Source organism: Grampus griseus (genome assembly GCF_964374135.1).
Source record: "Grampus griseus genome assembly, chromosome: 11".
NCBI lineage: Eukaryota > Metazoa > Chordata > Mammalia > Artiodactyla > Delphinidae > Grampus > Grampus griseus.
Genome location: NC_139005.1, coordinates 16,622,239 through 16,748,987, shown reverse-complemented (window position 1 = coordinate 16,748,987; position 126,749 = coordinate 16,622,239). Strand labels below are relative to the sequence as shown.

The 126,749-nt window shown below is 37.6% G+C and overlaps 3 protein-coding genes and 1 pseudogene across 5 annotated transcripts; 1 reads left to right on the top strand and 3 right to left on the bottom strand.

Moving 5' to 3' along the window:
• Positions 1–6,739: 6,739 nt before the first annotated feature.
• Positions 6,740–16,957, bottom strand: GOLT1B (golgi transport 1B). Its single transcript, XM_082665324.1, has 5 exons — positions 16,818–16,957; positions 11,588–11,679; positions 10,017–10,195; positions 9,126–9,207; positions 6,740–6,943 (listed from the first exon to the last, which is right to left on the bottom strand). Exons 1-5 carry the CDS (start codon positions 16,840–16,842, stop codon positions 6,905–6,907), a joined length of 417 nt encoding a protein of 138 aa, XP_082521450.1. The 5' UTR covers positions 16,843–16,957; the 3' UTR covers positions 6,740–6,904.
• Positions 16,958–17,125: 168 nt separating this feature from the next.
• On the top strand, positions 17,126–50,286 carry RECQL (RecQ like helicase). The gene is made up of 15 exons (XM_082665321.1): positions 17,126–17,200; positions 19,522–19,569; positions 27,216–27,413; positions 28,302–28,481; positions 31,997–32,103; positions 35,534–35,732; positions 41,992–42,158; positions 43,086–43,167; positions 44,221–44,369; positions 44,458–44,575; positions 45,347–45,485; positions 47,206–47,297; positions 48,375–48,594; positions 48,930–49,059; positions 49,651–50,286. Exons 2-15 carry the CDS (start codon positions 19,554–19,556, stop codon positions 49,801–49,803), a joined length of 1,950 nt encoding a protein of 649 aa, XP_082521447.1. The 5' UTR covers positions 17,126–17,200; positions 19,522–19,553; the 3' UTR covers positions 49,804–50,286.
• A 198-nt stretch (positions 50,287–50,484) lies between these two features.
• On the bottom strand, positions 50,485–73,927 carry PYROXD1 (pyridine nucleotide-disulphide oxidoreductase domain 1). Of its 2 annotated transcripts, XM_082665322.1 has the most exons (12): positions 73,744–73,927; positions 71,015–71,095; positions 65,438–65,557; positions 62,778–62,906; positions 60,747–60,820; positions 57,587–57,747; positions 56,712–56,812; positions 55,580–55,715; positions 54,563–54,675; positions 53,800–53,922; positions 51,891–52,028; positions 50,485–50,896 (listed from the first exon to the last, which is right to left on the bottom strand). In XM_082665322.1, exons 1-12 carry the CDS (start codon positions 73,825–73,827, stop codon positions 50,648–50,650), a joined length of 1,509 nt encoding a protein of 502 aa, XP_082521448.1. In that variant the 5' UTR covers positions 73,828–73,927; the 3' UTR covers positions 50,485–50,647. The 2 variants fall into 2 exon arrangements, with proteins under 2 accessions (XP_082521448.1, XP_082521449.1); XM_082665323.1 differs by lacking the exon at positions 71,015–71,095 and having other exon boundaries at positions 50,486–50,896.
• Positions 73,928–116,946: 43,019 nt separating this feature from the next.
• LOC309829391 (small nuclear ribonucleoprotein-associated protein N-like) lies at positions 116,947–117,583 on the bottom strand (annotated as a pseudogene). The gene has a single exon. The product of its transcript is annotated as a small nuclear ribonucleoprotein-associated protein N-like (transcript).
• Positions 117,584–126,749: the final 9,166 nt, after the last annotated feature.

Sequence of the window (126,749 nt, the reverse complement as noted above, 5' to 3'; positions counted from 1 at the left end):
TGCTAGACACTCTTTACCAGCCTCCCTATCGGGTAGAGTGTGGGCATGAGGCAGGCTTCACCAATCAGACGTACCCACTCGTCTGGAGCTGGGGAGGGAAGAAAGTGGGGAGTAGGAGAAATACTTTCTAGTGCAGCACTGGTTGTAGGATGCTTGAGTTTGTGGGGGCAATCCTGGCTACAATGCTAGTGACAGACACCAGCATCCAGTGCTAGAGGAAGAGTGATACTAACCGCACTGTCCTTTTAATAAAGTCCTCTTTTGCTTAAATCAACCAGGTCTGTTGGTTTCTTTTGATGACCATTTGCAGAACATGTGTGCTGATGGGGATGATCAGCAGAGAAGGAGAAATTGATGATGTGGAAAGAGAACTGCAAAAAAGGGAGTTTGTGGAAGGCAAGAAAAATAGGACCCAAATTTGTCAATATCCAGTTGAAACAGTTCTATACACAGGCAGACAGTGAACAAGGACCAGAGTGGCCACCATATGCTAAAGTACCATGGATGAGAGAGATGGTCACTTTCTTCGGAACGTTAGAGCAGTGCTCCGCAGGTATTAATGCGCTTTTGAATCACCTGGGAATCTTGTTAAAATGCACATTCTGATTCATTATAGCTGGGGTGGGACCTGAGAGTCTGCATTTGTACTAAACTCCCAAGTGATGCTAATGAATGCTAGTCTACTAATCCTTGGACATTTTGAGTAGTAAAGCTTACAGGATATAAAAAGTGATAAAAAAAACACTAACGCTTAGAGTCTACATGGCTGGGAGAATGGTTAACAATAGAAACATCAGGGATAATGGAGAGGGACTAGATGAGTTTAGTTTGGGACTTAAGTTTGAGGGGTGATGCTATCTACCAGTAAATACTTGTCTAAGAGAGACTGGGGTTTGGGCATTTGATGTTTGGAATTGTCGATCATGTGCGGCCAAGAAAACTGAGATCTGGTTAGTAAATGAGAATGAAATATAGAAAGTAGTTTGTAGGTAGAAACTTGAGGAATATTTACTCCTTTTAAAGAATAAGTACAGGAAGAAGGAGCCAGAACCATGAATGTAGTGTTTTCCACTGTTTTAGGAGAGGAGGAAGATAAAAACTAAGGACTAAAAGGTTTTCACCATATCTAAAGAAAATCAATATTCCTTTAAATATTACGTTTTAGGAGTTTAGAATTTAATTTCAAAGGATTGTAACAACTTCCAAAAAAAAAAAGCCACAGAAGAAAGATTATGCATGTGTTTATATTTTAAAACAATTCATAAGTGAAACCCAGTTATTAGGTTAGCCCTAACAAACAACTAAAATGTCTTTTCCCCCTCTCCATACCGAAAACACACAAAGGTTTTAGAAAGAGGGACGGGAAAATAAATTGCCAAACTGTGATTTGCATTTACCATCTTAAGGAAAATATAATGAACGTGATTTGTCTGTAACAGTTTCGCTAACGAATTCACAAACAGATTATTTACGTCAAAGCTGCCATTTTCAGCATAATATGCACAAGTGAGCAGAATGGCTTTGACATATTATCAATATTGTAGTCTTATCAAAAGTAACATGCCAGAATGTGTTTGTTCTAAAAGGGCATTGACTCCCAATCAAATGTTTTTGTTAAATTCACAATATTTTAAGATTTTTACAGGTCTAAACCTAGAGATTGGCTAAGAAAAGTTACTTATTTGAGAAAAAAAGTTGTTGCATAAAACCAGTAAATTTTATTCTGCTGATATGATGACCCGGCAGTGGGTACTGTACAAATTGGATCCAAAACCTTTTTTAAAGGCATATTTAATGGAGATCATTTTGCCTGCATCACTGATGTTATCTGAATTCTTCTAGTTGACTGGAGCGTGCCCAAGCCCCATTTAAAAAATACTGTCACAGTTTAAACTGCATTCTTACAAGGTCAGTGATTATTGTGTTCACACAGAAAACAGCTATCTTTTTAAAAAATTATTTTTAAACTTTATACATACATTTTTAAATCGAAGTATAGTTGATTTACAATGTTGTGTTAGTTTCAGGTACACAGCAAAGTATTTCAGTTATATATATATAAAACATTTTTTCAGATTCTTTTCCATTATATTTCAAGATATTGACTATAGTTCCCTGTGCTATACAGTAGGTCTTTGTTGTTTATCTATTTTATACATAGTAGTATGTATCCGTTAATCCAAAATTCCTAGTTTACCTACCCCCCCCCTTCTGCTTTGGTAACCGTAAGTTTGTTTTCGATGTCTGTGAGTCTATTTCTGTTTTGTTTCTATCCATTTTTTAGAAATCACACGTAAGTGCTATCACATGATGTTCGTCTTTCTCAAACAGCTCCTATCTTGGGTAAGATTACCTGGACAATATGGCTATTGAGATACTCAAGTATCCAAATTACTCTCTGATAACAGAATAGAGGGTTTTGGTACAGGATGATGAGGTCATTGGGTTCAAGTCCTACTTTGGCTTTATTCTCTGAAGGCCAGTCAGCCCCATAGGCCAGTTGTCTCACAAAGGGGTGGAAGAAGTAATTTCCCCAAAGGGCTAGCAGTTTTAGGAGGAGATTTAGGGACACTGAGAAGGCCTGCTATCCAAAATAAAGCTCTCCACTCATTGGCCAGTGTCTTTACTGTCCTTTACTTAAGGCTTTGAACTTTAAGAATGTCTTTTCGCAAACCATGTAAATACCACAAAACAATTGGCAGGTTCTAGGAGAGGACAGGAAGGGCCAGCTGTTTTGGCCTAGTCAGTCAAACAGAGGTGACCTTTTAATAGGTCTTAGAGTTGGTAAAGGTAAGACCATGAAAATGTGTCAGTCGATGAAGGATTTGGGGACGCCATTTCTATGTCCAACCTCCTATATGGATACAAGTAGCAGAAGAGCAGAAGTTGGAAGCTTTCAGCCCAGAGGACAATGTTAGAAAGATGTGCTGGATACTGTATTTAAAAACAGATTCACCAGACAATAGTCAAGACTTACAGTTTAATGATTGGATTCAACAAATTCTTATTGGGTACCTTAACTGGTAGATTTGGCCAGTGGTTTTCAGCCTTACTAAAGTATAAGATCAAAACATTGCAGACGTTAAGTAATTTTATTTAAGTCACAAATACTTAAGTATTATATATTCCTTCCATGTAGAGAAAAAAACATTAAGCATTTCTCCACTAATTTCTAAATTCACTGCTCACTTTTTTACCTGAAGTCTATTTCTATTTATGATTACATTTAAACAGTTTGGATATGGAAGATGTGACCATTATGTAAAAAAGAAAACTGCATATAAGGCTAATTTAAAAAACACGAGGTTATGACCCAGCAATCCCACTACTATATCCCACTGGGCATATACCCTGAGAAAACCATAATCCAAAGAGTCATGTACCACATGTTCATTGCAGGACATGGAAGCAACCTAAGTGTCCATCGACAGATGAATGGATAAAGATTTGGCACATATATACAATGGAATATTACTCAGCCATATAAAGAAACGAAATTGAGTCATCTGTAGTGAGATGGATGGACTTAGAGACTGTCAAACAGAGTGAAGTAAATCAGAAAGAGAAAAACAAATACCATATGCTAACACATATATATATAGAATCTGAAAAAAAAAATGGTTCTGAAGAACCTAGGGGCAGGACAGGAATAAAGATGCAGACATAGAGAATGGGCTTGAGGACAAGGGGAGGGGGAAGGGTAAGCTGGGGCAAAGTGAGAGAGTGGCATGGACATATATTACCAAATGTAAAATAGCTAGTGGGAAGCAGCCGCATAGCACAGGGAGATCAGCTCGGTACTTTGTGACCACCTAGAGGAGTGGGATCGGGAGGGTGGGAGGGAGATGCAAGAGGGAGGGGATATGGGGATATATGTATATGTATAGTTGATTCACTTTGTTATAAAGCAGAAGCTAACACACCATTGTAAAGCAATTATACTCCAATAAAGATGTTAAAACAAAACACGAGATGGGTTATTTTGCAATGCTAAAGTTTTAGAATTTCTTAATAAAAATACATCTGACCATTGTTATGGATTGAATGTGTTCCCTCCAAATTCACATGTTGAAACCCTAACCCCCAACATCATGGTATTTGAGAGTGGGCCTTTGGGAGGTAATTAGGTTTAGATGAGGTTATCAAGATGGGGCTCCTCATTAAGGGATTCGTGTCCTTATTAGGAGAGAGATGAGAACTTGTTCCTTCTCTTTTTCTCTGCCATGTGAGGACACAGTGAGAAGGCAGCTGTCTGCAAGCCAGGAAGAGGGCCCTCTCCAGGAACTGAATCTGCCAGCACCTTCATTTTGGACTTCCCAGGATGCAGAACCGTGAGAAATAAACACCTGTTGTGTAAGCCAGTCTATGGAATTTTGTTATAGCAGCCCAAGTTGAGACAACCACCAGTTAATAGAAAAGTACCCTTTTATTGAGAAGTAAGACAAGTGTATTTACAATATTCAACTGTTAGATCATATAATCTGTGAGACTTTTAAAAGCAGCAGTATTCCAGGAATTACAATTTATAAGGGGAAAAGGAAAACATTCCAAATAGGTTTCTGTTTACAGAAAATACATTTGAACAATGCCAGAAACACTTAAGGCTAAGTAGTATTAGACCTTCTCCTCCGTCTTTATAGCAATAATCAGAGAATGTTTTTTGTCACAAAGACAGAAGGCTAATTGTGGAAAGGAAGAAACAATATGATGTACAGTCCTTTCTGTCAGAAGACAAGTATGTTTAAAAGTAGAGCCTCATCAATGGTTCTGAATAAGAAACATACAATGCTGCCAAGCAGTCCCAAACTCACATCTGAGATAAACTGTGGACTCATTTAAAGCTGAAAACTGCTCCAAGCCTCTGACTCTTACTAAGGACTGGGAGATTATCACATCCTTTACACATGTCTAATAATGCTTTCTGAAATAAGATTGCTGAAAAAGAGATCTCTGTTACAGTGCAAAGAATATTTTGATAGAAATTCATGTCTACAAAGGAGCTAAATAATACAGATGTTCCATACATTAACAGATACTGTTCTTGCTTTAAAAAGGTAGAATTATCTAGCCACTGTAAATAATACGGGTCAGTCAAAAATATGTATAACAGAGTCCTACAGGGCAACTTGTATAAGTCAATCCCCAAAATATGTATATATTTGACACTCTCCAAGTAAGGATATTACTTTTTTGAAGAACATTAGACACAACACTAGGTTTCTTATTATTCCATGAACTATTGAGGTAGGAGTCTCATTTTGTCAATGTCATCTATTTTCACAGATTATAAGTCAAATGCCAGTACCAAAAAGACAGTAATCCACAAGGCTGAACCATTAGACTATCTACCAAGTCCTTCCTTCTTTAGATGAGCAAGGTTGGAACTTCTCTGTGCATCAAGAGATTTAACTAAAAATAACATAGGCTGTAATATATTTTGTAGACACATTTGTCAATAAAAATCACAAATTTCAATTATGATTTTATACATTAAAAAGCTTTGCAATTGTTAAAAAAAGAGTAAATAGTATAATCATTAGTGGTAAAACAAATAGTACTATGACTCTTGAAATGTCTTCCTACATCTATCAAAAGGGTGCCACCTTGGAAAACTACTAATGAAGAAACAACTACTGTTTCCTACTGCCTGTCAAGCAGCAACAGTAGAAAAGACAACACATCATTTTTGTAGTGTCATGTTTTTCAGAACTATAGCCAGTTTAATTACAGTAAAATAATTTAGTATGTGAACTCAGATATTCTCTCCATGAACTCAAATGAAGAGTGATCATATGAAACACACATTATGCATATTGATTTTTGTTATGAAAAAAGCTGAAAAGAAGGGAAAACTTGGCTTATGTAAATAGCCCTTAAAAAACAGCTGTAAGTTTAACCTTTTAACATGGTACATCTTAAAGTAAATATTACCAGTAGTAATTTTATGAAAAGCAAAATAATAAATCACTGCTAAATTGTAAAAAATAAAAGAAAAAGAAAAACTGGATCACAACATGGAAATATCCATTTGGGCTGCATCATGTAGTATCTTAAATAACAAACTATTCAATGAAATGAGCTAGGTAACAGACTCCTACATCACCAAGAATGCTTTTTTTGTTAAATGCTTACATGTCATGAAAGATACAGATGCTCACGTGAGAGTCCCAAGAAGTATGAGGACTTCCAGAATGTGTTCCTGAAAGAAAAAGTGCTGAGTCAGCTATAACTTAGAAACTACAAGCTAGTAAAGAATGACCTTTGCATATTCCAACAAAGAATATCTAGTTCAGATTTTCATCTGGCTTTAAAATATTCAGATTCAGAAGAACCACAAAAGTTTTATTTTAACCATACGTTTACCAAAAAAAAAAAAAGAAAAAGAAAAAAAGTGATTCATACATCAACACTGGGTTTTCCTGGTTTTAATATATCACGATGACATAATCCAATCTAACTCATGCACCACTTTCAGAGACACAGTGCAACTGGAAATATTTTCGCTGCTGCAGAGGACATTACAGTTCTAAAAAGCAAATGCCTATGGGTGTGCTTGCATCTTCAAAATAAAAAGAAAAGAAACAGGCACTACAGTTCTCTAAGGATGGCTGTGTTTCACACATTGTGGAAAAACAGTAAAAATCCCCTTCAAGAGTTTCAATATGCATTGTAACATAGATTTCATCTCCTTCGGTTTGCTTGCTGACTTCTTAGATGACTTGGTTAGAAGTCTGTTTTCACTGCTTCTTTGTTAACTGCTGTTGCTACTCTGTAGGCTATACGTTTTAAACTTCTGTAAGGAACATTACAAGCTATTTCATGTAATTTAATTTTGTGCTGAATATTCTTCAAAGGATTTTATAAATAATACAATATTTTAAATGAGTCTTCAATTCACTTGTTGTTATACCATATTGTTGCTTTCTCCGACTTTATCTACAAACTGCAAGAAGAAAAACAGATAATTAAATGAAAGCCTAGGGCACTATAAAATATTACATCAACACTTCAAATGTTGATTAAAAAACCCAGCTTTATAAGATTTGTGGAAATTTAAGGTATGACTGACAACGATTAATCCAGTACTACTCACCACCATCTTCTGACACATAAATGTATATAAAAAAAATTTTTTTTCTATAAGTTGTTTCTGCATGACATGTTACACATATGACTTTAAGGGTGCAATACAAGAAACACAATGCAATTAATAAAAAATTGGATAAGATGAAGCTAACGCTGCTAGCTCAACAAAAAAAGTAAAAAAATAAAAAGCTGAAATGTCAGCCATTCATGCATTAATGAACCCAATAAGGTATTTCAACTGACCATTATTGTGGATCTCTTCTGGGCCTATGTAGTCTTTGAACAAACAGATTTAGCTCCATTAAGTTCAATAATTAACAACAGCTACTGACTAAAAATACTTTAAATGTGTATTCTGGACTTCAGACTGAAAGTGGCAATGACATTAAAAAGAGACTTAATGATGCAAGCATAAATCGATAATTATGGAACATAAGTTTTAACACACATTAATGTAAGTGGTTATTTACTTTGGTTACTCCACCCCAAATATAAAGCAACTGGGCTTTCTTCAGCATTCCAGATGGTGATGCAAACAGATGTTGAAACATAGTAATTAGTGAAGATATTAAAAGTTACATAACCCAAGTGACTATATAACACTACCAAAATCTAGCAATCATCTAACCCTTTCTTTCATTTCATTATTCACATTTTTACTTAAGCATTTATTATAATGAAGTAATAATAATAGGAAACACAATTTATAATATTGGATGTCCATTTATGCAAATACTGAAGAATCCTTAAATTAAGGACATGATTAATGATTACAGCTCTATAACTAGTAGTTTTAGTACATTCAAAAGACATTCTAGGTATAAACAACATCGACTACTGTATGAGTTTGGGGATTAATGCAAATGAATCAGGATATACCCCTACAAGCCTAGGTTCTAGCATTTTATATAATCGCAAATAGATCAATTGGCACACTGAAACTAAAAGTTGCTCTCAAAGCACTCATGGATTCATTAGAATTTTACGGTAAATTTAGGTGGAGAGAAAGCACAACATTGTCTCTCCAAAGGTAACTTCAAAAAATGTCTAGGTTATCTGGGCTGCAAGGTTCTGATTTGAGGATGGAAATGAGATTAGGCTTATAGTGGTACCTATTTTTAGTGGGTAAGCCAACCTTTAGCTCTTTGAGAATTCAATAAATGCTATGAACTACCTCTCTAGAAGCATCTACAAAAGTCTGCAAACAACTTTAAGAAGTTGACTGCCCGCCCTGGAGAAACAGATTTGACAAGACTGTTCTAACCGTGGACAGAGCTAGGAACGGAATTTTATCATCTGACTCCCAGTATCACAGTGCTTTATTTAATTGTCTTAAAGCACTCCATTTGGTGATACAGTCTAAGAGAGAAAACATTTGTAAGAAATAATGGTGTCCTTTTATATTATCGCTTCTAAAATTAGAGATCATATAAAAGTTAATTGAAAAGTGCCTTGAACTCTCAAAGAGAAAGGCAGCATAGCATATCAATCCAAGTTACATGAAAAAAGAGAGAACAACATTAAAAATGGATACAGTGAAACCAAATTTCAGGTTCTATAGGTTTAGCAATGATTATTTTCTCTGGTATTCATGGTAACCACGATCTATGCGATGCAACCACTCATATCATAATAAAAAACTTATCAATCATGTATCAATTCCTCAAATTTCTACAAAGAGCATCAGACAGCATTTATCTTTAAAATTTTTATTTTATTTAAAAAACTTTTAAAAATTATTGAAGTATAGTTGATTTACAATGTTGTATTAATTTCTGCTATACAGCAAAGTTATTCAGTTATATGTGTGTGTGTATACACACACACATACACATTCTTTTTTATATTCTTTTTCATTATGGTTTATCACCTGATATTGAATATAATTCCCTGTGCTATACAGTAGGACATTGTTGTTTACTCATTCTATATATAATAGTTTGCATCTGCTAACCCCAAACTCCCAAGCTGTCCCTCTCCCCAGATAACATTTATTTTAATGGTTTAAAAAACATATTGTTAAATATATGATTACTTACTGATCTAATTCCAGGTAAATTCAAGAGTGATCCAAGGACTGGCACTCTTCTAATAAATCCAACAACCACAGGAAAGAAGCCCCTGGGAGAGGCGAAGAAAGTTCTTAGAATGAACACATTCTCTATTACCAAAATGAACAGTTAGCCATGTAAAAAGAAAGGATCCTGTTAAAGTTTTGAATGTTTTAAGAGACTTCAAAATTCAGTTATTCCTTACCTCTCCCTGGATTTGATCCCTTCCTTAGTTGTGCTCATAACATTCTGTTTATATAGATATAAACATCTATAATGGCATTACTATTACATCCTACTGGTACCTTTACAGTCTATTTCCCATATTAGAAATGAGAGATTCTCTAAAGCAGATTTGGCACTTAATAATGTGTGTTTCCTGTGGGCAATATGGTGCTTGGCAGATAGAAGACAAATGATACACCTTTCTTGAATAAATAATTAAACCAACTTACTTGAAAGTATTTTCTCACACTGCATACTATTATTTACTGGGTAAGTGGCATTTGTAAAATATTAACTGATCAAAACCTCCCATAATGTATTTGGTCCAAAATTTTCTAATATCTACATGCATTAAAGAAAGTGTCATCAAGTGACAGTAACTGTACAGCATCAGGTCTACATATTAAAATGCTGGATCTATCTATCTATCTATCTATCTATCACTGTCTGGTTGATGAAAATACCAAACATCAACAGAGTGCCGTAAAATGCCAACAAAATAAATTTTATTGCATTGAAAATACTTTATAAAATAATTTATACCCTGACATAAGCAATCATCTGCATCTGATAAACACATCTGGGTTTCTGTAATAATTATATGACATTATGGTTTACCTAAAGAGAAACAATAAAATAAAATGGTTGCCTTACCTGAACAAGAGAAAGAATCCATAAATTTCGAAAATCATGCCTATCAAAGGCCAACCAATCAGGACTACAAATACACCACCCAGGAAAAATCCTGTAGCTTTCATTTTATGTTTTTGGAAGAAGAATCTGAATGTTCTTTCTAAACCAATTACAAAAGCCAAGCCAGCCACAAACAAAACCTAGAAGAGGAGGAAAACGTAACACAGAAAAAGCAGTTAAATGCACTGCATGTGTTTGAAGGGGTAAGGTCAAAGCTAAATATGATAAAAAAAGTCATGTGGCTTTTAATGTGAGCAACTGGCCAGAGAAAACTACAATGCACACCAAGAGGCAGAACCACGTTAAAGCTGTAGTTGTATCCCACTCTGTTCAGTCCTCTTCTATCTTGATTAGATGAAGAAAAGAGAAACAAAGAAAGATTAGGTGTCACCCAGCAGCATCTGCTTCTGTAGTGGTTTCCCCAGCTTTAGCTAGATGGCGATGGCTTAGTCAAGCAGATGAGCGGCAAGGCAAGAGAGGGAAGGTGCCCGTAAATATGTCAACCGAAGGTACTCCTGGTTCTGAAAACTTGATCAGGGGTGATAGGAGTTCCTATGGATGGGAGAAAACCTGACATGGCCCAGTTGGTAGTAGAAGAAACCACGCAAAGCCAGCAAGAAGATCCTAGTTTTATTATTTCCGGAAATCTGGGAGCAGCAGAAATGAAATACAGCCATGCATTGTCAAATATACTTATAGTTTGTATGTTTTCAGACAATGGACAAGAGATGGTGATTGACTAAAAGCCTGCGTTTTCCCAGGTTTTATTCCCAAATACTTGCCTTTCTTCATAACCATTCTTCAGCGAAAAATATTTCACAAAAGTATTTATTAAGCCTAATGGTTAAGCTTCACATTCTGAGATACCAATGCTGTTTATATTATTGTTTATTAAAACATTAATTTTGAACAATTGTTACCCTTTATATTTTCCAATGTCCAATTAAAAGCCCAATGTTAACATACACTTCAAAAATATTTTATCGTTATTCAGTGAGTTTATTGCCCTCTTAGAAGGGTTATTATTTATTTCTAGAACTCTTGCACAGCCTTCACACATGGACAACAGAGTACACATTCCAAATAAACAATATACACACTTTTCTTAGCAGGTCAATTATTAATATAGATATATTTTTTAAAGGTTTTTAAAAATCTGTTCATTTTATGCTATTTAAGCAAATGTTAAATCTCAGATGTGTAAAGTCAAAACATTAACAAATTTACCAAGACATGGGGCTATCAAGTCATCTATTTTGAACTATTTGAGGCAGTCTTGATTTAATCTATTGTAAATCACATAGCAAACACTTAACAGAGCAGTTATGGAATTAGAAAACTTCATTAAGCATTTATCTTTTATTTAAACAGAAAGCTGACAGGTTCCACCCCTGATGAAATCAGAGGATGTAACAGGAGTCTTCACATGAGCAACAGTGAATTATTTCCCCCCGATTTCATAGCAGGCAATAATTCATTAGTAGTTAAAACTTCCTTATGAATTTAGTTAAAATAGATATTGAAAAACTCACATTTCCAATAGCCAGTAGTGCTTTGTCAAAAAAGAGAATCATTCCAAAGAACAGGAAAAACACTCCAAATCCTGTTAATCCCATTCCAATTTCTGCAATATAAGTTATATGGTTAAGGGTACAGCAAAAGTAAAGTTACATTAAGATCCTCATAAACTAAGCAAGAAAAAATTTTCAGTTTTTCTTTTGACTGATATAAGGAAATAGGACCCCAACATTGCTGGTTGACATAACGACATTCGTTAAGATCCAGAACAAATTAAATTAACAACAGAAAATTACTCCCAAAATTTAAAATATGAATGGGAATTTCTAATCCTTATATGAGAGAGAGCATTTCTCACAAACATATTCATAATAGAGAAAGACAAATCAGGAATCTAAACCTTTGGTTTTATTATTTTTTCCCTCCCAAGAGCCCTTCTGGCATCAGACATAAGTATGTGGGTTCACTTTTGTCTCCTCTTCTCCTTTCATATTCCATGACTAGTATTTGAATGCACAATATCTGCAGTTCCTTCTTTCCCTTCTGAAAACGAATTCCTTCCTTAACCCACTGGAAATGCTATGGGAGGTCAGCACAGACTGCTTCTCACAATGACAACAGGAGACATTTTGAGTCAAGAAGCCGTCTCCTCCAAAGTTAATTTTCAGACTTTTAACTTCTTCATGGCTTATTATGGATTTATCTTCTACAAGTCTCTCTCAACTATGCATCCATTCACATATTTAGTCTAAGAGTCCTAAAATAACCTCTCTAACATTTCAAAGAACATTGTTTTACCTAATATTAATATTCTGGGTTTTTACTTTTTCATTCAAAAACAAAGAATTGTTGATCAACTCCTAAATGCCAGCAACTGTTCTAGGTACTGAGTATAGAGTGATGGACAAAGTATAAGCTTTTACGTCTATGGTTACTCTTTATACAAAACTAATATTTTATTGCCTTTACACTCCCTAGACTTATCTTTATGTCTGAAGAGTCTTAACTTTCTAAGATTACAGTTGTACTATTCTGTTAACGTTACAAAGCACAATCCACGAAATTAGTTCCTTGATCATTTCAGTTTTGATTTCAGGAAACAGTCACCAATCCTTATTTTACCTAGCAGCACTATCTGCATAAAATAATAAATCAGACCGAAACTGCCACATTTTGGGAAACACAATTTTAAATACACAATAGTGATTTCTGATCTGTTACTTAACTTTTTTGCCTCGGCTCCAGAGAGCTAAAATCTAAGTCACAGCTACTTAAAAATTTAAGCCATGTAATATGTTATGATGAGTTGAAAATTTACATCCTATGCCTTTTTCGACATCCTTCACCTCAATTTACAGTTAACTCTTGCCTCCCATTCCAGCTGCCTTGTTCTCCGAAAGTTAGTCTAAAAGAATTCGGGTACCTGTCCATAAATACACTGGTAAGTGTATTCCACGGACACAAATTCTTATGAAAATTGGAGGTTCATACCTTCATGCTTAAATGCTTTAGGAGAATTTAACCAAATAACTGTTCAGGTGTCGGACATATTTTCCTACAGGAAAATATGGACAAAACAGCAAGGACAATTCCATTAAATAACTATTTAGTAGTTAGGATTTAGTCACTGGCAGCTGAGTTATTTAAATACAACTCATTTCTATCTTTTCACAAATTGTCCTAATGATTATGTACACATTTTGAGATGTTTGTTCACCAGAAAGGAAACTATATGGCAATATGCCTACTATGTATTGAGAATTTTCCATGAATTGCCCATTACGAGGTGCTTTACGTATCTTACAGAACTTAATCCTCCCCATACTACTGCAAGGTAGGCATCATTACATTATTCTAGAGATTTTTTTTGGCCAGGTTAAATATGTTTGATTAAATGAAATTCAAGGGCACTGGAGTAGGCTGGACTTCTGGGAGAAGCATCTTTAGGTTTAATATAATTAGTTTGTTACTAATATAACTAAGGAGATGTCAGTATGAAATTGACTGCAGTGGAAAAGGACAATGTCTGTACATGGTTTTACATTTAATGAGATGTTTATACAAATATGTCATAATTCCTTTAGCAAAACTGGGGTGTTAAAAAGTAGCACCAGCCCCATGTTTCATGTGGGCAACTGAAGACTCAGATTAATAATTCACCCTTGATCACAGAATCAGCAAGTGTGCGTGTGGAGGGGGACAGGTGCAGGGAGGGACGGGGGTGTGGTGTGGAGTCCGTCTAGAATTCAAATCCAGTCTTTAGGCTCCACATCTTACAACTATAACAGGGGAAACCAAAACATTCCCACTACTTTATCCAGTGTCGTACAGAAAGAGAGGGTTGCCTATAACATTTTTGCCCAAACGGACACTAGCATGTTATTGCCCAACAGTCCCTGATCTGAATGGGTCAAAAGTCTCAAACTGACCTCGCTGTGTTATTTTCTCCCCTCCAGAATTCCATTCTTGCCTATGCCTATGTATTCACAAGCCCTCTGGTTATTAAAGCCCTACTTGGAGCTGCTCTCTCACCACCAGAATCATACACAGTAAAATAAACATCTTCCTCTGTGCATTATCAAACCTTCATTCCCGCTCGTGCACGCACGCACACACACACACACGTGCACACATGCGTGTTTTTAAAGCATAATCTGATAAAAGCAGTCTAATAAAACAAATGTATCTAAAATCAAAAGCTTATTGTAGAAATTTGATAAGGAGAGCTGTTCTTAATCCAATGACAATCACTGTTAGCATTCTGATATCTTATTTAAGACATTTTAAGGCAGCATTGTCTTAAGACATTTTAAGGCAGCATTGTCTTTCTTACTATGCCCATTCCTTTCAAAAAGTAAAAATATCACAATAAAGAACTCAATTGAACACCATGGTAGAATTTCAGGCAATGTGACATAATGAAGTAAAGATTTAGAGGCAGCAGAGGAACTGCCCCACTCCAGCCCCCTCAATAAATCTTGTGAGGTTTTTGGGGGGTGGGGTGAGGTAGAGGGTGCTAATATAGAATTCCTTAAAACAATTATGAATTGCTATTTACTATGATCAGTACTTGGTCTGGTACTTCTCTTCCAGAATCAGGATCCCAGAATAATTTTGGCAAGTCACTTGAATGATGGCTGATTCCTACAGTTAAACACACACACAAACACCATTTGAAATCCAAAGAGCTTTTGGTTCACTAATCATTTTGTGTTCTGATCCACTGTCTTATCTAAAACGCTTGGCAAATGCGCAGCAAAGAGTATAATTTCATCCTCCTCATCAATTTAATGAAGTGAGGAGAATGCTTCTTATTCTGCCCACATTCTAACCCAACCCCCTTGTTTTGGTTTTTGGAAGGATGTAAATCAGGCACTTGTCCCTATAAGACTTCAGTAGAAAAGAATCTCTACACACAGGATAAGCAGTTCATATATTTACCTATGTAATAATCACAGACTAAGATAGGAAAGTTAGATAGGAAAACTATGTAGAGATTAAGTACTTCCTCTGAGTAATTAGTAGTATTAGAAATAAATCCTAGCAATTTATGTATACAATTCTGCTAAATTCTGGGTTTCAACTGAGAGCAACAGAGCACTGCATCATAAAGAAAATAGGTTCTGAATATTCTACACAGTCTCTCAAAACACAATCAATGCACAATTCTAAAGGATAAATATCTACTGTTGAAACTCTTTTTGCTATGGAACAATTTCATCATTCTAAGGTAGATTTCAAATAAGCTTTATAGCAAGTCTTCTTAGATGCTAGTAGGGTACCGTGAAAAGAACAAAGGTTTTTGAGCCAGCAGACTTGGGATCAAGTCTTGTTTCTGTCACTTTCCTCATGATTATACACTGAATTTCTTCTGAGCCTCCTTTAATTTATAAGAGACATACTCCTCTTTGCTCTACAGGGCTCTTATAAGAATTAAGGATAACAATTTATATAAAAGCCCACGGTAAACTGAAATAAGATGCTTTTATACAATTATATACAATGGCTACTTTTATTATAACAGTAAACCAAAACATCCCACAAAAAACAAACAAAAACCCCAAACAAAAAAGGACTATACTTATATTTTCTCTGATCAGAATAGGCAGACCAAAATGGGCATCCAAGGTACAGACCCAGTCCAATTTGAGGAAGGGAAGGAGCCTGACTGGGGTGGCAGTGTGTGCAGGAGTTATTAGCTCGGTGAAGTTCAAGTTAGCCATGACTTGAATCCAAACCTTACGACTCCACTTTAAAACAGGGCATTTTTAAAGGAAGTTCTATTTTTATTTCAACAGACTGTTTAGTTCTTAAAATCTTTAAAATTCAAGTAAGTTATTAAAAAAAAGAAAAACAAAGGCGTGGCATATAAAACAAAGTGAGATAAAAAGTCTATCACGACCATCAAAAGATAGGAAGCACTGGAAGAAATGTAAATACAAAATTATTAAGATTGACAAAAAGGGATAGAAAAGTGGAAATTTTATATTGATAGAAAAAGAAAACAGACAGCAATGTTAATCTTAGAGATAAGATAGGCCTGGAGAACTCTGTGGCAGGCAGAAAGATGCTAAAATAATAAAACATGCCACCAAAGCACAATATACAATATTAACGAAAGAAATCGTTTAACTGAACACAGAGTTTACTATTGGGGAGACAGTAGCCGGTAGAAAAGTGAAGTTGTTTCAAGGGACTTTTAAAAGGTTGCTTCCAGTAGTGGCAAAAGGCAAATACTCAAAATATTTAAGCGTAAGCACATTTTCAAAAACAGCCTATCATAGATGATATTTAAAACTCGGCCTCCCAAACAACCAGCAGTAACTTGTAGAGGACCCCAAGCATGTCACGTGCAGAAATGTCCCCAAGAGTGGGCTGCGGGCACAGCGCATCAAACTTTCTCTCGTGGCCACCCGCGGGAACAAAGCGCTCATCTCCCCGGGAGTGAGAGCTGCGCTACCCCGGTGCGAGACAGACGCTCGGCGAAAGCTCCCCCTCCCCAGCTAGGGCGTCTCCCCAGACCCCGACTCTCCCCCCAGGCCAGGTCCACCACCGCGAGTCTAGCCCTTGTTTCCTCCAGGCAGCCCTCCAGACGCCCACAGCCCTAGCTCTGTCTCGCAGGCCGCCGCCCCCATTCCGGAGCTTCATTCATTGACCCGGGAGGGCGGAGGGGCGGGCAGGCGAGACCCAGCCCAAGGAAGGGGTGTCCGGGGCTCGAGGCGGGGCCTCGGAGCAGGTACTTACTCTGTGTGTCCGTTAAGGAGATCATGGCTGCAGGGGTGAGGGCGGCGTCGATAGCACCTCGGAGCGGCCAGGGTGTGAAGCAAAGTCGAGAGAACGAAGCCGGGAAACAACCCAGGCGAAAGCCGCCACGTCTTCCGGAAACACGCAGCCGCCCACACCCCAATTCAAAGCCGTTCCCCATTGGCTAAGCCTGCTCCCAACATCAACCAATCACCTATGGCTTTGTTCAGTGACGCACATGGTGGCCACACCCCTCGACCAATAAGAGAAGGGTATTACTTGCAATTGGTTGAAAGGACCGACCCGGAAGGGTGGATGCTCCTGGCTGGAAAGAAAGGAAAGCCTGGTGGCGGGAAGTTTTCGTTGGAGCGCGTCTGAAAGCGGTGAGTAGCGGACCTGAGGCAGGGGCGTTTTGGGGTCGGAGACCGAGGAGGGGAGGATGTCCCTTAACCCCCTGGGGAGACGTTCTGGGGTAACTCCCGTTACCGCTTTGAAACAGCTAATATTCCTTTTCCTGGCTGATGGGGAGGCCGGCTCATTTCCTTCCACCAATACATTGGGGAGAAACAGGGGCCCTCGCCCTTCTAATGGAACTCTCTATCATCGCTCAGCTCTAATGGAACTCGGTCCTTTAGGGGCACGTTCCACTGCCGACCGGTCTTTTTTTATCACCAGCCTTTTCCGTGCAGGAGGCTTGGGTACCACAGCCTGTTTATTTGCAACCACTGTTTACTGGGAAACGCCACTGGGAACGCCTAAGCGTAAGGGAGGGTATTATTAAATTGCTGTTGCGTCTAAACGCAGGGGGCGAGGAGTTGGAGGATGTGTGTGTGTGATTTAGCCCCTGGTACTTGGTGTCAAGCATGCATGACTGCCTGAGACCCTGTAAAATATTTCCTGAGGATGCTTGCAAAATTTAAGATATAGCAAGTAAAACCACTGAATCATGGAAGTAGTAATTAGTAAAAGTTCATGTGTACACACCAAAAAGACAGTTTGCCAACCGGGAGCACTCAAATCGAAACACGGAATTAGGCTCAGGGCTATATTGTTATAAAGCAGCTTGTTTAGTAAGGACTGTTTATTCTTCACACTGATTGGTTATAATATTAACATTTTCTTAAAGGATAGGGAATTGATTAGTGGTTACCTCCTAGCAACCTTGGGAAACAGTTGGAGTTTTGCTTCTGATTTCCAGAGGCAGAAACAAAAAAATGCCCCAGGTCAAGTTAGTCTTTCAAAATAAGCTAAATTAAGTTTTGTTTGTATGTCTGTGCTGGTTTTGTCTGCCCAGGAAATTTTCAAGACTGGTCTCCGTTTGTTTTGGATTTTAGCAGTGCCTAGGTATACTTCTGACACACATGCTATAGATAGCTCATTAATTTTTGAACATATTTTATGTTCAGATAGCTTTTGCTATTAAATCACATCCTTTGGGAAAGGAGTTTATGAGCAGTTTTTTAACAGTATAATCAAAGGAGTCGTTTAAAATAGTGGGGCAAAATGGTTGTAGATTACATCGTTTCATAAGTATAGAAAAACCCTCTGCTTTCAATCTCAGCAAACCTGAGCCTGCACTATATGCAAGGCACTGTGCTAGGCTATGTGGATACAGATGTGAAGGGACTCAATCCCTATCCCCCTGGAGAACCTTACAGTCTAGAGAAGGAGAATTATATTTCCACAAAATGGTGAAGACATATTCATATCGATCAAGAATTAGAAGTCCTTGGTTTACTCCCCTTCTTCAGTATCTTTTAGTGGTGTGGCCCTTCCAAACTTCTTAGCAAGGTAAAGAAGACCCTACTTATTTTTCCAGCCTAGTGGTGACTACAGAATTCTACATGAGGAAGGGCATAAGGTCAGCAGTTTGAGTAAGGGTAGGGTGATGCTGAAGCTTTGGAGAACATTCTAAGTTAGTTTTGGAAAATATTGGTTTTCCATATCAGAGTTGGGGGAGGTGTTCCTGGAGATTATGGACAATCTAAATAAAGTTCCTACCCTCCAACCTGACCTCCTTCCACTTGCTCGTGTGTACTCTTAAGTTTTAGTCATTCAGAAATATTTTGAGTTCCTTAATACAAACCAGGCTTTTTCCCCACTTCTGACCTTTTCATGTTCTCTCCCTCTGAAATCTCACCCCTCTGTAGAATACCAATTCCTCTTTTAAGATTGAGTCTAAATTGTAACCCTTTAAAGCACATATTCAGTAAAATGTTAAATTATTAATTTGAATATTATGTTGATGGATTTTGCTTCATCTGGGATATTTGAATCTATCCAACTTGTTATTTGTAAAATAGCCTACACCATCCCAATTTTAGAGACAGGGAAAGGGGCTGAGACGAACAAGTTGTTTAGGTTTGCTAAGATCACACAGTAATTTAGTGGTAAAGCTGTTTAACCTCAAAGCTTTGCTCTTTTTTTGTGACATCGCTTTGTGTCTGGTGGATATTTGTTCAGTGTTCTTGACGTCATACTTGTTATTATATGTTTATGTGACTTTGGACACTTCTCTGAAATCTAGAGAATTTTCCATAAAAATGTAGAGTGGGAAGAAGCATGTAGTCCTTATTGAAAGGTCACTGCAGTATATAGTTTACTTTCTAACATTTTTTTGTGCTTAGTAATGACATTATCATTGAGCATCATCAACAGTACTGTTTTTAAAAAGTTGTTGCTCTGATTTTTCTTTCACTTTTAGAAAGAAACTTGGCTCTCCAATTCAACTTTAGAATGGCATCCGTTTCAGGTTAGTGGAGATGATTACATTTTGTAGTTCATTCTCTTCTCTTTCTAATTGCATGTTTTTCTCTGTACCTTCCCCTCAATTTTGCTGTGAACCTTAAACTGCTCTAAAAAAGTCTTAATAGAAATTAATAAAAAATAAATTTTAAAAATACTTGTTTTAAAAATTTTGATTATAGAAGTGATGTTTTTTCAGATTTTTTTTCATTGTGGGAAAATGTACTTAATGAAATTTACCATTTTAACTGCTTGTAAGCATACAGTTCAGTGGCATTACGTGCATGGCATTACGTGCATTTGCACTGTTGTGCAGTCATCACCATTATCCACCTCCAGAACTTTTTCATCCCTCCAAACTGAAACTCGGTACCAGTTAAACCCAGTCCTCCCTTCCCTGCAGCCCCTGGTAACACTATTCTGCTTTCTGTCTCTGTGAATTTGACCATTCTAGGTACCTAATTTAAGTGGAATCATACAATATTTGTCCTTTTGTGTCTGGCTTATTTCACTTAAGCATGTCTTTGAGGTTCATCTGTTTTGTAACATGTATCTTTTTAAGGCTGAATCATAGTCCATTGTATGTATATACCACCTTCTCTTTATCCATTTGTCTGTCAGTGGACATTGGGTTATTTCACTTTTTGGCTTTTGTGAATAATGCTGGTACAAACATTGTGTACAAGTATTCATTTGAGCCCCTGCTTCCAGTTTTGGGGGTATATACCTACAAGTGGAATTGCTGGTTAACATGGTGTTTCTATGTTTAATTATTTTAGGAACTACTGTACTGTTTTCCATCGTGACGATCCCATTTTACGTTCCCAAAAAACAATACATAAGAGTTCCAAGGAATGATATGTTTCTTGATAGCATTAGGGAACTTATCAAGTAGACAATATAAATCATTTATAATCTCACTAGTCAGGTTAATACTGTAACATTTAGATGTATTGTTTTTCAACAAAATTTTTAATGTTTTGTACATAATGTTTGGTAATGTGATTTTTAAAAACATAATGTAGATATAGAGTATAGACATATTGTTAAGTAAATTCTATGTTGTAAATATTCTATTTTTAATACTGTTCTGTATTTTATTGTTTTGAAGTGACATTAAACAATTAACACTTTTGGTGTTGGTGTTGAACTTTCAGTCTGTCTCCATTTTTAAAATGTAAAAAAGGTTGCATTGAACATCTTTGAATCAAAAGCTTTGTGTCTGTCTCTGATTATTTCCTTAAGATAAGTTCCTGTAAGTGGAGCTATTTGAAACGTTTTTAAAGTATAAAAGAAAAACTTCCATTTGACCTTTTCCAGGCAGCTACTCTTGGTATTTTGGTATATTTCCATCCATTGCTTGTTTTTATAAACTTGGCTAGATTCTGTTGTGCTTATTAGTGAGGTCTTGCTGACTATTCAGTAAAGAAGTGGATGGCAGGAGTGAGGAACTTATTCTATGGTATTTTCCTGTCCTTTGTAGGATATAGTGAATATGGCCTTTGCTACATACTAGCACTAACAGTGGGGTAAAAAGATTAGGTTCTTTTCAAACTTTAAAGAAATGGTTTCCCTAAGTATGGCATCCTCCCATCCACCCCTAAAAACTACAATTTATTTAAATATAAATATGAAAAAAATAGTGACATAGATTTTGGCTTTGTCTCATGACTCATTCTCACAGCTTAAGGGTTAATAATAAATAGTAACAATTTAAGTTATTTTAAATGCTAATCCAAATGTTCTTTACTAAGAGACAAAGGTGAGGGTTTCAGAGATGTTACGGAACCTTGCCTCAGTTGGGTATAGTTATTTTTGGAATGCATAAATGAGTTATTCTACTTAACAAGACTTTAAGCTTTCTCAGTAGGCTATGCTTGTAAAATAACTGAGTAATGACATAGATAAATTTTATTTAAGAGGAGATGCTTAATTTGAATCATTGCCTTTACAATATTGTGCCCCTTTCAAATAACCCACCTCTTCTATTGTTCTACCCACTTGTCGAACTATATTTGAAATGCCTCTGAAGTTGCCTTCAGGCAGTTTATTGATTTGGATTTGACGGCTTCCCTCGTGGCAAATCCCTTTCCTTTCGTTGTTCATTTCAGTATGGGATATTGCTAGAAAATGTGCTGTTTCTGAAGACTGATACCTCCCTTGCATCAGCTGTAAGCTTAGGAACTCTGGAGTGTGATTCCTGCTCAATACTATGTGCTCTTGAGATATATTATAGTAATAAGCCCTCTTTGTTACGGATTATTGAAATCTTTCACTTTTCAATCTCATCTCCAATAATACAAGTCATGTGTTGTCCATGCTGGCAATAGAGGTGACATAATTTTGAACAAAAACATTAAAAGACCCTGATTTATTACAACTAGCTCTATTTTCTTATACTCTTAGTCAATCAGGACTTTATCTAAGGTACGATGATACTGACTTTGTAGCGTAGTTTGACATTAACATCTCTGTTACGTAGGATTTGATCAGGAAGCAGAGCCACTATGAGAGATAGAAGGGACTAACTGTAGGGATTCTACTTGGTGTGAATATGGGAAGTGGTTAAGCTCTTTCTTTCTGTCTGTTGCCTGCGTGTCTGGAGCTGGGCCCAAAGTTGGAGGAGCCAGCAGTTAGGAAGAGAAGATGCATATGCAGTGGGGAATGCCCAAACAAACTGCTCCCCACGAAGATGAATCTTACCGGAACCTAGATCAGTCTCTTATTGCCTCAGAGCCTCCAGTGTAGGTGATGCAGGACCTGTCAAAATGCTCACGTCCTTCCCCGTGGAGTTGCATATGACCTGGCTGAGTGTTCAGAGAAGCCAAGGGAGGAGAACCAACAGGATCTAGAGGAGCTGCAGGCCCTGCTGTCTCCCTAAGGATATCTAGCAGCAGCTGGATTCATGGACCCAGTTGCTGCCCCATGCCAGTGAGGTCACCAGGCCTGACCTTGCACTGACCTTCTTAAATATGGAAAATATGGCGACGGCTTCACTTCCACCTTCTAAATCTCTGGCTCCCCAACATGATACAGCTGTCCCTGGTCCAACCAAATATACACTGATCCTCTCCTCCGAAGAGGACAGGAGTTCTTTTTCTTCATCTTTGCGTGACGCTCATTCCTCTTCTTGCTGAATCACATCCTTCTTGATAATCTTCTAACTTAAATCCTGAGATACGAGGTTAGAGACTATTAACACTTTTTATTTTAGAATTTAGGGGAACGCGAGCAGGAACATCAATCAAGCCATCCACCCATCCATCAACCGACCAACCAACCAACCAGCAACAAGAAAAACCCAAATTTGGCTTATATAGGAATGTCAAAATAAGGGAGAAATGCTTATAGCTATTGCAGTTCTTGGTTCTCACCTGATCGTGTGGTCATAGCTATTATTTTATAACTGCCTTTTCAACTTCTCATTCCATATCCTTTTGTTCTCAGCAAGCACCTCACCTGGTCATGGGGCCTTGCCTGGTGGGATATGCCTTAGCGGTTTGCTTGTAATGAGTTTTTGTAGTTTTCCATTAACTCTCATCAGAGGACATGGGAATACCAAAAGACAGCCTAGAGGATCCCCTCCATTCCAGACACACTTCTTTCCTCTGCAGTGTCATAGCAATCCAGTTCCCTTGAATGGTCAGGATCACTCCCCCCAGCCAGTCCAGTAACCCCCTTCTTTGCCTGTTGATTTCCTGTCGTGAGGAATGCAAACTGGCCAAGTGGTAGTCAACTCCAGTTAAATGGAACCGTTGCTTTTCCTCCTGGTAGAAGAGTTCTTCCTCGCTAACTGAGACCTCTAGACCAGCAGAGTCCAAAGTTTCAGGGATGGGAAGCAAACATTTCACTAGTGGCCGTGGGAAGAGCACTATTCACTGTTTGGATAGGTAAGCACACTTATCTGCCTTCCACTTGGTCTTTCCTACCATAATAGTCCTTACTCTTGGGTCAGGAGACCTACATGTGAACTCAGCCAGTTGCTGAATATACCTGTTCTAATTATGCCTGCTGGAACTGGGGAAGTAACCACAGAGTAGGTTGGAGGACCTCCTCACCCACTGCATGATGCACCCAAGCAAGACTGCATTGATCATCGGCTTTGCTTGTCCAGTCCCTACTCTGACTGGTGGATCTCCGTGGCATTTTAGTTCTCCAGGAATTATCAGTTTAGGGTTGAAGTCTGATAATTTCTGAGAAGTTATTTTCCTTTTCCCAGTACACAATTACCTTGATAAGTTTCTCTGGAGAAGGATAGTGGAAAGATTTACCACATAAATTTTTAGCTGTGTAGGAGAGTCCTTTTTCAAAGGGCCCCAACTTCCACTTTATACAAGGGACTCTAGGTCTATAAACTGGCCATTTCTGGGAACTGGTTGAAGGACTATGTCTCCGTTGCGGTGATTCAAATCAGGCTTGTGTTTACCAGAATCAGGCCTTTGTATTCTGCCTGTACAGATCAAGTCGTCTGTTTCCATTTCAGACATCACGATCAGCTAGCTACTGCCGAAGATCTCTGTGGGTCAGACTGTTCTACTCTATTGCCGGGTATGGCAGCCACATCTACGTTTCCTCTGGTCGTGAACTGAATTCCCAGCATTTAGCCCCCATGTCTTAGAATCCATCATTCTCGTTGATTCAGGTAGTCTAGTTCAAAGGCAGTACTTCCCATGGTCATTCCTGGCTTACAGAGAACAGCCACTCCAGCCCTCCCAACTTTCTGATATTCATCTTTGGGACTAGCTAAGTAAATTATTAGAGCCACTCCTGGCCACTATATTTAGCACACTAAATCTAGAATTAATTTCTTTCTTTTTTTTTTTTTTAAATTTTGTTGTTGGACTGTGTCCTGTCTTTTTAAAAAATAAATCTATTTATTTATTTTTGGCTGCGTTGGGTCTTCATTGCTGCCTGGGCTTTCTCTAGTTGTGGCGAGCAGGGTCTACTCTTCATTGTGGTACGCGGGCTTCTCATTGCTGTGGCTTCTAGCTCTAGGCGTGCGGGCTTCAGTAATTGTGGCACACGGGCTCAGTAGTTGTGGCTTGCGGGCTCTAGAGCACAGGCTCAGTAGTTGTGTAGCATGGGCTTAGTTGCTCTGTGGCCTGTGGGATCTTCCCGGACCAGGTCTCGAACCCGTGTCCTCTGCATTGGAAGGCGGATTCTTAACCACTGCACCAACAGGGAAGTCCCTAAATCCAGAATTTCTTATTGAGTCCACACCAGTAAATTTGGCTTCATTCAATATTGTATGCTGTCCACCTTGATTTAGTAGCCTTAGGACCTGTTCCCACGTATACTCTCTAGTTTCTGGTGATGGATATTGGCAAATGCAACTCTTTTGGTGTGTGTCATGTTTTCTCACAGTTCACATTTTTATATCTCATCCTCTGGGGCCTCGTGGGTCTTGTAGCACTGGAAGGTGGTGGGGGCGGATCCTTCGAGTGATTAACGTGCTCTTGCAGGGCATCTACCTCAGGAAAGACCGTAACAGGCAGGAGGAGGCTGTTTCAGAAAGGGGAGGGGGGGCAAAAAAGACTTGGCAGAATTAGTGGCTCAAGGTCCCCTGCTTCGTTGGAATCTGCCCATATGTTCCCATCCCGATTTCAGGGTCTCACTCCTTCCAAATCAATGTCCTAACTTTAACAGAAGAGTCCCTGCGAGGTTGGGAATTCAGTTTGTATCATAATTCAGCCACCTGCAGAATTTAAACTTGTTTGTTTTCAGTAATCTCTGGAGATAAGGGTTTTGTTTAGGACAGTCATAGAAACTTTGAGGTCCCTTTATGGACACCCTGCATTTCTCTCATCAAGTGCTCCAGCATACTCGCAAGCAACCAACCGACCCCATTATTCTTACAAAAATGTTCTGTGACAGCAAACACTTGGTCACCCAGAGCATTGCCTTCTCTAGGTACTTAATTACTGGTATCTATAGATGATAATTTAACTTTGTCTACTGCATGCTGTGGAATACCATTATCGCTTCTACTACTGCAAAGAGGGGTCATTAATACCCTTAAATCTAATCAGATCAGAGACTCAATTCCAGGTGGCCCAGAAGCGATTCAGAGAACCCATTAAGGTTCTGTTCCTCTGGGACAACATTTGGCATTGGTCAGGTTCCATCAGAGAAGCTGAATCATTATGAGTGATATAAGGGATTTATGCCAGGGATTAGTCTCTACATGATCATGGGAACTGGTGAAGAAGTCCGTTGCTGGTCTGGAAGTCACAAGAGCCAGCAGCAGGGTCAGGAGGATGGATGTGGCATGTGGGAGGATAAGGAAGAGCTGAAACGCATTAGGACCAAGTGGAACCTGTGTGCCATTGGGACTCATGTGATGTGTCACTGTCCCCAAGGCTCTGACCTCCAGGACGCTGGTGCCCTGCAGAAGAGCTGGTGCACTTGCTGCAGAAAGTTGCATTTGAACCCAGCCAAGGATTCAAAGAAGCTGAAGAAGCTGTGGGTAAACCTGCCCCTGCTTCTGCCCCCTGTCAGCAAGGTGAGCCAGCGGATCAGCGACAACGGGAGTGAGCTGCAGCAACACCTGACCTTATGCCAGCCTCCTGACTGTAAACCTGGCTGCTGTTTCATTCCTACAGATTTCCTTGGTGGCCAGCCCTAACCAAGAATCATGCAGGCAGTTGGTAGAATACAAAGCCACCGGAGCATCCTATTTTAAATCATAACTGTAAGATTTCATCTCATGAAAAGGCATTAAGACTGGACACTGACTGGGAATTCCCTGGCGGTCCGGTGGTTAGGACTCTGTGCTTTCACTGCCGAGGGCCAGGGTTCAATCCCCAGTCAGGGAACTAAGATCCCACGAGCCATGCAGCATGGCCAAGAAAAAAAACAAACAAAAAAAACAAAACAAAAACTGGACACTGATTAATGCAGGCAGATGTTTTAGAAAACACCAATCTATAAAATTTTTCTAGCTTCCAGTGATGTGATATCAAAAGAAATCTCACTTTGACTTTAATATTTGGACTGATTAGAGTCATATGTTAAGGCTTCTTTATAAGTTAGCATGCTGGCCTTGTAATGCCAATTGCAGTAGCATGCTTGATTTCTCTCTTTACTGTTACATCATTGTAGTTATAATCACCGACTCCTTGCAATGTCACAGTATGAACCCAAATATGAATGTTTTTGTAAAATGATAGCTAAGTAGTTAGGGTATGACTTTTAAATAATTTCCTCTTGCTTCAAAGTCTGGTCACTTTACTGAAATGATTTAGGAGATGGTTGGACCACTGCCCTACAACATAATAAAAAAAATTATTATTGATGAAATGCTTAACTGTGTGCCAGGTACTGTGTTAAGAACTTTCAATATGCTATCTCATTTAATTTGTTATAGCAGTTCTATGAAAGCTAGGTATTAATATTATCCCCATTTTACAGATAGGGAAATTGAGGCTCAGTTAAGTATAAGGTACTTAGCCTGAGGTCACTCAGCCAGTAAGAGGAAGACCTAAGATTTAACTCGGGTCTGTGTGGCTCCAAAACACATGCTCTTAACCACTCTGCTATACTACGGTAAGTATATAATTTTGATGGTGAGGAATATGTAAAAATCAATAATAAGGAAACCTAAAGTTGTGATTAACTCTGTCTGGTCATTATATCTTTTTTCCTCCCTCGTAGCTCTAAGTGAGGAACTGGATTCTATAACCAGTGAGCTACATGTGGTAGACATTCAAATTCAAGAACTTCTGGAAAGGCAACAGGAGCTTATTCAGAAAAAAAATGTCCTAACAAAGAGACTAAAGCAGTGTTTAGAGAATTCTGATGCTGGCGAGAGCAGCGAATGTGATTCGTCACCTGCCTCTTGGAATAAAGAAGGTTTGCTCTTTTTTTGTTGTTTTTCTTTTTATCTTTGCCAGTTTTGTTTCTTCTCAGTTCTATGAACTGGAATTAAATCATTGTGCCTGGGTCAGTGCTTTCTAGTAGCTTAAGAGTTGAAACTAGCCATTCCTTAAGTGGCAGGGGAACTTGGAAGCAGACCATTCTTTACCCATGTTCTTTTTAAATGAAGCCTTTATTATTCACAATGTATTATTTTGTCCAAATATGGTTTTAGCAACATTAATCGGGCTTGGAAAAATAAGATATTTATTTAACTCAGTTTTCTAGGTTTTAACTAGAAAAAATTAAACAATTGAGAAAAAAATTTAAACTCGTTGAAGGGCAGTGCATTCTCCTGCCCTAGTGAACAAACCTTTCTTGATTCAGGGTCTTGCCAAGCATCTTGTTTATCATTAATTGTGGAATACTATAACTCTTGAAAGAATTGAATGCTTTTGTGGGCCTTTTTTTCCAGTGTCCATTTTTAAACAAGATATTTACACCAAAAATTTCAGGTAATCGTTAACTTTGTTCATGATAGTTGAGTTTTCTATGATGCTATGAATTTCCTGATGGACATGCAGACTGTTTTTCAAATACCTGACCAAACACCTTTCTCCTCTGTAAGTTATTTATCACCGGCAAATGTTGTCATTTTTTTCTGATGTACTTTTTCTTATGATATATCATTAAGTATGATTTTGCTTAGCATCGTGAATTAAACAGATCTCAAAATTATTATTATAAAAGTTAAATTGTCCATAGTATTAAAAGTCTTATATATTGATCTGATTCTTCTCTATTATAAAAACAGCCATTCACATTTGTGTCTCATTCATAATACTGAATAGTTCTAATCTATCTGGTTTGTTTTTCTCTTTCTAGATTTTCCATGGTCTGGTAAAGTTAAAGATGTTCTGCAAAATGTCTTTAAACTGCAGAAGTTCAGGTCACTTCAGCTGGAAACGATTAATGTAACAATGTCTGGAAAGGAGGTATTTCTCGTTATGCCTACAGGTGGGGGAAAGAGCTTATGCTACCAGTTACCAGCGTTATGTTCAGATGGTGGGTATTAATCAACATTAATTTAACGTGAAGAAACATTATTTCTCTGAATATATCTTTAAGTCTTTAAAAAAATGTCTAGCCCTATATTTGCCAAAATCAAGTGCATTTTTGTTTGATTTATCTCTCCACTAATACACATTTAAAGGATTCACCTAGAGAGGGAATGTTAAAGACTGAGAGTAGGGCTTCCCTGGTGGCACAGTGGTTGAGAGTCCGCCTGCTGATGCAGGGGACACGGGTTCGTGCCCCGGTCCAGGAAGATCCCACATGCCGCGGAGCGGCTGGGCCCGTGAGCCATGGCCTCTGAGCCTGTGTGTCCGGAGCCTGTGCTCCACAACGGGAGAGGGCACAACAGTGAGAGGCCCGCGTACCGCAAAAAAAAAAAAAAAAAAAAAGACTGAGAGTAATTCATTCTTTTATCTGGTTCCTGAAACATCATTAAAGAACATGTTGTAGGAGAAAAAGCCCTAGAAAAGGAGTCAGTAGGCCTGGAGTCGAGCCCCAGGTCTTTGTGGAGTGTCTGCTGTGGTGTTAGGCCCTGGAGATACTGGAGTCAGCAGATGTACGTGGTCCTCGTTTTCACAGAGCTCAGTGGCCAGCAGTGCTTCCTCAAACTTTAACGTGCATAAAAATCAGCTGGTAATCTGATCAACATGCAGATTCTAGTTTAGTGTGAGTCCCAAGAGCTTGCATTTCTGACAGGCTCTCAGATGACACTGATGCTGCTGTTTGGGGACTACCAGGGGTATAGAGCAGGGTCAGCAGACTTTTCCTCGAAGAACCAGTCAGTAAATGGGAGAGGCTCTGCGGTCCGTGAGGTCTGTGCCGACTGCTCAGCTGCCAGTGTAGCAGGAAAGCAGCCACAGACGATAGGTAAAGGGATGGCTGTGGCTGTTTTCCAGGAAAACCTTATTTACAAAAACAAGCAACCGGCCCTTAGTTCGTTGACCCCTGGTCTAGAGAATACAGCTTAATTGCAAGCAATTGCTTTAAGGGTTTTGTGATAAAGGTTTTAATAGGGAATTAAGTCAGTGCAAAGATCTGGTCTAGGGGCTGTTAGGGAAGGCCTGAGGAAGTGGCTTTTTTTTATTTTAATATTTTTTTAATTGAAGTATAGTTGATTTACAGTGTTGTGTTTCAGGTGTACAGCAAAGTGATTCAATTATACATACATATGTATATATATTTTTTCAGCTTCCTTTCCCTTATAGGTTACTACAAAATATTCAGTAGAGTCCCCTGTGCTCTACAGCAGGTCCCTGTTGGTTATCTGTTTTATATATAGTAGTGTGTATATGTTAATCCCAAACTCCTAATTTATCCCTCCCTTACCCTTTCCCCTTTGGTAACTATAAGTTTGTTTTCTGTGTCTATGGGTCTGTTTCTGTTTTGTAAATAAGTTCATTTGTATCTCTCTTTTTTTTTTTTTTAAGATTCCACATATAAGTGATATATGATATTTGTCTTTCTCTGTCTGGCTAACTTCACTTAGTATGATAATCTCTAGGTCCATCCATGTTGCTGCAAATGGCATTATTTCATTCTTTTTTATGGCCGAGTAATATTCCATAGTGTGTTTGTGTGTGTGTGTGTGTGTGTGTGTGTGCGCGCGCACCTAAAAGTGAGAGAACATGCATGGTGTGGGGTATTCAATAACCTGGAATCATTTTAGTGTGGCAGGCAGTGAAGGCCAAGACATGTGGAAAGAATCTTTAAAGATATTTTTAAAACTTTTCCTTAGATGAGTGGAAAGCTATTGAAGGGTCTTAAACAGGTAAGAGACTTGTCAGATTTGTGGTTTAGAAGGATAATTCCAGCAGATGGAGGAATTCCAGAAATATTTAGGAGGTAGGTTCAGTAGGACTTGGTATTCATTGGATACAGGACTAGGAGAAGAGATAGTCTAGCTGCCCAGATTTGAGGCTGGGACAGATGGTGAAGTTGTTCACTGAAACAGGGTACATTGGAGAAAGAACTTATTTGGGAATGGAGAGGGAAGGTGATGAATTTAATGTGGGGCCTGTTGAATTTATGATGCCTGCAAGATATCCAGGTAGTATTGTCCTCTGAGTAGGAGGATGTTTGAGTGGAAAGCTTGGGTTCGAGAGACCTGAGGTTGCTGGGTTGGAGGCTGTTAGTATGCAGATGGCTATTGAAGTGAATTATATCATCCAGAACAGCGTGAGAAGAGAAGGGCGCCCAGAACAGAAACCAGAACACCAAGAGTTTAGGGACAGACAGAGACAGAGGGCCTTACAGAGAAGCAAAGTGTAGGAGGGTAGTCAGGAGAGTATGGGGTTATCAGAAGCCTGGAGAAGGGAGTATTTCAAGCAGGGAGTAGTTAATAGTGATGACTGTTGGCAAAAGGTCAAATAAAATAAGGACATGGAAGTTCCAGTGGACTTAGTGACAAGGGACTCAAATATGACCTTGGCTAGAGCAGCTTCAGTAAAATGGTTGGGTGGAAACCAAAGAGCAATTGTTTGGGAGTGAGTAGGAGTGAGGAAGTGGAACCAGTGAAAGGGACACTCCTGGGAAAGAATTGCTATGCAGGGAAAAAGACAGGGGGCCCTGAATTAGGTGTTCAGGGTTTCTTCAAATTTGAGAGAGACTTGACCGTGTTTAAATGTAATGAGGGACTTCCCTGGTGGTCCAGTGGTTAAGACTCCGCACTTCCACTGCAGGGGGCACGGGTTTGATCCGCGGTCGGGGAACTAAGATCCTACATGCCATATAGGGTGGCCAAAAAATAAAATAAAGTAAGATAAAATAAGATAAGATGATAAGATAAAATAAAATACTAATGAGAAGGTGCCAGTAATGAGGGAGAAAGTGAAAATACAGGAGAGAGGACTAATTGAGAGGGTAAAATCCTTGATAAGGTCGTAACCTTGAGTATATTTTTTAAACTGGTCTGCTTTCTGCCCTAGGTTCTTTTTAGGAACAAACTACAGAAACGTAAGAACTTAGGATTTTAACAATGTAGAATAGCTTTTGTAGCTGCTGCAAACAATTTCAGTTCTCAGAGAAAGGGGATATATTACGATAACTTGTCAGTCAATAAAACCGTTCACTGATTTCTGATCCGACTAAATTAATCTGGTGCAGTAAGTGAATGGATATTTATGTAACTATCATTCTAGATGATACAAGTTGCTATGTTTTCTTTGGAAAGCTAACTGGATAGTATTTGACTTGATTTATATCATTTTACTGAGATTACCAATACCAAATGTTAAAAATGATAGTAATTTCCAAATGATAACATCTATCTATATTTCTGTAAGACTGATAGGGTGAGAGATGTCTGTTTATCTTATATCTGCTTATTTGGCTTATTGTTTATTCGTATCTACCTCCTTTATTAATGAGGGTAAGAAATAGCTGGTATATTGCTAAGGCTGCATTGAAAATCAGTCTGAATTGATGGGCAGGGCCGGAAGTTACAGTAAAGAAGGTAAACTCATTCTGGTGGTGATATAAAATTTAAAGTAGATTTCTTTCTCTTTTAGGTTTTACACTCGTGATTTGCCCATTGATCTCCCTTATGGAAGACCAATTAATGGTTTTGAAACAATTAGAAATTTCAGCTACCATGTTAAATGCTTCTAGTTCTAAGGTATGCGTGTGTGGCTTTTATTGTATTTTATTTTTAATTTACACTCTTCATTGAAATAGGAACCTTAGGTTCAATTGAGTTGCTTATAAAATTAAAAAACTGATAACTGTTTACATTGGAGTCGAAAATTACTGCTCATAGGTCAGTTCTAGCCCACTGCCTATTGTGTGTGGTCTGTGAATTAAGATTAGTTTTTACATTTTTAATTGGTTAAAAAAAATCAAAAGAAGAATAGTATGTTGTGAAGTGTGAAAGTTACATGAAATTCAGATTTCAGTGGCCATAAATAATGTTCTGTTGGAACAGAATCACGCTGGTTCTTTTATGTGTAGTCTGTGACTGTTTTCCTGCTGTAACAGCAGAGTTGAGTAGCTGTGATATGGACCACAACACCTAATATTTTCTATCTGGCACTTTACAGGAAATATTTGCTGTTTTATAGTGTCCATTCTAAAATAGTGAGCAAGAATTTCTTATTATGCAATATAATTAAATAGAAAAAATGAATTAGTAACAAGGTACCCAACCCCTGTGGAATTTCTTCTGTTTGGGAATGGACTCTCTTACCTTTATCTGTAGAATAAAGCATTTCCAAGGTGTTTGTTTTTTAAAAAGCATATTATTGAAAATTTTAAAAATATACAAAAGTAGAGAGAATAGTATAAAAACTGCCATGTATCGTTAAGTACCTTTAACAGTTATCAGCATATGACCAATTTTTTTTGTCTATATATCCCCAATTTCCCCTCCTGCCCACCCTTGGTTTATTTATTTGAGATAAGTCCCAGACATCATATCATTTCAATTGTAGCTTCTTTTTCATTGTGTATCTCTAACATTTTAAAAAGGTAACTGCAGTGCCATTATCACATCTAAAAAATTTAGTATTAGTTCTTTAAAACCATCATATAAAAAGAGTGAGATTTCTGTCTCATCAAATGTTGTTGTTATTTTTTTTAATCATGGTCCAGATAAGGTTCATGCATTATGTTGTATTGGTTGATATATCCATAGGTTTCCCTTATTTCTTGTTTGTTTCCCACGCAAATTATTGTTTAGGTTGTTTTTTTTGTTTGTTTTTTTGTCCTATACTTTCCTATATTTCGTCTCTTCCTGACTGTATTCTTGTGATGTTGTTTCACTTGTTTCTTTTAGTTAGATCTAAAAGCTTGACTGTATTTGGGCTTTCTTTTCTTTTCTTTTTCTTGGCAAGAGTATACTTTCCCCTGGTATCACTCAGAAGGTATATAAAACCCAGTTATATTTTTGTGACATTAGCTTGATCAGTGGGTTCAGCTTATGTCTGCCTGCTCTATAATTATCAAGTTCTCTATCACCTTTTCATCTAATGGTTTTTAGCAGCCACCGATGATTATTGCCTATCCTAGAGCATTATTTAATTAGGGGGTTACAAGATGGTGATTTCTAATTCTCACTTTTTCTTATATTAGCTAGACTTTTTCTGTAAAAAAGAACTTTTTCCTTATTAACTCTTTGCAGATTGAAAGTTCTTTCCCTTTCTTTACCAATTTTCAGAAAGAGTTGGTTTTCCAGCATTCTCCGAAGGTGGTCAATAAGTTCGTTTTTTTTTTTCCCCAAGTATCATTGTAAATTTACGGATTTTTAACATGTTTGATGTCTTTTGATCCATAGTTATTATTCTTTTTTTATGGTGAAATAGTCCCATCTTTGAGTAGTGAGAGTCTTATCTAAGGTGGCTCCTAAATGTAGCTCATAGCTTTTGAGTCTTTGCTTTCTTTTATAAGATATTCTGTGCTCATTTTGTATATTTCCTCCCAGCCCTAAAGTCAGCTATGTCTTCAGGAAGCCCTGGTTCTCCTAGTCTTTCCCATATAATTTTGTTTTATTTAAACTCTTGTGTCATTATAACTGCTTTCTCATTCACCAAAATGAATCTGTGGAGAACACTGCCTTCTCATACTGCACTTCTTTAAAACTGAAAAAGAGAGTAATAATAATGGAAAGTACAGTTGACCTTTAAACAACGTGAGGGTTGGGGGCCCCTAACTGTACACACAGTCAGAAATCTGTGGGTGACTGGTAGTCAGCTCTCCTCATTTCAGGGATTCAACCAACTGCAGATCGCAGTACTGTAGTATTTACTGTTGAAAACAATCTGCATATAAATGGACCCATGCAATTCAAATTTGAGTTGTTCCAGGGTCCACTGTAGTTAGAAAGGTGTGAGAATTACAAGTTCAGGCCATGTCACTACTGCTTGAAGAGTTGCTGAGGAAATAGCCTTACGTTTGCTCCTCTAATATTTCTGGGACATTTAGGACCAGCTGAAATATTTAATACACTTTGGCCATTTCTTAACAAAACTAGGACTATCTCGAGTTAACAGACTGCTTTTCTGGGATGATTGAAAGTATTTTGACTTTCTATCGCATTCACCACTTCTTTTGGTCCTAATTAGGTTAGAGGGAGAAAATACAACATCCACTGTTCTAAATATTATAGAAAATAACAACAACATTAAGAACCTAATAGCTGTTAGTTCTTAAGATTTATTCTTATTACATATGTCAGCGGTCCCTGACCTTTTTGGCACCAGGGACCAGTTTTTTGGAAGACAGTTTTTCCACGGACAGGGGTTGGGGGTGGTGGTGGTTTCAGGATGACTCAAGTGCATTACATTTATTGTGCACTTTATTTCTATTATTATTACATTGTAATATATAATGAACTAATTATACAGCTCACCATAGTGCTGACAGGAGGTGAGCTCAGGCAGTGATGTGAGCGACGGGGAGCGGCTGTAAATACAGATGAAGCTTTGCTCACTTGCCGCTCATCTGCTGTGCAGCCCGGTTCCTAACAGGCCACGGACAGGCAGTGTTCTGTGGCCCGGGGGTTGGGGACCCCTGATATATATAATATATAAATATATGTATTTCACATTATAAAAATTTAATGAATAAGATACTTCATAAAACCTAAATAGATTATGAGTAGATTTGATAACATCATTAAAATAGCTAGTTCACACATGCATGAAATGATTTCAAATATAATGTAAAAAATTAATAAAACCCACCTTTATCACCATACCTATCGCATTGAGCTTACATTTTGGCATTTATTGTGAAAAATTTAGCATTATGCCTTTATGGAGTAATTGCTTATTGGAGTGTCTTCACATTCATTTTTTTGTTCTCTTTTTTGTCAAATGAGATTATTCTTTTATCAGCAGTCTGGATGTAAGTAAGTAACTGAAATGCTGTTTGCACAGCTGCCATGAAGTTTAGTACTGGGACATTACTTTGATTTTAATGAAGTAAACATCTGTTGCTAAAAGAGCCCCAAGGCTGTTGCTTCTGAGTAATGAATGTCTTCATTTACCACTGAGTATTGCAGTCTGCTAGCTTAGCTCTGCTATCATTGTGTCTGTGTTTCCTTTCAACAGGAGCATGTGAAATGGGTTCATGCTGAAATGGTAAATAAAAACTCCAAGCTAAAGCTAATTTATGTGACTCCAGAGAAAATTGCAAAAAGCAAAATGTTTATGTCAAGACTAGAAAAAGCCTATGAAGCAAGGAGATTTACCCGAATTGCTGTAGACGAAGTTCATTGCTGTAGTCAATGGGGACATGATTTCAGACCTGGTATGTATGTTGTATCTAGAAAACCCCTTGATGCTAGGGACGCTTTTCTTACTCAGCTTTACATGACGGAAATCCCTGCTTCCATTAAAATTATCTTCTTAGGTAGTTATTACTCATTTTTTTCTTGCCTTAATATAAGGGGAGTCAAGAGGCAGAATCTTTGATCTCTTTACCCCTCACCCCCATGGTAGTGTTTATTAGTCTAATTGCCTTTATCTTTTGAAATGTGTGCTTATTAGCAAATATTATACCTTGCCATCTTTAGCCATAAAGGTTTACTGACCTCCAGAGTCTCCTTCACATCTGTTGAGGAATTTGCATCTGCTTCAGATTTGTCTCTTTTAGTCATCATTCTGGGTGTCTTTAGCACCCACTTCAGGATCTACACCCAACTAACTCCTCAGTGTTACAGTTCTATGGTATATTTTAGTAACCTTATTCTTTGCTTCTCCAACAGAATCCTACAGTCATAGCCTGAATCAGATTACTCAGACATGTTCTGTGCAAAAAAATCTGAAAATTAATTAAATTGTTTGGGTTTTTTTACTATTGAGTTGTATGAGCTCTTTATATATTTTGTATATTAACTAACCTCTTATCAGGTATATGATTTGCAAATATTTTCTCCCATTCCATAGGTTGCCTTTCATTATGTTAATGGTTTCCTTTACTATACAGAAGCTTTTTAATTTGAGGCAACCCCACTTGTTTTTTTGTGTGTGAGTTTTTTTGCTTTTGTTGCTATTGCTTTTGGCCTCAGATTCAAAAAATCATTGCCAAGACTGATGTCAAGGAGCTTATCTCATATGTTTTCATCTAGGAGTTTTATGGTTCCAGATATTACGTTTGAGTCTTTAATTCATCTTGAGTTGACTTTTGTATGTGGTGTAAGATAAGGGTCCAGTTTTATTCTTTTGCATGTGGCTGTCCAGTGTTCCCAACACCATTTATTGAAGAAACTATCATTTCCCCATTATATGTTCTTGGCTCCTTTGTAGTAACTTTATTGACTGTATATACGTGGGTTTATTTCTGGGCTCTCTATTCTGTCCCGTTACTTTAGCTATAGCTTTTATTTGTATGTTCTTATACTTTTATTACTGTAGCTTTGAAACATAGTTTGAAATCAGGAAGCGTAATACCTCTGGCTTTGTTCTTTCTCAGGATTGCTTTGGCTATTTGGGGTCTTTGTGGTCCATACAAACTTCAGGGTGGTTTTTCCTATTTCTGTGAAAAATACCATTGGACTTTTGATAGGAATTGCACTGAATCTGTAGATTGCACTGGGTCATTTGGACATTTAAACAATATTAATTTTTCCAGTTCATGAGCACAGAATATCTTTCCATTTGTTTGTGTCTTCTTCAGTTTCATTCATCAGTGTCTTTTAGTTTTCAGTGTATAGATATTTCACCTTCTTGGTTAAATTTATTCCTGGGGATTTTATTCTTTTTTGATCTAGTTTAATTTCTCTTTCTGATAGTTGTTATTAGTGTATAGAAACACAACTGATTTTTGTATTTTGATTTTGTATCCTGCAACTTCGCTGAATTTGTTTATAAGTTCTGCAGGTTCTTGGTGGAGTCTTTAGGGTTTTCTATTTATAATATTATGTCATCAGCAAATAGTGAGTTTTACTTCTTTCATTCTGATTTGGATGCCTTCTATTTTGTTTTCTTACCTAATTATTGACTAGAACTTCCAATCTATGTTGAATAAAAGTGGTGAGAAGGAGGCATCCTTGTCTTGTTCCTGACCTTAGAGGAATAGTTTTCAGCTTTTCACCATTGAGTATGATGTTAGCTGTGGGCTTGTCACATATGGCCTTTATTATGGTGAGATTTGTCCCCTCTAAACCTACTTTGTTGAGAGTTTTTATCATGAATGCATGTTGAATTTTGCTTTTTCTGCACCTACTGAGATGATCATGTGATTTTTAGCTTTCATTTTGTTACTGTGGTATATATCACATTGATTGATTTGCAGATATTGAACCATCCTTGCAATCCTGGAATAAATCTCACTTCATCATGGTGTATGATCCTTTTAATGTATTGCTGAATTTAGTTTGTTAATATTTTGTTGAGGATTTTTGTATCTATGTTTGTCATGGATATTGGCCCATAACTTTTCTTGTAGTGTTCTTTCCTGGTTTTGGTATCAGGATAATGCTAGCCTCGTAGAATGAGTTTGGAAGTGTTCCCTTCTCTTCTATGTTTTATAAGAGTTTGAGAAAGACTAGTGTTAATTCTTCTTTAAATTTTTGGTAGAATTCACCAGTGAAGCCATCTGGTCCTGGACTTTTGTTTGTTGGGAGGTTTTTGATTACTGATTCAATCTCCTTACTAGTGGTTTTTCTGTTCAGATTTTCTATTTCTTTATGATTTAGTTTTGATAGATTTTAGTAGGAATTTATCTGTTTCTTCTGAGTTGTCGAATTTGTTGGTATATAATTGTTTACAATAGTGTCTTATAATTGTATTTTCATAGTATCAGTTGTTATGTCTCCTTTTTCATTTCTGATTTTATTTATATGAGTCTTCTCTCTTTTTTCTTGTTGAGTATGGCTAACAAGTTGGTCTATTTTGTTTATCTTTTCAAAAAACCAGCGCTTAGTTTCATTGATCTTTTCTATTGTCTTTTTAGTCTCTATTTCTTTTATTTCCATTCTGATCTTTGTTATTTTCTTCCTTCTGCTAACTTTGGGCCTAGTTTGTTCTTCCTATTTTAGTTCCTTGAGGTGTAAAGCTAGGTTGTTTATTTGAGATCTTTCTTGTTTCTTAATGTAGATGTTTTTTGCTATGAACTTCCCTCTTAGAACTGCTCTTGCTGCTTCTTGTAAGTTTTGGTATGTTGTATTTCCACTTTCACTTGTCTCAAGACATTGTAAAATTTCTCTTTCTTCATGTGTATCTCAACTAGCGTGACTACAACTAAATGCCTCCCAAAAGGCCTGTTCTTTTTCCTTCTATCTTGTAACTGGGAATCACTATTTGTCCTGTTGCTGTGTGCAATCAAAAACTTTTTTTTTTTCTTGATCAAAAACTTTTGATTTGCTTCCCTTCTCCATGTCTTTCCCTCTTCCTCCCCATTCTCCCAAGCAATTTCCCCTTCAGTCTTCCCTATCTTAGAAAATCACTTAATAACCACTCACACATTTACTCAAGCCAGAGTTTTAGCAAATCTGTTTAGTCAGGGTCTAGTCAGAAGACAAAAGCCATACCAGTTATTTGAACACAGAGAATTTACATTACATTATGTAAAGAATTGTTAACTAAGTAAAAAGTGATTATAAGCAGCTAACTGAAAAAAGGAAAAGAAAACTAATGTATCATGGAGGTAAAAGCTAGAAGAAGCAACTACCATCCCTAGGGCTGGGGGAACAGGAAGAAAAGGTTGGGATTGACGTGATTTAGAAACCTAGAGGAGGGGCCTTGTGGAGCTGATGCTCAGACCTATGGGAGGCCCAGCTCCCTGGTGCTGGTGTCTGTGGAGGCAGAGATAGGGTGGACCTGTGATGAAGTCAGTTCTGCAAAGCTTAGAAAACTGCCAGCTGTACTCAGCTGCTGCTAAGTGGTGGATAAACTTTGCTGGGGCGACATTCCCGAGAACACCAGCAAACACACAGGAGGCAAACTGGAAGGAGCAGCACTCTTCTTCCTCCCCCAGCCTTGCACTTTGTGCTTCCAGGGCCAGCTGGCAAAGCAGAGATTCCCCACTCCAACGCCACAAAGCGGAGTCTAGAAGGGTGGAGTTGGAGCTGAGAACGAGTAACTTCATGGTGGCACATTGTCCCTGACTTATCCTACCTCTGCAGATCCGGTCCACCACCAAGTCCTGTCGCCTCCACCTCTAAGTTGAATCTCAAGCTTGTCCACTTCTCTTTGTCTGTACTGCTATTTCTTAAGTCCAGCTGGGCTCCTTTCCACCAGTCTACTACACTAGTTCCCTAGCTGGTCTCTGTTCCAGTCTTACCCTTTTACAGTTCATCCTTCACCCAGCAACCAAATCAAATCATGTTACTTCCCTCCCTAAACTACCCAGCAGATTCTCTTTGTACTTAGAATAAAATCTACATTCTTAACTGGGGTCCCTAAGACCATATGTGATCTGTCCCCCGTTTGTCTCTGCCCCATTTCCCCTCACATGTTATACTCCAGCTACAATAAGGTTATCATGATGACCACTTACCATGCCCTGATAATCAGATACTTATTGGTTTACTCCTTGCATTGTCTGATTTCTTTGCTTGAATTGTAGTTCCGTTTGCATAGCACCTTTGCCTTGTTCTCACTTTATCTCTGGTGCCTACGTCTCTAGGTGCTTGGCACATAGTTAAAAATGTTCAACATATGCCAGGTGATGAATGGATGAATCTTGGACTCTTCCCCCACCCTCCCCCCACCATATCCCAATAGTCACTAGGACCTATGGGGTTCCAGTTCATGTATTTCAGTCTTTTCTTTCTGATTTGTCCTCAGCGTCACGCCTTATTTCATATTCACTGTTTTTAGTTTCCCAGTCTGTCATTGCCACCTTTTAACTTGTCTCCCTTTCTTCAGCCTTTTGCTTTACTCCAGCCCATCCTTCACACTTCCACCAAAAGACGATTCCTGAAACATAGACTGTGTCCTTTATCTGCTTGAAAAATCACACGACTCCTCATTTCCTATAGGGCAAAGTTCTAGCTCCTTAGAATCAACCAACTGTTCAGTTCACAGTTTTACTTGAACCTGCCTTTTTTTTTTGCGGTACGCGGGCCTCGAACCCGCATCCCCTGCATCGGCAGGTGGACTCTCAACCACTGTGCCACCAGGGAAGCCCCTTGAACCTGCCTTTTTATACTCTTTGGAGTAACAGTATCAGTCAGGGTTTGGGTAGGGAAGCCAAGCTCTTATGAATGTTAAGGGATAAGGGATTTATTTTAGGAAGCAGACCTTGCGCAATTGTGGGAGGAGCTGGGGAAGGAAGGTCTGGAGGGGGAGAGTTGGAGGGTCAGAGAAAAGTCACTGACTAGTCCTGGAGCACTGGTGTGGGAGGACCAACCAGAGCTTGTAGAGAAATCTACAACTGGCATGGCCATTGCCAGAGGGGCTGCAAGGGGGAGCTCAGGCGAAGTCTCTGGTTAGTTTCCTCTGAGTAGCCGTCACCTCCGTGGGTCTGCTGCCAGGCATCTAGGGGGCCGGCGTTGATCAGTGAAGCCTACAGCTGGGAAGAAGAGCTGAAGGAGGAATGGGGAAGAACTGGGACAGGCTGGCATTTGTCCACCATCCTATCTGCCGGGAAGGCCCTTCAGAGTGTAGCAGCTGCTTCTCTCCTGCCTCCCAGGCCTTACACAGGTTCCTCTTCTGGTCCAGCTGTAACTTGGAACCATCCAGGGAATAGAGTAGAGTTCCCAGCCGACTGGGGTTGACAGTAGGTCCATCTAGCACAGCACCCTGTGGTCTAGCCCCTCTGAACTGCTTGCTGACACCTGAACCTGCCGAGTGATTTCATGCCAGTGTGTTTGCCGCATGTGTGCATGCTGCTTCCTCTGCCTGGTGTTTTCTTCTTCTTCCCTTCCTCCCGAGCTTCCGCTGGATTCTTCCAGACCCAACTCAGATCTTACCTCCCTTGCAGCTTTCACAACTTCCCAAGCAGTTACTTTCTGTTCCGTTTTCATACGAGTCCTCTACCTTAGCATTGAGCTATCTCTCCCACATTTCTTTTTCACTTTTCTCCAAATAGTTTAAGTCCTTAAGGGTGTACTCATAGACAACTTCTCCAGTGACGTAGATGTGTCTAATAAATATGAGCCCAGAACGGCTTTCCTGAAGTGGGTTATATAAAAACCAGTGCCCTCACCAAGCGTCTTCTGTTCTGAGTTTGCCACTCTTGGATGATACCTGTGGTAGAAGGGTTTCGACTGATGGCCTTTTTATCTCTCGTCAGTTGCCATAGATTCAAACACTATGGCTCCTCCCACTCTGCCTCTCGAATCCACTGTTCAGCAGGTATAGACCAGTGCTTAGCTGATTGGAAATGTTGTGGTATTCCCTATCGAAGACACCTATGGCCAAGAAGTGTTTCTGAAGAACCAGTTAAAAGTAGAGTAAAGCCTGTCTTATCACCAAGGCTAGGCAGCAACCACAGCTTAGATATAGATGGCTGTGGAAGTAAAATTGCAGTCACCTTGATGATCTGCAGCATGTTAGAAGATGTAATTTACTCCTTAAAGGATAGCAAGAGGGCTACTTTGTTTTTTGGGGTTTTTTTCCAGATTATAAGGCCCTTGGTATTTTGAAGCGGCAGTTCCCCAATGCATCGCTAATTGGACTGACTGCAACTGCGACCAGCCATGTTTTGAAGGATGCTCAGAAAATACTGTGTGTTGAAAAGTGTTTTACTTTTACAGCTTCTTTTAATCGGCCAAATCTCTATTATGAGGTATGTAACTTTTATGTCAATTTATTTTTTATTTATTTATTTATTTTGTGGTACGCTCCAGACACGCAGGCTCAGCGGCCATGGCTCACGGGCCCAGCTGCTCCGCGGCATGTGGGATCTTCCCGGACCGGGGCACGAACCCACATCCCCTGCATCGGCAGGTGGACTCTCAATCACTGCGCCACCAGGGAAGCCCTGTGTCAATTTATTTTGTGAAGGATTGCAGAAGAAAGGTTACTTTTTCATTATGTCTATTTACGTCACAGTTAATTATGTTTAAAAGTTTAAAAAAAATCAAGTGAGTATAAGCAGACTTATTAAAGAATGCTTTCTTCATATATCTCCTGTGCTGTTTAATTCTTTGCTCGGTTAAGTAGAAAACACTGCCTCATTAAATTTGCGTACACGCTTTCTTATGCAAGGATGGAGAGAAAGCATGTATTGATACTAAGGACCCTAATGACATCTCTATAGAAATTATGAAATAATGCAAAAATTAATATACCATTAAAGATTTGCTAATACTCCCTATTTAGATTTTATTTGATATACAACCTTGAAAGGTAAATAACCTCACAGCTGTTTTTACTTTCCAGTCCTTTTAAGGATAGACTTAATATTTTTCTGAGCTCTTACTGACTAGTTGTTTCTGCCATGGTTTATGTTTTTACAAAAGTAGCGTCAGAAAATTTTAAAAGTCTCTGTCTTTACAACTTATTCACTGCTTCTGTGCCTCCTCATCTCTGGTAAATTCAAAAATAAGGATCAAGAAGCATCTGGGAGGTGATTGGGTCAGATGAGCGAGTGAAAGAGTAATAGAAAAAAACACCATGCCCAAGAAAGAGTGGCGCCTTGAAAGTTATAAGTAAACGACCGCATGAATGGTACTCATTAATTTACTTTTTAATAAGTTAACTTTTTTTTTAGGTTCGGCAGAAGCCCTCAAACACTGAAGATTTTATTGAGGATATTGTAAAGCTCATTAATGGAAGATACAAGGGGCAATCAGGTAATATAGACACAAACCAAGTTTGAAGACAGAGAGAACTTTCCAAAAGTAGCACGTTATTTACACTAATACACTGAGAAAAAGATTAGCACCAGAAATAGTAATGCATGGCAGAAGAACTTGAAAATATCATGATAAAATTAATTTGCTTGGTTATCTTAGAAATCAGGTGTGGCATTTGCTAATTACACAGATTATAAGAGTCATAAAACTGATTTATTTTTGCTTATTTACACTTAATTGCGTTACAGAGTGGACCTAATGACATAATGTTAATTATCAACAGCACATATTTAGTAAGTATCCACTGTGTATAAGATTGAAGGTTAACCAGTGATTTTCTAAAGGGATGTAAACTATAGTTCCTTATAGTAAAGGACACATTAAAGAAATAAACAGTACATCCTGAATGAGCTAAGTATAGATGGAGTTGAGAGTGTGTATAACATGTGTTCCAGGATTAATGTAGAGACAAGTGTTACTAAAGCCAAGAGTTGGTATTAAAGTAGCACTTCAAAACTGTTCTGTGGATTTTCAGGAGATATTAATAGGGGCCATGGGTAAAAGGAGTTCCAGGGTCAAATAAGTTTGAGAAAGGCTGCAGCTGTTTATTCCTCCTGCAGAGTCACAGGGTGTATCAGCACCTTAGAAATTCCGACCAGCCCTGCAAACAAAGAGACACATGTGTTTGTCTAACTTTGTTAACCTTCCCAAACTTATTTGCACATGAAACTCTTTTCTCATAGCGTGCTTGTTAACATCTTGTGGAGCTGTGGGGCATCAGTTTGAGAAAGACTATGTAGTGGGAGATAAAGTTGGAGAGAGAACTGAGATAATGGGAACCCAAACTGGTGGCTCCAGGCTTGTTACTGCTCTGGAGCAAGTTGGTGATCAGACCTTGAATTACACTGAAAAATCAGTATGTGTTCAGGGCCTTGGAATTTTTCATAATTCTTATTTTCCCCCATGCATTGTAATTATCAGCCTCTTCAGTGTGAGTTAAAAATTTTCTAGGAATGTACTATATATATCTAATCATTTCTTTTACTACAGGAATAATATATTGCTTTTCTCAGAAAGACTCTGAGCAAGTTACAGTTAGTTTACAGAAACTGGGGATTCCTGCAGGGGCATACCATGCCAATATGGAACCAGAAGATAAGACCAAGGTTCATAGAAGATGGTCAGCTAATGAAATTCAGGTTAAGTAACAGATCTTCAATAGAAGCCTAATTCACCTTTGAATGTATTTTAACTTGACTTAATATGTAAAATGTTAACACATTTTAGGTAGTAGTGGCAACAGTTGCATTTGGTATGGGAATTGATAAACCAGATGTGAGGTTTGTTATTCATCATTCAATGAGTAAATCCATGGAAAATTATTACCAAGAGAGTGGACGTGCAGGTACGTGTAACTCACATCCAGAAATAATTTTTTTTAATGCTTATTTATTTGGCTGTGTCAGGTCTTAGTTGCAGTGTGTGGGCTCTTTCATGGTGCGCAGGCTTCTCTCTAGTTGTGGCACATGGTCTCCAGAGTGCGCAGGCTCAGTAATTGCAGCTCGTGGGCTTAGTTGCCCCACAGCATATGGGATCTTAGTTACCTGACCAGGGATTGAACCCGCATCCCCTGCAATGGAAGGCGGATTCTTAACCACTGGACCACCAGGGAAGTCCCCTAGAAATAATTTTTAAAGAGCTTTAAAAACACTATAAATGATGTTTAATAATACTGTATTTTTAATCTTCTTTATTGGCTAGTATTTTTATAACAAACAATGAAATCTTTTTTGTAGTTTTGTATTTGCCTATGGAGAAATTTTATTTATGTTGTATTGGAGTGTCATGAATTATTTCTTCTCATATTTGCTAAAATAATTTGATGTCCATCTTTGCCTCCTGAGTTTTTAATTAGTGGTTTCAAGTCTATAATTTAAATAACTGGATTACTTATGGACACATTTGTAAGCTAGTAAGGCTGATTATTGATAGATCTCTTTAGTCATTTTTTTAAAAATTTGACGGCAGCTGTTACAAATTAACTTTCACAGCTTTGTCTGAAATTTCTAGATATATATTTAGACTACAAAATATTGCCAGCAAATTTTATGTATTATTTTTGCATGTTTGACTTTTTTAAAGTAATTATGCAATCTCAAGATTCTTCCCACTGCAGGTCGAGATGACATGAAAGCAGACTGTATTTTGTATTATGGCTTTGGAGATATATTCAGGATAAGTTCAATGGTGGTGATGGAGAATGTGGGACAACAGAAGCTCTATGAGATGGTGTCATACTGCCAAAACATAAGCAAGTAAGCACGCACCTCTTTGTCACTTTTGTCAATTAAAGACAAGCACAGTATGAAAGCACATGACATTACTTTGAGTCCTTACTCAAGTGAGTAAATACATTAGTGAAACATCAAGTGCAAACCAGTAAAAGCAGATGTCTGAAGGGTGGGAACCAGTACATGAACCTGCAGGATGCCTGAATCTAAGAAAATATATTCTCAGATATAGAGAACAAAGTAGTGGTTACCAGTGGGGAGAGTCGGGGAGGAGCAGTATAGGGGTGGGGGTGTGGGAGGTACTGCAACATGGGGAATATAGCTAATATTTTTTAATAACTGTAAATGGAAAGTAACCTTTAAAAGTTGTATAAAAGTAAAAAAATAAATAAATAGTATCTTAAGTCTAAAAAAAAGAAAAAAGTCATTCTCTGTTTGGGAAGGATAGCTGTTAACTTTTTTCTAAGTGTCTGGTAGAATTCTCCTGTGAAACCATCTAGTCCTGGTCCTTTGTTTCTTGGGAGTTTTAAAATTACTGATTCAATTTCATTACTGGTAATTGGTCTGTTCATATTTTTTATTTCTTCCTCCTTCAGTCTTGGGAGATTGTACATTTCTAGGAATTTGTCCATTTCATCTAGGTTGTTCATTGGCAAATAGTTGTTCATAGTAGTCTCTTTGATCTTTTGTATTTCTGTAGTATTGGTTGTAACTTCTTTTTCATTTCTGATCTTACTGATTTGGGCTCTCTTTTTTTCTTGATGAGTCTGGCTAAAAGTTTATCAATCCTGTTTATCTTTTCACTATACTTAAATAATTAAAAATTATTACTAATAAATGCCAACCATCATCTGTGCCTTCAGCAAATTGAAGTAGTAATTCAGACTACTGATCACAGCTCACCATAACAATAGAATAATATTGGAAAAGTTTGAAACATCGCGAGTGTTATGAAATTGTGACACAGAGACATGAAGTGAGCAAATGCTGTTAGAAAAATGGTGCCAATGGACTTGCTCAATGCAGGGTTGCCACAAACCTTCAGTTTGTAAAAAACACAGTATCTGCAGAGCACAGTAAAGCAAATTGCAGTAAAACAAGGTATGCCGGTAGTTGTGAAATACTGAATCTCAGACAATTTTTTAAAAGCAATGTCTATTAACAACATATGGAAAATATTATTATACGTGGTGGGCAGAATAATGGTCACCCGAAGATGTCCACATCTGAATCCCTGGAATCTGTGAGTGTGCTACTTTACATGGCAAAAGGGAATTAAGGTTGCAGTCAGCTGATCTTAAAATAGGGAGATAATCCTGAATTCTTTAGGTGGACCCACTATAATCACAAGGGTTCTTAAATGTGGAAGGAGGCATAAGATGTCAGAGTGATGTGAAGACTTAACCCACTGTTGTTGGCTTTGAAGATAGAGGAAAGGGGGCCATGAGCCCAGGAATGCAGGCAGTCTTTAGAGTCTGGAAAGGGCAAGGAAACAGATTCTCCCCAAGAGCCTCCAGGAGAAATCCAACCCTGCTGACACCTTGATTTTAATCCAGTGAGACCCATGTCAGCCCTCTAACATACAAAAATGTAAGATAATAAGTTTGTGTTCTTTTAAGCCACCAAGTTTGTGGTTATATTATGGCAGCAATAGGAAATTAATACAGTATATAACTCTGTATTTTAAAATAGGGATTCTTAAAACTGTTACTTATTTGATAATTTGTATCTCTGATGTTTGCAGCTGTCGCCGTGTGTTGATAGCTCAACATTTTGATGAAGTATGGAGCCCAGAAACATGCAACAAAATGTGTGATAATTGCTGTAAAGAGATTTGTGAGTTGTTTCTTAAATCCTTATAGGCTAATATTTATATGCAGGAATACACGAGGGCAATATTAGACACCCAAAATGGATTTAAAAGAATAAGCAAGGTGTGAATAGAATTTCCCAGATTCAAGAGTGACCACACAAAGTTTTGAAACAGAGGCAAAATTAAAAGCCATATGTGTATGCATTTATTTTATATTGCTACACTGAGGATGTGTTAAATTTTTAAGAAATGAAGGGAAAGGTTTAAAAGCCTTCTGAATAGAAATACTATTTTAAGTAAGAGAACGCTAACCTCTTGTGATAATCTCGGATGCTTTATAGTTACTGATTGGAAAGAGAAATATAGTGTAAAATAGAGACTACAGCGTATCATTTTTGATCCAGATAATGGCTAACCACTCATAAGACACTAATTTAGCAGTGTGTTGGTGCTGTCTTTTCACTTTTTAAAATCCTGTATGTGTATTATTGGAAGAGCTGGACTAACCCGTTCCTCGTTGAGTTCTGATGCCTTGATCAGTGAAGGTCACAATTTTAACTCTGCAGCCAGAGAAAATTGTTTGTGTTTATTAGATTATTTTATACTGCCCAAATTAACAAAAGCCTGATACATAGATCGGAGTGTTAGTATCAGTAATTGGGAGTAACTGTCCACGACATTCTTGTCATGAAACTAGAGTCCCTAGGAAGCCATACCGGTTGTCAGAATATTCTTAATGAACACGCATCAGGTAACATAAAGAACAGACTGACTCGCCTGTGAACACCACTAAGTATTTGTCATAATCATGTTTGGCTGACACTCTTTGGTTCCTAGAGCATACCCAAAGGCCTTCTGATAACCAGATTATTTTCTTTACATCACTTAAATCTCAGTGTCTTACAGAGACTGTAGCTTAATCTAGTGATAAGAGACTTGAGCAGTAGTCCTAGCTCAGAACATAGAAACAAATCAGTGTTTAGGGTGGCTCGCACTGGGTGAAGACTTATTTTTTAAACCAGTCTAACCACTTAGGACGGCCTATCCTTGCCCTAATTTTGAAATCCCATTCACCTGTAACCATGCCTCTTTCATTACAGCATCTGAAAGAAAGAACATAACAGCGTACTGCAGGGATCTAATCAAGATCCTGAAGCAGGCAGAGGAACTGAAAGAAAAGCTCACTCCACTGAAACTGATCGACTCTTGGATGGGAAAGGGTGCAGCGAAATTGAGAGTAGCAGGTGTTGCTCCACCCGCGCTTCCTCGTGAAGACCTGGAGAAAATTATTGCGCACTTTCTTATACGGCAGTATCTCAAGTATATACAAACCCACTTCTTGCCCTTTCATGTTGTCTTTATGATTCTCATTTTTATAACTGCAGCAGAACAAATGGTTTTGTGGTTGTTTCATAAGAACTTTTAAACGCTATGCAAAATTTACCTAGTAAACAAATTCAAACTTTGATTACTGTATGTCAAAAAAGCACAAAACTAAAATACTTTCTATAAAGATAAACTACATTTTTATACTAAAAAGTTTTATATTTCATATCAATGTTACTTAAAATTATTGCACTTTTTTTTTTTTTATAAATTTCAGTTTGTTGTCTGCAATTTGTCAAAACCTGATCATTGGCCTTTATCTTTTGCAGAGAAGACTACAGTTTTACAGCTTATGCTACCATCTCATATCTGAAAATAGGACCTAAAGCTAATCTTCTGAACAATGAGGAACATGTTATTACAATGCAAGTAAAGAAGCCCATGCAGAGCTGTTTCAGGGTAGTTATTAATTTTTAGTTTTTATATATTTGAAAAAGACATTAAAGCCTATGGGATGCTTTTCTTTAACTAGTACTCTCCTGGGTCCAGTGGAGCATAAGAAGAGATTAAGTCAGTTTTCTTCCTGGAATCTGGGTATAGAAGAGAGAAAACCTACTTTTGTGTTCTGTAGAGGTATTGAGTAGAAGAATATAGACTAGGGGTTTCCAACCTTTTGGGATGTGAAGACTCCATTTAATGTCTGATGTTATGAGGCACCCTGCCCTTGCTTGTGGTCACTGTTGGCTGAGAAGTCTGCCTGTGCAGCAGAGGCTGAAAAGCACTGTCACAAACTAACTGCTCTCAAGCCTGCAAAAGCACACCCGGCAGCAGTGTGTCTAAGGACATGTCAGGTGTTCTTTACGGTCTTGACAGCACAGCCCCTTCTATTTAAGATGGGGCGCATACTAGAAGAAACTGGAAGATAAAAAACAAGACCACTGGACACTTAATTAAAGAGGTGATACAGAAGGACTATTGAGATTATTAATCTCCTGAGAAAATGGAATAGCTGAATTTTTAACCAGTGTTTGTCTTGCTGTTGTTTTGTAGGCTGAATCACCTCAAAGTTGTCATTCCGAAGGAGCTGATAAAAAGAGGGAAGAAAAAACTCCAAGTAACTTCCAGAAGAAGTCGGAGAACATGCTTCAGCAACCTGATTGTAAGATTACAGGGGCTAAGAAAAGAAAAATTGATAATGCATGAGTTGAGTGCTTCTAAATCTTCTAAGAAAAAGTTTATGCATGTATACACCATTAGTTTTGTAGTTAATCAAAAGTTTAATTTTAAGACAATTTCATTAATATTTTATTCATATGGAGCTATATTTTCAGAATTTATTTAAGTATTGAAGACTTGAGAATTTGAGACCTTTTGAAATTTTGAGATCATGAACTGTATAAATTTACAGTATGAAACAAGGGAAAAATAAATCATTTTAATGTAAAACCCTTTAAATGTAAAATACTTAATAAGTTCATATAACTATCTTAAGCTCTCTATGCCTTGCCATAACTAGTTGTATTTTTTTCTTTTGACACAACTGTCTTTTGATAACAATGTTATTATACTGAATATTTTACTAAATAAAAAAGAAATAAGGTATCCATACAAATAATATTAGCAAGTATGCTACGCCTCTATTTAAGTAAAATAAAACTGTAAGCTGCTTGAAACCACAGCCCTACTTTGACATTTCACAGAGAATGGCTCTGGTATATTAACCAGACCACACTGTTGACTAAGTAGATAACAACATAGTTAAATTTGCTCCAAATCTAAATCACAAATGCATGTGTCTAAGTTTAAGAACACAGAAATGAATACTTAAGACTTAAGTGGTCAGTTCTGTGTTAGGAAAAAAATATATCTATAAATAAATGATTTGAACTGATTTCATCTTTAGAATTTTATTTATTTTTAAAATCTTCGTATTTCTGTATTTTTAACTTCAGATGGTCATCTTTAAATCAGTGCAGTCAATTTACTTTATTGGCATGTGACTTTTTTGTCTTATTTGGAACTCGATGTAGCTCTTGAAATGCCCTTTTTAGTCAAAATAATCTTCTATATCAATATTTGGATCTAGTAGATCTTCTCCATATGCTGAAAGATTCATCTGGTTTAAAATTAAGTTTTCAAATGTTTCTTCTAAATCAGTTTCACCAATTAAGACCGCTCCCATCATTCGCCCATTCTGCAGGACGGCTTTGATGTACTCTTGTCCTTTGGTACACCTCAGTATTAATTCATGGTCTAAACCTAAGCCCTGTGCATTGTATTTTCCCAGCAATACAACCTATATAGAGAAAGACAAAACAGTTATTTTAATGACTATGAAAAAGAAACATAATATGCAGTTATTTTGTGTTTTCCTAGAATGGCAAATCTAGTCACGAAAATTTACAGCTAAAAGTGCCATTCGGAGGAGCCCAAAGAAAACACTTGCATGGCATGCATTTACTCTACAGATGACACTACCATACAACCTGTATGAACATTAAAAATACCTAGCGAATATACAAATATGTAGGAGGTAGACTACATTAGGCGTGAGTCACAATTTAAAGATTTAGTAAGAAGCTGAATTTGATCTTTCCTGGGCAAATTGTTTAGTCTCCCTGAACCGTATGTACATATTTGTACGTGTTTCTCCTTATCGGTAAATTAGGAGGAAAAATCCTGCCTCAGAGTGATGTAAAGAGGATTAAATAAGATAATATGTAGGGGGAAGTACCTGCTCATTCTTGAGTATGAACAGCTGTTAGTTCTCTTCAAAAAGGAGGAGTGAATTGCAACTAAAACTCAGAAATGCACCAACAGGGAACAAATCTGGAGGAGATTTCCCCCCCAACCCCCAGAACTATAAAATAATATAGTGAGAAGGTAGGTAATGATTATCAGATGATTAGTGATTAAGCCCAGCAATAATAACCAGGTATAAATTTGCAAGAAATGAGGAAATTTGTCATTTTTTGTAAAGTGATTAAAGCCATATAAGTTTATTCATGTGAGAAAATCAGATGATCATAATTAGTTACAAAACTAACAAGCAGGGGCTTCCCTGGTGGCGCAGTGGCTGAGAGTCCGCCTGCCGATGCAGGGGACACGGGTTCGTGCCCCGGTCCGGGAGGATCCCACATGCCGCAGAGCGGCTAGGCCTGTGAGCCATGGCCGCTGAGCCTGTGCTCCGCAATGGGAGAGGCCGCAACAGTGAGAGGGCCGCGTACCGCAAAAAAAACACACAAAAAACTAACGAGCAGAAAAGGCACTAATCTGCTTATCTATCTTACCTTGTAGTTAAAAAATTTTGTTACATGAGCGAAAAGTTCAAAGCTGAAATCCATGTCAGTAGACTCGCCTGCACGAGCTGCGGCCATGCACTTTGCTGCATACCATCCCATCTGTCTAGCCTGGGTCCACAGCCTCATCTGAAATAAAAAAAAGGTTATGCAATTTAACTTTTTATTATCATCATTTGAAAAATGTTATCACCTTAACCTAGTAAAATTCCTTAAAGGGGTTCAGTGCTTGACAGTCCTTGAGAACAGTTAGATCTTGCTAGTTAGGTAATTGATTGAATCATCTTTGCCACAGAAGCAATCAGCAGTCCACACTAACCAACTGATTCTGGTGTTGGTCATTCTTATACCTCATGTGTGGTAACGAATGTCTTTTTGTGTGCAAAAAATAATAACCATGCTCATGGATATGAGCTTTAAGCATTTCTCGTAGAAGTGATAGTTTTTTTTAAAAAAATTCAGTCTCCTCTCTAAACAAGGTTGGGTCTGATGAAGTAAGAGGCAGCTTACGGTAAGGGAGCAGAGTAAACTGAGCACAGTAACAACTAGAGAACGGCCAACAGAAGTGGCCTGCGATATTACACTGCTGCACTGTTACCTAATGTATTCTAGCCTCTGAGTCCCTTTAGTTTGTGTCTCGGACTATATAAAACAAATGAATTAGTGTACTTACTGCTTCTGCAAATTAAGAGATGAAGTTTTATTAGATTCACTCAAAGTAAGAAACCCCTGTTTATTTTTGGACCTTCCTGTATCAGAGTATGAGGCACATGAAGGATATAATAATATACATATTCCCTAGATTCAACCCTTAGAGGGCTGGGATGTTAAAAAAAAAAAAAAAAAATCCCATGAACTCCAATTCCGAATTGAGTTTGGGACAGATATGCCGTAAAAACAACACTGGATGTCATTGTAGAGAAAACTAAAAAACAAGCTAGTTTGAAGCATTTTAGAATTATGGCTGAAATCACTGTCTTGTTGATGCTATCTCTGATGTATGTTAAAACATACTAAATAACAAAGCTGCTGCTTAGAATACATCTGGTTCTCCCACTACTTCACACTCCACAGTTACTTCACACTCCACAGTTAATCTGAATAAACATGCCTACCTGTGGAGCTGGTCTTTCACCAAGATAAGCGTTGACTGGTTCTTTCATCTGTTAACATCTACCTCTGTCTCTACTCCTACTAAAACAACCCCACCTCTGGCCGCTGAGTATCTTCCTCCAGCACTTCTGCTCCACCATTACAAGGCAGGCAACACTGTCGGGGCAGGAGGAGGTCTAGATCCAGTTAGAAGGGGTTGTTAGGCTGAGGAATTCTGCTTACTATGGGAACAGTCTTTCAGTAATAATTCCCACAGGAATAAGGTCATCAGAAACAGAATGTACGGTTTATAATCTCAGTTTGCTACTTTTTCATCCAAAGCTGTGCTGTCCCAAATCATAGTCACTAGCCACATGACTATTTAATTAAAAGTAAAATTAAAATTCAGTTCCTCAGTCACATTAGCCACATTTCAAATGCTTAGTACACACATCGCTAGTGGCTACCTGACTGGACACTGCCGAAATATAGAGTATTTCTGTCATCACAGAAAGTTCCACTGGACACCGCTGATAAGCATCTGAGCATGAAAAACAAAGTAACAATCATAATTCTTTTAAAATTAAAAGACATCCCAGTCTATTCCATCACTATATAATCACTTACCAAAAGGGAAAAATTCTAGTGTTCTTTTTGTTTGTTGTTTTTGTGACAAAAAAACTCTATGATAGCTTCCCACTTAAAGTAGAAAAGTTGGAAAACCAGAAAGCTGGACATGCGGGTAGCAGTTCCTTTATTTTCAGATGGAATCTCTGATAAAAACCTGTGACCACCTCTGCCAGCTTACCTGCTGCCAGACTGGGCTGGGCTGCCAGGAGGCCGTGCAGATGTCACCTGCAGCATAGATGTCAGGAAGGGACGTGTGCATGTGATCATCCACCTTCAGGCCACCGTCTTTTGCTACATCAAACTAAACAATGTTCCTCATAAGCATATGAGGTAAGAAAAAGAAACGTGACTTTTTCATTCTAAAGTAAAAGAGCAAGTCAAATTCTACACATTGATATGCTGATCTTTAATGAGAAAAGTTGGCTAAACTGCCAAGTTTAGACAACTAAGCTGAATTTCCAGGCACTCAAATTCCTACTAAGACGAACCCATGAAATTCTTAGAACTTCAAATTCTTAAAATTCTTAGAACATCAAAAATTTCCAATAACCATATGATGACCCCACCCATAGTTACAAAAATATTCCTTAGTTTTTGTAAACTTCAGATGCTAAAAAGCAAAAAATACAAGCTGGCTTCTCTAAAAGAATCACTTTTAAGAATTCATAGGAGGTATCAGTTTCTTACCAACGTTTAGATAAATTGTGCATTATGTCCCCTTAATAATGACACTTAGGCTGGGATGTTAACTGCTTAAGGACTTGAAGCAGTAAAAAAAAATATTGCAAATCAAGACATGAATATAAACTAAACTGTTTTCAGTCATCTTAAATTACAGTTCTGTGCCAAAACAATGAACAATTATTCATGCTTGAGAATTAGAGATCTTCATAAACAATACTTTAAAAGTGTTCACACTGGGACAAAAATTTTCACCTTACATTGTTGCCACAGAGAAAAGGTTCTGTATTTGGTGTAACTCCTGTAGCACTGACAATGAAATCGCAGCCATATATCTTTTCATTGGTCAATTCCACATATACGGGCCATATCTCTTAAAATAAAAAAAAAAATTATTCTCAAGTGTAATCACCACCGTCTATAACATTATGTGAATACAATGACTAGAAGAAAGAAAGAAAGAAAGAAAAAGGCAGGAGATGACTTTAAAACACCACCTCTTAATATTTATAGGTACATCTGCTCAAACAATTTTTAATGTCGTCAGTGCCATCTTCTTATTTTGGGTATAATCGCAAAACTATGGCAGGCATTCTAAACATTTTTCCTTCAAATTTAGACATAGAAATTCTAACAAAGTAAATTTAAATTGATAATACTTTATAAATTATTTCTTTAAAAATCTTTATTAATAGATTATACTCCATTGAGAGTTTAGTCTAACTAGGTTACTCACTTTTCAATGTTTTCCCTTATTATTCACATTCAAACTCTAACACTCTCTTTTCCTATGAAAAAATTCAAAGAATTCAGAGGAGTGGGATATCCCATACAGTAGGTTTGGGTGAGTGTATTTCTGAGTAATTCTCACAGGAGTGTAGAATAGGAATTTTAAGAGATCTGTGCCTTAGTTTCAAATTTACAGATCTCATTCTGTTTGATTTTGAGGGTGTCACTTCACCTTTGCAAGTATCAGATTTTTTTTAGTTTTTATGTTTTGTCTTGATTCACAAGATATTCTGATTAACTCATCGCGTTATGACGGTCAAAACATGAGCCCTACGTAAGATGTTACGCTTTCTACAATTTATTAGAAAATGTAAAGAGTTAGGTAGTGAAAACAAAATGACTTATGTTATTAAATTATGGTTTTATTTTTACTTTTCACATTTAAGTTTTATATGGAAATATGAAGCTGTTTTCTAAATATAATAAAGCGATATTAAGTTGTCTTCTTTTAAAATAAGTGTTTATTTTTTTCTTATTTCATCACTTACCTTTGTCAGCTATAACTAACTGATTATGATGGTCTCTTGGGAAAGTCAAGGACTTTTTCTTAGAAATTCTAAATTCTTCCTGAAGATAGATTTTCTTTACTTCACACATAGTTTCAATGTGAATTTTATGAGAAAACTAAAATAAAAGAAGTACTGGTCACTATAATACTTCTAGAAAGAATGATCTGGGTTACTGACGATGAAGAAAAAATTTATAATACACTTATAAAAACATACAGAAAAAATAATTCTTGTAGTATAAAAGAAAACACACTGAATGCCCACAAGCATGGCTCTCAGTTTCTGTTGGAAAGAAATAAGCAGAAACTCAGTCAGTACTTAAAGAGGTCTAGTAGTTGAATTGGCAGGTAGCACCAAGGGCATACTTTTTACTATGAGCTTCCCTGATAATTACACGTATATTTCTTTTAAATTACAACTGTTACAGACTAAAAAAAAAAAGTTGATATATCCCAGATTGTTATATTCCAGAATCTTAGTAAAATGCCCGTTAGATAGGAGATACTCAATAAATGTTCACTGAACTAAACTGAAGTTCCCAGGTTAAGAATACCATTAATCTTAGGACCTGAAGGTGCAGGAATAAATTACTTTGTGTAATTTCCATCACAAAAATTACATACACTGTGAAGCCAGCCCCCTTCCAACCTACTGAAGGCTGAAAAGGTATCATACACAGTAATAAGGACTGCATGTTTCTTGCAATATTTAAATATCATAGCCTTTTAACAGCTATTAAAAAACTAAAATATCTAGTAAATAAAATGAGTAAAAGCAAGTCATCTGCTTATGCAATTAGGATATTAAATGTGTATTTTATTTAGAATCTATCTAATAACCTTTAAAATATTATACTACATCTAAAGTGACCTTTGAGAAAAGATTAATTTAAAATAGGACAGGTGTATTCACTAACGTCTCTGTATGGAGATCTCTGTCTCTGGAGAGTTCAATGGGGCCAAGTGGCACTGAAGCCCTTTCCTAGAACCATGGATTTTAAGGAAAGTGACCTAGCAATTCTTTGACTATAGGCTTATAACCAGTCTTTAACAAACAGTTCAAGAATTTAAAATTGCATTTAGATACGTTTAAACAGTATATGAAAACATACCTCTTTTGTTCCTTTAAGATCCAACCCTTCATGCCAATCAGGTCCCAAGGCACTGCCTGTATTACCAGCATTAGCTTTGGTTTGTGCTTCCTTTTTCCTTCCTGAAGGGATAAACTCAATTCAAAATCCAAATGATATAAAAACTGCCAGGCAGAGAATTACGTTTTTGTTCAGAAGTTTTTAGGCAATGTAATAATTTTCACACATACATTCATACAGCAGGACTAAACTTATCTATATTAATCATTTTAATCATAATTTTAATATTTTGTGATGTAGAGCTATAAAATGGGTAATCTTTCAATCGAGTGTTGTGTATAAACACTCAAAAGTGTTTTATGGATGTTATATACACTGGTTAATATGAAAGGTAAGAAAATTAGACATCAAATTTTGAAAATTTTGTCAATTTTTAGTACCCCCAAAACTTACAAAATTCTTGCTCAATTTTATAAGCCAAAAGTTTAAAAAAATAAAAAAGCTCTTTTAAACTAAAAAAAACTGCATTTGTTTTTAAACTCACTGCATTTTTAATAAAATTACCTTAGGTTTTGTCCAACTGGAGCATCTGTCCACAAAGATGCAGATGGGCTGGTTTACTTAATTTACTTTAAATTGCCAGTTTTAGTTATACATATTTTTCATATAAAATACATCATACACATATATACACATATATAAATATATTTATCTTATAAATATTTTATACATATATATAAATAAAATCTTAAATATCACATAAGGAAATAGAAATAAATATCTATATTCCTATCCCCAAATAAAATATTTTTGCTAAATTTTCTTATAGCCTTTTTCTATATGGTTAAAAAAATAAAGTTTCATCCGTGAATGAATGAGCTAGATGCTATATTTACCTTCAGTTGTATATCTTGTTCTTTTTTGTGCAATTTTAGCCTCTGGTTTTTCAGCAATGAGCTTTGAAGTCAAGAATTCAGCCGCTCCTGCATCGAAGAAAGTATTCCCAATAGCTTTATCTTTAATGGCCCAAATTACTTCACAGCCTTCAATTTCATACCTAAAGGAATATGAAAGTTAGCTGGAAGAAAAACTCTTTGTATCTACAAATAACAGTTATCTCTTAAGGCAAATGTAAATAAACTATTTTAAGGCAAACTGAGAAAGAATGATTATAAAGAGGAATGTAACACTTTTTCAGGATAATACGTGCTAAGTAGAATAATACAAGAAATGTAACCAGTTTACTGAAAAAACGTGACAAATATATGTACTGAATATCAGGTAAAATTTCATTACAATGAACATCACTTCAAAGTGTTCAATTTCTACAGGATAGTTATATGAATGTCCGCCAGGGTTCCCAGGAGTGAGCAGTGCCTTGCTTATTACCTAGTTATAGAGTAATCAGTAATGAACGGATAGATGTTATAGATGTTATATAGCTACAATATTGAGAACAGTTGACTTCTTTGCTAACAAATATTTTATGTATTCAAAGCACATTATGGAAGGACACAGAAAAAGGAGCAAATGAGAGATAGAAACTAAAATCTTAACTTTGTTATAACAGAATAATTACCCTGCAGTGAATTTCCTTCACCTCAGAAGTTTCCAAGCCATCTAGCCAAAGAAAGATCCAGTTCACAGAAAAATGAAGGATCTTAGAGGAAGAAAGGAATGGCCAAGGAAGCCACCTTCCATTACCGTTCAGGAGGTAGCCAGAGCTCCTGAGCACCTGCAGTTTTATCTCTAGGTTTGGACACGGAGAATGTAATTTTCTTAATATTCATTCCACAAGGTCCCTGCAGTTCATTATAATTTATCTGCTATTACTACTTGTTTTCATACAAATGAATTGGGACAATCCTGGACACACAATATATATGGTCATCCTAACTACACTTTTATTTGAAATTACAATGGTAATAAGAGTGTATTAGTGTTATTAATTTTTAACATTGATTTATGGTAAAAAGTACTACCATCTTTATATCTCAGACTGATGTAAGTTAGGTTATATGACTTTTTGAGGCTGATCAATAAGCAGTTGATAAAAGAAAGAAGGTTTAGTACATCTGACTTCAGATCACCTGATGTTCATGCTTTCTGGCATATGGTAAAGGAGTCCCTTGCTTTCTCCAATGGGCCTTTATTTTTCCTCCTCTCCTATGCCAGCAAAGAGTATTTATAGTTACTAAATGTCAGATTATCTGGAGAACATTTTATCTTAACACTGCTCAGGTCATACAGCATTGCTGATGAGCAGAAAGCAGAATACACACACATTTGGTGATAAATTTTATGTCAATTTACATATAGGCACACAGTTACCACGAAATGATTTCCTTAATTTTTATAAACTAGAAATTTCTGTAATTATCATTTTTTTTGTATTTTAAAGTAGTACAGCAACATAACACATATCAGAATAGCTTAAAATACTGATGCTAGACTAGCGAGCCGTATTTACTCTAAGTAGTCACCACAAGTGACTCCTGGGTGTGCCGTACCTCACGAGACACCCTCTAATCCTCTTACCCTATGAACCTGTCCTCAGAAAGATGTGTAAGCATGAAGGTATCATCACCCATAAGGGAAATACTGCTTTCATTTTTAAAACCACTTAAAAAACAGAAGTATTAAATTTTGTGAAATTATGAAAAACTATGTTTGAAAAACAAAGGATTAACCTACATTTGGAAAGAAGAGATAATAACTGAAATAAAAGTATACTGAAGAAATCAACATTAGCTTCAGTGGGACACGGGGGCTATTAAAAAGCATAAAGAGTCTGGATATGTCATTTTTCATCAAGAGAAGACAAAGTCCTAATCATTCAGTAAACCTAAACCGAGAGAATAACACTATATGGGAGCTTTCTTAAACTACCAGAGTTTACTGAATATAAAATTATGTGTTTTATATCCAAGTATGTGGTCTTTAATCTGCGACCTAAAGAAAGTGAGGAATAGGATTAAATGTTGTGAAACTCTGAACATTTTTGAATGAGAAAGCTTTTCAATGTGAATAATAGTAATAATAATAGTATTAAGTCATACTTTTGGTGATAACTGATGGAGAAAATCTGTCATGTGTACATAAGGATTTGAAGCCCCTCTTACAATAAATCTATGCCTCCCTCCTCTTGGCCCAGTTTGGTCTTGACTCCCTAGTTTTTTCTCTGCATTTTTCCATACAGTGCCTCAAACTTCATAATTAAAACAATGACTGCCACACCTAGTACTCAGGCAATCCAACAACTCTTACAGGTTTCCACTGGGATTCACCCTCTAAAAAGGAGGGGCAAAAACCTAGTCTCAGAGTTGGAATGAATGAAAGTGAGAAAAGACAGGGCTTTGGCAGATTGCTTATTTTGATATAAATTTGTCCTCTTTGTAGTCAGACCCAACTTTCCGGCCTGAAAAATATCTAGACTGTTCCATGTCAGCCATCTGCTGAAAGATAAAATCACAAAGAAAGTGAATCAATGCTCTGCAGACCACAGCAGGTCCTCAATGTTTTCCAAACTTGAAGTATCATCTTAAGATGACAGTATTTCACATTAAGGTGTTCACAATCCCCAACTTCCAAAAAGCAAGAGCTAGGAGTACCACATACCCTGAAACAGAACTCACAAACACTTGTGTTTCATCGGCCAGACAGGTACCATACATGAGTGAAGCAGGATGGGTATAAGCAATAAAAAGTCGCGGGGACTATCACCAGAAACCTCTAAAGGTGTACACGTTTTCAATTGTTTTTCAGTACAGTACGTGCTTATAAGAACACATGTATGGGTCAAATCTAGACAGTCATCAGTGTGAGACCCTTTGAGACCTAAAGCATTCCCGAAATTCCTATGTTTTATAAGGTCAATTTTGCAACTATGAATTCCATGAAAGCTAAAAAAATAAAGTGGATTTTTCCCCTTGAAAATGTATGAAAAACAATTATATTTATCTTTGATTTTAGGATAACAAGATGTCTTCTAGTCTGTCAATTAATCACATGTATCACAGAGCAATTCTTACATAATATTCAAATACAGGTACTTACACTAATTCAAGTGCAATACCACCATTTCCTATGATCATTATTCTCTTAGCTTTTGTAAGCTGTTTCTGAAATTCCTGTATCAAAAAGAAAATGAAAAGAGTGTTTTGTAATAGTGGGTAATGCCTGAAGCAACAGGCTTCACTGATAATAAACCTCACTTTCCCACTCTGCCAGGACACACCATCCCAATTAATATAATAAATGTTCCCTCCATGTTTCACCCCAAACTGCCTTTATAGCAAGGCCTCTTCCTGACTTTCCTTGCCTTTTATGTCACTACATTCAGAATTGCAGCAAGAGCCTGTCTTTAGTTTACCACATTCCCAACTACTTGACCAAATCAATTACCAACATGACATTGATCTAGACCCTGGAAACAGGATTCTTCCTTTCCTTCTAGTCCCTCAATTGACACTTTCCTTGCAGTTACTCAGCACTTGGAACTTGCAGGAACGAGAAGCACAGCAGCACAGTGGTTAAGGGCACAGATCTAGAGTCCCTGGCTCTAGCAGTTACTAACCAGGTGACCTTGGGCAAACTGCTTAACCTCTCTGCACCTCAGGTTCCCCAACTATAAATGGAAATAAGAGGTGAGTATATCTCAAGGTCTCTATAAGGATTAAGATGATAGAGATAAAGCTGTTGGGAGTAGGAAGCACATAATGTCTAATATTTATTTTAAAATGTTATTACGTTATAAGACAGCAAATTGATGCCTCCACCTCCCATCCCTCCCTCCCTCCCCCCAAAAAAGATCACAATGAACTTGGAGAGAAAAAAAAATACCAGGAGTCATTCTTATGGTACTTTCTAAAGTAGAGAATAGTCCCATTGCTTCAAGATGACATTTGAATAGCTAAATTCCACCTCCTACTATGTCAGGTCACCATTTCTATTAATGGACCCCAAAACTTATTGTAATGTACAATACATAACCACTGAATTGACTTCTTTAAATTTTACAAGAAAAAACCTGAAGTTAATTCTACTTTGTCCTTCACTGAACACAGTAGGTAATTAAAGACCTGTAAAGAGCAGTGGACAGGGAGATGAATGTCATGAGTTTAGATTATACTTCTGATAATAAGTACTTTAGTATAGCTAAATTTCTTAGTCTCTCCATCTCAGCTGCCTCTGTAGAGTGGGAGTAATGACTGTCACACAGGATTATCATGAGGATTCAGTGAATTCATATGTGTAGAGGGCCTCGCTGTAACACAGTTATGAATTCAATCTTTGATAATATGAACTTAAAATGTTTACAAGAACATAATCCAGTTCTTCTAATATTGTCTAAATTCCTAATTATTTAAGAAGAAAATACTACCAGTTTTCAAGACTATAAAATCTTACTATGTAAATGTACAATTACCACTTCATGGGACAGAACAACAACAATGAGCTTGAGGTAAGACAATAGTATTGTGACTAGAAAACAAGAAGGTTTTTGGCAGTAAGGGTCAATGAACCCTGAAATAAATTACCAAAAGAAGTTGTACAAGGTTCTGAAGATAGAATTTCACCTTACTGGGATAGTTTATCACTGTTCTTGAGCAGAACAACAAACAAGTGTCTTTTTCAGTTCTAAGATTCTGTCATGATTCTGTATGACAAAGATCTTCTGAATACTAACTAATTTCTTTGCTGAGAAGTAAATTTTGGACATGCTTTATCTTTTGAGAAAAAGATCATTACGTCATTTAGGATGCAAATCACATACTCCCGATCAGAGTAAAATAATGAATGTGTATGCAATGTAAGTTGTAACCTTCAGCATAGACATTACTTCTGGGATATCACATAATGGAAAGAACATGAATTAAAAAACAAGATAAATTATCCACTAAAACTAAACTCAAATTGGCAGTAATAAAACATTATAACTACGTTCTGGTTTATGAGTCATGAAACCTTTCTTCTGCTGCTACAGTTTAGGAATTGACATTATAAGTGGAACACTTTGATTCAAATGTAGAAAAAGTCTAAGAAACCTTCATGTTTCTTCCCCATGACCCAATGTCAAAATGTTACCTGAGCACTGTCTGTATCACGGATTCCTAACACATAAGGATTTCCTTCACATATCAACTTTGGTTTAGCTCCAGCACACAAACAGAGCTTCTTATAAATATGCTGATTGCCATCTTCAGTTAAAATGCACTGTAAAACCATAGAGCAACAAAGAGGAGAGGGGGAACATTTATACATAGGTACAACTGCACTTTAAACATTCAATAAGACAAAAGCAAAAAATATATGAAGGTTGCCTCTTGGTGGCTCTCAATACTTTGTTATAGCAATGACAAAGCTAACTAAGCATGAGAATGCATTCTCTAATCCAGTGATTCCTAATCACTTGAGAAGCATGAACCATTTAAAAAATCTGATGAAAATTAGTCCTTCTCCCATGGGAAAAAAAGGTACCCACAAAATTTTGGATAAAACCAAGGGAATCTCATGTTTGGAAAGGTATGTTGACCTTAGATTAGAAATTTAGAAAATTTCAAATTGAGCATTCTGATGAACATTTCCTTGATGAACATTCTGCTCTCAATGAGAAGATACTATAAGAAGATCTAGTGATTCTAATCATATCAGACCTTAATGTCTGTTATGGGTACAGGGGAGTAGTGAATGGTAGAAGAGGTCACAATACATCTTCTTAATCTGAAAAATCAGAAGTGCTAAAAAACAGTATTTATATTCTTAAGTACAAATAATCACTTTACCAGCAAACTTCATGCTGTTTGGGGATTATGTTTTCATATAAGTGAAAAACATGTTAACCTTAAATCCTAGCATGTACTGGCTTTAAAGTAAATTTATATTAATTTTGAATTAATGAATTTAGATGAATCTAAAAATACATATCAGAGATCCATTGTTTTTGTTCCTTAATATTGAATGAATATCTACACAAAAGTAGAAGCATTTAGAAAGCAGGTATACATAAGCATGTGCTACTATGAGAGACGTCAGACTTTGCTGGAATGGTTTCGAAGGTTAACCTTGTGCCATGTGTCTGATTTATAAAACTTGCCAAATAGCATTTACATACCCACTGAAATATTTGTTACCCATTCTAACTCTTCAGCTACATAACAAATACATAAAACCAATAAACCAACACAGTATAATCATACAGAAATGTTACACAAGTCTTCCTTTAGATAATTTGGTTAGAATTTTAACTAATAGAAGTTAGTTATAGGCACTGACCAAATTTAAAAAATTATTTGCATTTAGCTACTATAAAAGAAACACAAAAACTTTTCATTGGCTACTGTTAAATTTTTGGAAGTAGAGACGAAGGTAAAACACATCGTTTCTAATTCACTAAAGAATACAAAGGATGGATGACAGAATGCAGACATGTATGTTATGTAGGACACTTTTCAAATGAAACGTGTGGCACTCTGATTCACTCAAATGCCCTAATATATAAGTTCCCTCACAATTCATTAGTATACTTTTGAGCCTACCTCAGTGAGCAGATTCACTGACATGGGTGTTTCATGGAACAAGTACTACCATTACAAGTATTAGGAAATAACTGTGGTGTTTGGATTCAGATTTGCAATATTTTTCTCATAAAACTCAGTACTTTTTCTTACTTTTTTTTTTCCTGTCAAGTTATTTGTTTCAAATGTGACATGTATGCTTTCTCCCTAAGGGAAAACTCAAATGTTAGCTGCTTTAGAGAAACAACTACAAACCCTACTTCCTATCTTGCCTAAAGCTCATCTGAAGGTACTGTTAATCATGTGACACTGAGACTTCCTGACATCTGAGACTGAGGTACTGCCTTTCCTGAGACTGTCTTCGTTTGGGCCTTATATCATTTTGGACTATTACAAGCACCTTCTAATTTGGTTGTTGGCTACTGGCCACCTGCTCTATCCCAGTTCATCCTTGACACTGCTGTCAGATCCATCTTCCTAAAAGAGTATTTTAGCACTCCTGGCTCCACTTAGAATCTCTTTACTATTTTTTCCACTGATTATAAAATAAACTCAATATTAACATGACATAAAAAGCTCTTCACAATCTTATTTACTTATTTCTCTGGGCTAGTCGGCCAATCTCCTTTACTTATCCACACCCCAACCCCTTTGACAGTCTCACTCTTCCACATGCCCCTTTCCTTTCTCTGGGTCTCTGAACCCGTAACGTAATCTCTTCTTCCTGGAATGTCCTTTTCCACCTGGAGAACTCAATTCACCCATCTTTAAAACATAGCTCAAATATTACTCAATCTGGGAGTCTTTCTGAATACCTACCATCAGAGCTTTGATAATATTTCAACAACTGTTTTCTTCTATGGGCATACATTAAACGTACGCATGGCTGTACTCCCTATGACACTGAGAGCTACTGGGAGTAGGTTCCTGCTATCACTGCTACTGTATCCCAGTACTTATTAACACAGTGCCCAAAACACAGTGAACACTATATAAATGTTAATGCTAATTTAAAATGTAAAACCTAAAATGCCAGGCTAAGCTAATTATATGACCCAATAAACTCACAAAAAGTGTAAGTTTTTGTAATACTAATAGAAATCAATGTCACTGAAATTTATAAGCTAGAGACTTGGGAGGTGGTGGAACAGGTGGGGGTCAAAGGAAGGCAGGCAAAACCTCACCAAGATTTAACAATGGCAAATGTCATTAAGAAAAAACCCCTCTTACATGTTCTTTGCTGTTCAGTTGCTTTACTCCAGATTCTATAACCTTAATGTTGGGAAAGCGATTTCCTAACATGGTACTTGGTTGTTCTTCAACATCAAATTCTTCCAACACTTTAGAAACCTGTATTAGATGAAAGAAATAAAAATGTATACTTAAAAATTTTTTTCCTTTCAAGAATTAAAAAAAAAAACTTTCATTTCTTTTTATACACTATTTATTTCATATTCATAAAACAAGAAAGTCTGCCAACTGCACTATATACAGTGAAAAGAGGGCCAGACTCTTGCATTTTAAGACCTAAATTCAAATACTAGTCCTACCACTCTTGGGCAACTCAGAAAGTCACTGAGCCTCAGCTTCCTGGCCTGGAAAATTAGGGCTAACGCTACTTACTTCTGTATAGTGTAATCAAACAGCTTATCTACTATTTCTTTATCCTTGTAGCTCTCTCTCTCCATTTACTAGCTAACCTTATTGTGATCTAGTCTTTGGACTCTTCTTTCCTCTTCTCCAAAGTCATCAGCATCCTCTTGGACTTACCTTCCATCCTATCCCACTAGGACTCCACTGTGGATCATTTACTTCAAATGATGTGCCATGGATCTGGGGAAGGATTTTCCCCAAATCCTTCCTTGCTCTCTTATCCTTAACCATTAATTACCCTGAAAACGCCCAAGCACAGACCAAATTACTTGCTTTCTCTAGTCCTATACCCAGTCTGCTATAGAAGTACCACACACCTTTCAGACTGGTATTTGGCCTTAAACACTGCATGGAAATGCTACTGCATGGCTATAGCAGTTCTCAAACATTTTAGTCTCAAGACCCCTTCACACCCTTACCAATGATTGAGGACCCCGATGAGCTTTTGTTTTTTTGAGTTACACTTAGCAATATTTGCTGCATTAGCAATTAAACTGAGAAATTTAAGTATTTCTTAATTCACTTAAAAGTAACAATAAAAACATGTTACACTGATATAACATACCTTTAATGAAAAATTTTTTTCTAAAACAAAACAAATTAAGTGAGAATAACAGCCTTGTTTTACATTTTTGCAAATTTCTTTAATATCTGGCTTAACAGAAGATAGCTGCATATCTGCTTCTGCATTCAAACTGCTTCTACCTTTAAACCACTGCAACGTTGTTTTGGTTGAAGTATCAACACATGAAGAGAGTTCAGTCTCGCACAGATATGCAGCCCTTTCAGATAATTGTACATTCTTCTTGATGCCACACTAAAACTCAACAAGTGATGGTTTCTTAAAGATAGATGAAATGTAGAATTTGAAACCATATCAAGAACTTTTCATACTGTGACTGTGAAATCCATTAGTTTATCCTGCACTTTGAGTGGATCTTGGAACATCACACATCAGTCGTTTGGACAATACTGGTTCATTAAGTTAACAGAGATCTTCCAAATACTGACACATTTCATATCAATAAATATAAAAAACCACATTCATTATTATCAACAATTTCATGAGAAAAGTCTAAGTACTATAAGGCTCACAGTGAAGAATGAGTTTTCCAAAAATCTAATTTTTGCTTGAAAGCTCTCGTTTTGTCATAATGGCAACAAGTACCATCAGTTGTTTTCTTAAAGTGACAGGCTCACTTCATTCATTTTCCAAACATGAATAGCCAGTTTGTCAGCTGTTCTTTCAAGTAAAATTGATGTTCCATGAAAACAGTAGCTAGTTCATCTTCAACTCAGCAATTGCACAACTGCTTCTCCTTGAGACAACGTTGTACTCGTTGTATGCCGAAGAGCTTTATGCATACATCGCATTGCATCATACAGAATATTAAAAAGATGTGTACTCAGGAGTCAAGATTTAATAAAACTAACATGTTTTTTTACTGGCTTTTATTTTTTTCACTAACTGTGTGGCAGTGAAGAACAAAATGGCTACCAATGTAAGTAGCCACCACTGCTTTTATACCATCAGTGCAAATGTCAACATAGTGAGAAGAGCAATAACATCTTAGTAACATATTCCATTCCGTCAGTGACTTTTTCAAACTTTCACCATTCTAATATTCCCTGAACTTACTCTATCCTCTTTATTCTCAGTAAATCACCTTACTTCTAGGCATGAAGAGACCACTAAGAACTCTGACTACTTCTTTCCCACTATCTAGACATTTCTTTGCTAGTGTCCACCCTTCCCTGACCCATTCCCACTATTTCAGAGTCAATCCATTGCTCTGCGCTCCATATCCCATCGCCTCTCACCTTCTCAGGACTCCTTCCTTGTTATATATTCCTTGCTCTCCTTCATCTTCAGGCTTCCCCACTGGTTTCTTTTTTTTTTTTTTGTGGTACGTGGGCCTCTCACTGTTGTGGCCTCTCCCGTTGTGGAGCACAGGTTCTGGACGCCCAGGCTCAGCGGCCATGGCTCACAGGCCCAGCCGCTCCGCGGCATGTGGGATCCTCCCGGACCGGGGCACGAACCCGTGTCCCCTGCATCGGCAGGTGGACTCTCAACCACTGCGCCACCAGGGAAGCCCACCCACTGGTTTCTTAATCTCAACAGGTGAACAGGCTCAAGTGTTTCCCACCGTAAAAGAATAAAACTCAACTTAACGCTAGACCTTATGTCCTCTTTTTGCTGCCACTCTATCTTTTCTACCTTTGCAGCCAAATTTTTCAAGAGAGAAAAGTTTATGCTAACCGTCACTTTAGAATTTCCTCCCATTAATTTCTCAAAACAGTATAAACTGTCTCAAAGTCACCAATGATTTATACTAGAAATAGCTACTTTAGAGCCATCATCTTACCTGACCATTCCCCAGGATCTGACACAACTGACCACTCCTCTTAGTTGAAACTTTTGCCTTCCTGGCTTTAGGGTTACTGCTCTTTCACAGTTTTCCTCTTAGATCTAAGCCTAAGAAGAAGGATGGCCATTTTTAAGTTCTCCTTTCTCTCTGACCTCCGCTTAGTGTTCCAAGGACACCACCACTGGGCCTATCTTCTTCTCCCGGCATGTGTCCTTCCTGAGAAAGTGCAAGCCAGGCCTGTAGCTTCAACTGACACTGAGACAATGGTGAATACTAAATTACCGTCTCCAGCCCAGTCTTTTCACTTGCTCGAAATGCTCCAGCAGTTTGGCATATCTAAATTTAGATAAAGTGCAATTTCGCATCATGGCACACAAGCCCGTCACCATCTGGCCCCTGCCTACTGGTTCAGACTCACACTCCACACGCCAGCAGTGAACTGGTCCCTGTTGGGGCATGTTTCATAGCTACACATTTTCATGACCTTGGCACATGCCTACCTCCACTCGCTCTCTTACAAACACTGGAAAACTTTTTTCAAGTCTCAGTTTCAATGCAACTTCCAATGTAAAGGCTTCCTTGATTCGCAAAGGCAGGCTTTGGCACTCCTTTACAATGTTTTCTATGTATAAAAATAAATATGCATGTATTGGAATATTACCTCAATTTTTTTGCCTCTATCAGGATAATGATCATATTGTATGACAACTATTTCTTGCATATCTGTTGTCCCAGTAGAAAGTAATCATTCTGAGAAATTGACCATGAGGGCCCTACAGCCAAAGTGCCTGGTTTCAAAACCTGACTTTATGCACCTCAGAAATTTACCTAACCTCACTGTGACCCATTTACCTCACCTGTAACATGGGGATAATATAACGACCTACTTCACAGGGTTAAGAATTAAATACATTAATATATTTAAAACATTTAGAAGTATAGCATAATAAGTACTCCATAAATGTGAATTATTATTATTATTAATCCTTTTTCTCCTTTAAAAATTACACAAGTCATGAATATGTGCTCTTTTTAACACTAAACAAATAAACAATACATAATAAAGATTAAATATTAAAATCCTTCTTTACCGCTCTTTAAATCTCACTTTCCCCTTACCCCAGGGATAACCACTAATGACTTTTTGACATATGTTCTATACTTTTAATCTCTATAGCCCGGGTGCCTAGCACACTGGTTGGTAAATAATCTAGATGCTCAAAAAATGATAACAAGAATGCAATTTCTGACTTCTAAAAACTAAGAATAACTGACATTTGCAATATTTATTTTAATTCACTTTCACATAGATTAGTACATCTTAAGCTCACAATCTTGTTAAGCAAGGAAGATATTATCCTAATGATGCAACTCAGGTACAGAGATTTGCCAAGGTTACATAGCCAGTAAATAAGAGTTAGGCCTAGAACCCAAGTTCTTTTCCTTCTATTGTACAACACTTAAAAAAAAAAAAGATTGGCAAAAACTAAACTCAGGTCTTACAACTCTGGGATCATTACACCAAATTAAGTCTTCTGTAAAGACATTAGAAGACTCAGCTATACAGCTCCCTATCATGTATGTACTCTTAGCTGTAATTGAATATATACTTTTTTCTTTTAGAAATTAAGAGCCATAATTAGTTCTCTGGTTCTCCCAATCCCATAGTTCTTTTGGCTGTACCAAAGGTTCTAAGATATCTTACATATCTCTAGGCAGGTTATAAAGAGCAACATATGGCACTAAATTAACCTTGGTCTTAGGGGCTTATGTAAATCTTAGGGGTTTATATATGAGAATGGGGTAGGTTAACTGTATATTGATCTCTTCCCTGGGAGACAATATATAAAGAACTTTTATAAAACATACTTCAAGATTGGAAAGGTGTGTTTATGGGAGATGGGTAAGGAGAAGGTTGCTTTTCCTCTTTAACATCAAGTCTCTAACCTTTACATGAATAAATAATAAATCTTAGACAAAAGGCTGAAAGGAAAAAAAGATACAATCTATTATCAGAGTATTATAAGGGAAAACTTCTAATGAATCAAAGACTATGTTAATAGTCTTCATTGCAGTGTGGGAAGAAAAGATTTATGTTTTTCATCTTTTTATTCATTTATTTTTTGCATAGGCATTATAATATTCACAATTGTAGCACTGTAGTACATGTATATAATTTATAAATATAATATTAAAATATGAGCTCAAAAGTTTTTAACAGGTGAGGTACAGGATCAGAAATGTTTGGAGACCACTTTTCTTTGATACTATGACCCAAATGTTCTCAGACTCCTATTATAATGTTATAAAGTGTGTAAAATAAACTCACAAACTACAAACTGTTCTGAGATGCTTACGACACATCTGAAACATTACTTATCTGCAAGTGTAAACTTGCCTCAAAAGCACTTTTCTTCTGACTCGTAAACACATAAACATATATACACACACATTTACAATAAAGATACACAAGTATATTTGCATAAAGATACACATGTATATGTGTGTAACATCTTTCCTCAAAAGATAAATTTTCTGAAAAGTAATTCTGAGTGGGACAGAAAAGATGGGAGAGAAGAAGAGAAAACTAGAAATTCAGTACCATTCCAGGTGCTTTTGGTATTCAACCTGAACAATTTTAAACTTTGAGCTATGATTTTAAAATGAGTATCAAAAGAACATTTGTCATTTTAAACAATTAAAATACTACAATTACACTAACTGCTATTTGAGTGATTGTATTTTTTAAAGAGTAATACTAAGAAAGTTATATAAAGGTTCTTACCTGCTTGAAATTTGTAACTGCTTTAATGACAGGAGAAGCTGTGATCAGGAGAATATCTTCTGATGGAAAGTGAATTGCCAACTTATTAAAAAAACAAGTAGGAAAAATATGATAAATAACTAAGCATTAGTACATATGGCATGGTGGGGTGAGACAGGGATAATGCAATTTTAATAATGTTATTAACTTAGGAAACTAAAAACTCACTGTTCTTCCTCTAAAGGTCTTGGTCATATTTATGGGGTAGTGGTGAGTAATGTCCCCCTCTCATATTGTTAAAATGAAAAATACATTTACACTAAACTCAACAATTATCGTGAAGAGGATGAGAAGAAACTATCTTCTTAATTAACAGTTAAACCAACTTCTATTTATTATAAAATAATAATTTCAATTGCCTTTAGTAGAATGAAATTAAGCAAAGCTTTAATAAAACATTTAAAAGCTTAGCACCTTTCCCAAGTACTTCTATAATATTTGACAATATAATCACTCTCTCCATCTTGCTTTCCTCTGTATATTCTGTAATTTATTTCCCCACTTTCTGTTTCCACTATTATGCTACTAAAATCACCTTGAAGTTAGCCTTCCAGTTTCATATTAACCAGCTTCCCCTGCTCCAAACACATTGTAACTAATCATCTTTCAAAATTTTTCATTTGATCATATTACTACCCTGCTCAAAATCATTTGACTACTTATATAAGTCTTTGTTAAATTCTTAGCACGATTTATAAAATCCTTTATGATCAGGTCTCTACCGCTTTCTGGCTTCATCTCTGGTCATCTTCCCCAAGCAGCAAAGCTTAAACCATATGCTTTAAGCTTTGCTGCTTCCAGATGGTGCCACACTTTTCCACCTGAGATTACACTGTTGCCTCCCTTTCGAAAGTCTGTCTTTTCTTGTCTACTTGGTAAACTTTTTACTCATTCCTCTATATAGGCATAACTCAGAGATATTGTGGGTTCGGTTCCAGGCCACCGCAATAAAATGAATATCTCGGTAAAGTGAGTTGCATGAAACTTTTGGTTTCCAAGTGCATATAAAAGTTATGTTTAGGGACTTCCCTGGTGGTGCAGTGGTTAAGAATCCGCCTGCCAATGCAGTGGACACGGGTTGGCCTGGTCCGGGAAGATCCCACATGCCACGGAGCAACTAAGCGCATACAACAGAACTACTGAGTCTGCGCTCTAGAGCCTGTGAGCCACAACTACTGAGCCCGCGTGCCTAGAGCCCATGCTCCGCAGCAAAGACAAGCCACTGCAATGAGAAGACCACGCACTGCAACAAAGAGTGGCCCCCGCTCGCCGCAACTAGAGAAAGCCCGCACGCAGCAACAAAGACCCAACGCAGCCAAAAATAAATAAATAAAAGTTATGTTTACGCTATAGTTGCCAATATTAAGTGTGCAAAAAAAAATGTGTTCTTAAAAAATGTAATGCCTTAATTAAAAAATACTTTACTGCTAAAAAATGCTAACCATCCTCTGAATCTTCAGCGAGTGCTAATCTTTTTGCAATAGTAACATCAAAGATCATTGAGCACAGATCACCATAACAAATAGAATAATAATTTAAGACCTTGAAATACTGCGAGAATTATCAAAATAGGACACAGAGACACGAAGTGAACAAATGCTGTTGGAAAAATGGTGCCAATAAGGCTTGCTAGAGAGGGTTGCCGCAAACCTTCAATTTGTAAACAATGCAATATATTCAAAGTACAATAAATTGAAGGGCAATAAAATGAGGTATGCCTGTACTAAGACAAAAGGACAACTCCCTTAATAAAGGATACTTTTTTCCTAATCCACTCCTTACCAACTCCACAGGTATCCCTAAGGTAGTGAACACATCGATGAAATGACTTACTTACTTACTTTTATTTATTTATTTACATGACTCACTAGGCTGTGAGTCTCTAAAAAGGAGGTACCATACTCTGTTTGTATTAGTCTGATCAGCCCTTAGTACAGTGCCTGGATTATAGGTGTTTACTCAGAGAATAAATGAAAACTACACATCCAAAGATTAAAAGTTAAGGGAAAAAACGTCGTCAATTTCTTATGACATCAGTGATGTCATAAGAATATTACATCTGTTTACTGTTTACCAAAAGAATAATCCAGTCCCTTTTGGAATACATGTACATGTATATACGTGGTCTGATTATTCACTATAAATCAGAAAAGCATATCCTCACTGCATTTAATCCCTTGCCGGTTGTTTTTAAAAACATTACTAGAGATGATACCTCTTCTATCTTGGGAGTCCAAAGTATAGGAAACTTACGTAAGGGTTTCTTTACCATTCAGTTATGATGCACTAAGGACTTGGGCAGCCGTGCGGAAGCGGGATTCAATCAGCTAATTAAGAAAGGGGGCTGAATTTTCTGACCAAGGACTTACTAGTCGTAACCCCCCCCCCCCCATCGGCTTTGACATTACTAGGACCAGAGCCGGGTTCAGTCCGCTTTGCGTTTCCCCTAATAACTTGCTCGCCATCGCTCCTGCCTGAGGCGGAAGCGAAGCCTGCGAGGTACTAAGGACATCACCTGGGGCCACGACACAGTCTCTAATATCTGGGAGCAAGAAGGAGTGAGAGGGGTAAAAGGAAGCGGCTAAAGAGCGACCTGGAAAAAAACTAGGAAAGGCTGGCGGGGAAGGAGCCTCAAGCGCCACCGCCTCCGGGATGGAGGAGAGGCGGAGCCGCCTGCGCGCCCCCCTTACCTGCTCCGCACAGGTGACACCCGCGATGCCACCCCCGACCACCACGAACTTCCCCGCAGTCGGGGTCGAGCACGCCGCCTCCATGCTCTCGAACTTCCAGCGGTTTTAGGACTACAGTGCGGAAGCCGGAAAAGTTTACAGGCCGGGAGAGGGAGTGGCGCGGCAAGGCCCCTTTCGGCGCCTGCCCCTGAGAATCAGAGCTACGGGTGCCCGGGAACTCACACTTAGTCTCTTCGCGCTTCTCCGAGCTACGGGTACCCGGGAGCTCATACTTACTCTCTTCGCGTATCGGCCGGGGCTACGTTTCCTAAAGCGCAGAGGCGGCTTGGCAATTCCGGGGTTTTGCGTTACCATCGCCACAGCTGAATGTAGTTTTTCCACGAAAATTTGATAAAGATAAGACAAAAACCAAAGTAAAGTAGATGGGTTGTCAAAAGAGGCTTGGCAGGTTGTCTAAAAACAGACCAGTGTTCTCACGGGGCAGACCGTTCTTAGAATAAATGAAGCTCTCACTGTTCGTTCCTGCGGGAAATTAAACACAGCCTCAGCTCACACTGTTCCTGGTAGAAGGAACATAATCCTTCCCTACCCTTAACCTAGCAAGCTAAGATTTTATATTTTGGAAGCACATTCTTCATAGACACATTAATCAAGACAAAAGCAATACTACTATTGTTTTCTAAGAAGTTATTTCCATTTACAATTTTGACCTCAGCAAAAAGTTCCCATAGTATATAGACTTGCCATTTTGTCAAAATAAAAGAGCGTTCTTCCCCAATTTTCAGTAAATAGCAGCATGTAAAGGCTGAATTAAATATTACCAATCTAATTTTTTAAAACTATTTTTACCATATTCATATTATTACAGTATTCACCATTTAATTGTTTTACTATTTACTATTACCTTTGCTGTCTCATATAATATTTCCCCTGGGGGTTGTATTATAAAATTAAGAAGGTACCATTTCTCTAAATGGCTCACTCAAAAACTGGCAGTTATCAATCCCCCTTTAATTCTTTAAAACTCTGGAAATAACCAGCCTATATAAACGAGAAAACCTAACACATCTAATTACAGATATTTACTGATAGCTCTAATAATTATTGAGTTTTGATTTACTAAGTTAAATAGTAGGCACTTTAATAAGTGATTCTAAGTCCAATTACTCTCTCAAGCAAGCAAGCAAAGCATTTCTAGCAAGAGGAAATTGGACTTTAAACCCATATAGATCTAGTCTTGTTTACTTCTCTTGCTTCTTTTTTTTCACACGATCTCCCTCATCTCACTGTGCTCTAGCTAGGTTGAACCACACTTGCAGCTTCCAGGATATGGCATATTCTTTAGTTTCTGAGCATTTGCACATAACTCTTTCTGTAATGCTCTTTCTCAGTGATTTTCCCTAGCTAAATCCTCACTGACCTTTGGTTTAACTAGCCATCACTTCCCCTAAGAAGCTTTATCTAATGTCCTCCAGACTGAGCCGGGTACCTCTTGACTTAAAACACTTTATTTTACCTATTGCAGGTCTGATTCCCCCTCACCACACCCCAATCATAAACTCCTTCATCTCAGGGATTACTTGTCTCTCTTTGCATCTTCAATTATTCGTGAGTGTCCATGTAAATGTGCTGAATGAATTAGTAAGTGGGTGGAGCATGAGACTTCCCTGAAGTCCCTTAAAAATGTATTAGATCCTCTGGTATATTATGACAGCTATTTCCTCTCTGTGGAGGGCAAAGAGAAGAACAGACTGGAACTCAAGTTCCCAGAGGAAATGGAAAGAGACCAGATGTAGATGAGAGGGAGGGTGGCCCTGGGAAAGGAAGCGAAGCAGGGGGAGGCTCCTCTCTCAAAGGAGAAGGAATGGTAGCTCTACATTTCTCCTTTTGAAAGCTGGCCTATGTCAGGGAAGGATAGTGATAAGTCCTAGCTGCCTCCTTCACTGGCTTGAATATTTAACTTTTAGAGATTCTAATGGTTAAGGAAGAGCACTAAGAAAGAGCTAGCAATGCATCCCACTTTATAGTGTTGATTGATTTAGATAAAAATGCACTCTGGGTGTGGAATGGGTTAAATTAAGATAAGTTAAATTAAGATAAGTTAAGACATAGGTACCTTTGGAACATGGATTCCTCAGGGAGGACAGGAATGGGTAGGGGTTGGAGAAGAGATGACTTCAGAGAAAGCTGGTCTAGAAATGAGGGAGGCTTCATGCCGAGGGGTAGGAGAGCAGCAGAGAAGCCAGAACGTCAGCTACCTTTTAACTCTTTCTGGGATGCTTAGGAGTGAGCAGTACACCAGCTTAGTGGTTGTTTTGGAGGAGTGAAAGAAAGACCAGTTTATCGCTAAATATTCTGGTGTCCGCTTAGAGGTAGAAAAGAATAGTGGGCCCTGGAGTAGACCAGGACAACTTCACAGAGGAGGTAGGGTTTATACCGAACCTCAAAGGCCCAGAAGCATTTGGATAGGTTGAAAGGAACGATCTGGCAACCCAAGTGGGAAATATCTCGAGTACCAAAATGTTCATGGCTGAAGTGAGCATGGGAAATATAGGAGATGGTAAAAAGAAAGGGAAAAACAGTGGTTGGGGAGTCCAGGATTCATCTGGAAAAACTGAAGGAGATAAAACACTCTTTATCTCACTTCTACTTCCTTAACTTTTCTTAAAGTTCATCTCTAACTTATAAAGTATTAAGTAAAAACCTAGCTTCCCATTCTTCACCATGCTGATTCCAAAAAAATGTCTGAAATAAGAGGGTTTAGATTAATTTATTGAGCTGACTCATTGAAAACTGGGAAAGGACAATGAAATTTCATGCAATAGTTAATGATTAACAGCTTTTGAATCAGATGACCTAGGATCAAATATGGCTCTAGCATTTTCTTAATCATGGGATCTTTAATGAGTTACTTCTCCACCTGAGCCTTAGTTTCCTTGTTGGCAAAGTGGGTGTAAGATCTACTTTGTAGCAGGTGTGGAGAAAAGGGAAGCCTCCTACACTGTTGGTGGGAATGTAAGTTGGTACAGCCACTATGGAGAACAGTATGGAGGTTCCTCAGAAAACTAAAAATAGAATTATCATATGATCCAGCAATCCCACTCCTAGGCATATACCTGGACAAAACTAAATTCAAAAGATACAGGCACCCCTATGTTCATAGCAGCACTATTCACAGTAGCCAAGACATGGGAACAACCTAAATGTCCATTGATAGATGAATGGATAAAGAAGATGTGGCACATATATACAAAGGACTATTACTCAGCCATAAGGAAGAACAAAATAATGCCATTTGCAGCAACATGGATGGACCTAGAGATTATCACACTAAGTGAAGTAAGTCAGAAAGAGAAAGACAAATACCACATGATATCACTTATATGTGGAATCTAAAATATGGCACAGATGAACCTGTGTACAAAATAGAAACAGACTCACAGCCATAGAGAATAGACTTGTGTAGCCAAGGGGGAGGGGAGGATGGAGAGGGATGGACTTGGAATTTGGGGTTGGTAGATGCAAACTATTACATTTTGAATGGATAAACAACAAGGTCCTACTGTATAGCACAGGGAACTATATCCAGTCTTCTGGGGTAAACCATAATGGAAAAGAATATTAAAAAGAGAATGTATATATGTATAAAATTGAGTCACTTTGCTGTACAGCAGAGATTGGAACAATATTGTAAATCAGCTATACTTTAATTAAAAAAATAGATAAAAGATCTACTTTGTAGAGTTGTTTTGAGGTACAGATGGGATAACATATTTAAACTTTCTAGCACAGTAGGATCAATGGTTAAGTTGTCTGCCCTTAGGAGGTTGAACAGTCTATATCTCTGCTCAAAAGATTTTATTGACATTCTTAACTTCAATGAGATTAAAATGCTTTTAACTTTCAAATGTCTATCTCTCATATCATTACACTGAATCTTCAAACCTGAAATTTCTAAAACCTCCTGGATATCTGCTCAAGGTTACCCCAGTGTCCTCAAATTCAGCATGAATCTAAACTGGATTCATCTTCTTCTCAGGATCTTTTCTTTGTTTTTGTTTTATTGAAAAAGTTGAACTTTCTAGGGAACAAGCAAAGTCTTCTTTCCCACCACTTTTCCTGTGAACATATTTTTCTTATCCTCTAAATTAAATCCTTGTCTGGCCTCAGAGTTTTTCTGATCATTCTTGGGTGATTAAAAAGTCCAGTGCTGGGCTTCCCTGGTGGCGTAGTGGTTGAGAGTCCGCCTGCCGATGCAGGGGACACGGGTTCGTGCCCCGGTCCGGGAAGACCCCACATGCCGCGGAGCGGCTGGGCTCGTGAGCCATGGCCACTGAGCCTGCGCGTCCGGAGCCTGTGCTCCGCAACGGGAGAGGCCACAACAGTGAGAGGCCCGCGTACCGCAAAAAAAAAAAAAAAAAAAAAGTCCAGTGCTGCTTAGTATCAAAATTCCAGACTCATCGAGTTAAAGTTTCACCTAACTGCAGGCAGTCAAGGTTGGTTTCTTTTTGCTTTCTTGTCCCAGCTCTTCTCCCATCTAATAGCTGATGTTTTAAGCTGCTTTAAAATTGGAAGGTGGGCAAAGAGTAAGGGGAAGAAAGATCTCACCTCACTGTACAGCCATGAATCAGTGGTGTGCTAGAACCACTGTCCTGTGAGAGCTGATTGTTAAAATTTCAGGAATTGTATAAATTGATTGTTAACGCAACCATTGTTAACTATTAAATTATATAAACATATAATTAACTAAACTATTAAAATAAAGGTAATAAATACTCAAAGCTCATCATTTCCTAATTATTTTACCATTATCTACTCTTGAGGTTATTCACATCTATTTTATCCATATGGTGAAAATATCATACCATGTTGTACTAACGCACATTTCTTCCCAATGCCTCATTCAGTGATGTCACGCTGATTGCTTGAAACTGGTCGTGATGGGTGTATTTACACCACGGAAAACTGCAAATGATGCAAATCAGGGATTGTTCTGTTGTATTGCCTAGACTTCAGAAAGTGATGGAGAAAGTATTAATAATGCAATTAAATGAAAATCGTGTTGTGTGTTATTTTTGTGGCACATTGTGAATAGCACAAAAAATCGAGGAAGTATTATTTCAGCGTTCAAAAGCAACTATCCAATTCAGCAAAGACATTACAGTTGTCATAGATAAACAAGTGAAGTTTGACCTATGTCTTTGTTGTTCATTTTCATCTTACCAGTTACCTTAGATGGAAATATCAACCAACATTCAAATTACACTCATTAGTCAATTGGTATTATAGTTTGACTTGGGAACAAGAATTCTGCAAAATCTATGAAAGTGTTAGAGAATCAGTTGGCTATATGGAATTTACAGTAGAGAGTATTACATATTTATTATTATTATTAAAATTTAAAATAAGTGCTATACATCTTTATATCAGTAAAATTTGCTTTATATATATGTACTTTTTCAGATACGTATTTATATGTGTGCGTGTATTTTTTTTCCAGAGAGCCAGTTGTTAAAAATTTACCAGCACACTCCTGGCCATTGATGCCCTGCTGGTGTGACTGATAAATGCTGATTCTTGGACAATGAGAACAGACTGGTGGTTGTCAAGGAGAAGGGGGCTGGAGGAGGGATGGATTGGGAGTTTGGGGTTAGCAGAAGCAAACTATTACATATAGCATGGATAAACAAAAAGTTCCTACTGTATAGCACAGGGAACTATATACAATATCCTATGATAAACCATAATGGAAAAGAATATTAAAAAAAGAAGGTATATATATGTATAACTGAATCACTTTGCTGTACAGCAGTAATTAACACAACATTGTAAATCAACTCTACTTCAGTAAAACAAAATGAAACAAAATGCTGATTCTTTCACTTTTCGAATGGGCATGCAGAGTCCCCCCATCACTGGGGATCTTTCACCTGCAGTTTCTGGGTCAGCCCTTCTCCAGACTCAGTCCCTCTTGAGATGACATAGGGTTCACAATGGGCCCTTGGCAAACTCACTTATCCTTTTTTTTTTTCCCAGCAAACCCTGAAATTGCACACTAACCCACCATAGCATCTCTCTTCTCTCTGCCGTCAGACCACGTAGGTAGCCACACCTCCATGCCTTCAGCTGAATGCAGTGCCATTTCCTGTGTCCTCCAGACTCCAGGGGATACCTGTAGAGCTCTCCAAATAGAAGTCTTCCTCACTTATGCTAGGCACAGGGACTGGAGGGTGAGGTGAATCCCCTTCCCTTCTCCTTAACTGTGTGCACTGTGAATGCATTGGGGCTAGTGGGGGTAAGGGCAGAGGTTGTTTCCTACAGCATACCTACAACCCTCTTCAAAAGAATTCTTATTATAGCCTTCTTCTAGTCATCAGAGCATTCTTTACGTTCTCGTATATAGCCTCAAGGAATATGATGGACTAACGCCGGCAATTTTTTCCTTTTAGCAGGTCCCTACTTTATAATCCTTAACATGGTCTAGTACCTTAAAGGCATTGGGATGTTTGGTACCTATTATATTGTCCTTAGCTTTGGGAGCTGAATTAGCACCAACCCCCCCCCCCCAATCACATTTAACTCCATGAGAAACTGTTTTTGTTTTATAAATATCAGAGTCATGCCATTTAGAAAACTGGAGGCATTTCTTACACTCTACCCCTGGCCCCCAAATTCTATATACCAAGTCCTACCGGCTCAGAAATGTTTCTGCTTCCTCATTTCAGTTTTGATTGTGACTGCTCTGTCTTAGGCCTTCTTCTCTCACTGTTAGAACAGGCTCCTCATGGGTCTTTCTTCCTCCATTCTCTGCTTCTAATTTATCTTCCATGCTGCCATACGTGATACCTTACTAAAAGGGAAATGTGGTTGCTCTCCCTTCCCACCTTTTTTTCTTCTGGAACTTTTCCAGTTCCCTGAACACATCAAGATTTTCTTTTCTCTATTCCAGCTTGCCTTGTCCCACTTATAGAATCTGTGAGTCTGTGAATGGCAGGCTCAGATGCCACCTTCCCCACTATTCTCAGGCAGAAATAATATCTATAGTAGTTTATTACATTTAACAGTGTTTATCATGTTAGAGCTGAGTGTGCCCCTATTGGGCTCCTCTTTGAGGAAAGCGTATCTTTTTCTTTTTCTTTATTTCTTTTCTTTTCTTTTTTGGCTGCACAGCTTGTGGCATCTTTGTTCCCCGACTCCCAACCAGGGATCGAACCCATGCCCCCTGCAGTGGAAGCACAGAGTCCTAACCACTGGACCACCAGGGATGTCCTGAACGTGTACGATTTTTCTTGCCTGTGCCTCTAATCCCAGCACTTAGCATAGTGACTTAAGCAGCATATATTCAATAACCGTTTCTGGAGGTGTCAGACTTAGCACTGTAGGCCTGATCTTACAAAGACTGAGTTCTCATAGAATGGTTAGATCCACCACTGTGGATTCTAACCTCACAGTGGATCACCGTTGTGAGGTATGAATTCGCCTTATGAAATATTCCTGTTCTTTCTTAAATAGTTTGCTGTGATATTTCTAGATCAAGTGTTCTGGGTAGTTAGGTGTTATGGTCACCCCATGGTATCAGGATGGAACCTCTGCTCAAAATTCGGTTTGGATGTCAAGATTTGATGATCACACACACGTATATACAAACCATGAGTAAATGGAAAGGTTTATTACTCACATAATGAGGTTTCCTGAACTTTCTGGAGAGAGCTGGGCAGGCTCTCAAGCTGATCTTTCCTTGAGAGGCAAGGAAAGGAGGCCAACTTTGCTTTTATTACAGTTAGGGGATTGGGCCTGGATGAAGGTTCGGCACAAGTGGGCCACGTTTTGCTGTGGTTTAACTTTCTTGCCAGTGCCAAAGGTGGGCATACGCAATTCCCTCAGCTTGCCCCTCTGTGGAGCAGAAGGGGAAAGGGTGAGGCTTGAAAGCAGCCAAACACTGCAGGTGGAGTCAGGTCCTTTATTACAATAGCCGGCCTTCCTCTTTTGGTTTCCAGCTCTAGGCGATAGGTTTATAAAATTTTCAAGCTTCATACTTCAATTTCAATTTCAATCCTTATCACCAGAAGACACTCTTATTAAATTATAAGCCCACAAGGCAATTCCAGAGTCAAATGTAAATTCTTTTTTATCATCCACATCTCTTTTGTACTATAGAAAATTGGGAATTCTGTTTAGCCTTTCAAACTTTTTGAGTCACAATTAAAACTTCTAAAAGATGCCTTTATAGTGTGAAAGGTTATTATAACACAACTTGCATGTCCTTTTCCATATACTCTAAATAGCAAATATTAGGTTTCAGCCTTATAGGTTTCATGCTATTTTTGAATAAAATGTTTCTGCTTAAGTTCCATAGCATTTGTTAATCTCTATGCTTTCCACGTATAAAATTACTGTGACAGCACTTGAAGGAATTATTATTTAATTATTTTTATGATTAATTATTTTCCATTTTAGTATGTAAGGCAACATTTTAATATCAGCCACATTGAAGATAGAGAAATTCTGATTGTTTTCTCAAAAATAAATAAAATACTTTCCACAGCCAATTATTATTTTAAGGGAATAGAAACAAACAACACTGCATTTATACTTGTTTATTGAAATCACTAATATTTCTCATAAAATAAATGAAGGTATAAAGAAGGTAAAGCATATTTTTCCCTCCAAATGAGAAAAAATGTTCAATTATGCTATCAAATGAATGTGGCTAATTTACTTCAGTCGATATTAAATACTGAGACTAGAAATTAGGTTGTACCTCAGTGAATTTTATCTGTTTTGAAAAGAAATAAACCTCTGTTGTTTAAATAATACTGCAAATACTGCATTATCCATTCACTACATTAACCCAAGACAGATTTATATGAAGTTAAAGTAAATTTCTCCAGTCTTGAACTTATTTTTAGGTTTATATGAAACTTTAGAATTTTAGCTGTCAAAATGATCTTTAATACAATTCATACGTAGTTAGCAACAATGATTCACATTGAACGTGCTTGCCCAAACACATCAAGCTATAAGTGGAAAGAAATTCTCATCAGAAGACTTGGGAGATACAAGTTAACCAATGTTTGATTTGATTCAGGCCAGGTCGCTTATTGTATGAATGACATTTTGAAGAACAGTTGTATAAAAAAAATGTTGTATAACACCAAAAAATCTTGTTCTTATTGTGGCTGTGAAAGGTAGTCATGGAGGGAAAAAATTTTTCTCAGGAAGATGCAGCATTTGTTTAAAGAGACGTATCAGTTGGCTGTGCTATGATCCATTTTTGTTATCTTTGAAGTAATCTAAAGTTTTATCAGTTATAGAATAGTTACAGCATCTGGTGTTTGTAGAGAATCGGACGCCCATTTATTCCCTCTTTTCTTTGACTCTAGCCATCTGCCCCAGGAACCTACACTATCCTTTTCTGTATTTATCAATGCTTCCATTGAAAAGGAATGTTAAAGTCAATTATCAGATGACCATGACTCATGGAATCATAAGGTAACTACCTTCCTCACATTCAAAGATAGTTTAGAAATGTGTCAAAACATTTTACAAACCTAATAGTTTTGCAAAACACCAATAACTCTTTTAACAATATTCCTATTTTCCTTTTACATCTCTCAGTCCTTTTCCTCTCTTTCCTGTGATGATCCATTTTCTTTCGCCTGACCCTACAAGCACTGTTTCTGAAAGCTCCATCCTCCATGAAGTTCTCTTCCCTTTCTATATTGCCTTTATCAGCACATCTCTTCCTGGTTGCCTTTGGAATATACATTCTTCCCTTCTTCCTTACTAATAGAAACCCAATTTTGTTTGAATTGCCAATATGCTACGTAAAAATATTTGTCCTTCCAGACTCTTTTGCAGCTGAGATGGCCACATGATACTGAGTAAGTGGGAGTCATCCAAAGATTTGGGGAAAACCTTTGTTCTCCTGATACAGGTCCTACTAGTTTCTCCTTTTCCCTTCCTCTTTCTTCCTGTGTGGAAGGTGGATGTGAGATTAGGGATAGAGCAGCCATCTTGTAACCACAAGATCAAAAGTATGAAGATGGGTCTTCCCTGGTGGCGCAGTGGTTGGGGGTCCGCCTGTCGATGCAGGGGACGTGAGTGCGTGCCCCGGTCCGGGAGGATCCCACGTGCCGCGGAGCGGCTGGGCCCATGAGCCATGGCCGCTGAGCCTGCGCGTCCGGAGCCTGTGCTCCGCAACGGGAGAGGCCACAACAGTGAGAGGCCCGCGTACCACACACACACACACACACACAAAAAGTATGAAGATGAAGATATATTTGCTAATTATATGGAAGGAAGAGATGGAAATATCCTTCTCTTAATGCTTTATTGAGTCACTTTTTAAACTCTGGCTTGCCTACCTCCAGGCCTCTTGTTACTTGAGACAAATAAATTTCTATATGTTTAAGCCACTACTGTTTTTCTGTGCTTATCGCTGAATATAATCCTCACCTAGCCCCCATTTATTTAATTACTTTAGGACAGAAACATTTGAGTCACTCCAATTACATCCTATCTTTAAAGCCATATTTATTCCTATTACTCATCTCTGATTTCTCTTCAATGTGCTATTTGAAAGTATACAAAACTGAAGGCACCATTCTGAATCATTTGCAAAGCCAAATAAATGGCTTTTAGTTCAAAGGGGTTCACTGATTTATTGTGACATTTCTCACTGCGATTTATCTCCAACATTTTGCTGTAAGCATGGTGTGATTTATAATTTGGGGACCTTGCTGACAGTTTGACGTCCATACTCCATTCCTGACCACACTGGTGTCAATTCGTGTTAATCACTCCTGCAAATCCAGTCTAATTAATCTTTCTGTAAAGTTACTTTGTGAGAGGGCATGACATATTTTATCAGACATAGATTTTGATTTGTTACCCTTTCTACACTGAGGCTGATTAGCAGTGAGCAGGAAGCAGACCACTGCTCATGGCCATCTGATAATATATATTACCTGTGTGTCTACTCTTAGATCTATACCTGCATATTTCTATTTATGCCTAGATCTGATTGGGGTATCAAATAGCTATACAAATGTAACTGTTTCCAAGACAGTGGCTTTGTTTTCTTCCCAATTATCATGGATTCAATTTAATGATTTAACATGGTCAATTCCTAAATCTGAATATATTTCTTCAGTTTCATAAATTTGTATTAACCGAAATTAGTCAAATATGCTTGATAAGCATGTTTTACTTTTATAATGAAAAATATAATCAAATGACTTAAGAGAAGTACATTTAGGTTATGCAAATACAAATCAGTATGACCATTCTAGCGTCATTCGCAAGTTTTTAATTGTTACATTTATTCATTCAGCAAATATTTACTGAGTACCTGCTATGTGTCAGACATTGTTCCAGGCACTTGGGATATATCAGTGAATAAAACAGACAAAAATTTCTGCCCCACCAGGAAAAGACAGATAATAAAATTTTAAAAATGAATAAATAAATAAATGGGGCTGTATGTTAAAAAGCACTAACTGTATGGAAAACAATTAGAACAAGGAAAGTGAGATCAATAATATGTGCTGTTTACAACGTTAATTAAGGTCCATAGGTAGGTTTCACTGAAAAGATGATATTTGAGCTAAGACACGAAGGAGGTGAGAGAGTTAGGTGCATGTCTGAGAGAAGAGCATCTAGACAATGGGGCAGGGACAAGGTGGCAGGCAATAAATGGGAAGGCCCTAAAATAAGAACATGTAGGGTAAAACCTAGTTCTTTCTTTCTGTGTTTCTCTCCTGTGTGTCCCCTTTACTTTCAAACTTCTGCCACACTCACACAGAGTACCTCACTTCTAACACTTCTGGTCACCAAATATGTGGCATTTTTTCCCCCACACTCAGCAATTCTCTGTGACATCAGCTGGGAGCCCTACAATTTCACTGAAATCTAACACTATTTGCCTGGAGAGACCATCAGATCTCCCAGGCTCAGGGCTCAGTCCCACAAGACTCTCCCTCCCTACTTCAGCTGCCAATCACAACTAGTAGATCCCCAGGTCACCCACAACTTCTGTCCATTTGGCTACAAATCGGAGGTTCCCACAACCTCTCCTAAGGACTGAGTAATTTTCTAGAATGTGTCATAGAACTCAGGGACTTCCTTACTCTTACTGGTATATTAAAGGATATGATAAAAGCCACAGATGAACAGCCGGAACAAGAGATGCATAGGGTGAGGTCTGCGAGGGTCGCCAAGTATAGAAGCTTCTGTTCCCATGGAGTTGGGGTGTCACTCTTCTGGTGTGGTGTGTTCCCCAACCTGGAAGCTCTTGGGACCACTGCTCTTGGGATTTTATGGAGGATTCCTCAGGTAGGCATGATCAATTATTAAGTCCATTTCCAGCCCATCTCCCCACTCTGGAGGATGAGAGGTAGGGCTGAAAATTCTGAGCTTCTCAACATGGCTTGGTATTTCCCATGATCAGTCCCTGTCCAGGAGCCATCCAAGAACCCTCCCAGAGTTGCCTCAAAAGAACAAAAGAGGCTCCTGGTGTTCTTAACACTTAGGAATTTGCAAGGGTTTCAGGAGCTCTGTGCCATGAACCAGGGGCAGGACCAATGTATATTTTTTATTGTCTCACAAACCCACATGCTCATCAAAGGGAAAGTAGATGACTACTTGACTGTGGTACATTCACCCAATGGAGTTTTATGTAGCAATAAAAACAAATTAACTTTGATGACATAGTATGCAACAAAATGGAAGAATCATAGCAATAAGTGAAAACATTGAGTCCTCTCAAATTACTTACAGCCTGAAGCTCTCTTTACAAAGTTTAAAACAATTAAACACCTTCATGCATGTACGAAAGCACACACATACTCTCTTTAGAATTATACATAAATGCAAAACTATATAAAAATGAAAGAAGGTAACGATCGGCAAAAGATTCACAACGAGCACAAGACTCAGGTGGACGGTTACCTTGGACTGGATGAGACAGGAGGTGGGTTGGTGGGGGAAACCACATGGTTAGATGTAGTTTATTTCAAGGTTCTAGGTTTTACAAATAAGAGCTTACCATGCACGGACAATGTTGAGACCAAGTTGTGAAGCAGGGAGTATGATTAATCTAATTCTGTGTTTCAGAGGTCCATAAAATCAAATTTTTTTCCAAATGAAAAAAATGAAGGATTTCCTAAAAGTGTCGTTTTCCACATTTTAAAAATAGAGAGCAGAAAACAATTATGAGGGACCATGCCTGACTTATCAGTGTTCATGGCCAGGAAAGAACTTGTGCAACGGTGTGAAAAGAACACACACAATGTGTTTGATGTTCAGAGAGACATAAACTGAATGTACAGAATCTGAGGGAAGCTTCTGTACTGTACAACTCAGAGGCATAACTGTGATCTCAAAGGTTGTTTTCAGAGGCAAGGATGGTGGTGGGTCACTAGCCACACATGAATCCATTCCAGTACTTCACACTGCTATCTGTTTAGTTGCAGGTCCCAATTTTCACCAGAACTTCTGCTGACGCTACCCCAAACTGGCATGACTACTACCGGAAGCATTGTCCTATACCAGGGGTCAGCAAACTTTCTTCTGCAGAGGGCTAAATAGTAAATATTTTAGGCTCTGCTGGCTACAACTGTTCAGGCTTGCCATTGTACTTATGAAAGCAGCCATAGATAATATTTAAGTGATTGAGTACGGCTATGTTCCAATAAAATAAATTACTAAAACAGGTGGCAGGCCACATTTGGCCGGCATGCATAGTTTGTTGAACCCCTGTTCTATACTATCCATCCAATGACGAGTCTCTTTATCTTATAGTAGAGGGATATCCCTACAGCATGCTTACCAGCATGGTAAGATGGTATTTAGGCCAGACTTTAGGGTTTAATGAGTTATCTCCCAACAGTCGCCACATCTTCCAACATGAGAAGAAACAGAACTCTGTGGTCCACACTACAGAAATCTTTACGGTGGACTTATTATCAAATAACACTATCTCCATTGTTGCAAATTTGGGATAAGGATTTGAGGGAAAGCAAGCTCTACTTTTCAGAGTTGAAAGGAGGCTTCTCAGTTTTCTCTGGGGAGTGGGACTTATCAATGCTATCAGAACCCAAGGTGCCTTTCTGGGGGTGATCTACAAATTCTGTATACATATTCTTTGCCAGTGTATTTATACATTTGAAGCTGTTTGAAAACAAAAGTAAGCTGTCTTCTACCAGCCATTCAGACACTGTTTTAGGACAGCTCTGTGGATCTTTGAGGCTCTTTGGACGTATTATTTTTTCATCCTACTTTTTAGAGTGCATAGCAAGCTCACTTTTTGCAGTGACGCAGCTCTGTCTTATCTGCAAAAAAGAAAACAAATCCCACAATAAAAGGGTAGCCAAAACATCTTCATTGCCTGCTTTCCTAATTCATCTGCCCACCTAGAGATTTTATTTGGCCACTTACGGGACCAATGTCTTCAACATGATAGCGACCACACTGGACTTTCACCCACAGAGAAAGGACCGGTGACTTGCTTTGTGAACAATTTAGTGAATTGTTCTAGTGTTCTCTCTAGTGGATTCCCCAGCAAAGTGCTGAGGAGGCCAGGGAGACCGCGCATCCCCTCCCACAACAGTGAGAGGCCCGTGTACCGAAAATAAATAAATAAATAAATAAATAAATAAATAATGTTGCAGAGAATTGCATGTTCTTTTTCCTTCTTTTGTTGCAATATGTATAAACTATCTCCTAGAGTGTTCAAAGCCTTGGAGAACTACACTTCTGAAAAAAATAATACAAGTTTATGTATCTTCACTTTTCTCAAAAGAAAACATAATCCCATTGCTAATGTCCCAAGACACCCCTTTCCCCTGCCTGAACCACACCCTTACCCTCACCCCCGGCCCACCTGCCATCTCTACTCCTCCATCTTCTGGCAGGATCATCTAAAGGTTTTATGGAACAGTTTCCCAAGGTAATTTCTGGAGGGTATAAAAGCCATGAAGAGAAGCAAACAGAGGGATGGGGTTTTGAGAGTGTCCAGAGGCCTCTGTTTGGAGGGATTGTCTGGGAAAGCCCTTGAAGAAATAATGCTTGAGCGTAAATTCAGAGATTAAGATGAGCAACTGTGTAAAGATGTAAGACAGAGCCCCCCAGGCACTCCAGAACAGCAAGTACAAAAGCCCTAGGGTGGAAGACAGCTAGCAGGGTGCATTGGAAGACTGGCAAGGAGACCGAGGTAGTGGGAGCGGAGTGAGCTCTGACCACGGAAGAGAGACGTGGGTGGGAGGGGGCCGGAGCACTGAGCAGAGACAGGCCTCACCCAGTGCTATCTGCGCAGACAGGAGATAGGACTGTCTCCTGTCGGAAATGGGAAGCCATCGGAGGATGTGAGCAGAGAAATGACTCGATCAGATCTGTGTCTCTAAAAGATCGATTTGTCCACAGCCTAGAGAAAGGGCTAGGCACAGGAAGCAAGAGCGGAGCCAGACGGCTATTGTGACAGTCCAGGCCTGAGACCTGCCCGAGACCTTCAATGTCTTGGATAAGGGCGCTGATAGCAGCCATGGAGGGGTCTACACATTCCAAACATTCAGAATGTTTGGGAGACAACCTGAAGGATTCCCTGATGGAGGTGTTGTAGGGAAATGTTTAGAAAATTCTGTGACAACTCCCTGTCAAGGACCCCCAGTAGCTAGGGCTTTATTTATTTATTTATCAGGATTATTTTCTCCAGGACCTTAACTATTCTGGTAAGTTTTTAAGCAAAGTAACTTTCCCCTAACTTAGATGGTCTTGCCCAACATCCTCAAAAATAACTGTGATTGTACAACAAATGGACTTAAATAACAATAGAGAAAGGGTTTTCAAAACACTAATAATTGCCCCCTTGGCCATAAACGTAGTTTTCTTTTGCTTGTCTCTATCAGCCACCTTTTTTTAAATTAAGAAACAACCTCTCTTTTTTGAGTATCTACCCAAGGTCATTACCCCTCCTCAGCAGTGGTGAAACAGAGTCCTTGGCGCTGTTGCCATCACCCAGGCTCGGCTCCCAATACTGAATGTGATTTCTTTTTTTTTTTTTTTTTTCTTTTTGCGGTACGGGGGCCTCTCACTGTTGTGGCCTCTCCTGTTGCGGAGCACAGGGTCCGGACGCGCAGGCTCAGCGGCCATGGCTCACGGGCCCAGCCGCTCCGCGGCAGGTGGGATCTTCCCGGACCGGGGCACGAACCCATGTCTCCTGCATTGGCAGGCGGACTCTCAACCACTGCGCCACCAGGGAAGTTCCTGCAACGTTATTTAATGCTCTTTCCCACCTGTTTACTAACTTAATGTCACCTCTTGAGAGGCAGTGGAGTGCTGGGTTCTGAAGCCTGGCTGCTGGGTTTAAATCCCTGCTCTTCTGTCTCCCAGCCGTCTGATCTGGAGGACATTAAAGCCTGCCTGTGCCCCAGCGACCTGACGAATTTGTTGAGAGGATTAAATGAGTTAATACACTTCGGAGAATGGCCTGTAGCACATAACGGACAGTAAGTAAATGTTAGCTATCATTATTCAGACAGTAGAAAACAGCCCTGCCTCTTGGGGCTTCTTAAGAGAAATGAAAGGTTGGAATTTCCATTTCCACTGTGGATGAGGTGGCCGGAGGGATCAGAGCACTTCCTGCCCCACTGCCTCCCACTTTTGAAGCAGTTCCCAGATTTTGTCCATAGAGCTGCAGGATGGGCAAATATTTTTGTGTCCATCCTTTCCTCCGGATACTTACACACTTGAAAACAAGGACAGAAATCTCACCTTTGGAGGCGGAAGAGCAGTACAAGTAATATCTGAGAATTACTAAATATTATTTGGGTAGGAAAACATTTTCTAACTGAATTGGTTGCTAAGTATTCACATACACACACACTATACACAATTTACACTTTTAAAAATATACTTATTAAATAGGCCTAGTAAAGGGAAGAGTTCCTCTTAATCTTATTATGTTGACTTGGTTATTTTCTTCTTTCCTTTAATCAGAGCTAACAAAGTAGAAATTTAAACTACTTTGCTTATTTTTATATCCTTAGTACCTAGAATAGTATTCAGCCTAGAATAGGCACTCAACAAATATTTGTTGGAAGAAAGAACTATAATCTCAGCAATTCTTTGTGGTCAGTGCTATAATTATCCCATAGCACAGATGAAAAGACTGAGCCTAATGAACTTGTCCAAGATCACAACTCATCAGTGCTGGAGCTGGGTCCAGCTGGTGCTTTTAAGCATCCCAAAGCATTTGTATTATGTCTCCCTGTTTTAACATATCGATCCAAACTATGTTCTGCCCTTCATCTCAAATTCTACCTGAATATGACCACCTCAGCACCTGACACAGTCCCTAATATTTCACTCATCCAATTCAGCTAGCAAGCTACTGATAGAATCATTGGTAAATGTTGGTTTTCTCACATCAGTCTGCTGTTGAAAAATGTTGGTAGCACCCTGTAGAAATGAATGTTCCTGTCTACAGCAATTCTGTGCTTCCAAGTTTATTCCTGTTTTGATATCATCTTTTCTTATGTCTTCCAGTCACACAGGAAACTGAACTCATGCTCAATGTATTAACACCTTACTTTACTGAATGAGTAAACCAGTAAGTCATTCTTTGATTTACAAAAGACTTGCTAAAGCACAAAAGCAAAAACTGAGACAACTGAGGGTCAGCTAGCTAAGTGACATGAACTCATTAACTGAGTTCTCCTGTAGTCTCTGAACATGATATTTTAGTCAGAGCCCTGGCCACATAAGGGTTAACTGTTAAGAAAAAAGAAAACAAGAGAGTAAGGAGGAGCCTCTGGTTCCAACTGACTAATCTTTTCTCTAACCTGTTTTATGCAACCCTTAGAACCAAAGAAACTTTACCAAAGGATTAAAACTTATGTAAAACAGAGATCCTTTTATTTCCAACTCTGATTCTCTGGAGAGCAAGAAGCTCCAGCTCAAATGTGTGCAGAGCTTTATTTATATTGGTTACTCAATACGCAATTTAAAAAAATCTGATGATCTTACACTGTAGAGGCAGCAATGAATGAAGATGATGGTGAATGCTAAGGTAAAAGGAGTTCATTTATTTGGGTTGTTGTGGGTTGCAATTCAGTCACTTCTGCTTGGAAAAAATATAAGGTAGGCTTAGTATTGGGAAATATAAGACTCCTTGGGTTTTCTAATTACCTTGTTTATAATTTCCTGATAGTGACAATTCTATTTAATGCAGGACCGTGTAATAGTAACACTATTGCTTGTTCACAGGTAAGCATGTGGAGATATACTTTGATTTTTTTCTAATATGTAGTTACCAGTGGTTTGGAATATTAGAAGTGAGTCTAAATGATCCAGACAATGTTTCCCTCCTGCTTTTTCCAAGGTCTGAAAATTCCGCCTTTGTTTATCCAGTTCCTCCAAGTCCATCCTTCAAGTTTTGATCAAGCCGCATGTTCTCCATATACCTCTCTCCCTCCCCTGAAGTCCTAGAGCATTAGAGGTCTATACCACACACACACACACACACACACACACACACACACACACTTCATTGGCATTTTCTTTCAAAATTCAAAAATGAGAAATTTATTTTTTTTTAAGCCAAATAACACAAAAGTGTAAAAAGACAAAATCAACTTGGTGCACATCCTTTTACAGTTCTTTCTATGTTCATGTAAAAATTATACAGAATGTATATAATTGTATGTATTTATATACATATGCTCCCCGCTACTCTTATTCACATGAATAGGATCATCATTATACACATAACTTGACTTGTTGCTGTATTCATTTAAACTGTGTACTCTAGATATTCCTCTGGGTCAGCACATGTACCTCAATCATTCTTGGCCTATTTTTTCTTAGAAATATGTCTATTTCTATAGGATAGATTTCCCAAAGTGAAATCACAGAAACAATATGTACTGCAATTCACAACCCTACCATTTCTCTACCCCATTCCATTGAATGTTAAAATCTTTAAAAATTTGCAAATTTATTATATGAAAAAAAATGAAGGTATTGTGTTGTTTTGAATTGCATTTCCTTGTCTACTAGTGAGACTTAGCATCTTTTACAAAAGCTTTCTATAAATTTTTTGTCTATTTACATTTCTTCTTTTATGAACCTCAGCTCATACCCATGTTTGTCTTTTCTTATCAATCTGTAGAAGTTCTTTTTTTACATCAAAGATATAACCCCCTGCTTCTTATATATATTTCAAACATTTCCTCCATCTTTCTCTCTCTCTCTCCCTCTTTTAAACCTTATTTATGGTATTTTTTTGCCTTTGTACCTTTGTGTAATTTGTATTTTGATGAAGTCAACTTTGCAGTTTTTTTCCATTATAGTTTCTTAGGTTTTTTTTTTTTTTGTATTTTTGAAGAAGTTTTTCTCAATCCTAACATTTTTCTCCTTTTTAAAAACAATTTTTTTACATTAAAATCTTTGATCTATTGCTTTTTAAATTTTAAACATGATATTTAGACAGGGCTGGCACTCTATTTTCTTTTCCAATAGAGAGTAAATTATGATATCAATATCATTTGTTAAATAAACTCTATTTTTCTTGAAAAACTATTCTTAGAGTACATATCAAATACTACATTTTCATTTTTACTGGCTCTAGTAATGGACTCAGTTTTGTACCCGTGACCTGTTTGCCTGTTTTTTTGGCCCATGATGCACTGCTTTAATCAGACTAGTGTTACAGAAGGTTTTAGCATCTCCTGAAGCAGGTGCCTACCATCCTTTTCAATTTCAGGGCAGGGCGGGGGCCGTCTTTCTCTCAACCTCAAGCCTAGAGAGCATGGCTTTAAGAAGTTTGCTCCGAGTGCTTTATATTTGTCCTCTGCAGTTTGGAGGACACAGGGGACTGGTGTCGGACTCCTGCTTAAGAAGTTTAAAAGGCAAAACGCTGTGAGCGGATCCGCCGGCCAGGAGGTGGAAAGAAGAGAGGGCTACGTTGAAAAAGGACCCAGTCAATGGTGGGTCAACCAGAGCTAGTCTGCGGCTGGCTTAGATCTGGACTGATTGGATTATATGGGGCGTTGATGAGACCTCAGTAGAAAGAGGCTAAACTTGTAGGCTGCACATCAAAATTTGAAGGAGGAGTTGTGCCTGACTAGTCAGGGCACATGCATTTACCCTGCCAAGGACACTGCAGATGAGAGATGGTGAATGGAGGGTGGGATCCCCCAAGACCTGCGATAGTGTCCAAGAGAGAGTCAGTTTTAAATATCCGTCCTGGCCAAAGGAGGCAAGGATGACATTTCTGGTCTCATTAACTCCTCCCATACAAGTTTCAACTCTGCAGGAGACAGAAGCAGCCTTGTTCTACTGTGGGGGAAGAGATGGGTGTGTGGGCGTGGGGAGAAGACGGCAGAAGCGGATAGAAAACAGAAACAACCTGGACCTTTCTCCCAACCACAGCATTTGAACAGGTTATAGTGGAAGGAAAGAAGCCTGAATTTAAGTGAAGTTCCAAGTGAACAAGATAGTAATCCGGAACTGAGACTTTTTATGGGAATGAACATGACAAGAGGGCTTTAATTTTTTTTCTTTTGAAAGTTAACAGAAAGTAGCATGACCTGTCTCAGATTCCACTTAGTGTCAGGAAGAGAACTGGCCCAGTGAAATGAAACTTGATAGGCAGTGGAGGGGAGAAGACTAAGGTTATTTTCTGCTATCACCATGTAAATCCCATGTGTTCAAGGCTCTTGCAGTTGCAATCTGTTTCTAATATAAATATTGTTTGGGAGCACAACAGTGGCTTACTTCAGTTTTAAAGTCTTTTTTCAATAACACCTCCTTTTGAGAAAACGATGGCCTTCTCTTTGGAAAGACTCCAGGATACTGTTGCTAGCTTTTCTACTTAAATATTTTCTACAGATACTTCGTATTTGCCTTTTAACCTAACATATTTAGCTTTAGAGGCACGTCATCAATTCCATAGGATGAAAATTGGTAAGGACGGTCAAAGCACAGGAGTCAAATTTGGGTCACTCTATAACAGGAGATTTTTTTAGTAGAATTTATTATCGAAAATAGGGATGATCATAATTTCAGACATGTGTATAGCATTTTAAATCTTCCAAATAGCCGTTTTTTCCCTTATTAATCAGGAAATAAATAGGATTACATGTCCCGTATTTGAAATGAAGAGAGTAGAAATTGTCTTAGGAACTACTTACTACAGATACTTAGAGGCAGGATGAGGACAAAATGAAACTCAAGCTTGAGGACTTGAGTTGTTCAGTTACTTTGTAAGCAACAGAGGCAGCAGGAGCTCCCAATTACTGAAACTTACACTATGTCAGGCTCTCAGACTGACACTTTACATCAATTATCTCATTGTTTATTATATGCCAGGTGGAAGTCTAATCTTTTTAGGGCCCAGCGAGAGATTTACATTATCTCCTCTTTAGTTGGTTCTAGGAAGCCTAAGGAGATTTACCTAGATGGTCCCTTGGCGGTTTCTGAAGCTTCAGAGATATTTAGGTCACTTGGATTTCAATGTTAGAATTAATTCAGATGTGGCAGTAGCAGCTTGGGTGTTTCAAATTGTCATCCAAATATACAGTGTAAATGACAGTGCAGGAATAGTATGGGAGAATGTAGACTGGATTCTACATTGGCTTGGTTCACCAACATTTTTGTCTTACGAATTAGAATTTTTTTGATAGTAATTATCTGTAGTTTCATCTATTTTATGATAATATAATATAGTGATTGAGTGAGACAGTGTATTTTTATTTGCATTCTAAAGTGGAGAAACAACATATGAAACAGGACTATGAAAACCCATAGGAGGCACTTTGTTTTGAAAAAAGTCCACTTTCTTCCTTTTATCTCCGTGTAGGTGAGATTTTGTGTTTCTTCATTGACTAGTGACACTTACGTCATTTCTGGTTCATAAGTTCCTGTTCTTTATGCTGTAAATCTTGTTGTTAAAACCCATGCTAGGGCTTCCCTGGTAGCGCAGTGGTTGAGAGTCCGCCTGCCGATGCAGGGGACATGGGTTCGTGCCCCGGTCCGGGAAGATCCCACATGCCACGGAGCGGCTGGACCCGTGAGCCATGGCCGCTGAGCCTGCGCGTCCGGAGCCTGTGCTCCACAACGGGAGAGGCCACAACAGTGAGAGGCCCGCGTACCGCAAAAAAACAAACAAACAAACAAAAAACCCATGCTAGATGAGGCCAGTTGGTAGGACTACCTATATGAATTCCGATATTTATTCAGAATAAGTAAATTCAGAAATGTCAGAAATATACACTTGAGTATATCTTTGAATCTACTATTCTATCTTTTGTCATATTTACATGGCAGAATAAGTTGTTTATATATGTAAGGAAGAGGGCAGAGGGTAAACTCTATTTGAAGTGTCTGTTTTCCAGTTGGGACTCTGATCATTTGCTAGATTGGATCTTAGCCTGGTAATGTCTCACTGTATCTGGAAATTATGGTCACATTTGTGGATTTTCTAAGGTTAAATTAAGTTTTAAATATATATTCCTAGAAAAGGCTAGAAGGAAATGTGTGTAGGTGGCAACAATACCTAAGCTTTTCTGGGGCAAATTTCCAGATGAAAATGTATAGTAAAATATAACTATTGATTATAACTATTTTTTATACAGGTAAACATTATCTCCGAATGCCTTCCTGTATTATAGATGGGAAAACAATTTACCTCAGATTACTGGTCACAGAGACCAAACTCATTTCTCGTGGTAAAGCAGTGCATTATCCATTTCAGGTGATTTAGCTCAAATTCAAAAATACCAAAAGGACAACATATACTAGAGATATATGAGATTTAAAAGATTTTAAAGAGCCTCAGCACCTCATGTCTTAAGATAACCACATATAAGCGTATGTTAGATTGTTGTATTATGGTGTTTACAATGATAAAGTACAAAAGGGCCTCTTCTACGTGTGAATACACTCTAGAAGACCAATCCTACACTTGCAGATTTTAACAGTTGTAGCTATTAGACTTTCCTAAACGTCTTGACCTGGGTTTACTTTTTTCTTGTCTTTTACTCAGAAGTCTTAGAATCAAGGTGAGGTCAAACGTGAAGCAGTGAAGTAGTATAATTTTTTTTAATGCCTCATGCTTTGGTCATGCCATATCCTAGAATTTAATTAATAATAATCACAGCTAATATTTGCTAAATGTGGTAGAGACAGGTATAATTATATTCTAAGTGCTTTTCATGAACTATATCTATCCTCATATCTCTGCCAAGAATGAGGGAATTGAGGCTAAAAGAAGTTAAGAGATGTATACAGTGTTTCGAAAAAGAGCTGTGATCCTAGCAAAGGTCGATCAGCCTGATTCCCAAAACCCTGCCCTTCCTACTATACCAGTGGCCTTACCATAGTAGTTTTCAGTGTCCTGTTGACTTTTTGCTCTTCAACATCACAACAGGGAATTTTTTAAAAGCTTAATTTTACTTTACTATTATGACATTTGAACACATTTAAACAATCTCTCCTGGTACAGACAGATACTAATCCTAAACTCAAATTCAAATAAAGCTCCAGAAACTGAGTTTGAATTTCTAGGAACTCAAAGGAGAAATTATTTGGTTCTGTTTCAGAGCCTCTTTTATTTTCCGTGTCCTTTTCTGCAGCAGGGGTTCTGGAACAAGAGAGTTCCTGAGGATCCAATAGTGTCTGAGGAAGCCTGAGGACGTTTCAGAGAAACAAATGGTTTCCACTTGTCTTGTTCTTTTCTCTGTTTTGTCCTGCTAGTGTTCTCTACCTTGTCGACCCAGGTTAACATTTAAGATTTTTATAACCAAAGTAGAATTGGTTCTTTAAATCCTACTCAGGCCTAGCTGTTTGCAGGCAAATGGTTGCAAATGTATGTAGGTCCCAAAGCTCAAACACAGAAATTGTAAGCTAATCAAGACTCCTTTATGCCTTTTCCCGCCCTTCTTCCTTCTCCTTTTTCTTTTCCTTACAGCTGACCTTGCCTCTTCCCTCATCATTTTTCATGTCTGCAGCTTCCTATCCCGTTCTCCTAGGCCTTTGTTCTCAGCTAGCTGTTAAGTAACTTCTTCTAGGGTAATAGTGATAGTGATAAGGATTTCCCTGTCAAGAGAGATTTATTTGTCTTTTAATGAGGGACTCTTGAAGTAAAAAGTTTTCAAAATGCAAAAGAATAAATTTCAAATTGTAGAAAGTTTGGGAGGTTAATTTGGGATAGGAGTTCTGCTCCAGACTGGTTCCTTGTTCAAATAATTCATAGTTTGAAAGTGGAAGTATGTATTCAATAAAGGAAGTGAATAAAGGAAGTGAAACCAGAATACACTTTTGTTACAGTTGTAGCTGGGACCACAGCCTCCTAGCCTTCATGTAAGCTCACACTAATTATTTCATCATTTCAGTTACATAGACCCCATGTTCATATGTTTATAGGATAATCAGGGCATTATGCCTATGAAGATGAAGAAGAGTCTTCTTCATCTAAAAATCTCCAAATTTTAATTAAGTTAAAACAGTTGTGATAGTTTTTTCTTTGTTAATGCAAGTATGGTTGATTTACAATATTGTGTTAGTTTCAGGTGTATGGCAAAGTGATTCAGTTTTATATATATATTTATTATATAGTTACATATATATATATATTTCAGATTATCTTCCATTATAGGTGATTACAACATATTGAATATATTTCCCTGTACTCTACCATAAATCCTTGGTGCTTAAGAAGAGATTTTTAAAAATTTAAGTCTACATTTTTTTTAGAATTAATTAATTTAATTTATTTTTATTTTTGGCTGCGTTGTGTCTTCGTTGCTGCATGCGGGCTTTCTCTAGTTGCGGCGAGCAGGGGCTACTCTTTGTCGTGGTGCGCAGGCTTCTCATTGTGGTGGCTTCTCTTGTTGCAGAGCATGGGCTCTAGGCACACGGGCTTCAACAGTTGTGACGTGCAGGCTCAGTAGTTGTGACTTGCAGGCTTAGTTGCTCCGCGGCATGTGGGATCTTCCCAGACCAGGGCTCAAACCGTGTGCCCTGCATTGGCAGGCGGATTCTTAACCACTGCGCCACCAGGGAAGCCCTACAATTTTTTGATAAACTTAATTTTCCTTTTTATAATGCCTGTCCATGATTTCAATTTAAAAAATATTGAATTTATTAATATAGAGTTTGTTATATAGGTGGTAACATTTCCAGCTACTTAAATTCTATCCTTTTAGAAATTTTAGAATTTTCTCTCACTCATAATCTACTTGCAGCACAGGTAAACTCTACCAGATGTGCTGTTTCTATATTGTCTGCTATTTCCTTTTTAGGATTTGTGTGCCACTTCTTACTGATCATAACTGTTGTTCTAAATAACAAGGAATGTTCCCACAGGGAAGAAAGAGGATGGATTTCTAGAACCTGCATCTTGTATGGTTCTGTCAAATTTTCGTAATTCTAGATGCAATTGTGCAGAACAAGTGTCTTGCATCATTGGTCATTGGAGCAGGAAAGGTAACTGGTGATACGAATCCTATATAGGATTTGGGTAGATTATTCTCATTATCCTATTTCTGTTTTTGTTTCTTTGAACCTTTCCCTACATCATTTTGCGCCCACTTTTATTACCCACCTTTATCTCACCCCCCCCAGCTTTTTAAATTCTTCTGGTTTGCTATTAATAACAAAAGTACCCACTGTGAAACCATATCATTCTTTTGTTTGTGTGCAGTTATCATGGCTATAATAGTTACCACTGACTGAACCCCAAAACTGTGCCACATACTTTGCATATTTCATTCCTAGTCTTTAATAAAACCCTGCAATTATCATTTTTGTTTTACAAAGGGAGTGTAAGAAGTCACACTCTATCAACTTCATCACTGTGTGATATCAGAACTTTACATTAAAGTTTACTCATTCATTTGCTTGTTCATTATTCAAGGAACACACTCATTCAACCAGTATTTATTGAGTATGTGTTATGTGCAAGGACTGGATTTAAATATTGTGCGGATTACAGGAGTAACTCACATACCCTTGTCCTAGATTTCAGGCTAGATGAGGAAATAATACCTGTGCATACATAACCAAAATACAAGGTAAATCTGTAAACTTCTTCAAGGTATGCTCTAACCCCCAGCCACTAAAATAGTATTGAATACCAATGTGAGCTCAATGGATATTTGTTGAGTGACTGAGTGAATGTTTCAATAAACTGATATCAGCAGAGTAATACAGATAAAAGTCTATGTAAATTCAGAGGAGAAGCTCCTTGGAGACTGTGGCATTTGAACAGAACCTGGGTGTAGACTCCCAGAGGGTGAGGGGAGAATATCGAAAGGTGAGCAAATTCTGTGAGCAAGAGTGTGGAGGTGGGCAAGTGTGAGGTGTGAAATGTAATCTGAAGTTCCGTGGGAAGGACCTTCATGGACTGGTTACAGGATTTGGGCTTATTCACTTGGCAGAATTTTCATTTAACCATAAAAGAAAATTTTCCAAGTTGTATATAGAGCAAAGAAATGAGTCTCAATAGAAAAGTCAATATGTTAAGAGGTTGGAATTAACAGATACACACTACCATATACAAAATAGATAACCAACAAGGACCTACTGTATAGCACAGGGAACTCTACTCAATATTTTATAATAACCTGTAAGAGAAAAAAATCTGAAAAAGAATATATATATATATATATATATATATATATATATACAAAATTGAATGCCCGAGCACCACAACTACTGAGCCTGTGCTCTAGAGCCCGGGTGCCACAACTACTGAAACCCGTGTGCCTAGAGCCCGTGTTCTGCAACAAGAGAAGCTGCAGAAATGAGAAGCCCGTGCACCACAACGAAGAGCAGCCCCCGCTCGTCGCAACTAGAGAAAGCCTGCACGCAGCAACGAAGACTCAACGCAGCCAAAAAAAAAAAGAATCACTGTGCTGTACACCTGAAACTAACACGACATTACAGATCAACTATAGTTCAATTAAAAAAGAAAAGGAAAAGTCAATATGAAAACCTCAGCTGGGTTTGGGAGAGGGGATAAAGGTAAGCTACAAGTGATCTTTCAGTATTGGAAATTTTTAATAAGGGTATTAGACTTTTCAAACTTTCTTTCACTTGAAACAAAATACACAATAAAGTAAGACAAAGCTATCTGATACTGGGTAAAGACTGTTATCCTCAAAAGCAAAAGCAAAAAGTTCTTTATATTCTGAACACATATTGCTTGCACCATTATTCTTTTGCCTGACCTGTTTGTCCAGTTCTCAGACAAACTGCTTTGGCAGAGTACTATACAAAATAAGCCACAGTGGAAGTAGGGAAAAATGTTTTTTTGTTTGGACATGAAGTAGAGAAATTGCCTGGGCTTTGGAGTCTGATAAACCTCGGTTCCAGTCTTGGAATGACCCTTATTAACTGTGTGATCTTAGACAAGTCAACTCATTTTCTTTTACAGATACTATCCTTTATTTTGACAGATATGGCTTGTTAGGAGACGGCAAAGAAATCCCTGTCATTCTTTTTTTAAAAATATCTATTTATAATATTTATTTATTTGGCTGTGCTGGGTCCTAACTGCGGCACGCAGGATCTTCATTGCAGCATGCGGGATCTTCGTTTTGGCACGTGGGCTCTAGTTCCCTGACCAGGGATCGAACCCAGGCCCCCTGCATTGGGAGCATGGAGTCTTAGCCACTGGACCACCAGGGAAGTCCCTGTCATTCTTATCTATTCTTACAGAATGAAGTTTTTGTATCAGCCCATTTTTTATTCCTTAGTTTCTATCAGCAAATTGTATAATGATACCTGCCTGATGGAGTTTTGTGACGATGAACAATACAATATATATAAAGCACATGTAGATGGTACTTAGAAAATAATGACTTTTCCCCCACACTAATTCTGTCCTGATTTCTTGTTTTCCTCACAGTGTTGTGAAAGGAAGATAAGAGGTTTTACAGATGCCTCGGATTGGGGGAAGTGGTATAACATAGTGGCTAAAAGTTCTGGTACCACCCCCCCCCCCAAATTAGCATGTAAACTCCATGAGGATGGGGGATTTTGTCTGTCTGATTTACTGAGGCATCGCCAGCACTTTACAGAGTGTCTGCCATATATCAGGTGCTAAGCGAACATATGGAATGGTGCATAATTGGGTTAATATCTTGGCTTCACCATGGGACTTGGTTTGTATTTGGTACAAACCGAGGCAGAAGAAGGTGAAGTGATTTGCCCAAGGTCAAACAGCCTCAGTTTCTTCATCTGTAAGATAGAGAATAATACTAGTATTTTTATTGAGCTATACTTGGCATATAACATTAAACTGGTTTCAAGTTTCACAACATAATGATTCGATACATGTAAATATTAAGAAAGATGACCACCATAAGTCTAGTTGACATCCATCACCATACATGGTTACAAATTATTTACCTGTGGTGAGAACTTTTAAAGTCTACTCTCTTATCAACTTTCAAATATACAGTACATTATTATTACCTATAGTTAATTACATCCCCAAGGCTTACTTTATAATTGGAAATAACAGTATTCATTTCACAGGGTTTTATGAGGAGTAAATACATGTGAATGAGTTTAAAATAGTGTCTGACACATAGTGAGCCTGCCATAAATGAAGCTCTAACTGGGGAGGCAGTGGGGCTTAGCAATTAATGGGTACCAATTAAATCATACCAAGTACAAGCTGAGATAGATAAACAGATAGGGACATTCAGAGGTAGGGTAGAGTCTCTGTTATTAAAAAAGCATATTAACTGCTCCCTCAAGCACCTTTCTGACCTCTACAGTGGGCAGGTACTGCCCCCTTACAAAGTGTGATCCAATGCCACATCAGAGGGAGAAAGTGGAAGCTTCCTCTACAAGGAAAAAGGAAGGAAACAGCGTTTATTGCAGGGCAGATTTGCAGCCAAAGTCTTAGCTGTTTTCATCCCTGACACGATCTCATTTCATCCTCACTGCCTATCTCTGAGTTATTTATTATTCTTGTCATGTCACACATGAGGAGACAGAGGTTCAGAGTAGTCACCCAAGTCTATGTGACTCCGGGCTACACAGTCCTCCTACCACATGGCACTAATGAGGATACACCTTCATTAGCTGTCCCATACTTCCCCCGAGGGGCTTTGCTGTGGAACAAATGCAAATCTCCCATCTTTGGCTGCATGGTGAACAGCAGCAAAATGGTGGTTCCCTCCTCTGAGAAAGAGAAGGATTTTCTACCCATGTCCCAGGAGAAATGTATATATCTTATCTTTTCTAAGACATAAAAAAGACTTTGGATCAATAACAATACATCAAAACTCAAATCTCTGGTCCATACTGTTGTTCATTTTTTTTCACTTCATAAGCATTTCTACACTGTCATCATGAATAAGTAGGAGGATTGAAATTATCAGAGATGTTATTGACACCACCTATACAATGAAGAATTTGATTGCAATTTTTAAAGAAGCTACCATTTTTTACTTCAACCCAGCACAGGTGTATTTCATGTCATTAGTAGATGCGCAGAAGTAGAATGGGCCTTGGGAGCACAATGAAATTTTCCACTAGATTTTGTTACTCAGTGATTTCTTTAGCAGCCAAAAAAAAAAAAAAAGTCACTGTATTATAAAGGATTCCTCCCTAGGTATAACAAGAAAAACATTAGCTGCTATATGCTATATGACTAGCTGTCACAGCATAATTTAATTTTCTAAGAAATTACTGAGAGTTGTCCTAATTCCAGACAATATAAAGTGTGACAATTTTTATAACATTAAGGATACTAATTGCAAGCCAAATGATATAGCTATTTTAACTTAGTCACATGTAGCCTCACAGAAAAACAACTGGCTGTTAATATATAAACTCTAAGCTCCTGTTTGGCTCCTAAAATGATAAACCTACTCAGCACGAATACTTAATCCATCTCTCTCCTGACTGCCCAGAACTCTCAAGTTTGATTGTCATGTCTGAGCGTCATAGATAAATTTCTAATGTGTTCTGTGTCTTTATTTCTTCTGTTGGAAATTCCACAGAACTCTGACTCACTGTGTTCTTCGATATCTCAATGTGCACTATTAATAAATGTCTCAAAGCAGAGACTTTTTAGTCGGTGGAAATGGTGTCCAAATAATGTAGGTTAAAGAGCAGCATGGAGATGAATGGCCAATGCATATTACTATGTTTACACAAAAATGATCAAAATTTTAAAATTTCCAAAGTTTTAGTAATAGGCAGAGATTTGAATTTTGTTTATGAAATTTGTTCATGAATGAAATGTATGTTATAAATTAATAAATAATAAGGGGGAAGGAGCATATGCTAGCATATATAATTTTTCAAATGAAAGAGCACTTTTCTTTCGATAAATTGAGAAACATTTGCTCCTGTCCCACTCCACCAGAAAAACCATTTTAATGGAATTTACTCAATCTTACTTGTTATGAAAATTTAGAATTTTTATTTTAATTATTATTTTATGGAATTTAATATTTAATTGTATAATACTATGTTTAGTTTATTTGGAGGTGGAATTCATTTCCCAAAGGGTTTAGTAATTCAAATCAAGAAAACCATAATTAATATGTTCTGGTATGATGAAGATACATTCCATAGCAATTTATCAATTATTTTTAGTTACATGGTAAAACACCCCTGGGATAAAATGATAGTACTTGCTTCTTCCATAAGCTGTATGATATGTTTAGAAAGCACAATTGTGTAATCCAGGGGTCCCCAAACCCCCCAACCCGGGCCACACAGCAGAAAGTGAGCAGCAGGCCAGTGAGCAAAGCTTTATCTGCCGCTCCCCACTGCTCCGCATCACTCACATTACCGCCTGAACCATTCCACCCACCAACTCCCTGGAAAAATTGTCTTCCACGAAACCGGTCCCTGGTGCCAAAAAGGTTGGGGATGGCTGGCTGAATCCATTGTCAACCAAAAGATGCTGGTGGTAAATAAATATCAAGTTATTTTCAGAAGATAAGAGCAGTTAAGCTCTATGCCAGCACAATATCAAGGACAGAAGATGGAAAATGCCCAAGTAGCCTAACATTCTCCAGAATGTGTAGATAGGCTTAATCTTCTTGACTGTGAAGTAGGAAATTTGTGAAATGGAGAATGACTAAGTTTCAGTCTCCGCCCTTAGTTAGGAATCTAGCAATGCTGAAGAGAAATGTTCAGTCACACAAATAATACAGCAATAATATAACATTATAATAGAGTATTTTAATATGAATAAAATAGTAATAATATGATACTTTAATATCAGATTTCTTTTGAATCTAAGAGATATCTTCAAAGTGTGGTTAGAGCTCAGTGGGTGGAGAAATCATATTCAGTAGGGCAATGATGAAAGATTCTTGACTTTGTCATTGAAAGATTTCAAAAGGCTGCCCCGGGGGGCATTCGTTCAATTTGGAGGGAATGGAGGGAAGAGTCAGAGCCTGGAAAACAAGAGAAAATGTGATGATATCAGTTAAACAGAAACAACTAAAAAAAGAGTTTGGCGGAGTGTATGTATAAGAAATGAAATGATGTGGGGTAACCCTGGAAAAGAGGATAGGGGTTACTTTACGGAGGGACTTGAATGATAGGCTAAAAAAATTGATGTATTTTTGTAGATAATAACAAGCCTTTGAAAATTTTTGCATAGAACAACTGATATAATAAGAAATGTGCATTTGGAAACTTATTCTGGTATCAACGTATAGAATGGCAGTAAATATTGGAGGTGGAAAACTATTTCAGCAGCCTGTTGCAGAGATCCTGGCTTGCACAAAGAAAGCTGGAGCTACGTTACTGGCAATGGGAGAAGAAAGAAGAGACATATCCTAGTAGCAAGGACGTAGAGTACACATGTCCTGGTAACTAATTGGAATGTGGGGAGCAAGGAATTTGAGCGATCGGTGATAATTTCAAGATATCAAGGCTGAATTACTGTGGAAGAATGGTTACGCTGCTATTAGATATAATAGAGTCAGGAGGAGAAGTACGTTCATTAGGTAGGATGAAAGTTTGACTTTGGTTATTTTGTTTTGGTACGCTGTAGATAAAAAGTCACAAAAGTTTATTTCTTGGTCATACTCCATGTCCAAGACAGGTCAGTAGGAGAGTTCTTCTCCATGAAGTCACTCAGGGCCCCAGCCAGAGGGACGCCTCACCAGCAACGGCTGCAGCAGAGTAGAGAAAGATTGAAATTTTTCACATAGGTTTTTTAACCTATTGTGTCAACCTAGATGTGACACACATCATTTCTGCTAATATTTCATTGGCCAGAATGAGCCACATAGCACCACCTGAATGCAAGGGTCTGAGAACTATACTGCCTTGTATGCTTGGGAAGGAGAGGATGTCGTTGAGCACTAATAATGTCTACTACAGATGCACTGAGTGTAAGGAAGATGGATTTTTCCATAGTTTTGGGTAGTGTGTATGTGAAAGGGAAAATAATGGGTAGAAAAAGAATACTTTCTCCTACATTATATAAAAAGCTCTCCCTGCACTCAGCCAAAGGAGCTTTAGACTCACAGGCTTTTCTACTGTTAACCAAAAGGTGTTATTTCATCTCAGCATAATATTACCAGGTAATGATATTCAGGCTTCAGAAAAGTAAGAGGCTTATTGCAGAATGTCCTCTCCCAATGATTAAAGAGAATTTCTAGAAGTACTAAATGCAGTATTAATAAATAAATTCTTTGTTATGACTCTGTATTGCAATATGATCAATATAAGAAGCATTTTTATTTCTAAATCTTCAATAAAATATAATTTGTAGCGTGGACATAAGTATTTGGAAGTTTACTCAAGAGTACTTATGATTTCATGCACCACAGGCACAATGAGAAGAGTTGGGATAAACTTAGTCACCAAAACTTACTGTTTATATTTGCAGTTACATCAATAAAGAAAAACTAATCATTATTTTCACAAGCTATTTAATTATGAGGAGCCAGGGGATGTATTTGGTACAAAAGGCATTCCCAACCTTTATATATTTAGACTCCTACTGGCCTACGAATACCAACTAAGGAAACAATGCTGAATTTGTTCAAATGTTTCACCTTGATAATAAATGTAATGAGTAAACTTTAGAATAACATCTACTCTTAATGTCTATTGTATCAATGTAATAACCTCTTTCCTTCTCAAAAGTCTCCTGGTTGGAATAAGTGACATAGTAACCCTAACTCTATCCAACTCCTTAGCACTAGAGGTCATTAGGTTACTATACATTAATTCTTCTTGTTTTATATCTGGGAATTGTGTACTGCTGTATACAATGTCCTTGAATATCATATGCGCTCATTAAGATCTCATTAATGCTTGAAGATAGATTGGGGAGTTGATATAGATGTGAGATGCAATAAGGTGTTACTTAATGTAGACGACTGGGAAAATTTTTAAATAAGTGAGTTTAAGAGATTGTAATTTAATTGTACCTTACTCACTTTAAAATGTGCTCATATCCATTTTGAAAGAGGCTAACAATTGAACATCACAAATAGGAATTTATGTACTCATTTATTTCAGTATGCAATTCATGACATAAAATCACTCTAAATAACATCTTCTGTCTCTATATACTCCAAAAAACCCCAACAAACAAACAAAACAACAACAAAGTCTATAATCTGGTGATCTAAGGCATACTTCGTAAGGGGAAATTTTAATGTAGCAATCAAGTCAATGAGTCGGATTCTCACTAAGATTGAGATGCTTCCTTTTTCTATTTTCTTTTTAAAATAAAAGCTGAGTGCCTTTAGAAATGCATAATGCAGCATGATAGCAGTTTATATGAGTTAATGCTACTTCCCAAAGTATGAAACTCAGAGTCAGGGAAAAGCAGATACCACATAAGAATCTGACTTAAAGCAAAACATTCACTTCGTGTTCAGTACTTCAGCTTCCTTCCTTCCAAAGGGCATCAAAAACAGAACCTCTGCCAGAAATGTCCAGTTAATTAAACTATGAAAATAAGTTGCCATGGAGTACATAATTTCCAGAAGTCTATAGTCTTTTAAATGAATACATAGTTAATAGGAACATAAATTGCTTTTTCAGTACCCTGTATAAGAATATGACCAAGACTTGCTGAAAGCCACTTAGAATAAAGGGCACGTACATTTAATAAAATCTCACTGATGATAACTCCCAATGAAACCCTCAGGGACATTGCTTTTTAAATTTTTAAGTTACGTCTTAGTACCAGCAAGTACAACAAAAAACAGAATTAAACAAAAATATTTTGACTGAATCAGGAGAAGGTTTTAATGTATTGTTTTAAGCAGCACTTTATCTCATTTCAGAAATCTAATGCAAAAAGGAATTGCTTAACAAGTGTACTTACAATTGCTGGTTTTCTAATGTTTATAATCAGAACTTTACTATTACTTGTTTACAATTTATCAAGTTTCCAGGAACCATTTTCTCCTTTGTTCTCAAACTCAGGTCATAAAGATACAGGCCAAAGTAATGACTTTTTAAAATGTTTTTAAAATAAAAATCTACAGCCAAAATATTTCATTTTTAAAGGCTGTCTTTTTATTATGGGATCTTTATTTGTATCAAATTTAAAACAGTTCTTAACATGGCAATTTATATGTCCTGGCAACAAACATGGGACACAGACATTCATATATTCACTCCAGAAATGAAGAAGCACTGTTAAAGTCTACAGTAAATCACTAGAGTATTTATACAATAAGAACTGTGAGGTGCACTGACCTCTAAAGGGAGTAAGTAATTCAGTGGTTCTCTCTTTAAAATCTCAACTGTTTTCCTCTTGCCGTACGTATTGGATCCCACCTTGGTAGGTGAGAAAATGGTGCCAAGGTTGTTGCTGGACCAAACTAAAAAATTTTCCAGGCATTGAGTTGCACAAGTGGCGGTGTAGCATTTCCGCTTTTCCATTCGATGACTGGTGACATTGAACAAACATGAAAAGTTAGAGACCTGGAGTCAGGATTGGGTACAGCTATTATGTATGTGACACCAAATATCTCATATTGATGAAACATAGAGGAGACATCTTCACATTAATAATTCAATATTTTGATTTGCAAATATCTGGATGATTGACAGAACTTTTGGACACCTTGAAGATGCAGCTTGGAAATCATATAGCAAACCCTCCATTATAGTCAGTATTGAATTTCCCAGTGTGATCCTTTCTTTGGAAATTCAGAATATATTCAAGATGATAATAATAATGTCTTTGTCTTATATGCTTTTAAATACTGACTAATCTATTTCCCAATTTAAAAAAGGACTTAGAAAGTAAAATATATATGTAACCTGGAATATGTAGACTTAAAATATATATACATTCATTTCCTGCATCTTTCCAATAAGAATTAAGTAGTGTTAGTTAATTTTTGTTGGGTTTCCTGGGATCATTGAATTAGTAGTGTTAAGAGAAATGTCAGATATTATAAAGTCTCAAGGGAATCAATTTTATCACCTGTTCAGGCACTTTGACCTTTATAGTGTGGGAATTCTATTACTATTAGCCTAAATAAATGGAGATTATCATGTTCCTGCCACCTACTAGGTTCCTATGCATTCAACAATTTTAATGATAGAATTGGTTTAAATGTTAAAACAGAAAGGCTTTTTATGTCAATGGTATTAATATTCATCATATTCTTTCAGCCACCTGGAACAACTGCATAATAATATTATGGATAAGTCAGAAATTATAACTGTAAATAATTTGTTTGAATTTTAACTTATCTTTCTAGTTACAGAGTTTACATCAACTCTCTCTCTCTCTCTATATATATATGTATATATATATACATATATATGTATATATATACATATATATATATATATATACACATATGTGTATATATATATATATATTTTTTTTTTTTTTTTGTGGTACGCAGGCCTCTCACTGTTGTGGCCTCTCCCATTGCGGAGCACAGGCTCCAGATGCGCAGGCTCAGCGGCCATGGCTTGCGGGCCCAGCCCCTCTGCGGCATGTGGGATCTTCCCGGACCGGGGTACGAACCCGCGTCCCCTGCATTGGCAGGCGGACTCTCAACCACTGCACCACCAGGGAAGCCCAACTCTGTATTTTTATACCATCTTTTGTTTTAATGTGTTCTCATAACAGTACTGGAAATAGACACAACTTTAACATTGCTTTTTGCTGGTTGTTAGGAGTACTAGGGAAATATTTTAGTTCTCAGCTCCACAGAAACCAAAATATTGGTTAACCTTACGTTAAGTGTAGAGCGGAAGAGAGATACATGTATGAGGCTAAAAACTCAATATCCAGAAGCCAGTGGATATACACAATTTGAGGCAAAATTGCAATGGTTTTGATCTCAATGGGTTTATTTTGTATGGAGAGTACTTCATTAATAGTTTGTATAGAGATAGCCTAAGAGTAAATATTTTAAAAATGCAAGTGAAACTTTATGTTTTTACTCTCAGATCTTCTCCCACACAGAAAATTTTTCTTTCAGCATTAAATGAACTGGTATCTGTTGCATGTGAGTGTATGTTGACAAACCAATTATTCAGGCAAAGGAAACCAACTTTGGGGCTGAATTACCTGGTTTGTATATCAGTCTTATTCATATTATCTCTTTAATTATTTCTTTTGCATGTATAGTACACATGGCCAATGTGCATGTCCAAAGAATGATTTAATGCTTTAAAGGATTGAACAAGTAACTCATACACTGAACATTCAATTCTAAAAGATGGTAAACTTTTCCTGAAAAACAGCAGTAATTGGAATTTGACCCAAACACTTCAAACTTATAAATTTAAAGCAATAAAGGAAATATGGATCAAATTGAGAAGGTTCAAAGGGATTTCTGGAGACTTCCCTGTGGTGCAGTGGTTAAGAATCTGCTTTCCAATTCAGGGGACATGGGTTCAAGCCCTGGTCAGGGAAGATCCCACATGCCGTGGAGCAACTAAGCCCATGCACTGCAACTACTGAGCCCGCACACTGCAACTACTGAAACCCGCGTGCCTAGAGCCCATGTTCCACAACAAGAGAGGCCACTGCAATGAGAAGCCCATCCACTGCAACAAAGAGTAGCCCCGGCTCGCCGCAACTAGAGAAAGCCTGTGCGCAGCGATGAAGAACCAACACAGCCAAAAATAAATAAATAAATAAATATAAAAAGTGAATCTATTTTTTTTAAAAAGGGATTTCTGTTCCAGGATATGTTTGGCAAATGCCTGGAGCAAAGTGTGAAATACTACTCTATGTGTTAAATGTCTGATAATTGATACGTCTGATAATTGGTCTCAAAGTCTGTAATAGGATTTAAAATTATGCTAAATAAAATATTACCTTCTTTGAGTTAGCTAAGAGGGCCATCATTCTACTGTAAAGAAAAACTAAGAGCTTTTATGTTTGTTGGTTTCATAATTGTGAACCTGCTTTCCCCAACAGGACTTTTCGTGTAAATATGGTAGTCAGGATATATAAGATTCCACCCAAAACTATCATTAAGATGGAAAAAGTTGGCCGAAATGGTTAGTGAAAAGCACCATACTCCTATTTTCATGTGTTTTTTCCTCATTGACTACAAGGCAGACCCGGCCTGCCAGCCAACCCACCAGCTAGTAACAAATACTAGTTTAAAACTACTGACCACTTACACACATGCACACACACATGGAACTTCTTGGCTTTAAGAGAGTTTAAACAGTGATGTTGACTATAGGCCAAACGTTAACTCTTAAATTGTCTCTCTTTAAAAACATCTCAGTGTCAAGAGTTTTTATTTTTTGGCCGCACTGCGTGGCTTGCAGGATCTCAGTTCCCCCACCAGGGATTGAGACCTGGCCATGGCAGAGAAAGCCTGGAATCCTAACCAGTAGGCCACCAGGGAACTCCCTCAAGAGGTTTTAAATGGATTCCTTATCCCAGGTCTTAATAGTTATAGCTCCTGTAGGGAGCTCCTAGTAACTCCAGAATGAAACCCATGTAATTATACTTTTGGTGGCCCTCTGATTATCTCCAGGCAGATAGTTACTACTGAGTCTTAAAAAGTTGGTAGGGATCCTTTCGTCTCACTCACGAGTGTAAAGTAACATAACTATGTTTTGATATGGTTTGTAAAGTCTGTTACCTCTTAATCCCATACCATACGTGTATAAAAGTTGAAAAAGATCTCGAGTGAGATGATTGACTTTGTGAAAAAAATGACATTGAGTAATAAATCTTCATCAGCTTTATTTTTTTAAAGGTGTTTAAAATTTGAGATGTTTTCTACATACGCTTTCTCAGCTTTTTTTGAGCCTTATAGAATATTACATGGTTGAACATCTCAAGATATAAAATTCTTCCTCCCCTTTAAAAAAAAAAATGACCACACCATACTGATGCCAGGAAATTCAGTTTCCTGAAAAAAATTGATGAATGGTTTATAAGTATTTTTAATAATAATTTAAAGTAAGAGATTGTACGACTAACATGAATATATAATTTGTTAATAAATAATGTTACATACTATTCTATTTCTGAGCAAAGTTCACCTCATAATAAACGAATATCCTTAAAAACATACTGGGTAAAAATACTTAGCAAATGAGTATATCTAATGAAAGAGAAGATCAAGATATAGACAGAAATACTAGGTAATATTGCTAATTTTCCTGTCATCATTCAATTGTTCTGCTAGTATACCAGAAACTTCAGGGCAGTTTTAAAGTTATTTTTATCCAGAAGAAAACCAATTGAAAATTACAGTCAGTTCTGAGAAGAACATCCGGTAAACTAGATAAGCCCTGAAATGAAAAGAAAAAATCTTCCAATGATTCTTATTATTCATTATACTTAGGTGCTTTAGAAATCTTTCCATATCACCAAACACCTGGAATCTTTCCATCTCAACAAAAAACACCTGGAAGGAAAATAGAAAAGATACAGATAATTCTATGAGAAGAGTTCTAATACGACTTAAGGCAAAGTCTTTTCAAAAGTAACCTTATTCTCCTTGGTCTTTAAGAGAGTATAAATTCAGTTCTACAAAACTATATGGAATCAAAACCAATTTAGGCACAAATGAATCCTCATTATATTATTTATGACATATGCATGAATTTGAACTTAAGGATCTTTTAAATAAATGGAGAATCACAGTTTTAAAGGCTTTTCATTTGAAAGTTATAAATACTGCAAACGTTTTCACCCTACATAGGTTTTAGACCTCCTTAACATTACCATTCAAATGAAATGACACCTTTCAAAATAAGCTTTTTGAAAAAATCCTGATGCACATGCTACCTATTTAAAACATTTTCGGAGGTATTAATTTACATTTAGAACATCTTGGAAGTAGTCTCATGAAGAATCATATTTTAATTATAATTCTGTTTCATTAACAGAACAGTTAGCAATATAGAAAGAATCCCCCTAAGAAAAAATGGCTTTTTAACTAGAGCTCCTAAATTTAACTTCTTAGCAAATTTAATTTGCCTCTTTATTATTTCTATATATTTAAATTTCCAGAAAGAGATGTAAAAGTTTTGGATATTGCCAGAGCTGAGAAAAAAATATATATATATAAACATACAGTAAAATTCCACCTCATATAACATATATGCTTTAAATTTCTCTAGTTTGTTTGAGAATCTGGTTAGTATAGCAGAAGTTACTACCTTTTGGGTTTTCTTGCTTCATGTTTTGGCTTTGCTCCTCTAAGTTCCAGCAGCATATTTCTGACAAAACTGGAACTATCCGTTCTTGTCTGTCAGAAGTTTCATCAGAGAGATTTACCAGACTGACATTATTCTTTAAAGAACACAGAATTTAAGGAACAGTTAAACAGCTTAATGTACTGTTCTTTTTTTTCTCTATTTTGTATTTACTTTTTAAAATAATTAATTAATTAATTTTTTAACATATTTATTGGAGTATAATCGCTTTACAATGGTGTGTTAGTTTCTGCTGTATAACTTTTATTGATGTAGTCCCTTAACAATTTTCAAATATTTTCAAAATTTTCCCTTACCCAATTTCCTTCTTGAAACAATCTGGAAAATTAATATTATACAACATTATCGCTTTAGCCCTTCTTTGAAATAAACCATATATTTAATCCCAAATTTGTTCTAATGCTAAATAAATAATACTAGCCCAGCAACAAAAAATTCCTTACCTTTTAATGTCTCAGTGTCAGCAATATCAGAAAATACCTTTGTTAACAAGGAAGCTTCATGAAAAACACCAGGCTTGCATCCACTGGAGCATTTACTCCCCGACTTGCTAACCAGTAATCCAGCTCTTATGTACCCTTCACACCTTTCCCAGCTCTGACATCAGGCAGTTCAGAGAGACTCTGTCATTAATTTCCATCCCTATAGATAGAAAGTACCTCATAGACAGCAGAAGCAGGTGGGTCATTATTACATTAGCACATCAGTGAATGTTAACGTAGTAGATACAGAGTATCTTGGTGGAATTAATGGTGTGTCACACACAGCAGAAACTTGAATTTGCCATCTTTGTAAAGTACCAGAGTGGATTTTCATGGATTAAAGAGACGTTTGTAGTAAGGAATGGTAAAAAGAAGTGATTAAGAATATCAACAATATGTTTATATGCAAAGAATGAAGCCAGGGACATTGAAGTGTCTACCTAAATTCAAATACTGCTAGGGGCTTAAATCCATGAACATTCAGTAGCAGATTGAGATATAAGGGCAAATTACATTAAAAAAAATATACAGAAGACAATTGAAAGCCATTTATAATGAAGTGGGAAGAGAAGGATTAAAGGCATAAAAATAATTTTCAACCCGTAAATTCATTTGTCAGCATTTAAATAGAGAAACAACTGTAGCCAAGCAGTTTTTTCACTGACTTTTTCTATTATTACATAGAAACATCACAATTATTTTGAAGGAAAAGATTTAATTTATTTTTTCTAAATTGTTCTTTTTTTCCTGAATTTCTAAGTCATATTTAATATTCTAAGTTATGACAACTTAAGATCATATATAGCAGATAAAACAAATTCTAACTGTCAGTGAAAATGTGTATGTCTGTATAATCTAGAAAAGGTGGAAGTTCTCCAGGTAAAATTTTAAGTTCTCTGACTTCATATATTTCTTTAAAACTGAGTAATAGAGTTTGAGGGTGTTTAGTAGAGATTTTAGGAGGAAAAAAACTGTTTTCCAATCCTAGTTTTAATTAACAATGATTCTGAAATTTTAGTATTTCTGTGGAAATTACTGATATTTCAAAGGGAAATATAAAATCACATGTTTTTGAAGAATAATGATTTCCCATAAGAAGATAATTAATGTATTTAACAAAGTATATATAATGATATAGAAATAATACAGAGACCCAGAGTTGTTAAATAATATGTCCTATGTCACATGTTTAGTTTGAGTTGGATCCTGGACCAGAACTCAGTTTTCTGATCCATGGTCTGGTTTTCATTTAGACCAAAATGCCTGATTTTAACCTACATATTTATTTATTTTCCTAATTGTTTTCCCTCTGAGATGTTAAAGATGACAAACATACATTCAAATATTAATTCTTTCACCACCTGGAAAATAAATGTTATAAGGAAAATAATCTTCTACCTAAGAAAGGAACAGGTGGACCTGATATTTTTAAGGACTACCAAACGCCAGGCACAGTTATTTAACTGATATGTGAGACCTAACTTCATCTGCACACCTCTAAGGTGGGTATCATTTGCCCCAATCGATAAATGATGAAACTGAGATTCAGAGAATATAAATTACTTGCTTAAGGTTGCACAGCTACCCAAGGACAAAGTGAAATTCAGATTCTCATCTGTCTGTCCCACGACATATATTGCTTTGTTATAAAGGATTTCTATTCCTATAGACTGAATTACCAATTGCTTCTTGTAAATTCTGTATTTTATTACAACTCTTTGAATGATTTTGTTATAGCTAGACATGGCCTTATGTTGGTCTTGTATAACGTTTGGGTAAGGTCAACATCGACCCCAATCTCAAACAATTTTAGGTCTTACTTGCTTCCTATAGCAATGAAAGTCATCATGGTGGTGGTGATTTAGATCATCTTTATGAGGGAACTCCATTATCAGATCCTAAGCTCCTCCCTACAGGGCAAACATCACTATCGCTCATTTTTATATTCCCTCTAGCCTTGCTAGTCAAAAGTGTGAATAAGGTGCTGGTAACTTTGACATCACGCAGGAGCATTTCAGAAACACTGAATCTCAGGCCCCATCCCACATCTTCTGAATCAGAATGTGCATTTAAAAACAGATCTCCTAAAAAAAATAAATAAATAAAATTAAAAAAAAAACAGATCTCCTCAGTGGTTATATGTACACTTTTGAGGAAAAACTGTCCTATTGTATATTCCATTCACTGAATCCATTCCATTGATTCAGTCAGGAGTGATTAAGGACTTACTCTGTGACAGGGGATATTCTAGGTACTAGAGATACAACAGTGAACAAAGCAAAGTTCCTGGTCTCATGCAGCTTAGAGCCTGTGGAGGAAACAAAGATAAGCAAGTGAATAAGTAAATACGCAATTACAAATGGTACATACTGTGGAGAGAATTGACATGGTGGTGAGAGAAAGAAAAAAATGGCAGCACTCAACTTGAATCCTAAAGCATGAGAGAAAACCAAGGACAGAGTGCTGGGGAAATGTTCGAGGCCAGAGAAGCAGCATGTGCAAATGCAAGTGGAGGAACAAGAAAGTGGTAGAAAGATGATGCTGGAGACAGAAGCAGGAGCCCGAAGATGCGGGAGCTCAGAGGCTGAGCTGACTTTGGGTTTATTCAGAGGACAATCCGGAGCTATTGAAGGGGTCCGAGCAGGGGTGTGACTTGTACTCAGCATCTTTAAAACATCAGCCTGACTGCTGTGTGTGGAATAGATCAGAAGGTGGCAAGAGTGAAAACAGGACATCTGTTGGGAGACTAGGCAGTATTCCAGATGAGAGATGATGAAGCCTTGGACTTCAGAATACTTAGAGAAGTAAACGGGTTCAAATCATATTTGCGGTCATGACATGATGTGGAAAAGATTAGGTATGGGGAATAAATGAGAGGGAATTGAGGATTCAGGTGAGGATATAATAAATAATATGAATGGATGGTCTATGTATAAAATTTTTAAAAAGTAAAAGATTTTTAAAATGTCTTTAAAAAAATAATTTCTAGTTTGACCAAATGTGTGTTTTCACAATTTAAAACACCCAAACGGTATTACAATCAAAACAGCAGTCCTCTGCCTACCTCTGAATTTTGAGCAGGGGGAAGCCCAATTGGTGGGCCCATGGGTGGTCTCATACCAGGTGGGGAAGCCATAAGGCCTGGAGCTGGGGTTGCTGGACCAACAGGTGTGGGTGGAGTCCCCTGCCTTGGTGAGTCCTGAGCTGGGGCTCCAGCAGTGCTGGCAGTAGCAGCCACTGAAGCAGCAGCTACAGTGCCTCTTCCCTGGAGTCATTACCTGTTGGGATGGCCTCCCAACCCCTCGGACAGGACCTGGTAATCCAGCAGGAGCCTGGGGAATTGGAACACTAGCTGGTACACTTCAGTCAGCTGCCTTGCCAACCCCAGGACCTCTTGTAGTTCCAGCAAGTGGTACCCAAGCAATGCCAGTATATTTGGGGGTGTACCCTCCACAGTCACAGAAACCAAGTTCTCTATGTGGCAACTCCAGACCCCAAACCTGCTTTTCTTCATGCTCTGGCTGCTTTGGATTCTTTAACCTGATCTCCTTGATCTCATTCCTGTCACAGAGGATCAAGTTCATATGTTCGTCAAAAGCCTTAAAGATGCCAATGAAGACTTGGCCATCTTGCAAGATACATCTCAATCTACAGTTAATGCACTGCAGCATCTTGTTGCTCTTTGCACAGTCATGGTTGCCATTCCACCAAATCTAATGTCCCCTGGAAGGTTTCAGGATCCTTGAGACCTAAGGGAAGGCTACAGTTAGAGGTATGACGCAGGTTCTCCTACAAACAAGGCAAGCTGGGGCAGAATCTTCAAAGACTAGATAAAGCTTTTTTTTTTTTTTTTTTGCTTCAATCAGCTACCTGGCTATTCCAATACAGCTTTACCCACCTCTTGGTGTCTCAGCTAAGAATGTCCACGTCAATTTTGCCTTAAAATCTACCATGGGTACTTGCTGCTGCTGAGATCTCTGCGGGCACAGTGGACACTCTTGATCGCTTGGTGAGGTTGTCCTTCTACGTGTGACTTGAACTTCCACCTCTGGTATGTGCCTGTTCTGTGGTCCGTTTCAGGTGTGAGCAGTCCCTGGTCTGCTCCATTGCACCGCTGGCTGTTCTTCAAAACAGAGCATTAGGCAACACTGGCCGCTCCACTCTGCTCCTCCAAAAGTCTTTTGAGGATTAGATTTATTAGTTTAATCTTATGTATTTTTTTCTCACTGGTTTTCCATATCTTTAGTTTTTTGAACGTCTTAGAAATATCCTAAACTTGATAGACTAACTTTTCTATTTAAAAATCAACTTTGGGGCTTCCCTGGTGGTGCAGTGGTTGAGAGTCCGCCTGCCAATGCAGGGGACACAGGTTCGATCCGGGAAGATCCCACATGCCGCGGAGCGGCTGGGCCCGTGAGCCATGGCCACTGGGCCTGCGCGTCTGGAACCTGTACTCCGTGGCCAGAGAGGCCGCGGCAGTGGGAGGACCGTGTACCGCAAAAAAAAAAAAAAAATCAACTTTGACAATCATATTTTTTTTTAATTTTCAAGATCTCTTGCCTTTTGAATAGCACCTCGGTTTTGTTTCATTGATGTAAAATCCATTCTTATCTACGAGGATACTATTTAGAGCTTTCTCTCTCTCTCTCTTTTTAAAATTCTTGTCCCTTTGTGGTCTCTATTTCCTTCAGTTCCTTTCTGTTTACCTTTGAATGTTTGTTTTGGTCTCTGTATTTCTTATTGGAGCTTTCTTTAAGTATCTGATGATCCTTAGCTATCCCTTTATTTATTTTTATATTGTTGTTTTACATCTTTATTTAGGTACTATAGAAATAAACTAAACTGCACATATGTAAAGTGGACAATTTGATTGGTTTTCACAAATTTATACACCCCTGAAACCATCACTGCAAACCATCGCCACAACCAGATGTACAGATGTTTCCATCTTCCAAAAAGTTGTCTTGTGCACTTTTGCAGTTTATCCCTTGTTCCACTCCTTCATTCTCCTCTATTCCTTTACCCCCTCGCTGGGCAACCACTGATGTGCTTTTTGTTCTTGTATATTTGTTTGCATTTTCTAGAAGTTTCTATGAATGGAATAGTACAGAATGTACTCTTTGCCTGGCTTTTTTTTTCCACTCAGCATAATGAATTTGAGATTTATCTGCCTTCTATATCAATAATTTTCCTTTTTATTGCTGAGGAGTATTGCTTCTTGTTAACATTGCTCTCTTAGCCTTATGGAGACTGAAACATAAGTCATTATATCTCCTCAGTTGTTTTTCCATCTTGCATAGATGTGTAGCTGTCTTCTGCCTGTAACTTTTCTCTCTCATTCTCTTTGTCTTTGTGGATTCATATTCTTTTTATCTCTTTGATGTCATTTTAAGATTGGCGTGATTAAATGAAGTCTAACATTGCATGCTGATTCCTTCAAGAAGTATTCCACGGCTTGGGAAGATATTTAGAATTCTTTCCTAACAAGCTTTACTTTTTATTTTTTTACATTAAAAAAATATTGTTCATTCCCTGTTTATAGGCTTCAAACTTAACAATTAATTTTTGATTATAAAAATTTAAAAAGGAATAAAAAATTGAAAGATATGAACTAGTGACAAATAAAACAAAAGATACAAAATTGTTAATATATACAGTATTTACATATGAAAATAGAACACAGTAACAGTTTTTGTGTTAGAGTTCCAGGTTATGACTGATTTTTCTCTAAGCATTTTTTATGTTGCTACATAGTTTTAAAACTATCTCATTAATGGATTGCCAAACATAGTGTGAAGGTGGTATCAGTGTTCTAAACATTCTCAGAAATGTGTTTTAAATCCGTGTTACATGGTGTCAAATAATTCTTCTATTATTCCACTCCACCATGAAGATATAAGTAAGATTATTTTCTATGCAAAAAGCTACAAATTAGGGGCTTCCCTGGTGGCGTAGTGGTTGAGAGTCCGCCTGCCGATGCAGGGGACACGGGTTCGTGCCCCGGTCTGGGAAGATCCCACATGCCGTGGAGCGGCCGGGCCCATGAGCCATGGCCGCTGGGCCTGAGCGTCCGGAGCCTGTGCTCCGCAACGGGAGAGGCCACAGCAGCGAGAGGCCTGCGTACAGCAAAAAAAAAAAAAAAAAAAAAAAAAGCTAAAAATTAGCAACCTGGGTGATTTTCTGACACACACTCTCTCACCTCTTTGCACCACAGAATCACTTTGCTGGAAAGTAATTTAGAATTGCCATTGTTTTCACACCACACGTAGTCATTCTTTCCTGCCATCCTTTAAAATGCATCATAGGAATTTTTAAGTCCCTAAAGTGAAAAATGCCTTTTCCAACATTCCCTTCACATGTGCTACCAGATTCAAAAGGCATGAATAGTATATTTGTTTAATTAATTTAATTTTTATTTTTATCAAAGTATAGTTAACTTACAATTTTATGTTAGTTTCAGGTTTACAACATAGTGATTCGATATTTTTATAGACTATAGTAGGGTATGTTCCATGTGCACCTGAAAAGAATGCAAATTCTGCTGTTTTTGGATGGAAAGTTGTATGAATATCTATTAAATCCGTTTGGCCTAATGTGTCATTTAAGGGTACTGTCTCCTTATTGATTTTCTGTTTGGATGATCTATCCATTGATGTAAGTGGAGTATTAAAGTCCCTTACTATTATTGTATTACTGTCAATTTCTCTGTTAATATTTACTTTATAAATTTAGGTGCTCCTATATTAGGTGCATATATGTTTATGACTGTTATATCCTCTTTTGGATTGACCCTTTTATCATTATATAATGTCTTTCTCTGCTTTATTTTTTTTAATAGACTTTGTTTTAAACACTAAGTAGTCTGATACAAGTATTGCTACCCCAGCTTTCTTCTGATTTCCATCTGCCTGTAATATATCTTTCCATCCCCTCACTTTCACTCTGTGTGTGTCTTTAGTTCTGAAATGAGTCTCTTGTAGACAGAATATAGATGGGTTGTGTTTTCTTAATCCGATCAGCCACCCTATGACTTTTGATTGGAGCATTTAACCCATTGACATTTAAAGTGATTATTGATAGGTATGTACTTATTGCCTTTTTGTAAGTTGTTTTCTGGTTGTTTTTGTAGTTCTTCTCTCTTCTCTTCTCTTCTTTTTTTAGTCACTTCCCTTGTGGTTTGATGATTTTCTTAAGATTTTCTTAAGGATTCCTTTCTCTCTCCCTTTTTATTTCTATTGTAGGTTTTTGATTTGCAGTTACAATGAATTTCATATATGTCAACATTTAACTATATCTACTTGTTTTAAGTTTATAGTCATTTAAATTCAAACACATTCTAAAAGATATATTTTTTGCTTCCCCTTCCTCTCACATTTTGTGTTTTTGATGCCGTATTTTACATCTTCTATGTCTGTCTCTTAACTGTTTGTTGTAGTGATAGTTGAGTTTACAATTTTTGTCTTTTAACCTCTGTTCTAGCTCATTTAAGTGGTTGATCCACTGCCCTTACTATACCTTTGCTGTTACCAGTGAGATTTTTCTCTTCCTATATTTTCTTATTTGTTATAACATTTTCTTTTTCACTTAAAGAAAACCCTTTAACATTTCTTGTAAGAACCATTTAGTGGTCATAAACTCTTTTAGCAGAAAGCCTGTCTGGAGAACTATCTCTTATTCAATTTCAAATCTGAATGGTAACCTTGCTGGGTAGAGTATCTTAGGTTGTAGGTTTTTTCTTTTCAGCACTTTCAATACATCATGCCACTCCCTTCTGGCCTTCAAAGTTTCTGCTGAAAAATCAGCTGATATCCTTCTGGAGATTCCCTTGTATGTGACTCTTTGTTTATCTCTTACTGCCTTTAAAATTCTCTTTACCTTTGACTTTTACCATTTTAATACATGTTTGTGTGGGTCTCTTTGGGTTCATCTTGTTTGGGACTCTGCTTCCCAGACCTGGGTATCTGTTTTCCTCTTCAGGTTCAGGATGTTTTCAGCCATAATTTCATCAAACCCATTTTCTGCCCTCTTTTCTTTCTCTTCTACTTCCAAGACCCCTCTAGTGCAAATGTTAGTATGCTTGATGTTCCAGAGGTCTCTTGAACTATTCTCATTTTTTAAAAATTTTGTTTTTCTTTTTACTGTTCTGATTGGATTTCCACTATTGTCTCTGCCAGATCACTTATGCATTCTTCTGTATCACCTAGTCTGCTGTTAATTTCTTCTAGTGTATTTTTCATTTCAGTTATTGTATTCTTCAACTCTAACTTGTTCTTTTTTTATATCTTCCAGTTCTTTGTTGAAGTTCTCATTGTGTTCTTCTATTCTTTTCCCAAGTTCAGTTAGCATTATTATTATTGCTTTGAACTCTTTATCAGGTAAATTATTTATCTCCATGTTATATGGGGTTTTTTTCCCATTTTTTTTTCTTGTTCATTCATTGGAAACATATTCCTCTGTCTTCTCATATTTCTTTGTCTCTATTAAATTAGGTGAAACTGTTACCTATCCTGGTCTTGAAGGTGTGTCCTTGTGTGGGAGAGTCCTTATGCAGTCTATCTGTGCCCAGTGGCTTTGGTGGGAGAGATGGATCTGAAGTGAGCATAGGCTGTGACTTCTCCTGAGCTGTGCTGACAGCCACCACATTGGTGGGAAGTAAGGTTGGAGTCAGAGGGGCTAGAGCTGAAGGCAGGTGCAAGCCAGGGCTTCACCTAGGTTCAGTGCTGGTCACTGCCCTGTTGTGGGTGGGTCCAGGGCCTTGAGGCACTGAGGCTGCACATCTTAGCTGGCTCTGGGTCTCTGCCTTGCTCAGAGGCAGGGTCAGGGCCCAAGGAATTTGAGCCACACTTCTGCCCTGGCTATAGGCAGCGCTGGCCCTGAGCTGGCTCTGCTTCTTCCCTGGTGTGTGCACACGCATTTGCAATGGTGATCTTTGCCCTAATGGGAGAAGTGCTGGAGCAGAACAGGCCGGAGCAGGAGTTCAGGGCAGGCTGGAGTACACACGGGGCCGTTCTGGCAGGCTGGTCAAAGCCCCTGGCAGTTTTCAATCTGATGTCTCTGTGCTGGGGCTGAGAGCAAGCAAGTTTGTTATGCACTCTTCAAGAGGGTGGAGGTCTTGACCAAATCTCTTCTCTTCCCTTCCTACCGAACTCCATGTGGTTTATTCCTTACAGCCTTGGTTGTAAAAGAGCTGTTCTTCAGGTGGTTCTCAGCAAGAGTTGCTCTGTAAGTAGTTGTAGCTTTAATATGTTCATGGGGGGATAGGAGCTCAGGGTCTTCCTACTCTGTCATCTTGATCTTGCCCCCTCATGAGTAGTATTTTGAAAAGAGACAGGAGCTAACCCCATTCCTGCTGAAGTTTAGGGGAGTATGAACAATGCCTTCTCACTCAGAGCTTTGTTTTATTTTTATGCTTTTGTGGTGAGTTCCGTGTTTAATGGCTTGCAACTTTATATTTTAAAAGTGTCTCAAGAAACTACCTTAATGAATGCTTGGACCAAATTTTGGTAATATTAAGCAGTGTAGAATAAATGTTATTATTAATATAACAGAACTAATCCCAAACATATCTATTATATTAAGAAATACATGGGCTTACCTTACTTACTAAAAGAAGGATATTTCAGGTAACCCACAAAAGAAATCCCAACTGTATGCTCTGTATAAAAGACATACTTTCCGTCCTGTTTTAATAGTTTGAAAAATGATGCATTTTTAAGGACTTCTAAGATCCTGTTAATTCAGACATATGGATCAGCAGCTTTTGAAAGGCCTGATGTTCCCCCAAAATCAAAACAAAATAAGCACACAAACAAATGAACAACAATCTCTGAGTTAGAAGAGACTGTCAGGAGAATTTAATTTACTCTCCTTTAATGCTTGAATTATTCATTCAGTAATATTTGGAGCAACTATTGGGTACTAAACTCTTAAGTATAGTCTAGTTTGGAATTTGGGCAACTAAATAAACACTAGCAATGACGTTTTCAACCTGCTGGAAAAAATACCACAAACTGACTTAAACATCAGAAATTTATTGTCTCATTGTTCTGGAGGCTGGAAGTCTGAGATCAAGATGGTGACAGGATTGGTTCCTTCTGAGGGCTTTGCTATATCTTTCCCCACCTTCTCGTAGTTTGCTGGCAAATCTTTGGTGTTCCTTGGCTTGTAGAAGCGTCACTCTTATCACAGTCTTCATTTCCATTTGAATTCTCTGTGTGTACGTCTCTGTTTCCAAATTATTACAACTCCAGTGACCCCATTTCCAAATATGGTTCCATTCTGAGGTACTATTAGAACTTCAACTTATAAATTTGGAGGGAGGGGAAATAATTCAACCCATAACAATTGTTTTCTAGAAATTCTGCAAAAATGTTTGTTTGTTTGTTTTAAATTCTCTCCTCTAACTCAATGGTTTTCTTTCTTTCTTTGTTTAGTCTTTCTCAGTGGAGGAGTTTCTTTTATCGTTTTGTGGTATTTTCTGTGTTATTTATATTTTAGACTTTATTAAATTTTTTTGTGATCTAATATATGGTTAATTTTAGTAAAGCTTCCATAAGCACTTGGAAAAAGCTGTATTTTCTAATTCAGGTACAAAATTCAATATATATCCATATCACCTCCTTTATTGAAAACATTATTTAAGTCTTCTGAATCCTTTCTTACGCTTTTCATTTTGCTATGCCTTGGACTGGGGGGAGAAATAAGTTGCTATTATTTATTTCTCTCCCTGAATGTCTCTGCCTATCTATCTTTGCATCTCCTGAATTTCCTGCTTTATGAAATTGCCGTACTCCCACTGGGTGCATAGAAATACATAACACATCTTCACTGTGTATTGTTCTTTTTAGTACCTTTAACATGCTTTTTGCTCTGAATTTTAATGCCTTTTGCTCTGAATTTTACCTTGTCAGATATTATGATCATGACTTCTGCTATTTCTTTTTTTTTATCTTTTTATCTTTTATCTTTTTATCTTTTCTTTCTTTTTTGGATATCATTGCCCATTCTTTTAGTCTTTCTGAATAACTTTGTATTTAGTGTGTCTTTTATACACAGCATAAAGTGGGGATTTGTTTTGTGAGTTATCTGAAAAAAAACTTTCTTTTAATAAGTAAGTTAAGTTCATGTATTTCTTGATATAATAGATATGTTTGGTCTTAGTTTTGTCATATTAATAATGACATTTATTCTATAGTGCTTAATTTATCAGACTTTGATCCAAGCATTTTATATATATTATTTAATCCTTACACAAACCCTCATTTTTAAATATATGATGAAACTGAGGTACAGAGAGGATAGTAACACACCCAAGGCTACAGAGGGAGTTAGTGGTAGAGCTGGGATTCAAATTTAGTCTAGTTCCTGAATTTTGTCTTTTATTGACTGCATTATATAGCTTCTTTATTTTGTACTTTTTATGCTAACTCTGGGTAATTAATTTCTTAAGATTGATTTTTCAATTCACAAATTATCTCTTTCATCTGTATCTGATATGTTGATACCCATTCTGTGTGTTTTTAATATCAAAGATTAAGTTGTTTTAGTTTTAAATACTTCTTGGTTATTTTTAATAGTCATTTTAGGTTGATTTGAAAACAGTGCATTTGTTGTGTTTTTAATCATTTCATAGATGGTCAGTCAATATTGTTTATCTGATTATCTCAATATATTTTCCTTGGAAATTTGGTCTGTATTTTGTTTCTGATGACTCTCAGTGGCAGTGGCTTAATTTGTGTTTATAAGATCATATGTTCTTTTTTTAAAATTCTTTTTTGTAAATTAATTTATTTATTTTTGGCTGCATTGGGTCTTCATTGCTGCACACAGGCTTTCTCTAGCTGCAGTGAGCGGGGGCTACTCTTGTTGTGGTGCACGGGCTTCTCATTGCTTCTCATTGTTGTGGAGCATGGTCTCTAGGTGCACAGGCTTCAGTAGTTGCGGCACGTGGGCTCAGTAGTTGTGGTGCATGGGCTTAGTTGCTCCACAGCTTGTGGGATCTTCCTGGACCAGGGCTCAAACCTATGTCCCCTGCATTGGCAGGTGGATTCTTAAACACTGCGCCACCAGGGAAGTCCAAGATCATATGTTCTTCAACTAAATCTGTGGGAATCCTGAGGGCCCACATTGGGGATGTTCCCTTAGAGAGGATATGGTTTATTTGCCACTGTCCAGAATTTGCTGACATCTGAGATAACTTAAGCTCCAAGGAAGGTCAAGGTAATACAGGAGACTCACATTAGCTTCCAACCTTGAGACAGACCCAGAGCTTAGGACTTCAGGATCTCAGGACTCCTATTATTATTTGTTCCCAGAGAGACTTTCTTTCACGTACTGTTTACTCACGGCTCTCTGCTCAGATTTCATTTCATTGCCTCCCCCATCACACTCAGATTTCCTTTCCTTCTTGTGAGCTTAGCCATGCCTTAAAGATGTTTGTCTTAATTTGTCCAGGTTCTAGTTGTCTTTTAGTGGGAGGGCCCTTCAGTATAACTTCATACTACAAAAGCAGAAGTGTGTATGTATATTTTAAGGACTTCCAATCTATATAGTCAAATTGCCCTCTAGAAAGCTTATGATAATTTATACTCCATTAGCAGTGCACTAGGATACACTTTATTCTTAAGTTTGGTAACACAGGATATTATTTAGAAAAAAAATACCCATAAATCACAGGAAAAAGGAAAGTAGTATCTTTATATTAACATAAAAATTTTTTAAATTTTATATTAGAGTATAGTTGATTTACAATGTTGTGTTAGTTTTAGGTGTACAGCAAAGTGATTTAGTTATACATATACATATATCTATTCTTTTTCAGATTATATTATCTTAATTTTAAAA

Excerpts from the sequence above, each read along its gene's own strand:
- GOLT1B (XM_082665324.1), bottom strand. The coding sequence starts at position 16,842 with ATGATCTCCTTAACGGACACACAGA. Across the intron at positions 11,680-16,817 it reads CTCCTTAACGGACACACAGA|AAATTGGAATGGGATTAACA; the intron begins GTAAGTACCTGC and ends CTTATATTGCAG. Across the intron at positions 6,944-9,125 it reads ATTTACCTGGAATTAGATCA|TTTGTAGATAAAGTCGGAGA; the intron begins GTAAGTAATCAT and ends TTCTTCTTGCAG.
- RECQL (XM_082665321.1), top strand. Across the intron at positions 45,486-47,205 it reads TACTGCCAAAACATAAGCAA|CTGTCGCCGTGTGTTGATAG; the intron begins GTAAGCACGCAC and ends TGATGTTTGCAG. Across the intron at positions 49,060-49,650 it reads CCATGCAGAGCTGTTTCAGG|GCTGAATCACCTCAAAGTTG; the intron begins GTAGTTATTAAT and ends GTTGTTTTGTAG.
- PYROXD1 (XM_082665322.1), bottom strand. The coding sequence starts at position 73,827 with ATGGAGGCGGCGTGCTCGACCCCGACTGCGGGGAAGTTCGTGGTGGTC. Across the intron at positions 71,096-73,743 it reads GTGTCACCTGTGCGGAGCAG|TTGGCAATTCACTTTCCATC; the intron begins GTAAGGGGGGCG and ends TTTTTTAATAAG. Across the intron at positions 62,907-65,437 it reads AACTGAACAGCAAAGAACAT|TGCATTTTAACTGAAGATGG; the intron begins GTAAGAGGGGTT and ends ATGGTTTTACAG.